The sequence below is a fragment of the Vulpes lagopus genome, chromosome 6, assembly GCF_018345385.1.
Source record: "Vulpes lagopus strain Blue_001 chromosome 6, ASM1834538v1, whole genome shotgun sequence".
Lineage (NCBI taxonomy): Eukaryota > Metazoa > Chordata > Mammalia > Carnivora > Canidae > Vulpes > Vulpes lagopus.
In genome coordinates, this window is record NC_054829.1 from 46,359,935 (window position 1) to 46,495,310 (window position 135,376).

The 135,376-nt window shown below is 40.8% G+C and overlaps 1 protein-coding gene across 13 annotated transcripts; it reads left to right on the forward strand.

The window, feature by feature from the left end:
* Positions 1 to 21,450: 21,450 nt before the first annotated feature.
* Positions 21,451 to 120,177, forward strand: NIN (ninein). 13 transcript variants are annotated; one of them, XM_041758326.1, is made up of 32 exons: positions 21,451 to 21,601; positions 22,001 to 22,053; positions 30,715 to 30,812; positions 31,103 to 31,306; positions 43,017 to 43,098; positions 53,900 to 54,060; positions 67,688 to 67,727; positions 69,054 to 69,244; positions 73,413 to 73,559; positions 74,024 to 74,191; positions 74,837 to 74,973; positions 75,287 to 75,427; positions 75,678 to 75,852; positions 78,426 to 78,536; positions 78,928 to 79,017; positions 80,994 to 81,132; positions 82,959 to 83,080; positions 84,384 to 84,889; positions 85,720 to 87,864; positions 89,151 to 89,276; positions 89,385 to 89,454; positions 91,356 to 91,571; positions 94,889 to 95,002; positions 97,911 to 98,033; positions 99,129 to 99,242; positions 100,204 to 100,350; positions 101,940 to 102,131; positions 103,421 to 103,570; positions 105,528 to 105,632; positions 110,414 to 110,614; positions 114,101 to 114,214; positions 116,438 to 120,177. In XM_041758326.1, the coding sequence occupies exons 4-32, from the start codon at positions 31,124 to 31,126 to the stop codon at positions 116,645 to 116,647; spliced, it is 6,420 nt and encodes a 2,139-aa protein (XP_041614260.1). In that variant the 5' UTR covers positions 21,451 to 21,601; positions 22,001 to 22,053; positions 30,715 to 30,812; positions 31,103 to 31,123; the 3' UTR covers positions 116,648 to 120,177. The 13 variants fall into 13 exon arrangements, with proteins under 13 accessions (XP_041614260.1, XP_041614258.1, XP_041614259.1 ...); XM_041758324.1 differs by lacking the exon at positions 30,715 to 30,812; XM_041758330.1 differs by lacking the exons at positions 21,451 to 21,601; positions 30,715 to 30,812 and adding an exon at positions 116,225 to 116,298 and having other exon boundaries at positions 21,823 to 22,053; positions 116,438 to 116,617.
* Positions 120,178 to 135,376: the final 15,199 nt, after the last annotated feature.

A 135,376-nucleotide genomic window follows, 5' to 3' on the forward strand; every position in this document is an offset into this window, starting at 1 on the left:
TTAGATGAAGACTAATCCGAGGCCAGAGGCCAGCAGTGGCAAGTCTAGGGGACAATTCCCAAAAGCTGCAAGAAACCAGATCTCAATGCAATGAGGAATGAGGAAGCAGAGGCCCTATATCTGAGCTTGTCTTTCAAAACATTTAATGAGGAGAGAGGGCAAGAGTCAGGAAGCCTCTAAAACAGAGGAAGGCAGGGGGTGGGGGACAGAGTCAAGGGATGACATTTTGAGCATGCTTGTTGTGTGACAGGGAAAAGCCAGCAAGGAGCAGGAACATGCTCATCCAGAGGTGGGGACATCAGCGGGGAGAGAGAGCCTCTGGAAGAGGTGGGTGAGTAGGGTCAGAGGCCAGGGGCCATCAGTGTACAGATGCAGGGAATGAGAAGGGCCATCCACTCCCCTTCTGAGACAAAGGATGGTATGTACAACAGAACACACAGATCCATCTGGGAGAGGTGAGAAGGAAAAGCCAAGGCATTCCCTCATTCCTGTTTTCTCCTGATAGAAGTAGGTCCAGGCTTGTGTGCCTGTTCGGGAGGAGGGCCTGTTTAAGAAAAAACACACAATTTACAAAATCAAAGTGAGGGACAAAGTGGATATTGTTTAGAATGAGAAAAGAAATCACACAAATTATATATTTGTTGACTGGCATGTCCCTACAATACTTTATTTTCCCCTACACGTATGGCTATAGACTCTGATCATCTCTAAAGTGAAAATAACTTTGTAATATTTTCTAAAGAGAGAGTAGAAGAAGAATTCAATTATTTCTTCTCATGTGCTTGGTTTAAATTTATTTCTCTACTATTGATGGGTGGGATGCATAAAGCTCGCAACTTCACACACAGACCACCTGCTGTTTGTGGTACTGCTATGGGGTTCTGGTCTGCAAATGCAGGAATTACAATTCTCTCTAATGTGATTCCCATTAAAAAAGGAAAAAACAAGTTTAAAAGTGTCTTAGCTTAAGCTGCTATAACAGAATAGCCTAAACTGGGTGGCTTAAACAACAGACATTTATTTCTCACAAGTCTCACTAGAGACCATGAAGTCTGAGATCAGGTGCCAGCAGGGTCAGATTCTGGTCAGAGCCCTCTTCCTGTCTTGCAGATGGCTGCCTTCTCACTGTATGCTCACACGGCAAAGAGAAAAAGAGCAAGGTCTCCAGTCTCTCTCTCTCTCTCTCTCTTTTTTTAAAGGTTTTATTTATTTATTCATGAGAGACACACACAGAGAGGAAGAGACATCAGTGGAGGGAGAAGCTGATGTGGGACTTGATCCCAGGACCATCACGCCCTGAGCCGGAGGCAGGAGCTTAACCACTGAGCCACCCAGATGCCCCACATTCCTGTTTTTATGTTATCAAGCCAGTCAGATTATTTTCCAGTGGCTCATAGGACTCAGATCATGTGTCATTCAGACTTACACTTTGGATCACACCCTGAGCTGAAGGCAGATGCTCAATCACTGAACCACCCAAGTGCCCTTCTTCGGTCTCTTCTTAGAAGGCCACTCACTCCATCATAAGGACCCTACCCTCATGACCACATCTAAACTGAGTTAGAAGGCCCCATCTCTCAATACCATCATGTTGGGTGTTAGGACTTCAACATAAAAAGGGGGGAAAGTCACATAAACATTCAATCCATCAAAATGCATTAATAATTATTAATGTTGCATTATCTAGTATGTTCCTGACAGGGAAGGATTGCTGCCTTGACTATGCCCTGAGAACCAAATCCTCTACTTACAATTTTATATATCAAAGGATTATAAGAACTTTCTAACTTTCCAGAAGACCAACTTCTGGCTCTGTACATTTCAAACCCTGGTTTCCCCTCTACTCCGGCACATCTGCTGTCACCCTATATGGGGCACATTCCCTTCACCAGGTCCTACCCTGAACCTATGGCACGTGCAGTGGGTGGTAGGAGGCCTGGAAGCTGCCTCTACACTGTGATGGCCAGCAGTGACTGAAACTGGTGTGGAAGTGACCAAACACATAGACGTTCCCCACTAACCTCAAGCTAAATGTGTCTCCAACTTTATTTCCTTAGCTGAATCCCCAGATCCCCAAAGCCACCTCAATGCTACGTAATATTGACGTCTTAACCAGTGCAATTAAAATATCTTATTTTAGGGGCACCTGGGTGGTTCAGTCGGTTAAGTGTCTGCCCTCAGCTCAGATCATGATCCCAGGGTCCTGGGATCAAGCCCCACTTTGGGCTCCCTGTCAGCTGGGAGCCTGCTTCTCCCTCTCCCTCTGCCTCTGCTCCCCCTGCTTATGCTCTCTCTCTCTAATAAAAAATAAAATCTTTGAAAAATTATCCTACTTTAAAAAAATATGTATCTTACTTTCGCAAACTTGATAAAAGCACCACATGAACACATTGCTAGGGCCTGTCTGAGGGCCCAGGAAGTGAGTGACTTCACCAAGCAAGGGGCATTCCCTTCAAGGTGATTCTATCTCTGCCTCGAGGGCACAGGCTGTGAAGGAGAGAGGTGAGAGCAATGATGAGACAGCTATTTAAACTAGCTGACTATTGTGTAGTGTCTATCAGGGGATATGTTACTTTGTAGTAAGTCATTTAATCCTTTTAATGGCCCTGTGATATTGGTACTATGAAAATCTTCCTTTTACAGATAAGGAAACTGAGTCATAGAGACATTAAGTAACTTGTCCAGCGCCACACATATAGTAAGTGCCAGACCTAGGATTTGAATCCAGGCAATCCGGCTCAAACTTGTACCCAGTATAGGAAGCAGCCTCTCCACAGCATAGCTCACAACCTCCACTCCCTTCCTAGGATTCTATAGGCCCACCTATAACTTTCTGACAGTATATATTTTACTTATTTGCCTATTTTCCATTCCTTGCTACTAAAATATAAACTCTCTGAGGGCAGAGCTGTTTATTTTCCTCACTGCTGTATCCCTACACCTGCAATATTGCTTAGCCCACAGTGGATATATAGTAAATATTTTCTGTTTTTTATAAATTCTTTTTTTTTAAGATTTTATTTATTTATTCATGAGAGATACACAGAGAGAGGCAGAGACACAGGCAGAGGGAGAAGCAGGCTCCATGCAGGGAGCCCGATGCGGAACTCAGTTCCAGGACCCGCGATCATGACCCTGAGCTGAAAGCAGACGCTCAACCACTGAGCCACCCAGGTGCACCTATTTATCATAAATTCTTTAGTATTCTTCTAAACTTTTTAAAAAATATTTTATTTATTTATTTGAAAGAGAGAGAGCATGAATGAGGGAGGGAGGGAGGGAGGAGGGACAGAGGGAGAGGGAGAAGCAGACTCCCTGCTGAGCAGGGAGCCCAGATATGGGGTTCCATCCCAGGACCCTGAGATCATGACCTTAGCTGAAGCCAGATGCTTAACCAACCGAGCCACCCAGGCACCTCTATTCTTCTAAACTCTTAAAGAGGTAATCTATTTGGGGGGAAAAAAAGAAGTAATCTATTTGGAAAACTGCAGAAGAAAGTGAAAATAAGAAATACATACCAAAAAATGGGGAAATTTTGGCCCACATGAAATCCGGGGTGGAGGAATGAATTACTATTTTTAATATATATAATGTATTCAATACAGCTCTGCTCTAAGTGTCTGTGATTCGTGTTATCCAGTTCCATGTGTCTCACGTCAGGTTGGTTATACAAGCAATCAATTAGGAGTGATCAGATGGTCTTGAATTGCAGGTCCTCTTGAGTGCCCGGTTGAAGTATGAAATTCAAAATTTGTATTAGCACCTGACTGCATGATTGTGTGTTATGTGATTTTCTCCAGTAAAACTTGGGGCCAAAGAAAACAGATGGATCCAAAGTTGAGGATTTGTTGACTGGCTGTGCCATTAAGTCAAAGGTAAAGAGCTTATATCTGATAATGAGAATGTCCTTCAAACCAAGAGGGTTGGAGGCTATTAGTTGGGGAGGCTGAAGGCCAGATGCCTTGGCAAGACTGAAAATGAGGGGGTGGGTACCTGAGGGGCTCAGTCGGTTAAGCAGCTGACTCTCAATTTCTGCCCAGGTCATGATCTCAGGGTCCTGAGATTAAGCCCCATGTCAGACCCCAAGCTCAGCAGGGAATCGCTTCAGGATTCTGTTTCTTGCTCTGCTCCTCTCCCTGCTCACTCTCTCATTAAATAAATAAATAAATAAATAAATAAATAAATAAATAAATAAATAAATCTTTAAAAAAAAAAAAAAAAGACTAAGATGGGAGGGATGGTGGTTAGGGGAGGAAGGGTATAGGGTTGAGGTCAGAGTGGAATTTCAAAGTTTAAGATGCCAGAGGTGAAACAGTTCTAGGTGATGACAAGGTCTTGTAACAGGATAGGAGATATTGATGACAAGTGAACAGAGCTCTCAAATGAGTCATAGGATATGAGAAAATTCGATATTATATTGAAGTAGGCACTAATGCGTAAGTTTATTAGCTTGAGCAATGATTTGTAAACTGTAAAGCCAGCCTTAAATATCATATAGTATTTAAATATCACCTTCTCTAATAATCTACTTTTGATTGACAATACTTTATTTCTGATCTTTCTAAAATAATAATCCTCCCCAAATTAACAAACCAGGATACCTAGCATTATCTCAATTCAGTAGGCTTATAAAGTCAGGGCTGTTTTGCTTGTTGAAGAATTAATTCTGTTCATTTGCAGATAAACACACACCAAAGAAGTATTACTTCATAGCTCCAGATTAAGTCCCTTTTAAGATGATACTGAAGAATCCATATTTCATTAGGTGTTCCAAATATCATAGAAGATCTGTAGTCTCCAAAAGTGCACATTTTAAGGCTACAAGACCCTCAATAAATGCATAAATATAATGTTAAACAATGGTGGGATGGATAAAAGCACTTATATCTCCCAGACACCCTGTCCATGAACAGCTCCCATTACCAATATAACTGGCTGATTTTCCAAGAAACAAAAAACTTTACTAGGTATTCTCCAGTGGCTTTTAAAAAAGATAATAGAAGCTTGAAATTGGATGTAATGTCCAATGAGGAGTAAGATTTCCACTTCTTTCTCTATCAGGTGCAGCTGGGGATAGGCAAAGAAATGTTTTGTTTGGTTTTTCAGGCTTTTTCATCCAATACTTAGCCTGAAACATTAAAGAATGATATCAGAAATCCCAGATCAACTGTAGCCAGTGAGGAAATTGATTTTACTTTAAGAGTATTCATCATAAAAGAACCAATTTGTATGTTCATTAAATTCACCTGAAATGATAAGAAGTCTTAAAGAAGTCTTTCAAAGTGGGGGTTTTGTGAAAGGCTTTTGCCCTTGCACCCTTTTTTTTTCTTTTAAGATTTATTTATTTATTCATGAGAGACACAGAGACTTAGGCAGAGGGAGAAGCAGGCTCCCCATGGGGAGCCAGATGTGGGACTCGATCCCGGATCCTGGGATCATGCCCTGAGCCTAAGGCAAATGCCCAACCCCTGAGCGACCCAACTTTTTTTTTTTTAGACTTTATTTATTTATTAATGAGAGACACCGAGAAAGAGGCAGAGACATAGGCAGAGGGAGAAGCAAGTTCCCTGAAGGGAGCAGGATGCAGGACTCAATCCCAAGACCCTGGGATCATGACCTGAGCTGAATGCAGACGCTCACCCACTGAGCCATCTAGGCATCCCACCATTGCACACTTTCTAACCAGGGAGTAACTGAGCAATTTCTTCTCTTCCTGCTTTGGAGGGAAGATGGACAGGACCTGGGTAGTGTAGAAGTTAGAAGTGAAGGAATCCATGTGCCAGATCCTACATGTGAAGTAATTTTTAGATATTTTATGGAGCTAGGGAAACAATTTTGCCCTTTCCATTTTTCCCCTACTGAGTCTTCCATATCTCCAAGACAGATGGAGCACATGTAACAAAACCAACCAAATGCAGAGAATGCAATCTGGGATATTAAAAATAAAATCTTTTCCAAATCTTCACAGGCTCCTTTAAAAACACTTCTACCCAAGTGCTAAAGCAGCTAACAGAGGTGTCTAAAAATGGAAAGAAGAGGTGCCCCAAGGGTTCTTTTTTCAAAACCAGTCAGCATTAATATTTACTTCTCAGGAAGGGCTCTATATACAATCAGCAAATATGACCAAATTTAGTCATATGTGGATTGAAGATGAATATATCCTAGAGAGCTCTCCATTAAGAATCTTTAAATATAACAATGTTGAATCCAATCCAGAACTAAGGCAAACGAGCAAATGCAGCTAATACCCAAGTATAATGTTAATATTTCAACTGGCTCCAAATAAACATTCAGTAACATTATATTATTCAAAGAAATCAGTAAAGAAAATATGATTAGCTGGATTTTGACATTGTATTGTTTGCCCTAAGTATAAACTCCTTATTAGACACCTTGTAGCTTATATTTTACATTTTTGTAGTATTTTAATATTATATTTTCTTAATATTTAAATGTAGGAACCTATCAATCGTGGCTCCTGGGTTTTTAATTTTCTATGTAAAACTAACTTATTCTGAACAGTATGTAATTTCAGATTTTCTAGGGGTAGATTAACCTCACAAAATTGTGTTCAGATATCACTATTCCATTCCATCATCCAAAGAATACATCAATATTCAATTAAATGTAAATAAAATTAATTTTTTCTCCTTTTTTCCACCGGGGTGTATAAGTAAATTGTTTGAAATGTATTACTGATGGAAATTAAATGTAAATTACTTACTTCTTAGTTTGTGGAATCTCTGTGCACTGGAAACTTATCTAGGTGCTGGGGATACTAGCCATGAACAAGGCACAGTCAGGCTAATGGGGGTGGGGGGGATTGGGGGGTGGAGAAGACTGGCAACAGCTCTGTAAATAAGCAAATGAATGAAAAGACCATTTCAGACAGTGTTGAGTACTGTGAAGGAAAGGAAATCTGCTAATGGTATAGAGGATGCTGAGAGAGGGTGAGGGGCAGGGAACAGGGTGGTTGGGGAATTGGAGGCAGTCATGTCTGGATCCCTGGAGGGGAAGGAGAGCAATGCAAAGAGCTGGGGGTAGGGATGGGGTACCTTCTGGCAAAGGAAGCGACTAATGCAGGAAGGAGCTTGGTATGCCCCTATGACAGAAGTGTGGCCAGTGGGGCTGGACTTCGGGGAAGAGTAGTGAGAGATGAGATGCGGGTGTTAGGCAGAGCCAGCTTTTGTAGTAAGGATTTGGAGTTTATTCTAAGAGTGAGAGGAAGCCATAGGAACTGACTGCATACTTTTAAAGATCACTCTGTCTCCTGTGAGGCAAATGGATGGGACAAGGGCAGGAATGGAAGCAGGGAGACCAGCTGGATTGATGAGAGAGTCTAGAAGAGCCACAATGGTGACCCCAAGTGGGCTGCTGGCATGGCCCTAGTGGAGATGGTGAGAAGTGTTCAAATTCAAAATATATTTTAGAGATACAACCTAAAGGACTTGCTGGTAGTTAACTGCATTTTCCCAAACTAAGTTCTCTCTCTTGAGCCACATTTCCAAAGCTTTTCTGAAACAATTTTAGGTTCTGAGCTCCTTGCTCCTACCTCCCTATGCATATGCATGTAAATGCATGCACACCATTTAGGCCTCAGGAAAATGCCACCCCGCCCCCAAACCTCTTAAATCACAGTTGGTCCAAAGGGCTTATCTAGCCTTCCTTCCAATGCATCAAGTACAGATCAGCTGCTTTTCTGTCTGCAGATCTCAGAAATGACTCTCCACACCGCCTTTCCTAGGTCTTGTCACCTTACCATCCATACTCTCCGACAGACTCCTAGGGACATCCCCAATCCTTTCATATTTGTGCATGACTTTTCAAAAGCCCAAGACTTCTGCCCCCCCTCCCCCCGGGGGATTTTCCTAGAAGCTAAAGCAGCCCCAGTAACATTATCAAGGCCCAGCTCAATGCTGGGGTCTTCACCAGCCTCAGTTATGTCACAAAGTGCCATCCTACAGCTGGGAAAACCAGGAATGTAGACATGTTTGCAAATTGTGAAACAATACCCACCTGGGGTTTCAGTCAGGTGAAACTGGGCTCTTAACCTCTTGCTTCTCCAGGAACTGTGGCCCCAAGAACTTGGTTAAGCATCATAATTAGAATACAACTCTTGGAGGCATATGGGTGGCTCAGTCACTTGAGCGTCCGACTCTTGGTTTCAGTTCAGGTTATGGAGTCAGCTTGTCCTTCTCCCTCTGCACCCCCCTCCCCCAGCTTGCGCTCCTCTCTCTCTCTCTCTCTCTCTCTCTCTCTCTCTATATATATATATATATATATATATATATATATTTTTTTTTTTTTTTTTTTTTTTTTTTTTTAACCACAACTCTGGAGCCAGATTGCCTGAAATCGAATCTGAGTGTCACCAGATTTTATTTGCTTGACTTTGGACAAAACACTTCACCTCTCTCTCTGTGCCTCTGTCCATCTGTAATGGGAGATAACAATACCTGCCACTTAAGGTGGGGAGGAAGGGAGGTACTGTGTATAAAGTGCTTAGGACGGCACCTGGCATAGAACAAGTGCAATATAAGTGTTAGCTATCACCCGCATTATCTTCCTGTCTCACCCACCAAGGTGTCACCCTCATTTCTTATTTGTGCATCAAAAATTCAGTTCTATGATTGTGGAGACATTACTCAGCCCCCTGGGGGTGGTGCACGTAGGTAGATGTGGTTAGAAGAGAGCACAGTGGGGTCATTACAGAGGAGCATGGTGGGGCAAAGTGATAAGGTGAGCTCACTGAAGAGACACTTAATAAGTTGTGATTAATTTACTCTGAATAATGCATCCACTTGAAGGCATTTTTAAAGCATTCTTCAGATTAAATTCCCTACCATTCTGAGGCTCATCTCACTGAACAGGAAGTGTGTGGAATGGGCAGGGAGAGCCTGTTTTTTGCAGTAACTCAGAGTTGAGCTTATGCATCTCAAGCTCTTGTCTTCATTTCATTGTTTCACTATAGCTTTTGGGATGTTTGGCAGTTAAGCCAGATTAGCTGTGGTCACAACACATTACAGCAGGTTAAAATGATAAAGTTTTCTTCTTGTTCATGCTAGAAGTCCCCCATAGAAGGGACAAGAAGGTCTTGCTTACTGTGGAATCAGACTGGCAGAGGCCCCATCTCAATAGGCTTCCCGGATCATAGTGGAGAAGAAATGTGACAAACTGCATGTTGGCTCTTGAATTTCTACCTAAAAATGACCCATCATGTTGTTTATATTTCTTTTGTCAGAGTGAGTCATATGGCCATGCTTAGGCTTAAAAGGGAGAGTATGTATGATTTTTCCTACAGGGAAGTGCCTCCAAATACCTGGGGACAAGTTACCACAAGGAGTTAACTGAAAGTTAACAGAAAACCCCTCTAAAAGCAGCTTAAACAATTAAGGGGTTATTTTCTCATACAACAAGAAGTTTGGAGGTGGATCAAGGCTCAAGTTGGTAAATCTGGTAGCTCAAGGAGTCTTCAGAGACCCACTTTATTGCCATCTTTTACTTTTCCATCCTTAGGATATCCACAATATCTCTCCTCGTGGTCACAGGATGGCTGCAGCAGTACCAGCCATCACGTGCAGACCAGTAACATCCAGAGAAGAATACTTAGTGTTTCCTTCCACCAGTCTCATAGTATTAAGAAAAATCTTTCCCAGAACCTCCAGCTTACCTTGGTTCCTGTTGGCCAGAATTAAATCAGATGACTATAACTTAGCCAGTCATGAGCCAAAGGAAAACCACTTCCTGGGATAAGAAAAGGCCTATTTTCCCTTTGTACAAACAACTCTGATTTCTATAAGAAATATGTCACTGAACATAAGAAATGAGGAAAACGTTAACCCAGTTTTACCAATTACGGTAAGCTCCTTTATTCAGGGTGTAAATAAAGAGGAACAACAATTAGGCCAGTATTTGTGCTTACATAATTATTCACAGTCAAATAACTATGGGCAAATAAAGCAAGCAAAACAAGCATCTAATGGGGAAGGATCATTTACCTGAGAGTCAGGGAAATAAGAAACTACTTGGGATTGATATTACATCCATCTCAAAAGAGTTGGCTAAAAGAATTCACCACTCCCTTCTTTGTGTCCACCCCCAACTATAGCCTAAATATTCTTTCTTCATCATTCACTCACCACACTTTATTGCCTTTATCTGTGTACCTGTCTCCAACTGCAAAACGATAAGCTCTTTGAAAGATGTGGCCTATTTCTTCTGTTTATTCCTGTGCATGCCAAAAATAATAATCGGTAACACCAGTTGATTGCCCACTGTGTTCCAGAGCCCATTCTAAGTTCTAAATGTAATACAACTGTCCCACAAGGCATATGCTATTATCTATGCTTAATACATAAAGAGTTGGAGGGTCAAACAGTTAAGTCATTTAGCCAAATGTACACAATTATTAAATGATAGAACTGGGGATCCCTGGGTGGCTCAGTGGTTTAGCGCCTGCCTTTGGCCTGGGGCGTGATCCTGGAGTCCCAGGATAGAGTCCCACATCGGGCTCCCTGTGTGGAGCCTGCTTCTCCCTCTGCCTGTGTTTCTGCCTCTCTTTCTCTCTCTCTTTCTCCCTCTGTGTGTGTGTGTGTGTGTGTGTGTGTGTGTGTGTGCCTCATGAATAAATAAAGTCTTTTTTAAAAAATGATAGAACTGAATTTCAAGTGAAGGTAGCCTAGTTGGGTTATGCATGACATATTTGCCCCCAAAATGGGTGAACCTAGTATGCTTTAATATACAATAGGAACACGTGAGAGAACCGGAGTGAAGGACAAGTGATATTATCCTTTATTTACAAGTAGAATCTGAAATCAAGTATAATAGACTTAAATTCTCTGAGGATGGAGATCACATATGTTTCCCTTGCTCAGTATGGTGTCTCTATCTCCTAGTATACTCTCTGGCACACAGTAGATCCTCATATGTTCCTGGAAGTAGAGGAGGGGGAATGGGAGGGAGGAAAGAAGGGAGGAAGAGGAGGTAGGAGGGAGAAAAAGAATGAATGAATAAACACAGTTAATGTTCTCTTTCTGTTGCTCCTTACATTTTCTACCATCTTTTCCTGTGTTATTTCTAGGAGTATTTTGGTGTCTAAAATCTACATCTTACCTAAGGTAGAAAGAAGTATTGGTTGCTCTAAGTATCAAGGGTTCTCAAAGAGAAGAGTTTCAATGTAACATTGTTACAGAGTAGGGGGACCTTCTGTAGCCCTATAAATTATTTGGCTTTTGAAACAATGTATCTTCTATAAAGTAGATTTTTCCTTAAACTGAAACATTTTAACCGAAGCTTTTGCTTTTAATTGTGTGCTGCTTGAAATGTCAATACAGTGCATGGACATATTGAATTATTTTTTTTAAGTCAATGCAAGGCCATCAACAAATGAACAGCAATAATTAAGGAAATGGCCATTGTCAGTTGATGGAAATACTACTCTAGCAGTTCCTCCGCCAGTCACGTGTTACCGTAGATAAATGATAGGTTGGGAACACTAAAAGCATGATGTTTCTTCTTGTTTCAGCACCAGTATCATGGGGGTCTGCTTTTGCAGAATGCTCCAAAAAGTCATACAAATTTAATATATTAGATCTAATCTTTAGACCATACAGACCCGCACTCTAGTTTTCATCAGCAAAGTAAGATCCTGGTTAAACTGAATCATTGCGCTGTTGTCACAAGTGAATTTTAAGTGTTCTTCTTCTTCTTCTTTTTTTTTTTTTTTTAAGTGTTCTTATTCTTAAAGGGTGTCGAAGTTTTTTAAAAAAGGTTTTATTTATTTATTTGACAGAGAGAGAGTAAGAGAGAACATGAGCTGGAGGAGGAGCAGAGGGAGAGGGAGAAACAGACTCCCTGCTAAGCAGGGAGCCCTGTGCGGGACTTGATCCCAGGACTGTGGGATCATAACCTAAGCTGAAGGCAGATACTTAATTTACTGACCGCCCAGGCAGCTAATTTTATTTATTTATTTTTATTATTTTTTTTTTTTCAGGCAGCTAATTTTAAAAAGTGTTTCTGTGGTCTAACCTTGAACTAGAACTTCATGAGTCTCTGAATATCCTAATTTCCCCCAATATCCCATTTTTTCATTGTTTTTGTTCTCAGATGATTTTCAGATTTCATTCAAATTTTTTTGAGTTATTAGGGATTTTTTTTTCAGATGTCTAATCCAATTTCAATATATCCAAAAATGACCTCACTGATTTCTCTCTCCCATCTGTCTTTCTCTCCCTTTAGGTTCTATCTCTTGGTTGAAGGCACCGCCGTTCACTCTTTGATCCAAGCCAACATTTAGTCACTTTGGATAGCTCTTGTTTTTCCACTTACATCCAGTTAGTTGACAAGCCTATTCATTCAACCTCTAGATCCATCCTTCCCTTTTCCTTCCCATGCCCTAAGCCAGTCCCTCATTATCCTCACCTGGAATAGTGACACCCCGCCCCCCACTGGCTTCCATTGTGTATCTCTTATCCTACCAACTCATCTTTTATTTTTCCATCCAGTTATTTTCTGAGATGTATCATGTTTCTTCCCTGGTCAGAAACCTATAATGAATGGTTCACTATCACCAATATTTAACAAGTCTAAACTCTTTAATAACATTCAAGATTCATCTTCAGTTACTCCAAGTCTGCCTTAGCACTCCCATTTCCTATCACGCCCTACTATTACCTTCCTTAGAGCTGCACATATATGTATCATCCTTAGATATTTTGTGATTTTCCTCAGTTCTATCTACCTGGCAAAATCCAAATTACCCTTCAGGGCCTTGTTCAAATACCTATGGAAAGGTCCTTGGTATCCATGCAGAATTAGTCATTTCTTCTTTGCTCTCATAGCATTTTGTTTCTATTCTTGTTATGCTCCTGTCTTAGGTTAGGTTCCCAGAAGCAGATCCTGGGAGGAGGATTTGTAGGAAAGTGTTTTCTATGGGAAATGTTCCCAGAAGAGATTGGCAAGTGAATGAGAGAAGGAAGCAGACAAGAGAAAGGGACTGAGCAAGTGAGGCTTTAGACAAAGTCCCAGAGGGAGTGGCTCAGACTCATTTAGTAGAGAAAGATGAATGTTTTATGTCCTGCTCCAGGGCAAGGGGCTGGGCTTTCTTACCCCTACACCAACTAGTCCCTAGCAAGGAACTCTGCTCCTAAGCACTTCCTCTCTTGGAATAATACATTTGTAGTGCTCAAGGACATCCGATCCAGGAGAGTCATAGGTACAAACCATTGGAAGCAAAGTATGTCAAGACTGATGCAGGAGAACAGGAAGGGTAAAAAGGGATCCCCAGGCATTCAGGAGGAGGCAGACAGTGTCAGCTATGTTCGCTTGTCAGTATAGGCTTCTTTGTTTCTACCTAAGCACCTTCAGCCCCCAGGTAGTGAATTACTTGGGAGGGAGACCCCTCCCCTACAGCAGGGAAGATAATACTTCACACCTAGAGAGTGCTTAAAGAGCATTTATTGGTTTGAATTGAATACCCCCTTTGTTGGTCATGTGCAACGTTTTGCTGCTACTAATTATATTGCTGAGATTTTTTTCCCCCTAGCTGGTTTTAGCTCAGTAATAAAAGATAGGGCTTCTGGGGTTTCAAAACCTAAGGTTCAACTTTTCACCTTGCACTTTTCTTCCCAGGGCAACAATTTGCTCAGCATATCTCTTCCTAAATTCCAAGACAGGCTGCTTGCTCTGTTCAGTCAAGACTGCCAACCCAAGAAACATTTTTGAAAGATCACAGTCAACGTCATTGCCAAAAGAAGAAGTTCTTGGCACACAAAGGACCTGGTTCAATATGAGATGCCAGATGGTGATTTCAACTTCAGCTAAATTCCTGCTGAAAAAAGTGTTTGAACTGCAGATGAGAAAAGCTTCTATGACAAATTTCCAAGTGTTAGAAGCTTCAGAGGGAAATGGCAAGTGTTGATACACGTACCCCCCCCCCCCCAACACATGCACACATATCATAGAACTACTACCTGCATCTGGTAATTAAGATTCCCACAAAGATGCCTCTGCTTTTTAAGAAGACTAAGCTCTAATTTGATTTTTACTAATATTAAAGTGCATTAACTGAGTCAATTGAAAGCAAATACTGTTTGATTGCATGTAGTGTTTTTCAAAGGATGTATCTCCTTAGCATCTGTTGTAAGCTTTTTTAGCATCTGAGGCAGTTCTCATTCCTCTCTCCTAATAACTCTATTATTAAGCCAGTTAATAATCAGCAGGCACCCCTTCCCTAGTTTTCATTTTTTTCTCCCTACTTTCATATTACAGGGAATATATATGAAGTATAAATTGATGGTGTTCTCCTGGGTGCTCTTAGGTCCCTGACTCCCTGGTGCAGGAAACTGAAAGCCCAGCTCCCCTGAGTCAAGTCAGGGCACATTCCAAGATGTGGTTTATGCACCAGAGCTCCATTCAAGATTTAGCTGAGGTTAAGACTTTGCCTGAAAGTATACGCTTGGCTGGTTCCTTCTTTTCTACTTTCCCTATCTTGCCTCTCCCTCCCCATCCTTCTCCTCCACCACACTCCCTTACAGAACTAAGGAACATCTCTTCAACAACATTCTTGCACACAAATCCTCAACTCAGGGTCTGCTTCTGGGGAAATGACTTAAAATTCTGTGCAATGGAAAAATTCAAAGACATTTTATACTGATAGAGAGAAGAGCCATTGTTTCTGGAGCAAGAAATGTATGCATGCCTACTTTATCAATCGAGATTTAGAAGGAAATAGTGGATAAACTCAAATTAGATATTTAGAGAATAGTTAATAAAAGGACTGAGTATAAAGGAGTGGGGCTGGGTGCAGAGAAACAAGGATAGTGCCTGCCTGGAAACTGATAACAAGGGGTGCCATTACCAACCCAAGGCCCCACTGGCAAGAAGGGAACTGGTAACAGAGTTGTATGGAGAGGACTGTGTGACAGAAGCTGTGATCTTATTTTTTTAAAGATTTTATTTACTTGTTAATGAGAGACAGAGAGAGAGAGAGAGAGAGAGAGAGAGAGAGAGAGGCAGAGACACAGGCAGAGGGAGAAGCAGGCTCCATACAGGGAGCCCAACTTGGGACTCAATCCTGGGACTCCAGGATCACAACCTGAGCCAAAGTCAGATACTCAACTGCTGAGCCACCCAGGTGTCCCAGAAGCTGTGATCTTAAAGGGTGCAGCCAGCCTAAAGGACCCTAGAGAGAGCAAGCTGGCTAAAATAAATACCCCAATCTCATGCTCCTTCATTCTTCCCATCTTTTACCAGGGACCCCACCAGCTGAAACGAACAGAAGCCAGGTGCAAAAGAGCCCCTTTGTGCAGTACATCTAAGCTGGCCTCTTAGGGCACAGGGCAGGTGGAGAAGAGCAGACAGGGTGTCCAGAGGGACAAACAGAAGCTATCCAGCATATCTATCTACCTACTTTCACACACACACACACACACACACACACACGCACGTGCACACACATAAACGCATACACACACACACACACAGTTTGTCCTGTTCTTGATTTTGACCTGTGGCCAGACACACATAAATAGACACTGATTTTTCTCTCTGCTGATCTTATTTCTCTTTTCATTTTATTTATACTTCAGGCTGCATGATGTTGTTCATCATACAATCAATAATGAAGAATCAGACAGAGTACATTTTTATTAAAGTCTGAGTATGGTGTCTGGGCATCTCAACAGTAGCCCCAAGCCTTAGCCTCTATGATGGCATTTTTTTGTATATCGAAATATGACTCACAGAGCTCACTATATAAAGTGTATCATCTCTTTGGCCTCAGTAAAGAGCTCTAATTTATATATCCCTAGAGAACCATACTCATTTTCTTCCAATTGAAAACAAAATACAAATCAAAGATTTATGTTGTTTTTTTGAAATGACATGGCTGATTGCTGTCTCATCAATCCAGGTGCAAGGATGCCCTCATTATTCCGTTTACTCCCAGATGTCCTCATTATTGGAAGCGATGCTCTCTTTCTATTGGTCTCATTTTCTGTTTTTGAAATGGTCATTTTCCCCACAAGCAGCTTTGGCTTGGTTCAGAATATAAAGCACTGCAAAATGTGCAGATTGAAGACAAAGGGTCACTCAGTTATTTGAAGGTCTTTGAGATTAATCGTGGAAAGCAGAATCCTGGTCCTCAGGATGCTGGCAGGAGCTGATGTGGGTGAGATGAAGGATAGATGATGGAGAAGTACCACTCCCACAGATCCCTAGAGGACAGGCAATGCACAGCAGTGCCTTCTGGGCCTCTAGCCCTCTCTCTCTGCTGGGTGCCCTGCAGACTCAGATACAGCTGAACAGAAAACACGTGGGCCATGGGGCACACATTAGCAAATGGCCTATAGGGCTGTCATTTCCAAGTATTAAAATAGTATGTGTTGGGCTATTTTCTTCTCAAATTTTATTTTTAATATACTACTGGGGGGTCCAAGGATTCTAGAAGGTGGTGATTTTTAAAAAAATCTCTAAACGTCGTGCTTCATTTTGAGGCAGCTGCCTGCATCATCCATGCAGACTCATCACAGAAGGTGAGTGTGAGGGTGGATGGGCTCTGCCTAGAAGCCTGATGCAATCACTATGAGATTATGTAAAGCAAGGCACCTAGCCCTCCCAACCCCAAATTCCTTGTAACAAGGAATGAGGTTAGATGAAGTTGGAATCCTCTTATTGTTCTAATATTTAACTACGAACTACAGTAGCCAATGGCCACATATGGTGAGTCTGAACTGAGATGTGTGACCAGTGCCAAAAATCACCAGATTTCCAAGACTCGGTACAAATGCTGGTGTAAGTTATATCATTAAAAATTTTTTTATATCGGTTATGTGTTGAAATGATAATAATTTGAGGTGTATTGGGTTAAATAAAGTAAAAACAATTTCACTACTTTCCCATTTAAATTGTGGCTACTAGAAATTTTGGAATTATACATGTGGCTTATATTACCTTTCTATTGGACAGAACAGTTTTTAAAATTTATTTATTTATTGGCCTATATAAAAATATATGTTCCCGGGTTCCCATTTCTTCTGGATGCACATCAAATTCTAGAAAACTTAAAGTTGTCTTGAATGGCATCATTTTCCATTCGAAGATCTTTTTGTAAAAAGGTAAAAATTTCATGTCATGTTGGCTAAGTGTTTAAGAGAGTGTAAGGGGAAGGAAGAGAAATGGTCCTTAAACTAGAATTTCATTTCCTTCTACTTTGAGTGAAGCTGGAGTGTCAGTCTTGAGACACTTTTAATTTTTAGAACAGTAGGACGCTTCCAGATTGCAGACACATGAAAATAGATGCTTCCCAAAGTGAAGAGCAGTCCTCCTCCTCTGCCATGCACACACATGCAACATCTCTTCTCCACTGAGTGCCAAGTATTTGGAAAGCACCTAAATGCTCAACTCATGAGCTCCAGAAAGCACATGTTCAATAACCACTTCCTGCTGTGCATTAACTGCTGAGTCTAATAAAGAACAGTAGAAAAAAAAAAAAGAACAGTAGACAGAGACAAGGTATAAAATATGCCTTAGGACTAATGATCTGGGTTAGAGAGAGCAGCACAGGGAAGATTCAGAGGCACATGTAAGAGCAGAGTAGAAGGAGGGTAGGTTGTCTGGGGACACTGAGCAAACACTCATCTGCAGGGATCAAGTAGGGAGGGCCTTGCCTACCAGGAAGGAGATCTAGGACCTGACATGAAAGAAGATGGGCTGAATGATCTAACAGAAGCCATGTTTTAGGGGACTCATCCCTCTCTTCCCTGTCATGTTATATATATATATATATATATATATATATATATATATATATATATATATATATATATATATATCTCCCAACTGGAAGATCAGATTAGAGTCTAATGCTACTTCACACTATTCCATTACTCTCTCCTATGCATGTTTTTTGCTTACCCAAGGGAGAATGAATGATACAGAGAGGACAAGAGCCAAGGTTGATGTTTCTTTTGAATATCTCATGGTTTCCAGGACAGTAGTAGGTACAGAGTAGGTGCTCAATGCTTACTTAAAAAATAATAAGGTAAATTATGCTAAGTCCCTGTGTCCTGTCTTTAGTATATTTCATGAGGGAAAATGGAGAATCCTAATTCCTAACATGGGTTCTTCAGGGGCAAAAGTGTAAATCAGTTTGCCTTCTATTTCCTGTCCCTTTTCTGTGTTTATCTCCTTTCTTCCCAGCATCTTCCTGGGTGCTTACCACCATCATTTTGTCATTGAAACTTTCTCCTAGCCCTTGACTTATGCATCTGGATGGAACCCAGATTTCCCCTTTCCTCCTTTCACCACCCATTTCCTTAGGTCCTCGGGGAGAGTATGATGTCCCTTTACCCACACAGTCCCTGGCTTGGATTATAAATGATGATCTACTTTAACCATTTAGCCCTCCCTGATGCAGCGTCACTTACGTGAAGATTGTTCTGATCACTTCACATGGTCAGAGAAATAAGAAAGGCATTTATTAAAGAAGTGTAGAAGGAGAAGGGAGTTACTATGGAGTGACAGAAGCATTTTTGCTTTGTTTGGTTTTTAAATGTACTGTACGTAAGAAATAACTCATACCCAACTGTGACTTTGGGGGAGGGTAGATTGAGTTTGGTTAGAACTATAAGCTTTCCTTACCCAGAAAAGAAGTGACTCTGTAGATCCTATTAAATTTACAACACCTGAATTTTCTCTCTCTCCTTTAAAAAAAAAAAAAAATTCACTGTTGTTGTCCTGGCTTTAATCATTACAAAATTACTACAAGAAGAAAAAGACTTTCTCTCCCTTAGATTATTCTTTGGTTAACTTTTTAGAGCTTTTAGCCACCTGAGAAAGCCAGTCCAATACTGAAAAATGTTGCAAAAAGCCACTCAAAGACATCACCTACCTTAATTCTTTAAGCGTCCCAAGTCCCTGAACAGGCTCTTTGTAAAGTGCCTCTTAATATCAGAGGCAGATAAACTGCAGCAGATTCGAGTGAAATGTGGTCTGTACAGGGTGGGTAAATGTTTATGTCTCTTTTCATTTTTCCTTCTATTGCATATAATGTAGAATCAGAGCCTGGCTACTATTTCTGCTATCTTCATTTTTGTTTAACAGAGGAAAGCTCAAGTGATAGGTTCTAAGGCAAGACCCTGCTTTTTTTCCAATGATTGTATGCTGGACTAAAATTGACCTTTCACCCCATGCAACCTAAATCGCAGGCACATGGTATTAAATTATCTGCCTTGGTAAGATTGTCCTTGCAAAGCTACACCACAAAGTAGCCATGCTCCACGCTCTCCCCTCCTTTGTAGCAAGCCTGGGGATTGGATGTCATTTCAAGTGTCTGGTCCCAGCATTAACTCCACCCCATTCACCGCTCTCAAGAAAGAGTATCTTGTACTCTTTCACACAACCCCCACCAATTCTGACCTTTCTCCATAGAGAGTGAACACCACCTCCAACATCCCTTAGCTCCCAGGAATCACCATTTTGAATTAATGAGCAATCCCAACCTTAAGGATTCTTGCAGGTAAAAGGGATGCTTGGAGAGAGAACCGGTAGGATGAGGCTCCCATGCCAGAGATTAGGTGAAACAAGAAACATGTCTTCATTCTTACCTTCTGAGACTGTTGGCTGTTTCCTTCCCCAGTGAACATTCTTCTAAGATGACAGCTCTGTAAGTATTCCGCTAACAAATAAGCTATTCACTTAACTGTGTGTCTGTGTGTTGTATAACTACTACTGGATGGAACAACTGTGCATTAAGTACATGAGCATGTGTGTGCACGAGTATTAAAAAGGGGGCGGAGGAGCATGCATTGAAAGAGAACTGGGTTCTAAAATAAGACTGATATGCTTTATTTTTTAAAAAATTTTATTTCTTCATGAGAGACCAAGAGAGGGAGGCAGAGACACAGGGAGAGGGAGAAGCAGACTCCTCAAGGGGAACTCAATGTGGGACTCAATCCCAGGACCCTGGGATCATGACCGGAGCAGAAGGCAGATGCTCAACCACTGAGCTACCCAGATGCCCCCAAGACTTATATGCTTTAAAAAAACAACAACAACAACAACAAAAAAAAAAACACCAAACTTAATTTGAGGACAACTGTAGATTCACATTAAGTTTTAAGAAATAGTATAACATATATAGAACTTTATAATGGTATATAGACCTTTAACCCAATGGTAATATTTTGAATAACTGTAGTCAATATCACAACCAGGAAACTGACATTAATACAGTCGTAGGGCCTTATTCAAAATGTCACCAGTTTTGTATATTCTCATTTGTGTATTTGGTTTAGTGCGATTCTGCTTTTGAATCTCAGCTGTGCTTAGTACTAGCTGTGGGTCCCTGAATACGCCCCTAGCTTCTCTGAGGCCCAGTCTTCTCATCTGCAAAATGGGCGTGTCTGTCTCCTAAAGGTGGTATGAGAATTAGGTAAGATCATTTCTGCTAAGTTTCCAGCACACTGGATTCTCAATAAATGCTACTTTCCTTCCTTTCTATCCCTTGTTCTTTCAGTAGTAAGGGAATGTTCTCCAGTTTCTTCCTGAAATAAGCAGACTTAGGGGTTATGATGGATGAAGCGGCTCCTTCTTCAAGGCCAATAGCGTTTAACCCTGCAGTTCAAAGACAGCACAGTGGATGTCACCTGCCCACAGCTGCTGCCTACAGGCTTGGACTTGGGGTCCTGTTTTGTATCCAAATCAAAGTGTAAAGACGGGGGTTAGAAAGGAGAGATTTTGGGGGGGAGCTGTGGAGTAGGGGTAGGAGGTGGTAAGTATTGAACACTCCCTGGCTGGAGAACTGCCGGTTCCAAGGAATTTCCGAGCAGTGTGGCCAGTGACGGAGGTTGGAAGAGCCGCGGGAGGCTGGGTACGGGCTGGGAGCCTCCGAGGACGCGGTGGGCAGGTGCGAAGCCGGCCGGACGGGGTGGGAGGGTCGCGGAGGGTCGCGGAGGGTCGCTCAGCCCGGAGCCAAGTCAGGCGCTCTTCTGTCCCCAGCCCTCTTCCAAGGACGGCCAAGGAGCGCCCAAGGGCCAAGAAATCCGGGACCGCCGGGGGCAAGAGGGCACCTTACCCCCCCCCCCCCGGGTCCCGCCGGCCCGGGGCCGAGGCCTTTCCTCGCCCGGAGCCGCGGCTGCCTGGGTGTCCGGGCGCGGCGGGGCGGGGGTCGCGGGGGCCGCAGCCCCGGCTTGGCCGCCTCGAGGCTCCGGCCCCCCCCACCTGCGCCGCGCGGACCCGGGCGTCCGACCTCCAAGCGACTGCCGGGACGGGGCTCCCCGGGGTCCCGCGACCCGAGCGGGCCGGGGCGGGGGGGCGGGGGCGCACCCCGCGGGGGCCGGGAGGCCGCTCGGCGCTCCTCCCCCGGCTGCCCGGCGCCGCGGGCCGCGGAGGAGGAGCCGCGCCCGGGCCCGCGCCGCCCTGGCTCCTCCCCGCCGCGCCGGCCCGGCCCTTCCTCCCCGCGTCCGGAGCTCCGGGTGGCCGCGGCCGAGCCGGGAGCCGAGCGCGCTGGGCGCGGCCGTCCCGCCGCCGCCGCCTCCGAGCCCAGAGCGCGCCCGCGGCATGGTCCCTGCGGCGGCGCCGGGCGCTTGAGCCCCGCAGCGCGGTGAGCAGGAGCCCGCTCCGGGGCCCCCCCCGCGGCCTGGGGTGCGCGGAGGCCTCGCGCCGCCCCCCGCCCCCCGCCTCCCCCGCCGCCCCCGCCGCGGGACGGGCTGGGGCTTCCCCTGCGGCGCCCGGGGCCGGGGCGGGAGCTGCGCCCGCGCGGGGCGCTCCCGGGGCCGGGGCGGGGGCGGGGCGGGGCGGGGCGGGCCGGGGGCGGGGAGGATGCGCGCCGCGGCCCCGGAGAGCCGCGCTTTTGTACGCGCCGGCCCCTTACATATGGAAATGACGCTCGCGCGGGTCCCCAGTCGCGTCCTCTTGAAGGACGCCCGGGACCCGCGGCGCCGGCTGCGAAGTGCTGTCCCGCGTCCCGAGCCCTAACAAAGCGTCCCCCTCGGCTTTGCAGAGCTCCGGAGCGGGCGGCCGGCGGCGCGGGCGCGACGGAGAGGCCGCCGGAAGGTAGGCGAGGACGGCGCGGGCCGAGCCTGTGCGCTGCCTGGTGACACAATGGGGCGTCGGAGGCTTGGGGTGCGATGGGCTGCGGGGCGGAGGCGCAGCTGCACGCAGGGCGCCGGGCCCGGGGCTGCGCGCCCGCCTCCGCCCCCGCCTCCGCGCCCCGCAGCGCAGCCGGGGCTGGGGCCCTCCTTCGCCCGCGTGGTCCCGGCCCGCAGCCGCCCGCGGAAGGCCGCTCCCGTGGGCAGGGCCCCCAGCGCGCGGAGTCCCCGAGGGAGCAGAAGGCGGGTTGTCCAGTTGCCTTGTGCCCCCCAGGCCGACTTGCGATCGAGACGCCGGGGGAGACCCGAGGTGATGAGCCTGGGCTCTCTGAGCAGCCGGAGCAGTTTGCGGCCCTTAAACGGCGCGAGGGGGGTCTTAGAAGGTGTGTGGGGAAAACGCATATAGGAGGACTTCCCCAGCGCAGTCACTAGGACTAAGGGGAAAAGGACGACACGACACGCGGCTGTTGCCTGAAAGCCTTGCTGGCCAGCCCCGCGCGGCGCAAGTGTGGAGCGCTGCGGGGGAGGCCGCCAGGGTCCCCGGGGCTGGGCTTCTGCAACGACCAGACCGGTCGCTGACAAAAGGACAAAGCTGCTGGAAACACTTCACTGCTGAAAGCTCCCTCTGTGAAGTTAGAGAGAGAGGGAGAGGCATTTTCCGAGTCTCAGCCCTGGGCAAACCGGGGTAGAGGTGCGCATAAAACGGGAGCTGGAAAGATTGCCCTAGCGCGTACCTTGCCAGACAACTTAGCTATCAGGAGATCCTGTGCCTTCCTTATTTAACAGGGGCAGAGGAGTTCTTGAGATGGACTCGAATGGCAAATACAACCTAACTCCTGAATTTGTGAAATCAAAACCGATCGCATGGTTATCTTTTGTGACACGGTAGCCTTTTAGGATTAGAATCCTGATAAAGTCCATCGTGGCACATGGGCTGAGCTTCTGAGGTCATGGACGATTTCTCAGTTGGGCTCCCTTCTGTATGTTGACAAAATCTTACGTCGGCTTGTTTCCAGCGGCTTGACAGTCTACAAGGAAATGTATTTTTCCTGTGTCAGCTTAATTTTATCTCGAATCTTCTCTAGTGGCTAGCGTCTTGGTGGATGACCTGATATATTGGCAGATCTTGCTCTGGAGTTTGTGAAAATTTCCAGGCCGTGCATAAAAGTAACATGACAGGCTGGCTGAAAAACCAGTTATCTCTTCAGCCTTTGTCAATGTTCTTAGGGAGGTGAGGTGAACTCCTGGGGAGTTCCTTTGTAGGTTTATTTTCACCCATTCTCTGGCCATTCCGCCGGGGGAAGCATTCTTAATCTCAGCAGAGATAAAGGGAAGGACTTACAGATGTTCCAAATGGGTTGGGCATCAATAAAGATATTGCCAAGGCAGGAGAAGCCTTTACAGGGGCAATGGAAGGGAAGCCATCACAGGCATAGTCTTTGCATTAAAATGTCAAAGATCAGTCATTTTAATAGGCACTTGCTCAGAATGGCCTGGTGTCTTTCGTCATCTTTTTTCATTTTAGATATGTGATGACCCATAATGTCAAAAGATGTTAACTGTCGCAGAGGGGGAGAATAGGGCCCCAGTGAATCCTGAACAGCCAACCTTGATTTAATAGGCAATATTCTTATCTTAAGTCAAATGTTGCTAAAATAAATTGTTTTAAATGTCACTGCAAATGACTTTCTAACATTTCACCAATCTTGATGCTTCCATTTTCTGTTGATAATGAAAATACATTTTATCAGTCTTACATTTATAAAGGGTTGGCAAGTTGAGCCAGAGCATTTTAGTGGGCTTCAAGCAGCCTCTTTGGGAGGTTTATTTTTACAGATGCCAATTCATCTGTAAGCCAGTAAATTATGTGGTTTGAATTCTGGCTGTTGAGCTTACATCTGCTGGGCAGGAGCTGGTGGAGAAACTGAGGCTTGCAAAAAGATGTTTTTATCTTATTACAAGTAGAATTTTTAAAGATTATGGGAATATGTAAGTGAGCAACTTTTCCCCCCCAAAATTAGAACACTTCTTTGTTGCAATCTGTATCAGCAGTTAATCATTTATTCAAGCTTTTGGATGGAAAAATTACAAAGTATTTATGTTCTAATGTTCACATAAAAAAACAAAGTTGGGCAACTATTGTTTATAGATGTGAGAAGAGAAGCTCTCCCTCGGGGAACTGTGCTCATAGCTGCAGGCATTCTGAATTAATTCCAGTAAATACGGCTCAAGAAGTGAAAGTTGCTATAAGCAGTCTCTTTCAAGAAAGTAACAAACATGTTTTCTGCTTCTGTAATTTTCTTAGTAGCTGATTACAGGCTATTGATTGAACGTGCGAGGCTAATGATTTTCTTCCTCCAGCTACCCTGAGTTGACTCCCTGTTTGGTAATCTACCTCACTGTTAGATTTAACAAAAGCTTGGTTTTGGCCCATCATTCAGGATAGTAAAATATGAAAAATATTTTGAATGTTTTAGAATAAATGCAAGTAGGATGTAGTCAGCAAAGGTGGTTACTTTCTTTCAAATCTATGTAACGTGACTTTTTTTGTGTGTGTAGTGGCATTTAAACTTTTGTGTTCTTTCTGCCATGATTTTATTCTTGGTGATGCTCTGGTGCTTGTGGTATCCAGCTAGAACTGAGGTACTGCTGGGAACTGAGAGGAGGTTACCTCACAGGAGTCATTTTGATGAGCAGCAATAATTTCTGGCAGAAATATCCTATAGAGATATGTAAATAGGGACAGTTGCGTTTTCTATTAAAGCCTTTGCTGAAACTGAATTTATTCTTGTCACTATTTCGTTATATACTGAAGTGAGTCCAAATTGACAAGACTGGAAATCTTTGCAATTAAAGTGTTTGCAAAAAAGAGAAGAAAAAGAAACATTTTAATTTGATCATTGGCGTTGGGAGGCTCTGACTTGCCAAATGGTGAAAGCCGAAGGCATGAATGAAAAGCTTTCCCAAAGTAAGGTTTGTCCATGTTCACCCCTTTTGTTATAAAGTAACTAAATTAGTCACTTGGTGGTCACTGCCTGGTCTGTGGACCCCCAACAGCTATGTCTGAACACAAATCTAAAAGCATCTATTATGATACCCAAGGAGAGCGGCTGAGCCAAGAGGGGCATCCAGACATTCCTCGTAGCTGTTCAGCTGCTGGACCATCTGGAGGGAAATAAAAGGCCTGGGCTAGGGGCTCTGGCATTGTGTTCATTTATTATTTGGTTTTCCCTTGCCAGACTTTGTCCCTTTTTCACTCCCTCTGTCCCAGAACAGAGTTCCCCTTTGGCTGGGGTGCCATTCTTACAAACTCCTTTCTGTACCTCGGATGCTGGAAAGTTCATAAGTTCATGTATCCACTTCATGTTGGCCTTATGTTGGGGACTTCATTATTCCAGCTGTACCTCCACCTATTTTCCAGTCCCAGTTGGCATTGTATTCATCAGCCAGGGTTGCCGAGCGGAGCGCAGTAACACAGATCTGTAATGGACATCCCTGTCAGGGGCTGCGCATTTTGGCAGCCCTGTTTTGAGTTATTTGGAAGGAAAATGCTCCAAATAGTTCTCAGTATGGGTGGTTATTGGGTGGTAAATGTTTTGATAAATGGCTCTGCGCATCTGCCTCTTATTTATCCATCCCTAGGTTAAAACTCCAAAATATTGCCACACTCGCCCTTCTATTCCAACGGAATTGTAAAGACTTTCTGTCAGTTTGATGGGGAAGGTAGATGGTGAGGAGAGGCCCTGGGTTGTGGTAGGTTTATAAAATTGGAATTGTCCTTTGTGATTTGAAGGAGGAGTTGTCACTCAAAACCCAACTTTCTTCATCTCTGAGTAAGATTTCTGTCTCTGGTGGGTGTCTGTAGGCTTTAACTCTGGAAAGCATTGATGGCACAGATTAGACATACTTAAGTGTTCTGAGGAAGTAATTTAACAGTGATCAATTTCTGGATTGTGCCCACTGTTGAAGATAGGGGACTCTTCCTGATCATTTTTATTAAAAAAAAAAAACAAATGCATTTCTTCTTTGCTCTAAATCCCAACTCTGCTTGGAAAAAAAAAAAAAAAAAGAGTGCTTGTTATGTGTATCACTATGCCTTATAGGCTATAATTATTCAATAAATGGTTTGAGAGGTAGGGAGGAAGAAACCCCACTCTTCCCCTCACTCCAATTTGGAGGAATTTGTGGCCATCAGGTTTTCATGGTGGTTTCTGGTACTTGGTACTCTTTATTAGCTGATTAACACATGAAGGTGGAGATAAGGGATTTGCCTTAATGTCATTTCAGTGGTTACATTCATGTGTTGTGTGTGCATGCATAGGATTGAGAGCATAATTTATAGAGTCCAGAGTTCAGATCTCAGCTCCACCCCCATATTAGCACTGTATCCTTGGATGAGTTGCCTGATTTTACATCTTAAAATGGGAATATGATGTCTACTTTAAAGAATTAGAAGGATTAAATGAGATCATTTATGTGAAGTACTCAGTGTAGGCCACACTCAGAGTAGGTGCTCGGAAGTTTAAAAAAAAAAAGTTTCTTCTTAACTCCAACTATATTTCAGCCTTTCTGCTTTTGTTTGATGTTAAATGTATCAGTAATCTGCTTTTAAAGATGGGGGAGGCACGGAGTCTTAACTTGCTGCCGCTAACCATTTAGTAATATAATATTTATTTATTTATTTTTAAAGATTTTATTTTATTTACTCATGAGAGATACAGAGTGAGCGAGAGAGAGGCAGAGGGAGAAGCAGGCTCCACGCAGGGACCCCGACGCGGGACTCGATTCCGGGTCTCCAGGATCAGTCTCTGGGCTGCAGGCGGCGCTAAACCGCTGCGCCACCGGGGCTGCCCTTATAATATTATTTATATATGCATTACCTGCTCTGTGCATTCTTCTCTGTGAGGCATTCCACAGCCTCTACTCTGCTTCTCTGAAGGCCGATCTCTGGCTGTTGACTAAGTTACCTTTCTTCAGTTTACCCCTCCTTTGTCAGTCGCTCCTGTTTTCTTAGTGGTTTTCTCAATTCTCCTCTTTCTCTGGGACTGTCCTGTCACTTGGTTGCCATCTTTATTTTTATTTATTTATTTATTTTTTAATTTTTATTTATTTATGATAGTCACAGAGAGATAGAGAGAGGCAGAGATAAAGGCAGAGGGAGAAGCAGGCTCCATGCACCGGGAGCCCGATGTGGGATTCGATCCCGGGTCTCCAGGATCACGCCCTGGGCCAAAGGCAGGCGCCAAACCGCTGCGCCACCCAGGGATCCCTGGTTGCCATCTTTAACCCCCAAGACAGCCCTTTCAGTTAGGTATTATTATCCCTATTCTATAAACAAGAGGACTTTGGAAAGTGTTTAGTTTAGATTCTCCTCCAAAGTCATGTCCTAGAATTCCCGCCCCCACCCCCCACCCCAAATCCCTACAAATGCGGCTGAAGTTTATGAATCTATTCGCTTAATTACTAACTCCTTAAACTCCAGCCAGTTCTGGATGCTACACTTTGGGATGGATTCTGGCTTTCTACTGCTTAGTTACATCTAAGACTGAAAATGCCTTTGAAAAAAGGGTTGGATGGGGAAGGAGAGGTGTGCTTGTGGAAGAAACAGGCATTTCAAAGTCTTCAAATGCTCATTTTATCACTCATTCAGGGTAAGTTTCCACTCAAGGGATCTCCCTACACTGTCAGTCCATGATGTTTACTGGGTCCCTGGTGTGAGGAACAGACTGTACTATGGATCTGGGGGAGGATGTAAAAGAAATGAGTTGTGGACCTTGTCCTTAAGGAAATTTCTGCCAAGTGAGGAGAAAAAAATTCTTGCACATGAAATTACTCATGAACATTTGGGGAATAATATCAACCAGTAAAAATGCATTCTGTGCCAAATGAGGACTGACAACTTGTCACCATATGTAACATCGTTTGGATGTTTCCGTATGCTCATTTGTTCCGCAGATTTGGGGCTGTTTTCCACCCCTTCAGTCAAAAGAATGTTTTCTGAAGCACAGTGTCTTGGGAAGGAGGGAGATGAAATAAAGAGATAGAAAAGGAAAGCTGCTGTGAAGAGATTGATTTAGTGAAAATCCAGTGACCTCCCAAAGAACAGGGAATGATAGTTTATGAAATTCAGAGCTATGGATAAGATCAGGACTTTGCAGTACATGATGAGTTTTAGGATTTTCTTTCATTGGTCTAAATGAACCTATCCCCGCCCCTTAAAAATAATTTGAAAAAGAGGAAATGTTAGAATTCTTTCACTTTTGAGTTTTTTTTTTTTTTAATGCAAAATCAAGTGAAAGTCGAATAGGCAGCCTTTTATGAAGTTGGTCAGATTGTAGCCCACGGGACTGTAAAACCCAGAGTGGGGCTGAGAGCTCTCGCAATCCTGAAAATCCCAGCACACCTGGGTGTTCTCAGATGTTAGCCAACAGCAACGTGCAGACTCTGAGTAAATCTCATTAGCTAGGCATTGGCCTTCTCTAAATTCCTAACTTTTGTGGCTTTGCTTAACACCTTGGTGTTTCTTTTCTGATGCTCTGATGTTTATATAGCACTCTCAACTTATTTTGAAAACATTTGCATGGTGATTAGTTAACCCAACAGACCAACCCTGGGAAGGCAGCCAGAGCCCGCAGCACCTTAGTAATAGAAAAGCTGATAATTAGAAGACCCATTCTCCACTTCTCTCTCTCTCTCTCCCTCTCTCTCTCTCTCTCTCTCTCTCTCTCTCACACACACACACACACACACACATACCCGGACCAGGAGCCTGGATCTAGATGGTGCTACATTGCTTTAATGAGTGGCCCCAGTAAAAACTGAAGAGTGGTGGAACTTTTTGAATCCACCTAGTTCTGCTGAAACTCTTGGGATGGTCAAGGCTCTGTTTTAGCTGGTAGTATTTTGAACAGTGTCTGTGGGAAGAAAGCACTGCCTAGAGTGGCACTGACGTGTGATGGAAGCTTCTCTCGTTTTCAGTCCTGTCCATGTTCAACACCTGAACTTGCATGTTGCCTATGTTTCCCATCTGCTCTATGAACATCACCTCTAAGTTAGAGAGTTCCCTTACTCAGGGCTTTTTTTTTTTTTTTAAGATTTTATTTATTTATTCATGAGAGACACAGAGCGAGAAAGAGAGGCAGAGACACAGGCAGAGGGAGAAGCAGGCTCCTCGCAGGGAGCCCGATGTGGGACTTGATCCTGGGTCTCCAAGGATCATGCCCTGGGCTGAAGATGGTGCTAAACCACTGAGCCACCAGGGCTGCCCACTCAGAGCTTTTTGTTTTGTGCCTTTTTTTTTTTTTTCTTACGATTTTATTTATTTTTTCATGTGAGACACAGAGAGAAGGGCAGAGACCTAGGCAGAGGGAGAAGCAGGCTCCCTGCAGGGAGTCTGATGTGGGACTCCATCCCAGGACCCCAGGATCATGACCTGAGCCAAAGGCGGACACTCAACCACTGAGCCACCCAGGTGCCTCAGAGGTGCTGCTTTTAAAACTAGAATGGTGATTGCCAGGAGCTGGGGGAGGAGGGCAGTGGGAAGTTTCTCTGTGGTGGGTACAGTTTCAGTCATGCAAGATGAAAAAAGTTCTGGAGATCTGTACAACAACACAACATATAGTGAAGATTGTCCTTACACCTAACATTTTGTTAATAAATTTTTGTAAAATTTCATGTTATGTGTTTTTTTTTTATCATAGTAAAAAATGTATTGGCAAGAAAATATATTTTTTAAAGTGCTGCTTATAGTCAAGGAGCTGATTCTGAGAGCCTTGTTTCAGATGGCTGAGGTCACCGTCTCCAGGGTATACGCTGTGTTTGGCTCTATTGCATCATGGTGAAGGGAGCTTCAGATGGGCAGGTTTCAGGCTTATTATTGGAAGCCACACCACATTAAAAATTAAATACCGTGTAAGCAAAAAACCCCCAGATTTCACTCTTAAGATAGGAGGTACCTAGAATTTCATGATGTATATTTTTAGCAAAAATGATTCTGAGTTCATCATGAGTCCACGTTTTTATTGATCCCAGGAAAGGTAGAGAAACAGAAGGGTTGGGGGTTGGGGGTGGTCCAGAGGACATAAAACAGGTTGACCAGGTGTGCAGATGTGAGATGGTCTGGATAAGGGAGGTTCCCTGAGACTCTGTATGATTCGTCTGGTCTGCAGCTCCTCTGAACCTCATAATCTGAAAGCTTGGAGTAGTGTTTTCCCGTTTCTCTAGGCAACTAGGCATTACCTAAAGCTCCTGGGGACTAAAGTGAGCTTCAGGGACTGCTCTTCCTGTCACACCTCATGTAATTGCACCAGTGAAGTTAATTGTGCAGCTTTTTGAGGAACTTGTGTAAAAGGCGTGTGTCTCATGTAAACAGGGAGGTGGTTTTGTATCAGACATGTTCATCTAGTGCTTCTCGCTGCAAGTCTTCAGGCCAACAGTGGTGGGGGGCATCTAGGCTGAACGAAGTGGAACTAAATAGGCTGGCCACAGGGGTGGGTTGCAACATCTGGGCAGGCGGGCTGGAGCTCGCCAACTTGCATGGAAGCTCAGGCCCCACAGCCTATTGGTCTACCAATTAGTTTGAAAGCACTGAGTATCTGAAGTGGCCTTTCACCTTCTGTAAGTCCAGGGCCAGATGAGCTGATGAGAGAACTGCTCTTTTGGTCTTGAGTTTGAGACTGGCTGCCCGCCTGAAGACCAGGCAGGAGAGGAGACTCCCTCATTCTGGTAACGTTACCCCGCATGACCCGGCCTGTGGCTGTGGCCCTGGTGTGAGTGCCTGTGGGAACTGGGCTGGCCAGGGCTGGCTCCTGGAGAGCCCTACCGTCTTGCTGGGGGTTGGGGCAGGGGATGGCGGGGGTGGGGGGGCAGCATCACCTCTCTTGCCTGCCTCCACTGAGGTCCTGATCGACCAGCACCAGGGGCCAGGCCACACAGAGCATTCCCGAGGGGCTGGCCAGGGCACGGGTGGGACTCCCGGGGCTGCCACAACCCGCCCTTGTCTCTGTTCCACACAGGTGAGCTCCGTGGGCTATGGGATGGATGAGGTGGAGCAGGACCAGCATGAGGCTCGACTCAAGGAGCTGTTTGACAGTTTTGATACAACGGGCACTGGGTCCTTGGGACAGGAGGAACTCACCGACCTTTGCCACATGTTGAGCTTGGAGGAGGTGGCCCCCGTGCTCCAGGAGACGCTGCTTCAGGACAACCTGTTGGGCAGGGTAAGGTGGGGAGGGGGAGAAGGCAGGCAGCGGGAGGGAAGTGGGTGCAGCTTCTGTCAGGTGCTGGCGGGGCGGGCGGGGGTGGAGTGTGTGCAGAGCAAGCGTGTTGCAACTTGCTTCTGACATCCTGGCTGTGTGTGCCCCTAGCTGCCAAGCTGATAAACAGAGAAAATATAATGGCAGGACCCAACAGTGTGGTTTGCTCGTGTTATGGAGGAGGGCCTGCTTGGATTTGTGTTCTGGAATAAAGGGGTGCCCTGAGCATCTTAGATGAAGACAGAAAAAGGGGCAATGAGAGCATGTTTTCCAATGCTCGTTCATTGTGGATCATTTTATGGACTCTGCATTTATCATTGGGGCAGAGGGAGGGGACCACGATCTCCCTTGAAGAGAAGGAAAACACAGTAAGAAAATTGCCACTCACAGAATGAACGGATTGCTGTTATGACTTCTACTCCCAATAAAGCTGTTTCTTGTGCAGATTGCTTCTGGGGTGAAGTATTAATTAAACCTTTCACCTAGGAAATAAGACAGGAGGGTAAGTAAATACAGTGCAGGTTCATTTAAAACCCAGCACGACTTGCTTCCAGCAGGGATATGTGCTTATGCTGATGGTAACTTCTGCATTTGACAACAAATAGTCAATGTTGTCCCCACAGATCAAGTCACAGAAATGAGTACAGGGTGAGGAGGGACCTTTTGAACTCTTGCTGTTAGTGGGAAGGATGTTCTCTCTGTCTCTACCTTATATTGTCTTTAGTTCTTATAATTCTAAGAGCATCATTTGTATGGCTTTGAGTCTTGCTATTGATTTTTTAGAACAGATGAAAGGAAAAAGTGGGCAATTCTCCGAGCTCTGTTGTTGTCATTGATGACACTTTGTAGACAATGGTTTTTATCATGTGGTATGAAGTGGGGAAGGAGTTGTGAAATTCAGCTTTATTCCAGTGACTGAATTTCCTTTTTTTCATTTCATTTTCATTGTCTCTTAGTTGACACGTTGACACGTTGGGTAAGTGACCTCAGATACAGCACGACGTATTGCCTGTCTGTGACACAAGACAGACGGGAGTAGCGATCATCCTAAAATGAATGTACAAAGGATGCTATTCTCAGGGGTTTGGCACTGTGAATGTCATGTTTATCAGGGCTCACACTTAGGAAAAACAAATGTGAGGTGTTTTACGAAACTGGAACCATTCTTGTTCACTCTGGGAGGGGAGGGATTAGTTGCTTGGGGATACATGTGGTCTCTGAAAAATGCTGAAATCTTGCTTCAGAAGCCATAGAAATGGGAGGTTTGGGGATGAAATCCTTTGCTCCTCATCATGCAAGGCACTCAAATGTGTTTTCGTTCTGTCTCATTCGCGGACACCTTGGGGAGGCAAGGGAGTCTCGCTTCCCACTGTGGTCCTTGGAGATCTCAACCCTTTGGTATACAAGGAGTAGTACCAAGAGTGGATCTGTCTCAGTGCTTATTAAAGCCTGAGAAGACAGATACAACCTCACGTTTCCTTGAGAGGTTGTCTCCAAGTCAGCGTAAATATACAACCCTCTGCCGTTAACAGATTGCACCTTGGTAGCACATTAACAGTCTGCTCTCCAGATGTTGCACATCTTTGCCCTCATTCAGCAAACTAAAACAAGGGAACAGTTATCGATTGATTTGTTAACGACTTGACACTATCAGCCCGCTTTTTACGTTTGCTATTTGCTTGTGAATAATGAATACCTAAGTGGTCTATAGCCTGATATTTACTTAGTGAGCCAGTGATAAAAGTTAAATAGATGTATGCATATTGATTTCATGTGGGAGGTCCCTGGTGACTGTCTTGAGAGCAGGGTTGGCATGAATTAATGCACTACTGTTCGATTTGCATTTTTTATGAAACAGAATTATTCTCCTCAGATGATCACATAAACTTGGCCATATGTTCTTAAGATACTCTATATGGTCTATAATTTTAAATTAGAAGGAAAAAATTCCTTAGGACTCACTGAATAATTCTAAGTGCCAAAACCTTCATGATAATATTGAGTATGGATCATAAGTTGGAAATTTATAAGTTTTTTTCAATGCCAGTCATCCTTCCTCTCTTTAGCAGGTATTTATAGAAAAACTTATAAGAGTTCACAGTTTGCTTCATACACAAGGACAAAGAAATAGCATGACAAATCCAAATATATTCAACTACTCATTAATTCAACAAATGTGTATTGTCGGGGTCCTGCATGTCAGGCATTCTGCTAGTCTATGTTATAGGTGCAACATATTTATGTTTATCATAGATAAGGTTTTCCATTAGATTGGCTTTTGGATATAGTAATATCCAACAGCTTCTTGGATTTTTAGAGTTTAAAATTATCTTTAAATTTTAATAAGTAGAGTTTTTAAATAAAACAAAACTTCCAAGTTTACCTTTATTGGAATTGAGCTGAATTACTCTTTTTTTCTTGAAAAAGAAGATAAAAAGCATTGTTCTCCTCAAGAATATGAATATTTCTGTTTATTTTTTTCTTTTAAAATCCATCTGTAATAACTTTCTGTTTTTTTTTTAAGCTCAATATTTCTTTTGACAGTTGTTAAGGAAAACGATTGAAATTGACTTGCCATTTTCATGCATTTTGCTACTAGGCCATTTACCCCCCAAATTATGTTTCTTTTTTCTTTTCTTTTTTTTTTTTCCCAAATTATGTTTCAATTCATCTATCTGATCTTGCTTTATAACTTGAAGTCATATTCCCCTGAGCATGGTACTCGCCAAATAAGTGTTTGAAATACCTGATGATTGTGGATCACTGATTTGAAGGAAGCAGGACATTGCCGGTAGGTGTTTCCTGCTACAGTATCAAAAGGGCTCCATCCACATCTTGGTCATCCATTAGGCACCTGTCAGGTGGGTGGGAGCCCAAGGCCAGGGACTCCTGACGATACTGAAGACCTTTTAGTCTGGTCAGGTAATGTGCCTGGCAGCTGAACGGTCCTGAGAGCAAATACTAGAAATATATAAGGAAACAGAACAGCATTGGCTTGCTTATTGAACCAAGTTTTCATCTAAGCAATTGATATTGGTCACAGGTGCTTCGTGTTTTTTGTCTTTTGTTATTATTTTTAAAGATTTTTTTTATTCATGAGAGACACAGAGAAGCAGAGACATAGGCAGAGGGAGAAGCAGGCTCCCCGCAGCGAGCCCGATGTGGGACTCAATCCCAGACTGAGGATCACGCCCTGATCCAAAGGCAGATGCTCAACTGCTGAGCCATCCAGATGTCCCCTTATTGTTATTTTTTAAAATTCAAGTTAGTTAACATATATTATTAGTTTTAGGGTAGAGTATAGGATTCATCAGTTGCATGTCACAGCCAGTGCTCATTGTATCATGTGCCCCCCTAATACCCATTGCCCAGTTACCTCATTCCCCCATTCATCTCCCTTTCAGCAACCCTGTTTGTTTGCTAGAATTAAGAGTCTGTTATGGTTTTCCTCCCTCTCTGTTTTTATCTTATTTTATTTTTCCTTCCCTTCCCCTATGCTTATCTGCTTTGTTTCTTAAATGTGTCCTTTCAATTAAATGTTTTCATATGCCTCTCATTAGAAATCAGGACATAAATATGATAGTCTACCTTGGTTTTATTGAAGCTGTTAGTTATATCATTTTTAAAAATGTATTATCCTTTACTTAAGGAATATAGCAACTTTGAAACCAAACAGACCCCTGAGATTCTAAGGAGTTTCCTTGCTGTATTCTCTGATACGAATCTGGTTGCCGAAGTGCTCCATGTCCTTGGCACTCTTTAGAATCAGAACAAGCCACCTGGTCACAGAGCTCACAGTTGGCTTCCAAAGAGTCCCATTGGTGTGTGGACTTTGGTCATAAAAGGCACTTTGAAATTTTTAGTGTTAAAATCTGATAGCTTTACAAATAAATCATTTAGTGCAGTTTTCCCACCTTCATTTTAAAGTGCTTGGGGCTTCTTTTATAAATATTATGATTAATTTCATGTGGTGGATTTGCTTGTTTGTTTCCAGTCCATTAAAGCTTTTTAAGATTTCCTTCTCTTATGTACTTTAACCGTTTGTAAAGTTAATCAGAAATACAGAAGTATCTTCGGGCCATGATTATCTCAACGTGTGCTCTGTATGCAAAATGACGCTTGATCATCAAATAGTGTCTATTTATAACTACCCAATGTTCATGTTCCTGTTTCATATTATTAATCTGAGGCTCTTAATGGGTTGGAGGAAAGGATGGCAACATTTGTCATGGCATCTCTTGTTAAATGTCTGGAAGTTGCTTTATCTTCTTGTTTAACCACCATAGTTTAACCTGAAGTGGTGAAAGGTATTTTCTGATTCCTATTTTGTCTTGTGATTCTGTAAACCATCACTCCCTTTCTTTACAACAGTCTCCACTGGGTCTGAACTCCTAAGGGTCTGTGGTTCCCAATTAGAGATAAGAAGATGTTCTGGTTAAGAGGCTGCAAGACTTGCTTCTATTCTGTATTAGTACTTTGTTGCCAAACTCATTGCAAAATTAACTTTAGTTTGGCATGCTGCCAACCTCGAGCCCCTCAGAAGTATGGATGGAAGCCAGGGTGAGGGGAGGGCTGTTGGGAAAACTAGCACGTCTCGGTGAGAGGTAGGAACAGGTGTGGAAAGGCTGTCCTCTTCTACCTGCTTTATTTCAGTAATGACTGTCTCTTCCTCTGGAGAAAGTATGGTCCATAATGCCGATTTGATTTGTGTAGTATTCCACCAATACTCTTATGAGTAGCTTCTTGTTTGGATAGAGGGGGCAGTTCTTTAGTGTCCATCACAGATTTTATTTTAAAGATTTGTATTTATGCATGAGACACACAGAGAGAGGCAGAGACATAGGCAGAGGGAGAAGCAGGCTCCACGCAGGGAGCCCGACGTGGGACTCGATCCCAGAACCTTGGGATCACAACCTGAGCCAAAGGCAGACACTCAACCACTGGGCCACCCACATGCTCCTTCATCACTGATTTTAGACTTTAATGTTCATCTATATGGCAGAGAAACCTTGGAACCCAGAACTTGGAGAAGTACATTGACCTGTCCAAGGTCAGGCAGCTCATTTCAAGCAGCAGCCAGATAGAAACCCAGATTTCTCCATCCCTGAATTTGAATGTGTGTCTTCACGGTCTCCTCAGACTCCAGATGCACAATAATAAATCTCATTCTCCACACCCTCCTGCCCCCACTGCTACCACATCAAGACAGTGTATAGCATTAGAGCACAGTGCTTGAAGTCAGACTCGGATTCAAGTACTGATTCCTGCTATTGTTAGTTCTATGGGCGTGTTACTTTATATAGTCTGAGCCTAAATTTCCTCATCTGGGGCACCTGGGTGGCTCGGCGGTTGAGCGTCTGCCTTTGGCTCAGGTCATGATCCTGGGGTCCTGGGATCGAGTCCCGCATCAGGCTTCCCATGGGGAGCCTGCTTCTCCTTCTGCCAATGTCTCTGCCTCTCTCTTTGTGTCTCTCACAGATAAATAAATAAAATCTTAAAAAAATTTTCCTCATCTGTGTAATGGAAAAAATAATACCGTCCATCCAAGATCGTGATGATGGTTGAATTATATTGTATGTGTCAAAGACTTAACATAGAGCCAGGCATACAGTTAATTACTATGTTCTAGTCTGCCTGTATGCTTCTCTCCCTCCTTCCCTTACATACCCAGAATGGGTCTTTGATAAATAGTGACTTCCCAGTAATGATTTCCTGAGAAAGCTCATAGGAGTAGAAAATGGATTTGCTAGAAATTCTCTTGTGTGGCAGCAGTTTACACCTATTTCCATTTATAGGCAGGGCCTCTTGGATCACTCTTGGAATATGACTTCATACAGTTGCTTTAGGTTTGGACTTGTCTTTTAAAATGGACTTCGCCTCTCTTCACATTGTCTGCAGTAAATGACCACAATAATGCATGCGTTATTTAGAATAAAATCTTTCACAATTGTCTTTCATTATGAAACTGTCTCTTTTTCTGTGTCTCTTCTCTTTTGCATAATCCTGTAAACATTTTCCCACATAGTGATCTTCTGAAGAGGCCCTATTTTCTCTACCGATTTCAGCTAGCACTCCATGTTTTGAGTGTTCTTTCATCAATTTCCCTTTGTATTGTTAGATACGAACCTCCTTGGTGTGATGATAGTTACATGGGCCTTTGTCTCGTTTAATAAGATCACTTGGTTGAACACTTGGCTTAAGCCTCTCATCTTGGGGCTGTTTGAAGTATTGCCTGCACACATGTGGAAACTGTATGTATTTGATCTCTGTGATTGCATGAGATGATTTTATGCAACGTTAAGTTCCTTATTCTACTTCCTGTTGCAGGGTTTTTTTTTTTGTGTGTGTGTGGTTTGAAGTAACGTTTCCTTCTTATGAGGTGCTTGACTTTTTTTCAGAAAGGCAAGTTGTGTTTCTAAAAAAGCATTCAAATGAAATTTGGAGAGGAAAAATGAGGAGGTAAATTTCTATTAAGCGGTGGTGACACATGACAAAAAAATCAGACTTGACTAGTCTTCCTGTTAATTTAGTTTAAATGTCATGTGTGTTTTTAGCCCATCACATAATTTTCCCATTGCTGCAAACTGCCCTTTGAGGCATACAAGATAGAGGAATGCTTGTAAAATGAATGGCAGCAATTATTATTCAAATGAGGGGGTACCAACCAGGGGATGCACAGCTTGGAGGCTTGTTACCGTGTGAGATTTAATTGCATTGTGTATTTGTGGGGATTTCTAAATTTTAACATAATGCAATGGTAAAGCTCCCTTGGAGGAGAAAAATAGTACTTACAAATTCTAGTTTCCCAACTTAGTGAGCCCATTGATGCACATTTCTTCACGATAGAGGGCATTTATTAACATTTTGGTTCTGGGATGTGCCCTAAGGGGCTCTTCCAGCATATCAGTATTCAGGAGCGTTGTAGGAAAGAGCAGTCACCTGCCTCTGTTATAGAATTATCTTCTTGGAAGATGAAGATGTGGAATTTACTGTTATTTAACGTGGAAGGTCTAGTGTCTGTCTGCCCCTGTAGAATGGAAAATAAAGATCAATTTAAGACTTAAGGCTGCTCTAGTTGTTTTGATCAGCTTGCCATGTTTTCATTCTTGGATTTTTAGGGGTGTGTGGGGAGGGGAGGGGAAGAGGTCCATCAGACAGATATTGCTGGATTATGAAGAACCTCCAAGTTAATCATGTTTAGTCTTTTACAGACCCTTCTTTTAAAAAAAAAATGTGGCTGATTTAATAGGTCCATTTCAGAAACTGTTAAGCTTTGCCTGTGAATATCTTAGGGAAGCCAAAAATCACAAAGCTGTCCCACCAGCTTGTTCTTGTATCTCTGGAAGCACTCACCAGGTTCTGCTTTACAGGTGCTAATCTACTTTCTTCTCTCCCATCCCCTTCTGCCCTCCCACAATCAAGATTCTTTCCAGATTCTTTACCCCTGGGGTCCCAGTGTACTGCTTTACATGGGCTTTGTGTCAAGTTGAGTATGTAACGGAGCAGCACATAGATTTCCCTGAGAGGCCAGACCAGCAGTGAAGCATGCCTGGGGCATGCAGGGCTGCTGGGCTTTGCTGAGTCCAGTCAGAAGTCCTGGGTTCTGCACGTAACCCCGAGACTTCAAGAAGGGAGGCCTCTATATCTAGCAAGGCACATCCCTTCTTTGTGCTCTGTCTCCTCAATTCTACGGGGAGATGCCTGCTTTGACTGACTCACGTGGGTGTTGTGAGATCAAATGCCCAGGAAAGCATGAACCTGCAATAATATACCTGCTCATCTCGTGTTATCCAGGACGCACATTAATCCAATTTTCTAACAACTGGATCCCTTACCCCATTTAGTGACAGTCTTAAAAATAAAGTTAACCATTTGGGATTCCAAACTTTTTATTAAACATCATAAGGTGTTATTCTTGATTATTTAAAATCTTTTTGGTCAATCAGTTATTTGTCTATATTATAAGAGCCATACTCCCTGCACTTCCTTACTGGCACATAGATCCTTGTCTCAACACTAGATAATCCTAGCCTATTAGGGTTTTGAATGCATGTCTTTTTAAATAGTTAGTATAGTTTTGCGTGTGTGTGTGTGTGTGTGTGTGTGTGTGTGTGTGTTTTAAGGTTTTATTTATTTATTCATGAGAGAGAGAGAGGCAGAGACATAGGCAGAGGAAGAAGCAGGCTCCCTGCAGGGAGCCTGATGTGGGACTCATCCTAGGGCCCCAGGATCACACCCTGAGCTGAGGTGGGAAGCTCAACCACTGAATCACCCAAGTGTCCTTGGTGTAGTTTTTAAAACCAGGTTTTTTTAAGTGTAAAAATTATACTTTATTTTTGCTCGAGAGAAGATAGTTCATGTCTTTACTCAACCCCAAGATGTCAGCAGTTACTTCTTGAGGTATTCACCTCAGAGCACTCCTGTCTCTTATTTTCTGCTTCAATCTATACTGGGTTGGGAAGCAGGAAAACAAAGCTTATAATAAATCAGGTAAAGTGAGAATAAATCACTCCTGAGCTGGTTTTATGGCATTTTCTATGAGAAGAGTGTGTGGGCTTTCTGATGCCTTCCTCAGCTTTGGACATAACTTGTTTGTTTTCCAACTGTCTGCTCTTCCATTAACTGATAAGCAATCTCCATATGAGATGAGGTTTTACTACCTCGAAGGGTGGTGTGTTTGTATGAGGCCTCAGTGTCCCTGCAATGTGGTGTAACAAAGTCTTGGAAGTTGAATGGGATTAATATCCAGATTATAGGTATAGGTCATTTTTCAGAGGGAGTCAAATTGAGGTGCATAGACTCCTGGCCAACCTTCCTGGCTAATACCCACTGAATGGAACTGTGTAAGGACTAGATTCAGGAGGGCTGTCTCTAATAACCTCTGTCAAACCTTGGACCTTTAGAAGACCCAGCAGAGACCCACAAGTGAAAGATAAAGGACTTGAAGTTTTCAAGGCAAGTACCGCCTTTTCAAATCGGAGCCTCTTTCTGTTCAACCTACAACAGGCAAGGAGAGACCAAGGTTTCCTTCAGGTCATTACCATCAGTATCCTAAGGGAGAAGAACACCCCTCTCCCTCCCTGCCTGCCTGAGCTGAGGTCCCTAAACACGGCACACTGGATTAGTTCCTCTCATGTTGATCAACTGTCTGGATCCTGGTGTGGAGGCAAGACCCCTGCTGTCACCCACAGCATTTGGGTATCTTGGTTTCTTTCGTGGCCAGTTGCTTTGCTTGAAAATGTGGCCATTTCTCTGGAAAAGTAGAGGAAATAGTCATGCCATATACCTATCAAGTGATGTTAATGATCACTTGCTGAGTACCTGATAAGTCCCTGGAAATTCTAGACACCTTACATAACTCTCATTTTAATTTCCTCATGCCACTGTGAGGGAGGTGTCATTATAAATAACATAAAACACATGCAGTTGCTCTTAACACATTAGCTGCCCAGGCTCCCTGTGACGTTCCTGAGAGGATGCACTCTGTGATGCCAGAGCCATTTTGTTCATGGCTCTGTCAGCAGGGCCTAGGATAGTGCCTGGCACATGGCAGCTGCTCAATAAATATTTGTTGAATGAATCATAAAAATCATTAGAAATCCCTTTTTTACACATGTGTGAACTAAAGCTCAGAGAGGTTTAATAATTTAGCTGATTTGGAGCAGGAAGTAAGTGGTTGAGGCAGGGTCAGCACAGAGCCTGTGCTCCTATCCCTCCTACTGATCGCCTGAGAGGAAGGAGTGATTCTTTTTTTTTTTTTTTAAAGATTTTATTTATTCATGAGAGACACAGAGCGGGGGCGGGCAGAAACATAGGCAGAGGGAGACGCAGGCTCTATGCAGGGAGCCCGATACGAGTCCTGATCCCAGGACTCCGGGATCACGCCCTGCCCTGGGCCAAAGGCAGGCACCAAACTGCGGAGCCACCCAGGGAGCCCAGGAAGGAGTGATTCTAATAGGAGGTATAGTAAATGCCTGGCAAGTGTCCCTGGTTGGGAGAGCCCTTGAATATGTGCTGCTTGTGGACTGGCTGATTGGGAAGATGGCTTTGCCCCTGGAAACAGGAGCCAGGATGCCACAGTGCCTGAAGCCCACACTCAGACTTTGGGCAAGTTAGCAGGACATGGCCCTCTTCCCTTCTGCAGGCTCCTTGGTGATTTGTCCCTTGTGAACCCTAATCAACACCACTTCCCTTTTTGCAGTTTCTTAACCTTTCGTTGATTGCAGGGCCCTGGCTCTCTAGCAGATGCCCTGCCTCCCTTGACAGATTTCTTTTTTTTTAAGAGGGAGAGGAGGCAGGGGAGGGGCAGAGGGAGAAGGAAAGAGGGAATCCCACGCAGACTATCTGCTGAGCGCAGAGCCCGGCGTGGGGCTCAATCTCATGATCCTGAGATCATGACGTGAGCTGAGACCAAGAGTTAGACAGTCAACCCAGTGAGCCACCCAGGCTCCCCTGCCTTGACAGATTTCTGCTCTGGCTCTATGGAGTATACTGATTTTTAGTGTATACTATCTAAAGGAACATAATTTTAGAAAGTAGTTCTAAGTGATCAAAATGGATGTGGCAGAAAAAGCACATATACTTTGGGAGAGTATGGTGCATTGCAAGCATATACAATTTTATGACATAGGAACCTCAGTGGACTCCTCTCCTTTGTATCAGTTTGCATGGGTAAGGCATTTGCTTTCTTTCCTCCATTGTTTAGATTACTAATGAGGTTTGCTTCTTTTCCCAATGTAATTTCGAAGTGGTTTTTATCTGTCACCTCTATTTAAACTTCTAGGCAATGTTTTGTAATGATGTCCAAAGAGACCCATAGCAACACAAATATCAAATTTACTGACTTTATATTTACGTATGGGCTTCTATATAAATAGGTGCCACATTATCAAACTAGAATTATGGCAAAAAGAAATACCATCTTTCCCTTCTGCCCCATGGTGAGATCACATAAATTTAAGTTATAGAATATACTTGGCTATGAAGAAAACTCTTTTACCCCTTCAACCAAAGCAATATCCCAATTCTGAGTAGTTACTTAAATAAAACTCATGCTTTTCATCCTTCCATCAAGGAAATTGTATTTTTAAGAATTCAAGAAAATGCTTCCCAAGTTTCTTTTATTCTCTGTGTTTGTTATTGGTTTCTTTCTGTTTATAGAATCACAGGCACCTTGGGAGATAAATATTATATACCTGCCTCAGGCAAGACTATATTCAAGTCATCCTCAAACGGTCACAGACTCGCTTCTAGAATGTCTTTAGAGACGAAAGCATCTTTGGAGCATTGTTTCAATGGATCATTTACTTGGGAAGTTTTTCCTAATATCTAACCTAACATCTTGTGGTCTTGTTCAGAAAAATAAAAGGAGTTGAGCTCAAAACAGATCTTTTTCTGAGTTTACAAAGAGGGTTTTGCTCTATAGCTTTCCCCCTCGGGGTTGAATAAATATTGATACTAATGTTAGTGTTTATGACACTGGGATGTCAGAAACGATCAGTCCACTTTCCCTCCAGTGCTTTAAAGAAACGAAGAAAAGGGAACAAAAGCAGGTTATGACTCACTTCAAGGTTGTCAGGATGTTACCAAATGGTTCTGGTACCTTGAAGATGGATTTACTTCCTTAAGGCTGTAGAAACTATTTTGAATTTATTTTTTAATTGTTTATTTTTAGGTGCATTTTGACCAATTTAAAGAAGCACTAATACTTATCTTGTCTAGAACTCTGTCAAATGAAGAGCACTTTCAAGAACCAGGTAAGAGCATTCATTATCTTTTCTTCTCTACATTTTCCTTTAAAAATTGTCCAGGGAAGAATTCAGGGACCTTGAAGCATGTCCATGAAAGATTTGGGCATCTGCCTTTTACAGATTAAACAGTTATTTCCAGTGACTGGTCTTTTGATATTATCCTAAGAGCCTTGCAGCTGTCAAACACTAAAATGGGGCTTCCCTACCACAACATAGTATTATAGAAGAAATAATTGGATTGTTCTAGGCAATATGTCAGATGGCATGCCAGTAACTCATTCTTGGAATGAGCGGAGTAAAGCCTTTATCCTACTTCCGGTGTACATGGAAGGATCTGAGTTGGGGGGGAGGATTTTGCCTGAAAGGAGGGTGGCCAATCTAGAGATAATCTCATTTAGTCCTAGTAGGTGGATAACCCTCTACTATAGATGTTATCACATTATATTGTAATTGATAATATATATTTCAAGCGATAGTTCTTGAGAACCATGTTCATTTTTGTATTTTCAGTATCGAGTAGAATGCTTCACGCGTAATAAATGTTCAACGAATGTTAAAAAATAAAAGACTTAATGTTACACGTCACTTTTTTTAAACACCATAGATTATAAGACATCATTATTTTATGTATCTCTGAAAAGAAATTTTTTTTGCCAGCTATAAATAGTAAAATGCCATTGATTATAAGACCTATCCTAATGTCAGTGTTCAAATCTGAGGGTGTGGGGTGTCTTGTGGTGTTTCTTGGTATTTTTACTTATTTAAGGTTGTCTTTCATCTTGATAACAATAGTGCTTGTGAGTCTGTCTTAGGATCAATGAAATATGGTAAATATATAAAGGAAAGTCTAAATAGGGCTGAACTTTGTATTATACAGTCCAGTTTTATCCAGTTATGGGTTGTCAGGCTAGGGGTTGGCTATAAAGGAGTGTGAGGAGATTTTTGGGGTGATGAAACGGTTTCATATCTTGATTGTGGTGGCAGTTACAGGTAGGAGTTTTTCTAAACCATAGATTTGGGCACTAAAAGAGTGAAATTTATTGTGTGAATTATATCTCAATAAAACTGATTTTTAAAAAGATACCAAAAATATAGTCCAGTTTTTGAGAATGAAGAGAAATCATTAACATTTTGTCACTACAAAGACTCCTTCAATGTGACCTATTTAGATAAAGCACAGATGGGAACTCATTTCTTCACTGGTGATCTAGTTCTTCATTATACTTTCTGGAATGCTCAAGATTTGTGTCACATGTATGAACATTGCATTTAGCAGTGTTTTGGATTCGAGATCGAATCTCCCCTTTCTGTCTATTGTCACTATCCCTAAGAAGGTTATCAACAACTCTGGGGCTTGCCAGAGTTCTCTAGAAGCGCACAATGAGCTGGTGGGGGAGGTTATTGCCTTCTGGAGATTTTCTAGACTGAGAATGTCTGTAGAGATCACCACTGCTGGAACATGGGCTTTTACTCTTATGAGGTCCCACATTTTTGTTGGTATTTTTAGGGACCCTGAGTAGAGCTCTGGTGACATGTCCCCATTTTAGTTAATAAGCGCCTCCGTAACCTAAGTGTTAAGTCTGTTGTTGTTCTATTGTGTGGATCATGTGCCTTTATGTGGGTTTGGAATGGGCAGTCCTGCCACTAGCCCACATGATCTTTTTGCTGCCCTTTCTTCAAAACCTGTGCTGTCACCTGCCGGAATATTCTCGTAATAAATGTACGGTTCTCTGGTGACCACAGATGTGAGGGGTACCACCTAGAGTTGCTCAGTGTTGGGATGTAAATAATAGGAGGAGGAGGAGGTAGACAAAGGCTGGCTGAGCTTGGTAATAGCCGAAAAGTAACATTTATGAATCTAGCTCCAGATGGCAGTTTCAGAGTTATGTGTGTGCCCCACTGCTGTGCAGGTTGAGACCGTAATTTGGACATGTCTTCCGGGACAACACACAGAAGGGATTTTATCGTTTCTCTGTGTGCTCCGTCCTTTGGATAGGCTGCAGCAAACCTTCATCAGAGAGCTGCCCCCAAAGCAGTATAATGAAGCAGCAAAGTACTTATCAGGAGCATTTTCTACAGCCTTTACGTGCCTCCCTACCCCCCCCCCCCCCCCCCCCCCCGTGTTTGACCTGGTAGAATGAAGTCTAGGATTGAGCCAGCACCTTACAGAGTCTGTTATCTCCTAGGAGGCGTGAGTCAGCTCTGCCTCCCACATTCCCCGCTTTGCTCCTGAGCATCTCTGCTTTTTCTGTCTGTTGCCCGTCTCTTTCTGGCCCTTCCAGTTGTTCCTGGGGATCATGCAGTTCTTTCCACTGAAACATTCTCCCACCCACTCGAAAATGTGATTCAGCCCCCACAAGCTCACTGCTTGGCTGGCGAGAGACAGAGAAAGAAGGATCAGGACTCAAATGCGGTATCAAGAGTCCACCTGAGTTCACCCCCCATTCCCCTTTATGAAGATAACTATCCCCTAAGTCATAGACCATGTCATCATGGGGCTGGAGAGAGTGCTGACATTATGGATGAGCACACGAGGCCCGAAGAGGCACATTGCTTCATTGATGTCTCCCAGATGGCCGCAGAGGAGGATGGTGACACTATATCACCAAGGGGGGCCTAGTCCTCTCTAGGAAGCTCTGGTTTCAGAGTGTTAACCCCCAGATGGATGAACAGGGGGCAGACCCAGTCCTCAGTCAGTACAGCCTGGCCAAAAAGATCCTGACAGTTGGCCAGAGTCAGCAGGAAGGAGTGAAAGAGCAAGTTTCACCTGATCATTAGTGACAGGAATGGCCGTGCCTACAGCATTTGTTGGCTTTTTGGTACTTAATTCAGCTTGTACCATAAGGGCCAGACCTGTGGTATTTTTGTCTTATCCTTTGAACTCAATGGGCCAGCTAGACTTTGAGAGAAAAGATTGCCCTTCAACTATGGAAGGTGACTGAAAACAAAATGGGGCCACAGTGCACAGCCTTTGAAACAGAATGGGTCACGGAATGGCTATTTTATAACACCTAAGGCTTTAATAAGTTAAAAATACCAGATGCTGTACCAGACTAAAATATAGAAAACCCAGCTTGATATGGTGGAAAGGCCCTTGAGCCAGGAGTTACAAAATACTGGCTCTGCTTCTCTAATTGTGTGGCCGTGTATATCACCACCTCTGTGGTCTTTAGTCACTTCATATATGAAAGAGGTTGTCCTGGAAAATACTTAAAATCTGTTCAGCTCTAAGAGTCAGTTGTGTCATCTCTGAATATTGAAATGACATCTAAGTTTATGAGAAAGGCTAGCTTTGTGTTTCTTAACCAGATTTTATGTAACACAAATTGACACTATGAAGTTCTGCTTGCTGAGGACAAATGCCTAGTGGACTTCATGCTTTCATATTCCTCTAATAAAAGACAGTTATATGTAAATAAAAGCAAGACTATATTAGAATTTGAGAGAAGGAGCACTGGGTGGCTCAGTCTGTTAAGTGTCCGAGTCTTGGTTTTGACTCAGGTCACAATCTCAGGGTCGTGGGATTGAGCTCCATGTCAGGCTCTGGGCTGGGTGTGGAGCCTGCTTAAGATTTTTTTCTCTCTGCCTTCCTGCCTCCTCTCTCTTTCACTCCCTCTTTAAAAAAAAAAAAAAAAAAAAAAGAATTTGAGAAAAAATGGAATTAAGTCATTATTTCCATAGACTTGGATCCTGCCACTTATAATTTCTCTGAGGTACAGTTTCTTTATTTTTTAAATTAGTGTGATGATTTTTCATGCTAGATGATTTTCAGCATCTTTTTTACCCTGATAATTTATAATTCTCAGACTCTTAGGGAAGAGTTTTTCCCCTAAAAACACCACCACCAGCACCACAATGAAAAATGCTAATACCCAGTTAGGGACAGGAAAATAGATTGGGGATGTAGGGAATTGTAAATTCCTAGCTGATTAACACCAGTGACATAATTCCTTCATTTCTACATGTATAGTTTAATTTTTAAAATTATTTTCCTGGAATAAAAGAAGGACAAAAACTTAATTATTGATTATTATTTATTCAATTTTCTCTGGCTTTGGATTATAGGATTTTTGTAATGGAAATGCTGGTGTGGGCCCTAAGCTATATGGTATCAACGTACTGTCTGGATCTGCTCTCCAGAGATTTTTGTCCTTGTTTAATGCATCTTGCATTAGATTTCTGTTCAGTAGTAAATGTTAGCATCATACTGGAAGCCCTTTCTCTCCCTGATATGGTAAATGTAAAAATCTTCCCTTTGTTTGCCTGGTGAGGGAAAACTCAGATCTGGAAAAGCCAAATCATTAGGAAAGTAAGACTGTACATAGTTTTGGGGCAGATGACCCTTTGTTTTTTTTTTTAAATAATATTCTTAATTCCAGGAGCTGCCCTACTTTAATTATCTTTCTTATATTTTAAAGAAGCTGGAAATATAGTAAACGTATCTTTTCACTCAGCAAGTATGCAGTGAAGCAGGTCTTTTTTTTTTTTGAAGCAGGTCTTAATGACCAGGCATCAGGCTAGACCCTGATTTGCAGCAGTTGAAGATGTGTGTTTGCCACTGCATTTAAAGGTCTTGGGACAGGCACCAAAGTCTGGCCGAGAGCCCTGTTTTTAGGAGACATACACACAAGTGGCCCAAGAATTATGTTCTCTTGTCCTCTCTCTGGTTGAGTTAGATAAGTCAGAACTTAGTTGCCCATTCCCTTGGCATCTATGAAATGCTAACAGTGAGGACCAGAACATTTTTTCCAAGAGTTAAAAGCAAAATAAAACCACCACCACCATCACCATCAAAAAAAGTCTGTTCCTAAGGTCGGGGGGGATTGGGAATGCTCATGCCCGTTGCTGGTCACATAAAATGATAGGACCTTCCTGGAATTATATGAAACAATGAACAGGCACCAGAAAATATAAAAATGCCTTTGGCTGATCAATGCAGTTCTTAGATTTTATGCTATGGAAATACTAATGAATGTCCACAAAGATATGTGTATAAGGATAGTCACTGAAAATAGTGGGAAAATATATATCAAGAATAAATCATTGATAAGGTATAGTTAGGCAAATTGTGATGTATCTGTAATCAAAGAATAAATAACAATTCAAGTGTGCTGCAGAAGAATGCTTACGATGATTTTACTAAGAATACCTGTGATGATTTTGCATGTGCTTCGTTTTTACTAAGGGCAAGAAGGCATTCATTTAAAAAATACACGTTACGCAAAAAAAACCAAAATACTCACGTGAGGAAAACAGTTGACTCGGAAGTTGTGCTGATGTTGCTAAGTTTATGTCAACTCCAGAGTCTGAGAAGGTTTCCAAAGCAGGAACATGGATAATTACAGAGTCTTAGCAAACTGACGTGTCCCTCTCATATCAGCCCACGAGTAAAGGGGAAGGAGGTGACAAGGAAGAGAAAATCAGGACAAGAATGATACAGAGGTGGCTCCAGTTTCTGAGATGACAGACTGGGTAACAACATCACTCATTTGCTGCCAATCTTACCCAATACAAAAAAATGAGGTTGAGGAAGGTTGCTGCAGGTTTGGGGGTTATGAACTCTCTGACTTTGCTCCACTGGCCCAGCCCACTGGCCTCAGGCCACCTTTGGTCCCACAGAAGTCTGGGTTGGGGTGACCCGATATGCGATATGCTGTGATATGCAGTATGTCTGGAGCTTCAAGGTCAGGAGCTACTTGACAGAACAGTGACTGTCCCACTGAGCTCCTATTGTTTTCCCTTCCAGATAAGTAGGCTAAGCCTTTATGACATTAAGTACTCCTAATCTTGTAAGGATCCTGGTCCAGGTCTGTTTGAATCAAAGCCCAGCCTCTTTCCATGAAGATCTGCTGGGTTGGTAATTCTAACATGTAAAGTGCTTTTAGAAAAATATAACCATCATCATTATGAAATCAGGAACTAACAACAATATGGGTTGCACTAAATTCATAGGAGAAAAGGTTCCATGAAAGTTGGACCTAAGCAGCCACTTGACAGAAATAAGTTTTGAGTTGAACCTGGAACAACAGGGAGGATTCATTTAAGTGAAATATGAATCCCTGCCTTCTTCCCCCAAATAGCTCAAGATGCGTGTCCTTCCAACAAGATCAGCCAACTGATTCCCCTCGGAGAAGGCTGTGGAAACAATCATACCATGGTTTGCAACTCAAAGCGTTTTCCTGTTGATCCTCAACTGCTTTAGGGCGACCTAGACCATCTAGTCAGACCACTCAGCCCTGGGGATTGCTGGTCACGCCCATCCGCCATCCTTGGCACCCTTGTGGGCCTCTGGGTCCCTGCCTATCTTTTCTCCCACCGCCTCTCCCTTTCCCCACCGTGTCTGTCCATGTCTGTCTCTCCCTCTCTCTCGGTCTTGGTCTTCCTTTAGTTCTTTCTCTTCCTTTTCTCTTACCTAATACCAGGTATGGGGTTGTGCTCTGTGTAATCTGCATGTGAGGGTATTCACAGGAGGCAAAGGGGTGGGGATGTGCCATGGGGCTGGGTGGTGCTCATTTGCTGCCTGACAGATCTTTCCCAGGAAAGCTTCTTGGGGCTGCCCGTCCTGAGGCTTGCCTGTGCTTCATTTTTGATTCCTTAGTTTTAAATGAGTTTCAGGAATCCCATGAGCTCAGCAGAAATGTATTATGGAGGGCCTCAGAGTGGCATTACTCTGTGCTGAGGGCCTTTGGCTTTGGAAGGGGCTAGTGTCCCAGGGGATGATTGTCCAGGATAACTGAATGAGGCAAGAAGGGAAGGAGAAAGCAAGGGTCTGTACAAACAATTTCAAAAAAAGATCAGCATCAAAGGGCAGCCCGGGTGACTCAGTGGCTTAGCGCCGCCTTCAGCCCAGGGTGTGATCCTGGAGTCCTGGGATCGAGTCCCACGTCGGACTCCCTGCATGGAGCCTGCTTCTCCCTCTGCCTGTGTCTCTGCCTCTCTCTCTCTCTCTCTCTCTCATGAATAAATAAATAAAATCTTAAAAAAAAAAAAAGAATATCAGCACCAAAAAGACAAAGCTTTCTTCTTCATCCTGGAAATATCCTTAGGTCAATTTTGGGAACAGGCAGGTTTAAATCAAAAAGTGATAAAATATCCATCTTGTCCGTCAACAGGTACAGTATAATACTTTGCCCGTGGCAGGTGTTCAGTAAATAGAAGTTAAATGAATCTACCTGATACTGGAGTGTATCTTTGAAACTCTCCTTTAACTTCCTGTTCATTGATTGAATAAATGATGCCTAGGCTTTCCCGTACTATTTCAGCTTCCTCTGGGATTCTCATTGTTTTACCCTTTGGCCATTGGGAGAGCAGAGGTTGCAAGTGGAGACCTAGCTCCAGCAGGCTGTACTCACTCCGAGGGGGAGGATGACGTACTCCGTACTGCTCACTAGAGTTGAGCCAGGGAGGGAGTCCAGAGGGGTGGGCAGGTGGGTATCTGGTTTTCCCAGCCTGTAGCTGCCTTGTCCCCTGAGTGGTCATTCTCACTGGACTGCATTTCAGTTTTCCTTTTATTATAAGTGCAAGACCTTCTGGTCATAAATCCTATATATGCATGGTGGTTCATCCTGATTCTGGAAGGTGGACATTATCACAGGTCTGGAGTTTCTCTTCTTGGGACAGACAAGATAAGGAGTAAAGAATGTGGTGTCTGAGCTTACAGATTTTAATTTCTAAAGCTGGGAGAAATGGTATCTCTTTTGAATTCCCCAGGTAGATTTTTTTCCCCCATCTGCTCTGTAGAGACTGTTAGTGGCTTCCATATTTCTCAGCAGTCTTTAGGGGAGTGAATCAAGATTTTTCTGTTTTCTCCTACTCATAATCAAATGTTTAGTTTATGGAATAAGACTCAGATCATCTAAACTAAGTCATGTAGGACTGCTTCAAAGCCATCTTATTGTGACTGGTGTATTTCATAACAAATTCTCTGAGGATGGGGTCCGAGACTAGGCAAGCTGGGCTTGTCCTCTTTCCTTCAAAGCCCATTTTTATTTTTGTCAAATAGGAGAAATAGAAAATTGAAAGAAACAAAAATGACTCTGAAGCTTGGCAGTCCAGATAGAATCATAAATAAATGTTCAAGGAAATAAAACATTGAAAGTTTGGGTATCCTTTCTATATTGTTTGTTTCCTGGCATTTTCATCTTCCTCCTTGGAGCACATGATTGGAGCAGTTACTTACACTTACGTCAAAGAAAGCTATGTGATGCAAACAATTTCATTTCTAAGTAAATCAAACAACACCATATTATCCGGCATAGATAAAATTGTTCCATGATGAAACCCTGAAATGTGTAAGTTACATCTGAATGTACTCATAAAATACATGTAAGGGTGTCTGAAGATTCATTTGGTGGACTGCTGCTGTGGTCTTTTAAAGGCCTGGTTGAGACTGATTGAAAGAAATCATGGTTTTCAAATGTTTAACACATGGACTGTTGACCATGAGTATTCTCTCTGGACATCCTTGCTTTTGCTATTTTCTTCACTTCTTATCATGTAAATACAGTGACGCTCATGTTCTAGATAGGAGAGAGATAGGTGAGTATGTAAGTCAAAGAAGTAGCTGTAACTGGTTTGATTAGTCTAATTCTTTATTGGTCACATAGACAGTTTGGGAAATTTGGTATGAGATAACATTAACATCCCATCTTTCTTTTGTGTATGCTAATGTCTTTATTCCAAAAAAGAGTTTACGGTTTAATAGATTTCTCTAGAAATTGACTTTGTGGTGTACTTAAATTCTGTCAAAGATACTAACTTAAAATTTGTTCAAATTAATTATAGTAATAAAATATAAAGTAAATAAAAAATTTAAAAATTCTTGGCAATGCAAACATAAGTCAAAGTAGACCCAAATTTCACAGGGTCCCTCCTAATGGCTCACAATCTATTACCTTCTGTCTCTTATTCAAATTCACCACGGCTCCCTGCATGGCATGAGGTAGTGGTAAATAACTAGGGAATCATTTCACCCACAGGTGGGTTTCGGAGTAAATTACAATAGTTGTTTTAAGCTGGATGCTCTGTCCCACTATTGTCTTCCGCTGTAAAAGCGCAGCATGCAGTAAGAGCTCCTTTGCCACTTCCATCCCCAGACCACAACTGTTCTCACTCTGGGAAAATGTCATGTTCCATTTTTCCAAACCCCCACCCCCATCATCAACTAATGGTGTATCTTGTTGTCTGCCAGTAAACTTTAAGAATGTGTAATAAATTAAGGATGGTTCTGCATTGCCTCTTATCTGACTAGCATCTGTGGGTGTCAGCTGCCAACAAGGAGCTCGGGTGTCTGGGCCGCTCCTGAATACTCACAGGCTGACACACTCTCTCCTGAAGAAAGGTACCTTCAAATATGCATGTGATTTTCAGTATAAATTGTGTATGCTTAAAAACCCTTCCTGCAAGAGAATTGCTCAACCGGAATAAAATGACTTGGCTGGGACTTTTAAAAAGCTGGATATAAATATCACTAGAAATTATAGAGCAAGCATAAATACTTCACTCTGAGCTTTGCTGAGCATTTTCAGAATGCTTCTGACCACATCTGTGAAATCTGAGCTTATACCAGAGGAAGGGCAGGGGGGGCGCGGGGAAGGGCAGAGTTAATCAAACAGGATCGCTGGTCCTCCAGGGAAGCTACAAAGTGATGGCTAACCCCTAATGTGGTTTCCATGGTGGTAAAGGAGGTTTCATTCTTTTAGTTCTTATCTCATCAACCACCCTTGTGTTGATGATGTGTGTACATACCTTGTCTGAAAATCTACATGTCTGAGTTGAGACATCTTGTTAAGACTCATGTTCAAACAGAACCCACACTATGTTCTCTTGAGAGACACTAGGCTCTTGTGGATGGATGTTAAGAACCGAAATCAAAGTATTGCCAATCTTTGGTATGTTAATAGAATATTTTATGCTCCTAATTCTGTGGAAGGTGCTAAAAAAATATATCTAAGCTGACATCTGCATAGAGTGAAGTATTTATTGCTTTAATGGTGGTGGTGGTGGCGATGGTGGCAGCAATGTGGTAGCAGCATTGGTGAAGGTGGTGAATGTTGCACTCAACATATTACATCAGAATGCTGAGGTCCTTCTTTAAGGTCAAGAAATGACTCTCCCCTCTTGCATATTCCTTTTTATTTCATACAACACCAAAGCTCATGACGAGAATAAAACATAATATGCTGTTTTTCTTTATACAGTTGTGCACTTACTATTTTATTCCACAGCTTTTAATTTTATAGTGAGATCTTGATGCTAGGTTTCATGTAAGCGATGGGCTGTCATTAATTTATCAGGATCTACTGTGTCAGTTTCTTTGTTCTGTCATCCTGCTTGTCTGCTAGATCAGAAGGTGGGAGGGTTAACAAAGGAGTCACTGAGGTACAAGAGGGGTGTGGAAATACGAATAGGGCTGATATGGTGTTTGGTTTTTCATTATTTTCCAAAACTTCCTCCAATGTGTCTCTCCCTTTTCCTCTCTCTGCAAGACACCAGTTTCATAAACAGAAGAACAAATGTGACTCCTCACTTTATCCTGATCTCAGTTCTGCACTCTAAGTCAGATACTTTTCCTTGCTGGTATTGCCTGTCTCCCATTGTATGCAGAGATGTGCTTGGGGTGCTGTCAATCATTCAGAATTAGAATCTGACCTGGTGGCTCATCTATACGCCCACATCCAGCACAACTGGCTAACAGTGGTGGTTTATTTTGGGGCGAGTATAAGAGGCTGTGCCTGACAGCTGTGAGTGTCAGCCAAGGGCTGAGATTGTCATATAATGTGGCCTCAACTCTTGTCTCCCTGCCTAGACTGCTCACTAGAAGCTCAGCCCAAATATGTTAAAGGTGGGAAGCGTTATGGACGAAGGTCCTTACCGGAGTTTCAAGAATCTGTGGAAGAGTTTGCAGAGATCGAGCCACTAGATGAAGAAGCACGGCCCTCACACGCCCCAGCCAGTGACCGCGGTGAGGTAAGGAATTGGATGGACACACCCATCTGGACCAGAGGTGTGGAGACTCACACCTGCCCACAGGTGTGGTGCGGGGACAGGAGAACTCAGAGGTTTATGGCTTTTCTCAGTTACCAGCTACTCGCTTATCTTACCACTTGCCTTTGGGGGTATATATGGCTAATTTTTCTGTTGTTTGAATGTTTTCCTCTCTGTTTCAGCTTCCGGAGAGCTGACATTTTTGCGCAAGCTTTATGTTGATATATCTTATAATTCAGATCCTTTCACCTTATCTGGAGTCTGCCACTTGCAGCACTCCTCAAGGCACTGTCATTTTTAGTTGTGTAAAAAGCTGACCCCCTGGTGCACAATCTGTAAGCCAGCATCCGTGGCAGGTAGGGAAAGGAAGGCGGTGCGCTTATCTTCTTGAGAGCCTCGCCTTATCTCTCATGGTGGGAGAAAGCAGCTTTCAGACTTGGTTCTGTGGCCTCGGCAGTCGCCATGGCTCTCCTCCCTGGGAGTGTGGCACCCAGGCATGCCTGGCAGTCGAATTCACGAGCTTCCCTCATCTCCCTTGTACACACATCACCACAATCTACCAGTAAAGGAGAAGCACTAACATTTTCTTTATTCTTTTCTTACGACTCATTTACCAGCATGCCATTTACAGAACATGATTGAAAATGCCATGCTGAGCAAGTTCTAAGTATTTCTAGCAAATCCCAGCTCAGACTGGGGATGCAAATATTTCAAATATTAACATAAGCTGGAAAAGAGACAAAGCGCCTCAACTTTCTCAGTAGCCTGTCGATTGTGGGTTGATGGAGGTATGTGTGTGTGCACGTGTGCACGTGCGCTCACTGCTGTCTAATGCCTATGGTCAGCTCTTTAAAGTCCACAGGAAACTTGCTCTAATAATGTCCCCAGCAGCCAGCCTCTTCAGCTTTCCAGAATGCCCACAAACCCACAGTTAACTGAAAAGAGCCCAGATGCTGAACAGAAAGGAAACCAGCCATAGTACTGCAATCTAGAAGACACAGGACCAGCCTGCTGATCCCAAGAAGTTTGCACCATTGTTTTAAAGATAAGGAATACCCGTCCTCACACCAGAAGAGAGAGAACAGTGGCAGACATGGGAGTGAGAAGAGAGGAAGAAACAGCTAGAGAAGAAAGTTAGAAACCCCCAAAATGGTGTAAGAGTTGCATGGGTGAGAAGTGACAGAAGAAGCCACAAGAAGCAAAGATGACAACACTGCCTGGTACATCATGGCATTGGGGCCAGTTGGTGTGGAGCAGAGGCTACTCCCCTGCTTGGGTTCAGTCAGTTTCAGACTCTATCTCAGGTCCCTGTGTGGTTTTAGATTTCCCCAGTAAAACCCAGGTACTCACATGCACAAAAATTTTGCATATCCCATTTCAAAGATATTTCAGTTCTTGCTGTGTTCAGATTTACCTTTCTGTCAGGAAGGGTATCATTTGATTACATAAAGTCTGTTCCATGACCCTGTGTAGTGTGGGATGTACCTGAGACACTTCCCTAAGGGAGAAAAATGGTTAAAATGTGTCTCAACACTTTAGAGTGTTAAGTTTTTGTTATTTGGAAAACACTTTTAAGTCTAATATCTCCTTTCTCCCAACTACTTTCAGTGCCTGAGGCATTATTATTTGGTGTTAAGAAATAAAACGACGACTTATTTTTTGGTGAGATAGTTTCTAGTTACTACCTGGAGACATCCAGAAAGTTCTTGGGCAGAACTGATTTTGTTGCTGGCAGCTTATTTTTCTTATACTCTTGTTTTATCTTACCTACCAACTTCCAGTGAGATTTACTGTTTAAAACTGAGACTTTGGGATATCTGGGTGGCTCAGTCATTGGGCGTCTGCCTTTGACTCAGGTGGTGGTCCTGGGATCAAATCTTGCATCAAGCTCTCCACGTGGAGCCTACTTCTCCCTCTGCCTATGTCTCTGCCTCTCTTTCTGTCTCTCCTGAATAAAGTCTTAAAAAAAAAAAAGTGAGACTTTGGGCTAATGTATAAATAAAGAGGCCCGAGTTTGAGCAAAATCTTGCTGCTGTGTCTTAGTAGAAGGACATGCCAGGAGAACCATTTCACACACCGCCACCACCGCCTCCCCTCCAGCCCCCTATGTATTTCAACTTCCCTTAATCTTCCAGAACCTCTTCGGTGAGACCTTCTGACACTGTATATAGAAGCTTTAGTGCTCAACAACTCCTCTCAATAGAATAGCAAATAAAAGCCTGGAAGGGTCCTTTCTCTTCCATGTCAGTTCTCCTTGAGGACCCCTACTGCCCTGACTTTGTGAGTCTGTTCTGTCCAGGGTGGACTCAAACCAAAGCTCACCCAGATGCTTTCTTGCCTAAAAATGAAGTGTTTGGTGAGCTGAATTGACCCTGCCAGTTTTCAAAGGGATTCATCACTTTAAAAAAAATCAATAGCTTCACATGTGACATGTTTGAAATCCCTGTTGTCGACAAGAGGCGGCCCGTCCACGCTTTGTGTCACAGCCATGCTCCTAGGTCACGCTCACTGCCTTCACAGATATCTACAGTCCAGTGACATAGTTTCCTTGGGATGTCAGTCTTACAGCACACTGTTGTGTCAAAATAGCATCCCTTTTCTTTTTTTTTTATTTTTTTTAAATTTTTATTTATTTATGATAGTCACACACACACACAGAGAGAGAGGCAGAGACATAGGCAGAAGGAGAAGCAGGCTCCATGCACCGGGAACCCGACATGGGATTCGATCCCAGGTCTCCAGGATCGCGCCCTGGGCCAAAGGCAGGCGCTAAACCGCTGCGCCACCCAGGGATCCTTAGCATCCCTTTTCTTGACCAGTTTCCACAGGAGCCTCAGCAATTTAGGACCACTCAGTTGGCCAATAGAAATTCATGTTCTGGGCAGCTTGCACCAGAAATACCTTTGTCTTTGGAGTGTCTGGTAATCTTCCTTTTTTTTTTTTTAAGATTTCATTTATTTATTCATGAGAGATACAGAGAGACAGAGACACAGGCAGAAGGAGAAACAGGCTCCCTTTGGGTAGCCTGATGCAGGACTTGATCCCAGGCGCTTGGGATCATGCCCTGAGCCAAAGGCAGACGCTTAACCACTGAGCCACCCAGGTGCTCCCATAGAGTGCCTGGTAATCTTATTCTAGAGTTGTCTCCATGTGGGAACGATGGGGAGGAGAACATTCTTAATAACCTGTGGGGTTTATTTATTCTTAACTTATAAGCAGTTAAGCATCTGTCAGGAGTTCTTTACTCTTCCATTGGCCCCCCCCCCCCCCCCCCGCCCGCCCCTTTTGGTTGCCTGAGGCCGTTTGTCTCCTGCCCTTGGGTGTTAAAAATTTATTTCCTGGGTATATTTGTTACCAGTGTTCGTCCTTCATCTCAGTGCTACTGAGCACTGAAGGAGGAAAGTGGGGACGGGTGTCTCCTGACGTGAGTGAATAATTCATTAAGAGTAGACAGATGGGGAGCCGGAAATGGGCCTTCGTGGTTTTGACTGTGGGTTTCCTTCAGCTGTTGGGTCCTGGCTCAGGGAAAGGTGAGAATCCTAGTTTGCCTTCAGACTACAGTCTCTGCTGCTCTCAGACATGCCTGATTTTTTCTAAAGAGACGAGAATTTTTTGGATGATGATGAAAGGACCTGAACTTGTGTCAAAGTTACATGGGGTGGAATCCTGTCTGTTGCTACCCAACAGACCAATTTTTGCTCTAGGATGAATCTATTATTTTATTTATGTGAGTACTTGGAGAGAGATGGGCAATGGAATGGTGTCCTCAGGGTACCTTGCTTCCTTCTAGGAACCGATCCTGTAAAGACAAGTGAGCAGTTACCTGAAGGGATAAAACAATACCCCCCCCCCCTTCCTTCTAGGGTTATTCCATAATAGGGGAGTTGCTGTGGATTGACAATTCAAGCCTGTGTTCCTGAGTTAGTGGCTCACAACAGTTTTTCTAACATCTTTATTTGGGAAGCCTTCTCCCATATGTACAACCAAAATTACAGATAATGTCAGGAATTGTACCTCTGCAACTCCAGCCCTCTCTCCCACCCAGGAAAACATAGAAGTGCAGACAAATGAGAGTGATGCTATTATTGTAAAGTTTGCTTTCAAGCAACTAAATTTATATATTTATTAAAAAAATATTTATTAGAGAGCACGCAAGCGAGAGAGTACAAGCAGGGGGAGAGGGAGAAGCAGACTCCCCCTGAGCAGGGATCCCAATGTGGGGCTCCATCCCAGGACGCTGGGATCATGACCTGGGCAGGCAGACGCATGACCGACTGAGCCACCTAGGCTCCCCCTAAATTTATTTTTACTCTAAGTCCAATGGGAAGCTTCTGGCTTCCTTTATTACCGTGACCTGGAATCCCTCTCATGACCATTCATGGTACATCACTGTGATGGAACGCCTTGGGTGAGAACGCATGTGGTTGTTAGGGGCTACCAAATGCCCACCACTTTGACCTCATCCTCTGAGTGGGATATATGAGAATAAACCTTGTTATGAGGTGCTTTTGATTGTGTTGGACTTTTGTTTCAGTTCATATATATTGAGCTAATAAAAACTGTACACATATTATTAGTTCTCTCAGTCCACCTTTATTCCAACAATTTGATTCTTTCCTGCTGAAGTAGCCAATCTCTAACCTAGCTATTAAGCATGCCTCCCCTATGCGTCTAGTTCACAAGGCCATAAAGCGATCACATAGGGAAAGACCACTGTATTCTTTCTAAATTTTCAGCACTAAAATGTGTATTTCAGAATTTCATTTGGAAACCCTGAAACAGAATGTGCTAATTCACCAGTGACAAGTAATTTCCACCATGAGGCTGAAATGTGCATTCACCTTCCAATGTAGTGTGTTTATCCAACGAATGGATTCCCTTGGGAGTCCGACCTCTCATCTCAGGTGGCACAGAAAGGAAAGTGGTGATTTTTCTTTCTTCTTCTTCTTTTTTTTTTTTTTTAATGGGATCATTTTCACTCAAGGCAGTTTAGTTGGACATTCTATTCTGAATTAATCCAGACCAACAAAGGGCACATTCTTGATTCCAGCATAAGGTGTGATGAATGAGAATGTTCTGGTGGTTGTTTTGCTTTACGTGGTTAAGAAACAGAAGTGAGATTTTAGGTTCCAAAGAGTACCCCCCCCCTTTTTCTACACATACCTGCAATGGCTACTGAACTGATGTTGAATTTTAATGTTGTGCTTTTTTCTAAGGATAAGTGGAAGGGGGGTGGGGGGAGAAACCAAACTAATGCCCAGTTCTATTCTGTGTTAACTCACACCTGGTAGGAGAGGTTGTTCAGCGAATATAATTGGGGCAGGGCCACTTTGCTTTCTGCCCTCGTTGAAAACAGGGGACACCTTGTTAACTGTTTTCCTCCAGAGAGAATGTATCAGGTCTAATAAGATCATTATCGAGAGCAGGAGGCTTCAAACAATTATTTCTTCAACTACAGACAATAGTAGTGTAAGCCAAAACCAGACAGTTTAAGTGAGGACCTGGGAGAAAAGTTGAAGCTGGTTGTTTCATTTGCTTGACAACGGAGGAGCAAATCACAGCTCTGTGTCACGGTGGGGGGTGTGGGGTGGTGGTGGTGGGGTGGTGGTGGTGGTGGTGGTGGTTTAAGAACTAGAAATGAACAGACCACCCCCCTAAAACTGGTTTTACTACCTCACGTTAAATCACACTTCTTCAAGCCGTGGGAAACTGACTTCTGGTCCCCTTACGTTCATTTTCCTATATGTGTAACTTTGCAATTAATCTTCATGAATTATTTATATTGCATAGAGGGAATATTTGATGCTGGAGCAAACTTCTTAATAACTGAGCGAAGTTCTGCTAAGAACTTCCGTAGTTGAAATGTACCTATTTTCCCATTCCTCTCATCAGATTCTCTGGTTCTAGTTCTTGACAAAGTAAGCGGTGTCATTACTGATGTGCCATCTATTTCCATCAAACAATATGACATCATCAGGATACCTTTTTTTTTTTTTTTTTTTAATGGAATTCCAGCATTTCCCTTTCTTTTTCTTAAGTCTATTAGATCCTTTGGCTATTCCCAGAGGTGAAACACTCATTCAAGATGCGATTGTAGACCACTTGAAAGTGATATAAAGAAGTCCCTCCAAAGCTAATAAGGTAGCTCTCATTCTCACGCAGACTTTAGGCTTTGCTGTTCTGGTACAGTCTTCCTGACTTGATCCCGGAGGGAATTCCCTCGGCGTCCAGCCCCCACCCCCACCTCCTTCCAGGTCAACAACTTCCAGTAATTATTTTCTAGCTAGAAAATAAAACCGACAACAAAATATTAACAAGCTAATTTTAATGGTAATAGTAACATTTTCCAGCTATGCCATTAAGTATATTTTCCAAATGGAAAAACAGGGTTCACTCTCCACCGGAAGCAGCTCTGATGAATAAGATACCATGAGCAGATATATGAAAAGAGCCCTTTCCTTTAGAGACTTTAAAAATCCAATGAACCGAGAACACTCCCCAGCCTTGGTAAAGGAAGAGGCTTAAGGCTCAAAGTCTTTTTAAATTCAGCATTTCTCCACATTGGCAGTACCGAAGGCTTCCTGGCAATGTAGCAGGACTCTCCTAAATGTGTGTGCGCTTAAAAATCATACAGTAACTCCTGTTGTCCCCAGTACTTGTAGCTTTTAATGGCTTTTAAAGATAAAGGAACTGATTCGCTTTCTGGTCATGATCGCCCTGCAAACTGAGCAGCTTGTCCCTGGGTTCGGAGAGGAGACACTGGGAGCTGGGCAGTCAGGCCCTCTGCTGCCCGTTTTGCCTTCAAGGCAGGGTGGCAGAAATGAAGTCCCAGGAAGTGCGGCTTCCAGGACCTGGCTCAGAGCAAGGGCTTTATAGCTATTTGGGACTATTGGATATGCCATAGATGCCATGTTTTTCAAAGTCTTCAAGTTCTGGTTACAGGCACTCTTCTAAACCGATCACTGTGTTTTTCCAGAGACTTCCTGTGCTCAGCTGAGTGTGCTACTCTCGTAAAATGGACGCTGCTGCTCAGTTTGTTTGGGGAGCGTTGTTATCCCAGCAAATTTCCTTCCTCTGCTCTCTGAGCTTGCAAGGCTTTCCCCTTCCAAAAAAAAAGAAAAAAGAAAAACCCAAACATCTGCTTAAGGCTGCTGAGTTCAGTTCAGCAACCTCTGCTGGGAAAGAATAACCCCGTGTGTGCCCCCATAATCGTTTTAATTAGCCATACATTCTGCAGGGCACAAGGTCTGTCCTGGAGCAGATGGCTGCTGGGGGCCGTGCCTGGGCTATTGTGGGCAGGGGCCTCGGCAGACCTGCAGGCTGCAGGCGCTGGCCCGGCCGCAGGGTGCAAGCCCGGGACCCACGAGCCTCAGGCCATCTGCTCCGCAGTCCGGCAGAGCAGGTGGCCCTGCAAAGAAAGCATTCCCGAAAGCGGTGTTGCTAGTGTGGCCCACGTGTGCGGGGCACCCTTGTCCGGCCCTAGGACAGCTAGAGCACTGGCCACAACGGCCGGCGTGACATTGAGAGGCACAGCCCACGGGGCGGGTGCGGGGCTCCTTTGTCTGCCTGAGGGGGCTGGGGGCTGCCTTCTGTAGCAGCCATTTCGGGGCCAGGCCGCCCCTGACCCCGTCCCCTCCGTCTGCTCTCGCTGGGGCTGTTGGCCAGCACGCTCGGCCTGGTGCTGCGGAAGCACAGGCAGCCCCTGCCAGCTGCGGCCGCCCAGGGACCCCGCCGGCCGCCCAGGGAGGCGCTGCTCCTAAGTGGAGTCAGAAGGCGACGGCTTCCTCACAGCGGCCGGGTTCAAAGCTGTAGCTTCTACAGAGCGTCTTTTGGGTTTGCTCCTAAAGCTGACACTGGTCTATCTGCTGTTTCTTTTCTCTGCCCTTGGCCTAATTTTGGACACCCAGATAATAGGAGTAGTGACGGTAATATCTATTTCCTGAACAGACGTTTAGCTCTCCGTTTGCAGCAGGCACCATTTGAAGTGCACCCCACATATTAGCACACCTTCGTAGGCGTAGGCGGGCACTGCTACTGCCCCCCTGAGGTAACCGAGGCAGGCCCGGGGTTAAGGAACGTGTGCGAGGTCGAGCAGCATGTGGGGGGTGGAGCTGAAATTGACCTCTGGGGGCCCAGCTCTGGAGCCGGAGTCCTTGACCACCTCATCGTTCTGGCTGAACTAATGACAGTGGCTGACAGTTCCTAAGTCCCGGGGTATCCCTCCACGTCGGCGCCGGGTGGCTCATCCCCTCTCTGTGGATGAAGGAAGGTGCCCGGGTCCCGTAGTGTGGCCGGGCCTGACTTAACCCCGTCCCTCTGCTCAGCCCTTGTGCTCACACCCTCTGTCGTTTTGCCTTGAGAGTCCCCAGTAGTTGAATACCACTGAATGATTTTAAAACATTTACCAATATCCATTTCTCCCGTGCGAGGTGACATAAGATTTCAGGGGAAGAATTAAAACTCCTTTCTCATGAATTAGTCTTGAGAACACAGGCCAGCAATTGTCCCTCCTTTCTTCCCCGACTTTTCCGGAGATCTTTGAGATTCTCTCCCTTTCGATGCTCATGGCTGATCTGTGCCTCGAGGCCACCTGCCAGCCTTTCACCGCCCTGGGTAAACCGGCAGCAATTAAAAGACCCTGTTCCAGAATGATGCCTCTTTTTATTGGCGTTGCTCTAGTGGGCGAATGATCTAATCCCCACAACCTTCTAACCTGACGTCCCCCTCCCTCTCCCCCTTCTTTTTAATTGGAACTACTGGCTCCAGGCAGTGGGAATAAAAATGAGCTATGAATGAGCTGAATCTCCCCTCCTACCGCCCCATCCTTAAAATTGCAATTTAATAACAAACATTCAGCTGCAGTGTGCTTGCCTCCCCCTTATTAAAGGAACAGACCCTTGGTGGAGACTGGGGAGAAGCACAGCCCTTGTTTCTGGGGGGCAGACTCCATCTCCAACTGAAATGGTCTTGGAGTGAAAATCTAGCCGTTCAGTATAAGCTTGCTGCTTCAAGCAGTTTCTAGCTGGATCTAGGTTTCTTACACCGGGCCACGGGAGAAATGTGTGTGAAACTGTCACCCCTGGCCATTTTTTAACAGGTTCACCACCGCTTACTCAGAGTCCGTGTGAAATTGTGTAACCTGCCCATGCTGCCTGGGCTTCAGAAGGCTGTGCTGTACGTGATGCCGCCGGGTTAAGCCGCCTCCAGGATGTCACAGTCTCAGACCCCAATTCGGGGCGCCAGTGTCCCTGATCTTTCCACCCTCTGCCAAGCCCGGGAGGCACTGGCGTCAGCAGCTCTCACCCTCCTGAAGGGCACCTGGCCTCCCGCGAAGACTCCTCTGTCGCAGGTCACAGTGCTGGAGGGTGCTGCCGATGTCACAGGGAGCTGTGTAGCAAAGGGAGAGTTCTTCCCTTTCTCCCCACCCCCCATGTCACAGAAAATTCATTTGGTGAGAATTTTTTTTTTTAAAGACTTATTTATTAGAGCACAAGCAGGGGGAGCAGCAGGAAGAGGAAGAGGGAGAAGTAGGTCCTTCTTCTGGGGTCCTTCCCCACTGAGTGGGGAGTCCAACATGGGGGCTCGATCTCAGGACCCCAAGATCATGACCTGAGCAGAAGGCAGATGCTTAACTAACTGAGCCACCCAGGTGCCCCCATTTGGTGACAATATGAGGGCAAAGTGGGTAAAAAAAATAATCGAGGTTGTACTTGTTTATATTGCATAAATATATAGAATAGCAAAGGAAATATAATCGTTTCCCACATTCCCTCAACCAAATGCCTCGATTTTGATTATGTCTATTTCCTTCCAGTCTTTGTCTAATTGTATAAATATCTTTACCAGCGGCAGTCATGGTGTAGATGGCATTTTTGATATGGTCTTTCATTTAACATTTCATAAGATATTTTTCCATCTCTTACATGGTTTTATAATTATACTTTTAATGATTATATTATGATGTATAGTTGTACTTTGTGCTCCATTTTTAAATATTTATTTATTTATTATTTATTTATTTATTTATTTATTTAAATTTTTATTTATTTATGATAGTCACAGAGAGAGAGAGAGAGAGAGAGAGAGAGGCAGAGACACAGGCAGAGGGAGAAGCAGGCTCCGTGCACTGGGAGCCTGATGTGGGATTCGATCCCGGGTCTCCAGGATCGCACCCTGGGCCAAAGGCAGGCGCCAAACCGCTGCGCCACCCAGGGATCCCCATTTTTAAATATTTAAATTGTTTTCAGTACTTTTACAAAAAGTGCTAAATGTACATATCTATGCATATGCATTTTTCCTTTGATTTTACTGTCATTGGAAATTATATGAATTATTGGGTCAAAGAACATGAACATTTTTATGGCTTTCAGAGACAAAGCAATTTTCTTTACTAAAAGGGTAATGTCCATTCACATCGCTACCAGTAACATATAAACAGGCCTATTTTAAATCATAACCTTGACGGTAATAGGACTCCTATTTTACTACTGCTAATCTAATGGGAACAAAGTGATTCCTTGGTTTTAATTTATTACTTTGCTTTTGAAATGAGTCTTTCCTCATATTTGTTTAATTGTGTTGCCTTTTATGTGAATTGCCTGTTTGTATTCTGCTGGACTTGTCATTGTTCTTACAAATTTGTATGAATAACTGATACTTTCCCAGGGCCACCCAAATGAACGCCCTAAGTTTAAACATGGTAATAAAAATGAAATCTGCAAAAATAAGAAATAAAGGGTGCATAAATACATGCCCAGTAAAAATAAGATTTTATAGTGCTTATTATGTGCCACACAATTCTAAGCATTTTACCCAGCTTGGTAAAATCTGTCTTACTTTATTCCCATTTTTTAGATGGAGAAACTAAGCAATTTAGCAATTCATAAATGTGTCTAGGCTAAATTCCGTAAGTAAGGGTGTCTGGCTCCCATGTCCCCACACTCTTATTAGTTGGGGTTGGGGGGTGGAATCAGGGATGGAGGGCAGTGGGGCAGTACTTTCTGAGAAGTGAATCAGATATAAGCATCTAGTCCCGTAGACTCAGGAGATAGTTGAAACAGTAGGTTGGAGCCTCTTGTACCTCTGAAGTAATTGCTCACTATTTTAAAATGAATTGAGAAGTGAGCAAATGTAAGAAATAAACCTTTCTGTCAGTATACATACCTCATTATGTTAGGAATTGTTACCAAGGGTTTTTTGAAGGTATGTGTTTATGTTTTTCCATGTGTCTCCTAGTGGGGGCTCCCTTTGTTGTTTGGGTCCACTGATGATATATATTCTCCTGTTATTTTTCCTGTCTGCTTGTGCTGTTAAAACTCATCCCCTGCTCATGATTTAGTAGGTTTTATTTTGAACAATGGTTCTTAGATCATAGAAACCCATTTAATTTGTTTTAGGTGGACTTAAGGGATTCCATTTTAGGGTGCTTCCAACTTACATGCTGAATAATGAATTTTCATAATTTGGGGTGCCAAAGTAGTATACGAATTTAAATCTTTGCTTTGTGGGTGAGGAAGTAAATATGCCAGGACAGACAGGCAGGATGCTTTTATTAGTGGAGCTTTTTTGATTGAATCATTTCCTATGAAAACAGTTGAATTGTGCCCAGAAACAATAAGATGTATGGAGGACTTTTTACCCCACTGCTCCTTCCCCACCCCCACTATGCCCCATATATCCACCAGGTTTGAAATACATCTTATGAGGAAATGTGTACTGCTAAAATTGTAATCACAAACAAGCAAACATTACACTGTCCCTAATTCTGTTTCCATAACTACCATGTGTATTAGTGACTTGTAGTTGTTATCTGAAGGAGTTGTAGTGAACTTCTGCATTTTGAGTCATGGCCTTGTGATGTTGTCTTCACGGCAAGAATGATCCATTTCAGCATTGTCACTTTGGAGTTGGAGTATAGTGTGGCGGAACTGGGGAAACTCTCTGGTGGCAGCTTCAGTATCTTTCTAAGTAAAATATAGAACTGTGAAATCCTGGTAGACAGTTGTCCTTTAGTTAATTGGAGAGGACCAGCATAAGTGCATATGGGGAAGAAGAAAGTAGGTTACCTCAACTCATCTCAGCTTGAATGAGATACTGAAAGTCAACATTCAAGCTAAGGATTTTGGGTGGCACACCGCCATGAGGGATCCAAGCTCTTGGACACTGGAGTTAATCAGGCTAATTATCCTGTTGAGTTTATTTAGAAGCTCAAGAAATCAGACCATCCTGAATAGTTCAACCATCCCAGAGAAAAGGCTAGGTATTTGTTATCAAAGGCAGCTTCATTCCATCAAGTTGGATCTCTTCTGAGACAACAGCCAGGTTTTGAGAGGGAGATACACCTTTCCTCAACAGGGTTTCCTACGATGGTTGTAGAATCTTCTGACAGGAGTGATTAGGCAGCTCGCTGGCCAGCCAGAGGCCATTGTGGAGCTATGTGTTGCCGTTGACTGGGAGTAGATCTGTGCTATGGTTGGCCAGTGAAGCAAGGGCTGGAGTTTGGTGCCAATTTGTGTCCTTGGCTGGGTGCTTTTGTGTAGTACACGGACCACAAATATATGCTATGACTTGAAAAAGGCCCAGTAGTAACAGCATAATAGGGGCAAGATGGTCCCATTCAGGTAACTTTCACAGCCTTTTTTTTTTTTTTTTTAAAGATTATTTATTTATTTATTTATGAGAGACACAGAGAAAGAGGCAGAGACACAGGCAGAGGCAGAGGCAGGCTCCGTGCGGGGAGCCTGATGTGGAACTCGATCCCGGGTCTCCAGGATCACACCCTAGGCTGAAGGCAGATGCTAAACCGCTGAGACACCTGGGCTGCCCACTTTCACAGCTTCTAATGCAATTTACTGGTATCATATTTTGTTTAACTTGAGCTCTCCAGCCTACGTGTTTCGAGTTGCATCTCTGTCTCTTCCTCACTGTGTCACAAACACACTAAGCTCATTCTTGCCTCCGTGCTTCAGCAAATAGTAGCTGCTCCCTCCTTTTCACATGGCTGTCTTCAGCTCACCCTTCAGGTCTCAGTTTAGATGTTGCTTCTTTCAGGAAGTCTGCCCTGATCTCCTGAATCTGGAGGATCCCATTTAGGTACCGTCATAACATTTTGAACTTCCCTGTCGTAACACTTAATGCTGTACAATATTGCACTTTCCTTTCTTGTCTGCATGTCTTCATTAGCATATAGGCTTCTCAAGGCAAGAAATGTGTTTGTTCTGTTCATAGTTGTATTCTGAAGATGTATCATAATACCTGGCACCCAGTACACGTTGAAGAACAAATTTATAAATGCATGGTATGAATTTTTGTTGGTCAATGGATTCTGAATATTTGCTTTGGCTTGGTTTTATTGGTTGTAATAAGTTTTACTGATGAGTATGTGAATTTGCAAACGTGAAAGGCAAATCACTAGTGAAATAGCACAGATGGTTACGTGGCATTTCTTAGGAGTCTCTTCTCAATTGGCTGGTTGACTCAGGAGAGCCCACCTGGAGGGTTCTGAACCATGTGACTCATTCAGGTGATGCTTGCAGAGCCAGAGAGTGCTCTGATCTTGGGAAAACTGAATCCGTACTAAAGCACACTAATCTTCTCTTGCCTTCTCTAGCACTGGAAGACACAACGCAGTGAGGAGTATGAAGCAGAAGGTAGGAACTGAATGTGTGTTGAGGTCTGCCATTCACGGGGCACTCCCCATACCCCCCCTTGTGCATCTCTGAGCCTTCTCCCCAATAGCCTCACATGCTGGAGGCCAACTAAAAAGTCACCTTAAGAACATCAGCCACCCAAAAATTCATTCCCAGTGGAAAGTTCATAGGTTTAGAATCCTAACATAGAACCTCATTCAAGGTATGGCATCTAAATGTAGAATTTTACTTATGGACTAATTATTCTCTTATACAAACTTTCAAATTAATCTATGAGCAGTCCTAAACTAGAGACCTATTAAAGTGCACCCACTGAGCAGTTTCAGATGTATTTAAGAAGCAGTGAAACATGTTGAATTTCTGGGGCCAGCAGATGGCACTGTGGTTCAGGGGATGGACTCTCCCCTCACTTCACAGCCCACTTTACTTGGCATAACTCTACTTAGGTGTAATTACTGTGCATCCTCCAGGTCTCTAACCTGGAAAAACACAGCAGTGATAAGCTTGGTTTATTCAATAAATAGTAAAGGTAGCACTAAATGCTCTTCTCAACCTCCTAAGGTTCTTCCAAGGCACCCAAAATTGTACTAGTAATTATCTCATGATTAAGTAATGACTTTATAAATCTCCGATATGTAAGTGGAAAATCTAATTAGAAGTGAGAACTTTTAATAGAGGATAAATAAATTTTGATTTTTAAACTAAAAGTTTGATCCTTAAGTGTTCAAATGAAACTTATGCTTAATGTATAGATAATTGGTAACTTGCATTTTACAACCATTTATTCTTTCAAATTGGTGTATCTGTAGGTCAGAATATTTAAAGCTGTAAAGATTTGGAAATCAGGCTGATCCTATGACTTTTATGACTGTTTTATGATATTTATCATGAAATAATTTCCTTCTCAGTAAAAGCAGTTCTAGTGCTTAGACTAGAAAGAGTGGCGGTAATGAAGTCTGATAGCTAAAGTTGAGGCAGGGCAAATAAATCTCTTTGGATTAGTTCTCAACTAGCCTTCTGTTCCAATCACAACAAAGCCTTAAGCCTGTGCATGTTTTCAGTTGGAGTAAAACAAACCTAGAACCTTGGTATTCCTGCACAGATGTCTCTTACATGGTATAGAAAAAAGTGCTGGTTTGCTTTAGTTGCAGCCTGAGAACCAAGGGTTCCATTTCATTTGAACTTGCAGATTTAAACCAAAATGGAATCAGCATTTATAGTCTCTTTCTTTTAATATTTACTTTTAAAAAGCACAATTTCTTTGAGGATAGGCTCCCCCTCTTTGCAATTCCTTTGGGGACAGCACAATATATGTTTTGATTTCAGGCCAGTTAAGATTTTGGAACCCAGATGACTTGAATGCCTCACAGAGTGGGTCATCCGCTCCCCAAGACTGGATAGAAGAGAAACTGCAGGAGGTTTGTGAAGATTTGGGAATCACCCGTGATGGTCACCTGAACCGAAAGAAGCTGGTCTCCATCTGTGAACAGTATGGGCTGCAGAATATTGATGGAGAGGTAAGCCTTGCATCATATTTTTCTTCAGAAATAATAGTCATGATGAAATCTAGACTGGCCATAGGCTAGGAACAGCCCTATTTTGGCTTCCTGTAGCATGTTACAGAGAGTCTAGTCTCTTTCTCTTCTCTACGAAGTAAGCCACTGACGATCCTTTCTTTGAGTAGCTCATGTTGTGTTCTGGATAAAAGGACGCTGATAATAGCTGACACCTACTGAGCCCACACTACATGCCCCTTGCTGTGCTAAGCATGTTACCCCACATTATCAGATACTACTTTGGTGCAGCCACGATGTCAGATGTATTTGTAGAAGTGGCTTTCACAGAGCAAAGTGTGGGAAAGGCCTAGAGGATGGATTACACAAGGAGTTCAGAAGATTTGAGCTGGGAGAGTATTTCAGGGGCGAGGCTTATGAGTTTATGTTTTGGGAGAGAAAATCTCAATATCAAGTGTGATATTCTTTAGCAGATTGAGTAGTATATAGGAAAAACAGCTACTGGGAATGGTTTGAGCTTCTTTTGTGGGGTATATTGGTGTCAGGACAGCCTTTGACTTGGAGACTGGCCAGGGGCCATTACAATGTTCTGGTCATGAGGAAATGGAAAAGGGTAGGTTGGTGGTTTTGAAGATATACAGAAGAATCTTGAAGGAGGCTCTTAAAGACCCCAGCTTGATAAAATTCTGAGCTTTGCGTTTTCTGAAAAATTAAGAGGCAAACTGGCAGGACTGAGTCCATGAACAGTCATGAAACATAAGAATATAAATAATTCTAAGATCTGTCTTTCAAAGAGCTGAAAATAAGGAGGGACTCAGAGGTTAGGGCTACAGTTGTAGTTTGGGGAATCTTTGATCATAATGATATTTGAAACCATACTGTCTGCTTGGTGGTATTATTTTCCTAAACCAGAAAGACATTTATTATCAAAAGCTGCCAAGTAGCCTAATTTGCAGAAAAGCTTTTTCCCCTCCCTAGAATATGTGACTGTTCTGTACCCTTTGACTGCCTTTTTTTTTGGGGGGGGGGGTGACTATCTTTTTAATGGCTCAGTGGTCATTTATTTTTCAGTGTTGGTTGTTGAGTCATAAAATTACATTCATCCTCTTAAATTATAAACTAGTGTAGTATACAGAACCTTGGGTTGTTTTGCCAAGAAATATTGCATACACTTGGATTATTTATCTAAGAACAATTCTTGGAATAAACTGTAACCATTTGTGGGGAGCTGCATTTTCTTCAGTGGTGGAGTTTCCAAAGCCCTGGAAAAGAAGTAGCACATTGAGTTATTTTCCTCGGATCTGAGGATGAGTAAAAGATTGCTCATTGAAAATAGCTTTTACTTCATGTTTCTCTTGCCCCCACCCCTCAAAAAGCATGAAATACTGTAGTACTTTATACTACTGACTCTAGACCACAGAGGAGCTGAAAGTTCAGGATGATCTCATCAAGGGTTTGGATCATAGGGTTTTATGACTGAAAGCAATTTTAGATTTAGTCCCCTCCCCATTTCATAGATAAAATGATGTTCCTGCTGCTTGATGCCATTACCATGAAGGGGAACTGACTCACTGTCTCACATACCCTGCTTTGCAGAAGCAAGGACAACTGTAGGGCAGGGATGGCAAGCTATCACTCTAGATGTAGATGCCAAATATGGCTCAAAGTTTTGGGGTTTTGGTTTTTTTTTCCCCCTCTGGCCTGCCCAATGTTTAAAAATTAAACTCTTGCTACACTTTTTTTTTTCTTTCTTTTTTTTAAATCAGGAAATTTAGTTCTAAGAACCAGAGTATTTGACTCTGTTGTGCTAGCAGGGAGAGGTGGCTGGCTAGCTCTTTTGAACAGAGTATGCACTCACGTATTCAGTCCCCTGCTTTAAGTGGTGACACTTTGTGACATCTCAAGACCATCCTGCCTTATTGGTCTGTGTTGACCTCCTGGTCTCTCTGGGTATTTGGGTTTACTATCCCTAGCATAGTGCATCATTTCCCAATGGGAAATCAACCATCCAAGACCCGGCTGGTGTGTCATGAGGAGTAAGAATGTCCTCAGGGTTCTAGATTTGGCTCCTACACAGGGTGCAAAGGATGCCCCCATTACACATATGACTTGCATTCTGTTCAACCCAACCCTGCCTTCATCTGAATCCACAGCCATCTGTTCACCACCTCCCCACTCCCCTGCGTACAGTAACTGGCGGGACTCATATGCTCCATGACTTTGAGTGGATGAGGTGATGGGTTTTTCAGCAGTATGGTATCTGTGTGTTGATTTGGCCAAGATCACAGGACCAAGCAGTGTAGAGCTAAGGTTAGAGCCGAAATACTGCCTGTTAACTTGTCAGTGCACCTGGATTTTACTGTGACTTCTGATTTGATGGTCCTGAGAGCCTCCTCCTCCAAAAAAGTGTTCTTTTGGTTGGTAAGAATGAGACAAATGCTAAGAGAAATGCTAAGGGATTTTAATAGCCTCGGAATTTCACCCCAAATACCTTTCCATTGGTTTTCCATATAATTCTCTCTTAGGAACTGTTCTTCTAAAGATTTCCACTCCTTAGAATGGTTTCTTGTTCCAGAGTCCTCCCTAGAGGAAGTGGTATTTAAAAAAGAATAGAGATGGATGTTTTCTATTGGGTGTGAATTGGAAAGAATCATTTGAGATCAATGCCTCAGGCACTTACATGAAGAATAAAATCAGTAGTTATGAGATGACAAATCCTAGTAATAGTCCAGACTTATGAAATGAATATTCAGAATTTGAAGATGTGTCACAGAGAAGCCTTTGTTCGAATGGACCCCACTGCAGACTCTGATGCCTCAAGAGTAATTTTGCTGCTTATCCTTTTTCCCTGCCATTCAACAACAGGGGCATCACCTGAGAGTTTGTCAGAGATGCAGACTCTCAGTCCCCTGCCCCAGATTTAACTATATCAGGGTCTGCGTTTTAACGAGATCCTCAGGTGATCTGCTTTGTACAACAGAGGAGTTTCTGTAGAGAAAAACTTTAGCCCTTGAAGTAAAGAGGAATCCAGCTACCAGGAAAAAGGAGGTCATTGCCTTTCCTCCCTGTTTTGTGGTATCAGTGACTCATGCTGCTTTATTCATCCCTTTATATTCCACTGTTGAGCTAGGGGACAAACCACCTCCTAGGCAAGCCCCTAGAAGGCACTGTAGTCCAGTCTCTCCTCCTCTAGTTACACGATGACTCCTTGCTTACTGTTAGAGGATACAAAATAACCAGACAAAATTCTCTTACATCTCTTGGATCCTTCTATTGGGCACACACAAAATCCATCCTCTCTGATCTTCATTTCTCTTGTGTTAAAGCATTAAAATAAAAACCCAAAACGGGCAGTGTTGTTCCAAGTAGCACTCTAAATCCCAAGTCCTGGGTTTCAGACCCAAACTCCTAGATCATTGCAATCTGTCCCAGGCCAAATTCTGCTGTGCTAACATACCAATTGCAAAAATTCAGTATAAGCAAAATATCATGTAGTAACACTGCAATATAATGACTTAATGACTGTCTAAATTCTCTTTCTTTCTTTCTTTCTTTCTTTTTCTTTCTTTTCTTTTCTTTTGCCTTTTCATTCTTTTGCCTTTTCTTTTCTTTTCTTCTCTTCTTTTCTTTCTCTGTTTTAAGAAAGGTTGGGGAGGGGCAGAGGGAGAGAGAAACTTAAGCAGGCTTCACGCCCAGGGTGGAGCCAGCCTCAAGGCTCTATCCATCTCATGACCCTGAGATCATGACCTGAGCTGAAATCAAGAGTCGGATGCTTAACCCACTCTGCCACCCAGGTGCCCCCAGTTCAAACTTACTTCTATTATGACAACACTGGAAAGCTGTACCTTTATATTTTTAAAGTAATTTTTTAATCCATAGAATAATGTATAGCTACATTAAAGATTACCCATTTTAAGAGTACGAATAGGAGAAAGAACATTCAATTGCTAAATTGCATGATTATGAAAATGGACATTTATTTGGTTTGTGGAGGAAGGAGAGATTACCAGAAAAGTAAATAAATTTCTATAAAATGAGAATTAAGGTACATGTTCTATCATCTGCAGCCCTAGAGTCAACAGTGAGACCAATTTCTATTGGCCACAGATGTACTTTGGGCCTTATGTTATTTCGAGGAAAATATTGAAAGTAAGTGGTTATTCTTTTCTAGATACTTGAGGAAGTCTTCCATAATCTTGATCCTGATGGTACAATGAGTGTGGAAGACTTTTTCTATGGCTTGTTCAAAAATGGAAAATCCCTCACACCATCTGCATCTACGCCATACAGACAGTTGAAAAGGCACCTCTCCATGCAGGTAAGAAATAAATAGGAAGTGATTTCTTTGTGAGTAGAAGTTAAAACCCATTTGAGTAGTTTCTAATGAATCAATCTGCTGTCTGGAGAAGAATAAGGAGAAAAAGAGAAGCAAAAGAAGAAGAACGACTAAACCATTGGGAAGGAAAAGTTGGGTTTGAAAAGTGACCATAAATGACAGAGTGGGAAGCCACTAATTATGCCCCTTAATGGTAGCTGTGGGTCAGAAGAAACCTGGTTTTAAGTGGAGACATGTCTGTGTCAAGGAACTCCCCACCAGATCAACTGTTTTTGATAAGTTTTGCATTCTCAACTCACTTTGGAAAGAAAGATCAAAGGGGCTGCATGACTTGTTTTTCTGGTAGTGTTAGAGAGACATGCCTTCTGCTCATCGCGGTCAGGACTATCCAGGTTGGGTCAATGTCTGGTTGAAATGTCAGACCCAGCTCAAGTCTCTTCTTCTAGTCCTTCGATGAAAGTGGACGACGAACCACAACCCCATCTGTGATGACAAGTACCATTGGCTTTCGGGTCTTCTCCTGCCTGGACGATGGGATGGGCTATGCATCGGTGGAGAAAATCCTCGACTCCTGGCAAGAAGAGGGCATTGAGAACAGTCAGGAGGTCCTGAAGGTATTGCAGCTAAAATGGGAGAAAAATGACAAATTAGGGGAGGATTGAAAAATTCTAATGCTTTCTTCCTTTTTTTTTTTTTTTAATATTTTATTTATTTATTCATGAGAGACACAGAGAAAGAGGCAGAAGCATAGGCAGAGAGAGAAGCAAGCTCCCTGTGGGGATCCTGATGTGGGACTTGATCCTGGGACCCCACCAAAGTGTCCATATTCTAATGCCTTTGAAACTGATTTGAATTGATTTCTCCTTAATGATTCTTATTTTCACAAGATCTCAGAGATCAGAGGTAACTTTTCTTATCCCCTTTAGCCAGGAGTCTGTTGCTAACTACTTTCCATGTTTTTAATTCCTAAACTATTGACAAGTGCCATGCTTTTAATTGATCTCTGGCTGGTAAAAATTAGAGTGATATGATTGTATTTATTTACAGTGCCAGGTGGTATTTTTTTAAACAGGCAAATAAGTATGTTACTGTTTCCTTAGAACTTAGAAGATTGAAGATTGTCCCTATGCAATCACTAAGGAAATGTAATCCTCCAACTTCTCGACTATACATTCACTTCTCTGAGTTTGTTTCCCCTTGACTGCTTCCATTTTAGAGGACAGAACATGTGATCGTCTTCAACTTGTTCTCACTTCTAGGCCTTGGATTTCAGTCTCGATGGAAATGTGAACCTGACAGAATTGACACTGGCTCTTGAAAATGAACTTTTGGGCACCAAAAGTGGCATTCACCAGGCAGCACTGGCCAGCTTTAAGGCTGAGATCCGCCATTTACTGTGAGTTGAGCGGATGATTCCCCTGCCCCATTCCCTTCCCTGCTGGTGCAGCAAATCCCTTAGATGACTGTGACACACATTCTGTATGCACATGTGGCTAATCTCCTATCCTTTCACTACCATGAAGACAAGGTAACACTCAGATTTGCATTAGGTTTGTGAAGGGAGCCGTGGAAACATCTTTTTTGTTTTGGAAGGGCTTGGGTTGTCTTGGCTTTGTTTTTGTGTTGGAGCAAGCCAGGCAAGAGCTTTTTTGGGTCTACTTATTGCTTAGAGACAGTTTCCCTTTGACTCGGTCTCTTGCCCATTCTAGGGAGCGAGTTGATCAAGTCGTCAGAGAAAAAGAGAAGCTACGGTCAGATCTGGACAAGGCTGAGAAGCTCAAGTCTCTAATGGCTTCGGAGGTGGATGATCACCATGCGGCCATAGAGCGGCGGAATGAGTACAACCTCAGGTGCGACTGGATAGGGCCAGGTCCCTCTTTTCCCTCCACCCTGGCCCAGGGCATGGAGCTCAGCCTGCTGCCTGCATGGCCACACCCAGCTGGAGGGATGGAGGTGTGGTCAAGCCTCAAGGAAAGCAGGACACATTCCATACTTCGAGGAGCTTCCTGTGTCTTCGACTCTGTGTTTCCGTTTTTTGGTGGATCCGCACCGGACCTCTGAGGGGTTTAACAGCAGCTCATTGGTCTTTCCCTCTCACAGGAAACTGGACGAAGAGTACAAGGAACGGATAGCAGCCCTAAAGAATGAACTCCGAAAGGAGAGAGAACAGATCTTGCAGCAGGTGGGCAAGCAGCGTTTGGAACTTGAGCAGGAAATTGAAAAGGCAAAAACAGAAGAGAACTACATCCGGGACCGCCTTGCCCTCTCTTTAAAGGTAATCACCCTATTAGTGCTCGGGCCTGTGTCCGCGTTGGGAATACGGCAGGGAAGGCTACGGGTCTACACAAGGCTCAGTCCCAGGATTCCTGTTAAGTTTGTCCTGCTGGGTCGTGACCCACACATGGTAGAGTCCCTGCTGGGATCCAGATTTCAGGAGTATCCAGGCTTCTGGTTTGCCGACACTATTGATTAGCATATCTTGCTCTTCTTCCCCCACCACCCCCCATCCCCGAGTTACACTAAGTCCTTAGGGCCATTGGGCACCTGGTCAATGCCCTTCTCCTTCCCTGTCTCCACCCCCTCAGCCCCCATCCCCAGTTCAGAGCAGATGGTATTGTCTCCTGCCACACAGAGCTCATCAGCTTTGTTTCTTTGCTTCCCAATATGTCTTTTGCCTTATTATACATCCTCCTGTCCTTTCCTGTGTCTCAAGAGAGGAAGTGATCTTTCTCTTTATGGGACTCTGATATGATACAGTGTAGTCTAGAGATAGAGGGGGGTGAGTTGGGGACTCAGACTGCCTAGGTCCATTCTGGATACCACTGCTTACTGGAAAACCTTGATCACATTACCCCAGCCTGTTTCCTGACATACGGGATGGGCACCATTGTAATACCTTCCTCAGAGTGTATTTAATATGAGGATTAAATGAGATGCTGCATATGCTGTGTTTGGAAGGTAATAAATAGACATAGACTATTACCTATTGTTCCGGAAACTCCGTACATCAAACACTGAGCCATTTCTCCCACCCTAACCATCAGATTGCATCCTTTTCTGAATTTTCTCTTTAATCTACACAATTACCATGTGCTGTCACAGAAGCTAAAATCTTGGTCACCCTCACTCATCAGTCTCTAAGACCTGGTGATGCTCTGAGAGGTCCCTCCGATTTATCCGCTTCCTTTCCATGTCTGCAGCCTCTGAACAGGTTCAGGATTCATGAGGATTTCTCAGCTGACCTATGTGCATCTTTTCTTCCATCCATCCAACCTCTCTATGGCCACCAGAGTTAGCTGACTGAAGAACATGCTGTGGCCCTTCGTAAAAGTGCAGCCTGGTAGCCCCTGGAAGGGAGTCTGGCCTCAGACACTTCCAATCTCCCATCCTGCCCCCCGAACCGTGCCCCTAATCCTGCTGCACCTGCCTCGGGCGCTCTCACTTCCTCTGTGGGTTTTTATGCTCCTCCCCTGCTTTCTCCAACACCGCATACCACATGGCTTTTTCACTCCCTTTATGCTTACTTTTTTCTTGCCAGAAGATAGCACATCACAGATAATTAATTGGATCTACGTCTGCCTCCCTCCCCAAGGTCCAGATTGTATTTTCCCTGTGGTCAGTAGCAGAATCTGATTTGTGACTTTGCAGAGCAGCAACAGGGGCCTGATACACAGAGATTGCTCCTAACTGTTTGGACATCTAAATTTAGACATGCTTTGAAAGATTAGAGTTTTAGAACTGGCATTTTGGGAGAAGGTTTTTTTTTGTTTTTTTTTTAAGAAGAAAACTCTTCAAGCACATTCTTTTTTTATTCCATATTGCTATGTGAGGGTGTGAACTAGAATGTATTAAAAATATACTGGCTTTATATTCTTTTGGCAAAATGTACTTTGAAAAGAATGTTCTTCCAATCAGCCTTTAACACTGGAATAGAACATATGTCAAAATGCACGTCTGTGTGGTTTTATTTATTTTTTTAAGCAAATGTGGGTAAAAAATCTCTTGTTAAAAAAATACTTGTTAGTATTATATATATATATATATATATCAAATATATATTTGTCAAATATATATATATATGGAAAAAATCTTTTGCGGACCTCAGTTGATGTGTTATTTTATTATAATAGTTTAAACATACAAGTTATGAAAAACCTTGATATGCAGCTTTTACATCCTTAAGCCAAAATAAAATTGTAAATATAAGTGAAATGGATTTTCATTATTCTACTTTTTATACTTTTCTTAGTTCTCTTTTGCTATCCGATGAACAGGATACCTTTATCCTGCAACCAATTTTGACAATGTTTTTCATGTCATTAAATATTATATTGCAATGCTACCCGATAGAAATATGATGCAAGCTATATATGGAACTTCAAATTTCCAAATGGCCACATAAAATGAAACAGGTGATATTCTGAATCATTTTATTTAATCCAGTATCTCTAAAACATTATTTTGACACATAATCAATATACAAAAATTATTATTGAGCCATTTTACATTTTTGCATAATCTTCTCAAAATCTGGTATTTTACATACTTACTGTATATCTCAGTTTGTACTATATACATATTTCAAGTGCTCACCATCCACATGTGACTTCTAGTGGCTACCATATTATACAGCATAGTTCTGTAGGATCAAAGAAAGAGGAGGCAGACTTTGGGTTATAAGCTAAGTATCAATTTTTTTTTATATTTACTTTTGTCTTCTCTCATCTACTGAAACCTTCAAGATGAACAGATTTTCTCAGTCTAGAGCACTACTTTATGTATCACATAAAAAGGTGTAATAGTTTGTTTTTACTTCTGCACCCATTTAATTTCCCCAAATATCTTCAGGAAAACAGTCGTCTAGAAAATGAGCTTCTGGAAAATGCAGAGAAGCTGGCCGAATATGAAAATCTGACAAACAAACTTCAGCGAAATTTGGAAAATGTATTAGCAGAAAAGGTAAATCTGTTTAAATTTGATCTCCTGATACACAGCCCAAAGTGTAGTTTACTCAAAAGAGTAGAAGCAATGCCACCAAGGAAATTTCTATTAGGGAAGTATTTAGATGTCTAAAGGGAGCTGTCAGTTTTGCAGGGATATAATTTTGGAGCTTGGATCCGAGGTAAACATTGCCTAGTGCTGAGAAGTGATCCCTGCCTTAGTTGAACACATCACTCTAGTATGTTCTTCCCATCATCCAGTTGGTAATGTTCTGTTTAAATGTCACATTCCTTTCATACTCAAGAGACCATACTCTGGGCAAACACCAGAAACTGAGGCCTTTTGGTGGGTTAAAGGTCTAAGAGTGACAGTTGGGGAAAATGAAAGCTATGTCCTTTTCTTTTTCTAGTTTGGTGACCTTGATCCCAGCAGTGCTGAATTCTTTCTGCAAGAAGAGAGGCTGACACAGATGAGAAATGAGTATGAGCAGCAGTGTAGGGTAAGTGACTACAGAGAACCTAATAGTGGAGGAGGGCCTGGGTTTAAATCCCATTTCCTCATTTACTAGTGACCATAAGCAAGTCACTTAATCTGTGGGTGCATCAATTCCTCACCTGTAAGGTGGTAAACATAAGAGTACCCACTCGGTTGTTGTGAAGAGTCAATGAGTGATTATATATAAAGTGCTTAGAACAGAGCCTGGAACATAATAAGCACTTAACCAAAATGTTAGCTGTTATTATTCAGTATCCCCCAAATATTAGGGAATCATGCAAACTACATTTAAGTCTGCTTTATCTCAGTCAGAAATTGCTAGTGCTTAGAGGAGAATATAGTTTTATTCCAAGTGGAGAAATACGTGGTCATGTTGATGAGTTTATTCCAAAATGAGCCTCTCTTAATCAAATACTTCAGACCTAATCTGATGTAATTTGCTCTTGTCTTGTGGCTTTGGGTTTTTTTCCTGAACACATTCCTTATTTTATTTACTAAATGCAAATGAAGCAGAAACAACTCCAGTCTTCAGCCAGTAAGTCATTACCAATACCTACCAGAAAAGACAAAAATGTCCTTATAAATAATACGAATCCTTGACTTTTTTCTTTCAAGTAACTCTCCTAAGTTTAGGAATTTGAGATTTTTTTTTAACAAGGGTAAGTATAACTGAGTTCTGACTACTTTAGATGGAAATTGTACTTATGCAGAGAAGTAAGGAAAACCATCACTTCCTTGTGAGGTTGCTCATAGCCTGTCTTCCTAGGAAGTATATGTACACATTTGGAGAAAAGAATGAAACAATGCCGCTTTTACAATTAAGTTTTGGCTCTTGGCTGAAATCGAGTAGAGGTGTTTTTCTTATAGATCTTAAAGTTATGATTTCATTGGTAAAATCTGTCATCTCTATCTCCCCAAATTCCCCAAATCCATTCAGTTATTTTTGTAAAATATATTTATATACTATTCACCTATACAACTCACTCAAAGTGTACAATTCACTATCTTTCAGTATATGCACAGAATTGTACAATCCTTACCCCATAATCGATGTTAGGACATTTTCATCGCCCCATGAAGAAACTCCCACTCCACTTAGCTATAGTCTCTCCATAGGTAACTAACACTCTACTGTAGATATGCCTATTCTTTACATTTCATGTAAATGAAAACCTACAATATGTGGTCCTTTGTGGCTGGCCTCCTTTACTTACCATAATGTTTTCATGGTTCATCCATGTTGTAGCATGTATTAGCACTTCTTTTCTTTTGATGGCTGCATTATATTCCATTATATGGTTATATTACATTTTATTTATCCATTCATTAGTTGATGAACACTGGGGTTAGTCTATTTTGAATAATACTGCTATGAACATCTGTGTGCAAGTTTTTGCATGGATAGGTTTTCATTTCTCTTGAGTCTATATCTAGGAAGGGAATTGCTGGGTCATAAGATCGTTGCGTGTTTAACCTTTGGAGGAACCACCAAACTTTTCCCAAGGGGCTTGCACCATTTTACATTCCTACCAATATGATGGTTCCAATTTCTGCACATCCTTGCCAATAGTTCTTCTTGCTGTGTCTTTTGGAATCTAACCATCCCTAGGGGTTATGAAGTGGTACCTCACTGTGTTTTTTATTTGCATTTCCCTAATGACTAAGGATTTTAAATATCCAATGCTTATCAGCATATCTCTTGGAGAAAGATCTATTCAAATCCTTTGTCTAATTTTTAAATGGATTGTCTTTTTATTATTGAGTGGTAATAGTTCCTTATATATTCTAGTTACAGGTCCCTTAGCAGACCACATAATCTGCAAAAGCTGTTCTCTCACTCTGTGGGTTGTCTTCTTACTTTCATAACATCCTTCAAAACAAAAGTTTTTAGTTGGGGAACGTCCAAGTTCGCTATTTTTTCTTTTGCTGCTTGTGCTTTTGCTGTCACATATAAGACTGGTGTTGGTTTTTACACTCCAGGTATTACAAGACCAAGTGGATGAACTCCAGTCGGAGCTGGAAGAATTTCGTACACAAGGCAAAGTGTTGAGACTTCCCTTGAAGAACTCTCTGTCAGAAGAACTTGATGTTAGCAGGGATTGCGTTGAGCCTGACCAGGGTAAGCCATTCGGACATCATCTTTTCAGAGGCTGTGCCTTTGGTTTTTGCTTTTTGGGCCATGTTTGAATGTAAAATTGCACAACTTTGGCAACCAACAAAACCAAAACAAAACATAAAAACCCCTGGCAATACTGTTTGCTTGAGCTATTTCACTTGTGGTCTGTTTTTTCATTTGTCTTTAAAGTCTTTATGAGAATATTTCTATCTGATTTTTAAATGCATCAACAAAGGAATGGAAAAATCAAACCACAAGGATATTTGCTTTGTTAAAAAAAACAACAACAACTGGCCACAAGTCTGAGAATCCAGGCCTTGGGAGTGTTAGAATTCAGACATTGAGCTATTGCTGAATCCTCCCTTTCTTAAGGAGTGCCTCACTGGTCTAATGATGGTTTTGGAGAACAGGCCAACCAGAAACCAGAATTTGGTTTTCTCATGCTGGCTGTGTTAAATATCAGCATTGCCTCTGTAAAACAACAAATAAGTTAAATAAGTATTGATTAACTGTGCCTTGGAGGAAGATTCTGAGTGGCAAGGTTGAAAGGCAGAGTTGTTTGGAAGCCCTGCTATATTCATTATTAGCTCTTTTCCTCCTTCCTAGTATTCTCTTTCCTCACTATTTTGAGTTTGAATTTCAGAAAGGGCTCATAATAAATTGTTCTGTCATAGTCTTCCCCACTGTTATAGATAGAAGTATAGGTTCTTCCAAGTTTTATTTAATCCTTTTCTTATCTATTCTAGAATAAATAAGAGATTGGGGAGGCAACTGGAAGAGGGCTTAAGACCTTTCCTGTGATTCTAAGTATGTGGTTGGCAGCCTTACTATACTGTGAGGATGGACCCCAGCTGATCATATGATGCAATTCAGAAGGTTTTCTGTGTTCTATAGTGTTGGGAGTTCTCCTCCTAGATATGTGAAGCTGTGCCATCTTGGGGTGGTTTATACCCCAAGTATCACTTCTCAGTTGGGGATATGCCAACTGAAAAGAAAGAATATATGAAAAGAAACTCCAAGGCAAGACCGTCAGTCCCAGATGCAAGCCATGCCCTTTCTCCTGACTGCCTATGGACCCCCACCTGAAAAACCTTTTTGAATCCCCTGCCTTGAGAGATTTCCACATAGTATTAGACATAATCATCTGTCTGTGTACTAGCTCAGCATCCGGTTTATGCTTTAGTGTTCTTCTCAGTCACCATCACGGCATTTGTGGAAGTGAACTCATATGTGTGAGTTGAGAATTTTTCTCCCAAACTGCCTATATACAAGTTCCTATCCAGCACCCTATTTTTAAAATTTCAGCTGATAATTTAACACAGGGTTCCACTTGCACTATAGGAAATCAATATTATAATACTCAATCTTCTGTAATTGAGTGGTGGGTTTGATAGCTTGACCCATGAAGCAAATGCCTCCAGGCATCTTCTGCCACAGTGCCCCTCTGCTAATTTGTCACCTAGTGTTTGTTGGATGGATAGAAGGCTGGTTGGTTTAAACAAATTAACTCACTCCATAGAATTTTCAATTAGAAGGTCACCTTTGAATAATTTCCACCCCTACCTCCATCTACTCTTAAAAAAGATGGATTCTATTAAAATTTGGTACAAAGTCTGCACATGAAGGAATCTTACTGTACTGCCTGTTCACCTTCATTTTTATGCTTGAAAACAGAAAACCTCTTGGCTTCTATGGTTTCCTAATAGATCTTATTAGTGGTAATTTAGGCCAAAAATTATTTCTTGGTTTTACTGGATGCCCCTCCTCAGATGCCAGTTGTGTTATTGAAAGCACCTACTTCAGGGCCAACAGATCCCATGTGTTTTCAGGGCTCGCTTCTGAAGAATGCAATCCATTGAATATGAGCATCGAGGCGGAGCTCGTCATTGAACAGATGAAAGAACAACATCACAGGGACTTATGTCACTTAAGACAGGAACTTGAAGATAAAGTAAGTCCTTCTTACCCTGTCCTCTCATTTCTTTGAGGTCTGACAAGCTTTTGCATGTAGGACATTCTTAATTCTTTTCACTTTCTATACAGCATCACTTTCTATACATTTCCTCTTGGGTCTGCTGGCTACCCAAAACCCCCTTCCTCAGGATGGTTTCATAGGCTGGGTATATGAGGCCTTGTCCTCCTAGGAGAGAGTTTCTCCAAAATGTATTATCTTCAGCTCTAGCAAGCATGGAACTTGAATGAAGGTCAATAGGTTATTTCCAACTGGTTCGAAAACATCTTAATAAAACCAAAAGAACCCTTTGATATAGTTAGCATTAGATACAAGGTCTGAACCCTCCACCATGTTGCTTCAACATATATTTTTAGTCTTCTCTTTTACCTTCTCCTCCAGTCAAACCAGTAGTTCACTGTTCTGCATCAGACCATCCTCTTTTGTTCATGCTATTACATGCTGTATTATTTCTTTTAGCTCTTGAAAGTCTACTTACGCTCTAGAGTTTATATCAAATGCTACCTCTTACATGAACCCATTCCTAAATACCCTTGACCAAATGTGATTTTTTTCCCCCTCTTTGGATTTCCAACTTACACTGTAGCTCTGTTTTCTATACCTTTTATGTTTTACATTCTGCCTTGTAATATACTTGTTGGCACTTGTCAAAACCATGTCTAGAGTGGTTTCTCCTTGATGGAAGGACTATATCTTACCCAACTTTGTGTCCCCACAAGGCCCACAATGTGCCTATGATAGATGTTCAATAAACATGTGAATTTAATTATTTTAAGTCTCTACATTTATAGTTGGACAGGATGCCTGGGAAGACAAATGGTATCTATGTGAAAATCTAGTCGTTTTTATCAGAGTTGTTCAGAAACTAATAAAATTTGGGGCACCTGGGTGGTTTAGTTGGTTGACTGTTAGACTCTTGATTTTGGCTCAGGTCATGATCTTGGGGTCGTGGGATGGAGCCCTGTATTAGGCTACCTGCTCAGTATAGAGTCTGCTTAAGATTCTCTCCCTATGCTCCCCCACACTCATATGCACGCGTGTGCGCTTGCTCTCTCTCTCAAATAAATAAATAAAATCTTAAAAAGAAACTAATAAAATTCAACCTAATTAAAAAGGAAAGGAAACAATGCTTGACTCAAATATATCCTATTCAACATGTTTTCAAGTTGTTACAATGGGAAAACTGAGGAATGTCTCATAGGAAAAAGTAGTTACAGCCCCAGTAACCTCTCTACAGCCTGGAGTTGAATAACCTTGTGGTGGTTTCATTTTCTGACTTTAGGTGCACCATTATGAAAAGCAGCTAGATGAAACCAAGGTCACCTGTGAAAAGGAGCAAGAGAACATGAAGCAAAAGTATGAGAATGAAGTGCATGTCTTGGAAAAACAAATAAGTGACCTTAAAAATGAAATTGCAGAACTTCAGGGCCAGGCAGTGGTGCTCAAGGAGGCACAACGTACAACTATCTGCAGACACGAGGATGAGAAAAAGCAACTGCAAAGGAAGTGGGATGAGGAAAAGACTCACCTGCAGGAGAAACTGAAGCTGGAATACGAGTTGAAACTCAAGGCTAGCCTGGAGCAGGCCGAGGAGAGCTTTAACCAAGAGAGAGAGGGACTCATTCAAAATGGCACCTGGACAGAAGAGAAGGTGAGAGGCTTGACTCAGGAACTAGAGCAGTGTCACCAGGAGCAGCTGAAAAGCCTGATGGAGAAGCACAGTCTGGAAAAAGAGGAGTTGCGAAAAGAGCTCTTGGAAAAACACCAAAGGGAACTTCAAGAGGGAAGGTAAGAGATGGGGGAAATGGAGAAAACCTGGGCACTGTCCCTTGGAGGCGCCAGAAATTCCAGCCAGTTAAAGAGACTTTGACTAGACTCGTTAGTTTCTCAACCCCTTTTGCCATTGTTTAGACCTAAGTCTGTCCTGGGGTTATTGGAACTATTCTGTTTCTTTCAAAGACCATACTTCTTGTATCAGCAAGCATCCTTTCATGTTCCGGATGAGAATAATTATTGTGTGCTAAGAAATGCTATTTGTAAACTAAATTCTGGGTTAAGTTCTATTGCTCCCCAAATTATGCCGCTTTGTGCTTACCTTCCTCACAGGAAATCTAAGGTACATTTGAGGGCTTTGATGCTTCATTCTCTGATTAACTGCTTTATTAAATAAGAAGGAAACATATAATGAATAAGTTAATAGATATGGTTTATAGGACTACTGTCCTCCAATGTATACTTAAGTAAAAAGAAGGAATTGTATATATTTCCCAAGTTAGGGATTAGGTTAAGATGCATTTGATCATTAACGTGAAACAGCAGTTTACATTTTCCATAAACAAATACATTCAGGAGAATGCCAAAGAAGTTGGTTTCTAACTTTTCCCTCTAAATGCAGAAAGAGGTAAGTCTTTTAAATTAATGATGGCTGCCAGTCTTAGCTCTCAGAAATGAGATCCTGTCTCTGTATGAAATTCATTACATAGGAATAAGTGAAGACCATTTTCAGAGAGCATTTAAATTGTTTGCCTGTCAGCTTCTTCTATGCATGGGAAAATGTTTTTTGTTTGCTTCTGGAGTTGGTGGCAGTTTCAGTAATGCTGTGTGTTGACTACATTTAGGGAAAAAATGGAAACTGAGTGTACTAGAAGAACCTCTCAGATAGAAGCAGAGTTTCAGGCCAATTGTCAGAAAGTCACTGAGCGCTGTGAAAACACCCTGCGAAGCCTCGAGAGCCACTACCACCAAGAGCTGAAGCAGCTCCTGGAGCAGCAGCTTGAGGAGAGATCCCAGTGGGAGTTTGAGAAGGATGAGCTCACCCAGGAGTGCATGGAAGCCCAGGAGCAGCTTAAGGAGACTCTGCAGAGAGAGAAAGCAACTTCTATGGTCCTGGCCCAGGAGAGAGAGATGCTGGAGAAAACATACAAGGAACATTTGAATAGTATGGTTGTTGAAAGGGAGCAGCTACTCAAAGACCTGGAAGATCTAAGAAACGTGTCCAGAAGTCAACAAAGCCTACTCTCCGACCACATACTTCAGCTGAAGGGCAGTCATGAAAGGGAGGTGGAGGACTCCGAACAGGGCCTGTGCCAGGCAGGGGCCTCCGAGGAGCTGGCCAGCCAGCAGCTTGAGAAGCTAGAAATGGAACGTGACCGGGAGAGGCAGGAAATGCTGGCCAAACTTCAGGCCATGGAGAGTGTCCACAAAGTGACCTGTGAGAAAGCGGATCAGGAGAGGGCTGAGATGAGCACAGAAATCTCCTGGCTTCAGAACAAAATCAAGGAAATGCAGCAGGTGGTGGCTTCTCTCTCCAGGAGAGAGAGTGGCTGCCAGGCAGTGGCAGGGGAGGAGGCAGAAGGAAGTGGAGCCATGTCCCTGGTTCAGCAAGGAGAGCAGTTGTTGGAAGAGAATGGAGATGTCCTCTTAAGCCTGCAGAGAGCTCATGAGCGAGCTGTGAAAGAAAACGTGAAAATGGCCACGGAAATTTCAAGACTGCAACAGAAACTGCAAAAATTAGAGCCAGGGTCGGTAATGTCGTCTTGTCTAGATGAGCCAGCTTCCGGATTATTTGGAAATTCTGCAGAACAAACAGAGCCCTTTTTACTACAAAATCAAATGAAGCAAGCAGAAGGTGGAAGCACGCCATGCGTCCTAAGTGACCTACAAGACGACGAGGCACGAGATCTGGGAAGTACAGGGACGAGCTCTGCTCAGAGACAGGAGGTCAAAATGGAGGCATCTGAAGCATCAATAGAGAGTTTTTCCGAGCTCGAAAATAGTGAAGAGACCAGGACTGAGAGCTGGGACCTGAAGAATCAGATTTGTCAGCTTCGGGAACAGCTAATGATCTTACGTGCAGATTGCAGTCGAGCTTCTGAAAAGAAACAGGACCTACTCTTTGATGTTTCTGTGCTGAAAAAGAAACTGAAGATGCTTGAGAGGATCCCTGAGGCCTCCCCCAAGTATAAATTGTTATATGAAGATGCCAGCAGGGAGAATGACTGTCTCCAGGAAGAGCTGCGGGTGATGGAGATGCGCTACGATGAAGCACTAGAAAGTAACCAAGAGCTCACTTCCCAAGTGTTCAAACTGCAGGATGAACTAAAGAAAGTGGAAGAGGTGACGGAAACATTCCTCAGCCTGGAAAAGAGTTATGATGAGGTCAGAAGAGAAAATGAGGAGCTGCACGTTCTGGTTTTGAGACTTCAAGGCAAGATGGAGAAGCTTCGGGAAAGAGCAGTGCTACAGTGTGACTGCTTCTCCTTGTGGGAAGCCCACTTAGGGAAGCTGGAAGTCCAGCCTGAGGGAAAGGTGCTTGGACTACAGCAGACACTGGATGAGCATGTGCCAGAGGTGATGAAGGTACACCATCTTATAGAAGAGCATTACCAAGAAGACCAGTACCTCGAGCAGGAGAACACACAGCTCCTGGAAAGAGTACAAGCAAGTGAAATTGCCTGGCTACACAGAACAATCCGAACCCATGGAGAAAAGCCCAAGGTACAGAACCAGGGTATACTGGAGGAAGACACTGCTCTCCTAGGCCTTCAAGACAGACATCTTCCACATGGGGCCACCATTGCAGAGTTAGAACTGGAGAAAAAAAAGCTGCAAGAGCTGACTAGGAAGTTGAGGGAGAGGGTTGCTGCTTTAGTTAAGCAAAAAGATGTTCCTTCTCAAGGAGAAAACGAGGAAGAACTGAAGGCAATGATGCATGACTTGCAAATCACGTGCAGTGAGATGCAACAAAAAGTTGAACTTCTGAGGTAACGTATACACCTTGTAAACTTCACGGAATCCCAAGAGCACCTCACAACATCTAACTTCCACTGCTTGCTATGCCTAGAGAAACTAACCTGTTAGTCTTCAAGAAGGGAGCACTACCATAGACTTTCTCCTGCTTCTGTGTCATATTAACAAATAGAATAACCTGGCCCAGGAGGCATTCCCTTCCTCTATAGGAAATAAATGTCGTTCATTTGGGGTGGCATAATGGAGAGTGTTTGCTGTTTAACCACGTGCATCATTAATGTACGTCAAGTCTTTAACTCTCTTCTAGCATTTTCTTTGGATGGATAGTTTTTTTATTTTGTTTTTGCTAAATGTTATTTTAGCATTTTCCTCATTTGGTAGAACATGTTATTTTCCTCATTTGGTAGAACATGTTCTATAAGTATGCCTTTTGTTTATTAACTCACTTAGTAGATAAGAACTCATACTAATATAGGAAGCATGCTTTTTGTGGCTTATAGTTTTTCACTTATATCACTTGAAGGACATGCTGGTATTCTGTAAACAATGGAAGTTTATCTTAGAATGTATCATTTTATTGAAGAGCGATCAGATTCTAATCAGTGTGCTCGAAATAAAGACAAAAATGAAACCAATCTGAACCATTGCTCACTTGACTTTATACAACATGATTGCAATAGTCTTAACAAACTTGTTTTAAAAAACTTATAAAATATTACATGTTTCTGAATTATCTTAATGATATGAAAATTTAATTCTGGATGTAGTTTTTCTTCGGACCATTTTTAGTTCTAAAAATCCTAGGATATAATGAGTTGGGGGAAAAATCACAAAGTAAACATGAGTGTACATATTTCAGTGTGGTCTTTTATTTATGTAGGGAACTTTCTTTCCCTAGGTACCCTGAGGCCTGTAACTAAAGCTAAATACAGCTTAGTAAGATGGCTTATGCTTATTCAGAGCCAGTAGGACTTGAGACTGAGATAAATGAAGTTACTCAAAGCAGTATGCTTGCCACTGAGAAAATTAGCAACCATGGTGGGCAGAGTCTCAATTCCTGTCTCCATGCTCAAGTGTTTTAGCCACACTTCCCTAACGTCTTTTAGTGAAATCCTTAACTTCCCAAAAGAAATGAGTCAATATGTCATAGCTTGACTTCCATTACTAAAAGTCTACTAATTTAGACTTCTCTTTTTAACTGGCATGGAATACTTGTTTTATTGGAAATTACTAGAAAGCATTTTCCAAAGATGCCAGATGATTGCCTTATTATAACTATTTTTTTATCTCTGTAATTCAGATATGAATCTGAGAAGCTTCAAGAAGAAAATTCTATTTTAAGAAATGAAATTACTACTTTAAATGAAGAAGATAGCATTTCTAACCTGAAATTAGGGAAATTAAATGGATCTCAGGAAGAAATGTGGTAAGACATATACTTAAATTTTCTTAAGGCATTTTTGTGAGGACTAAAACTGTTTTGCTTCCACTTTTAAAGCCTAACTCTTAGGTTCTATTTTCACTGTCCTTTTAGGCAAAAAATAGAAACTGTAAAACAGGAAAAAGCGGCAGTTCAGAAGATGGCTGAAAATTTAAAGAAACAGGTAAGGAGATACTTAATATTTCCCAGTGTTTTTTGATTCTGAAATTGTCTTTATTTGTTATTTATAAATTTATAGGACGTGCTACTGCATTAACATGTAGCTAATGATGGTAAAGTTGTAAATCCTCAATTTCAGAATGGAAACTCATCCCTGCTGACTCTAAACTAGGTTTCTGTTTCTTGGTGACTATAATAATCTACCAATTATTTCTAGATTCTGAGTGCTTAATACAAGCTTTGTAATCAGTGGGAATGGGGAGATGATACCTCTAAAACCATATCTCTGAGATACTAGCTCTATCCCTCACATTCTTGCAATTAATGTTACCTTGTTCCTCTTTTATCACCATGATTGAAACCAGAAAGCTAAGTTCAGATATAGAGTAATAGTTCATCACTATATCTTTTCATAGAATTACAATGTATTCAGTTAGCTTGAGCCATTCAGTGCCCAATTTGTGTAATCTCACAACATGCAGTTGTGCAAGCGAAGGCCATTTAAGAATCTGTCTGAAACAAGGGTGCCTAGGTGGCTCAGTTCGTTTAGGTAGCTGTCTTCAGCTGGGCTGATGGTCCCAGCGTCCTGGGATCTCACCCTGCATCAGGCTCCCAGCTCAGTGGGGAGTCTGCTTCTCCCTTACCTTCTGCATCTACCCCTACTTGTGTGCTCTCCTTTCCTCAAATAAATAAAATCTTAAAAAAAAAAAAAAAATCTGTCTGAAACAGCCAAAAGACAAGGATATCCTGGGAAAAAAGCATTTTTCAGAACTTGAAACAGACAAGGTCTTAAGATCTAAAATATATTCTGTACTCTTACAAATAAATGGCAAAACCCAGTTGAAAGCAGATAATTGATTTGAGGAGTCAAGTAAAGGGAAAAAATACAACATATAAAAAGATAACCTTATTAGGGAAGTACAAATTAATTTTCTTTTTTTCATCTTTCAGATTAGCAAAAATTAAACATAGCATCTAGACTTTTAAAAAGTGTGAGGAAATGAATGTACTCATTCATTCTTGATAGGACTATAAGTTGACAACAATATGAGGAAGGTACTTTGGAGATACCTATCAAAACAGTAATGTGGGGGCACCTGAGTGGCTCATGGGCTGCCTGGGTGGCTCAGCGGTTGAGCATCCTCCATCAGCTCAGAGCATCAGAGCATGATCCTGGGGTCCTGGGTTCCCTGTGGGGAGCCTGCTTCTCCCTCTGCCTCTGTCTCTGTCTCAATCTCGCTCTGTGTCTCATGAATAAATAAATTAAATCTTAAAACAAAAATAGTAATGTGTATGCAGACCTTCTAAGCCAGCAGCCTTACTTCTAAGAAAATGATCCTAAATACAAAATGCTACCATGTGTAAATGAATTTTTCAAAAGATTGTTCTATATCTTCATAATAAAAAGAATGATAACAAACCTATACGTCTGTCAATATGGGAATGGAATGTCTTGACACATAGAATATACTATAGCCACTTAAAAACAGCATGTGGTGGTTTCTGAATGGACTGAGTTAGAAAGATAAAAGTCTGTAAGTTGCTATAAGGGGAAAAAGCAGGCTGTCCAAACATCTGAAATGATTCAAATTTTTGTTATAAAGAGAAAAACATCTATGTGCATACGAGCTTTGTATATACATAGAAAACAGTCTGGAAAGATACATACCCAGCTGTGAACAGTGGAGTGAGTCTGAACTGAGGATCTGTCACTTCTTCGTACACTTCCCAGCTGATTGAATATGTAATAATGAGCACTGTATTATTTCTATTATTAAGGGTGTGTGTGTACGTATATACATATAAATATTTATCTACATAGAGGGAAGAACCAGGTACTTTCTATATCTGTTTTCTCCTACAAGTCGGGTAACTAGTTTTTAAAATTCATTTCAATTTAATTAGATTTCAGAATTAAAAACCAAAAACCAACAGTTGGATTTGGAAAATATAGAACTTAGCCAAAAGAACTCTCAAAATGAGAAAGAACTGCAAGAACTTAATGAACGTCTGGCAGAAATGCTATGCCAGAAGGATGAAGAGCCAGGACACAGTACATTTGAGGAATGGAAACAAGAAAAGTCTAATCTGAAAGAAGAACTGGAACAATGTAAAGCGCAGGTATGGAGTATGGCCACGCTACAGTCTTCTGGGAGGAAATCCCAAGAAATAAAACAACACTGTTATTAAATTTATGTATAAAGTCTTAATAATTAAAACAGTGTGGTACCAGCAGATGAACAGGCAAATAGAAAGTATAGAATTGGACTCCAGTGGAGATGGAAACTTAGTATATAACAAAGGTACCTTCTCAAATCAGTGGGGTAAAGATGAATATATATATTTTTAAATAAGTGGTTCCTGGACAACTCTGTGGACATTTGGGAACAAATAAAATTAGATCCATACCTTATACAGTATGTAAGGATAAACTCAAATTGGAATAGGAGTCTAAATATCAGAAACAAAACTAGGTAAGTACTAGAAGAAAACATGGATGAGTTTGTCTGACCTTAGTGTAGAGAAAAGCCATCCAACTATGACTCATAAACCAGAGACAAAAAAAAAAAATTATTAAGAAAAAATTTTCATGGCAAAAAATACCATAAACAAAGTCAAAAGACAATTCACAAACTAGGAGAAAAATATTTATATCACATACCACAGAGAGTAGGGCTAATATGCTTACTATGTAAAAAGCTCTTAAAAATTCATGGACTTAGGACCAAAATCCAATCACAAACTGAGAAAAAACATGAATAAATAATTCACCAAAAAAAAAAAGAGAGAGAGAGAGATAAAAATAGCCCTCAAGCCCATGGGAAATACCCGAAATCAGAGTGCCTGGGTGGCTCAGTTGGTTAAGCGTCTGCCTTCAGCTCGGGTCATGCTCTCAGGGTCCTGGGATCCAGCCCTGTGTCAGGTTCCCTGCTCAGCAGGGAATCTGCTTCTCCCTCTCCCTCTGCTCCACCTCCTGCTCAAGTTCTCTCTCTCTTTTTCTCTCTCAGTCAAATAAATAAATAAAATCTTTTTTAAAAATGCCCCAGATCACTCATAATTAGAAAACTGTAAATTAAAAAAATGCTGATAAATCTTTTCTCACCTATGTAATTGGAAGCAATTTAAAAATAGGACTTTCTATTGGCAACACTTTGGGGAAGCAGGTACTTTTATACATTGCTGGTGGGGGTGTAAAATGGCATTATCCTTCTGGAAGGAAATTTGCCACTACTTGACAAAATTACATATGAGCTTACCATTTGTCCCAAAAATCCTCTTTCTAGGGATTTACCTAAAGGTACACTTCCAACAATGTGAGTATTCATATGTACAGAGCTTGGAAACAACCTAGATGTTCATACATAGGAGAGTGGTTGGATAAATATGATGGATACAGTGACACCTTAAAGTACTATTATGTAGCTATAAAAGGAAGGAAAGAAGGGAGAGAGGGAAACAGAGAGAGAAAGACCTCTACGGATATGAAATTATTTCCAGGACATAATGTTAAGTGAAAAAGAAGAGCACGAAAAAGTACCGAGTGCCTCTGTTCATGTAAGAGAGAAAGGGACGTTGAAAAATACACATATACTTGCTCATTTGTGTGAGAGAAACACAAGAATGATAAACCAGAAACTAAAGATTCGGTTACCTGTAGAGAATGGGCGGGAAAGGGATGGAAGAGAGGAATAGGAATGTTGTCAAAGGAGTGAGGGAAAGGAGTACCATTACCCTGAGTATATCTTTTCACATAGCTCTGGCTCTTAGAATCAAGCAATGTTTTACAAGCTCTTCACATACCCCAAAATAAATGCACAATTAAAATCAATCAAGATGGCGGGGGATACCAACAAGGAATACAAACACTAAGAAATGAACCTAACCATATTATAAATGGGTAACATAATTACAATGGGGAAGAAAATAATCAAGTAATTTGGAAATTATTATCTGACTTCATACTGTAGAGCTAAAGATAGAAAGATGTGTACACAAATGCTGTAATAAGCTAGTCAGTAAATGTGTTTGTCATGGGGGAGAAGTTAGTAATTCCGAAACTGTGTATGTTAGAATTGAAAAAATAACTAGGTGGATTATAGGCAACAGAACTAAGTCTCTCACTGTTGGAGAAGGAAGCTCTAAGTAAGAAAATGGGGAAATTAAAATGAACCCTCTGGTGTTAGGCTGGAATTTGAGGCATTAGTATAAACTCACATTTCTTAATATGTGTACAGATTGAGACAAAGCTTTAGGTATTTGAATATAGAGTGCCCAGATCTTGGGGTCTAAACACCATTCTTCTATAGAAGAAATCAGGGCTCCTTGGAAAATGATTGATTCCAGGGCAGGAGCAGGGAAAATGCAGGATGTGCCTGGAACACCTCATGGTATCAGAAAGAAAAAAGTGTTTAAAAAAAGAGGGCATATTAAAAGGACACAGAGCCCCACCTGAAGGAGCTTCTAATGGTTTGTTTAACAGCTGGAATGGTTTGATCAACAAAATAAGTAATTCTAGTATAGCATAAAATAAATATAAAATAAATGTGTATGGGTACATCCTGATATTAAAAGTTAAATAAGGGATCCCTGGGTGGCGCAGCGTTTTGGCGCCTGCCTTTGGCCCAGGGCGTGATCCTGGAGACCCGGGATCGAATCCCACATCGGGCTCCCGGTGCATGGAGCCTGCTTCTCCCTCTGCCTGTGTCTCTGCCTCTCTCTCTTTCTGTGACTATCATAAATAAATAAAAAAAAAATTAAAAAAAAAAAGTTAAATGAGGGAGAAATAACAGTTCTTCTTCACGGCAAAATTCCAGTTAATAAATGTAGAAAGAAAGAAGGAAATAGAAAGTCATCATTAGGCAAACACGAGAGTTAATAACTGTTGTAGGCAAAAATCCACTGAAGTAAACCAACAGGAGTTTCAAGAAAAACATGATACTTGTTGTCTCAAACTATCTCCCCCGAGAGAAGGTAGCTTTGCAGTGAACAAACCTGCAAAACCTACATGAGAAATTATGTTCGTACCGTTTAGGTGCACGATCTTTCAGAAGACAGTTTTGACTGAGGATAATGATCATAAAAGAAAGGAAAAAAAGAAAAGATGAAATCAGAGAGGGAGACAAACCATAAGAGACTCTTAATCAGGAAACGAACTGGGGATGGCAGGAGGGGAGGGAGTTAGGGGAGTAACTGAGTGATGGGCATTAAGAAGGGCACATGATGTGGTGAGCACTGGCTGTTAAGACTGAGAATCACTGACCTCTACCTTGGAAACCAATAATACATTATATGTTAATTAATTAAATTTAAATTAAAAAAAAGAAGTGTGTCCTGAATTTGGGCTAGGGTTTCCTGACCTCTGCCTTTTGCGAACCTAGTAAATTTCCCCAAGCTACAGGAAGATGTCCCTTACTTGACTTTCTAATTTTTCCTCTTAGTCCTCAGCTTTAGTGTCTTCTCTGGAGGCAGAGCTCTCTGAAGTTAAAATACAGACTCATATGGTGGAACAGGAAAACCTCCTTCTCAAAGATGAACTGGAGAAAATGAAACAAGTAAGACTGCTGCTTGGAGTGGGTGGCAGCGGGGAGACTCCTAGAACAATATGGCACCTGATGGTCTGGTTTTCTAGCCACCAAATATCTTTCATATAGAGTCCTGTCAACCTGCTTAGTAAAACTGAGGGTTTGCAGAATGAGCCCACTTATAAGAAAGGGCTCCTAGTGCTAATTCTCTGAATGCTGTTCTAGTTGTGTAACTTACATATGCTGTAGACTGGAATTCTGTTACTAGAAATCAATCACAACCACTTCAATTTAGGAATTTGTTGTTCTGCTCTCTTCTGGCCAGGTGATAAAGCAATATAAGTTTGTTTAAAAGTGACTCTCTTGCTCGTAACTTTAGTAACTATTCATCTAGATTTGTGAGACATAGGTGAAGCTCGTCCCTCTTTCCCTTTATTCTTATAGAAAGTTTGAGGCATCTCTCCCGGGCGAATGAGTAAATTCTAGAACATTATCAGGGATGCAGTCTCACTTAGCAATTTGGCTTAAAGAAACCTATTTCAGGGATCCCTGGGTGGCGCAGCGGTTTGGCGCCTGCCTTTGGCCCAGGGCGCGATCCTGGAGACCCGGGATCGAATCCCACATCGGGCTCCCGGTGCATGGAGCCTGCTTCTCCCTCCGCCTGTGTCTCTGCCTCTCTCTCTCTCTCTGTGACTATCATAAATAAATAAAAAATTTAAAAAAAAAAAATTTTTTTTTAAAAAATAAAAATAAAAAAAAAAAGAAACCTATTTCAAAGTTTCAAACAAAGACTTGCTTTTAAATATAAGAGGGTTCACCTTAAAGTTATATCCTGAATGTTGTCCTTTTTTAAATTCTTTATTCTGAACTTTGAGCACTCCTGATTTATAAATCAGGATTCTGCTTTTTTAATTTGCTTCACCATAGATTTACTTTGATACTATGACATCCTTAGATTATAAAATTCTCTCACTTGTGTCTGTTCAGCTTATGAGCATAAAGGTATCTTCTGAATGCTGAAATATTGAGTCTCTGCCACGGAATTTTATGTTGGTGTTGATCTGTTGACTCCTATAAGTCTTGATTTCCTAATAGGATTGTAATACTCCCAGGGAATTTGTATCTCTCCTAATACCTAGTTTTGGTAACTGATAAAGAACTTTATAAGAACCCTTTCAAGTCAGGTGCTGCTATGCAAGGTTTATTTGTTCCGCCATAACAGAAGCTGTCTGCCATGATAAACATTCCAGAAATTAAAAGGGCCTTTCTGTAGTGCACAAGTATTCTAAAACTGTTATGACCAAGTTCATCCTTGTTACCATGGGCATACTTATCTCCTTTACCTTTTGAAAATCTGTTGTTCAGTCTTTAAGATGTTAATGACGGGCTCCAAATCCATAGCATGGGAAATGCGTGTTTTGTGACTTCACTGAGCTAAAGATCAGAAGAAATGGAGTGGATCGGGGAGTAAAATAGCACGAGGAGGACATCATTCAGCACATTTTTATTGTATATTTTTTACAGAGGCGTTGGTATAAATAGTGAAGTGGAAAAATGGTGAGCCCTTTCTGCCTTTGGTAGAAGTTGTTTCGTGGCACCTGGACTCTCTTGGATCACAACAGTAGGACAGTATCCAGCCCATTGTTGCTGCTGTACAGCTTGGGCCTAGGAAGTATGTGCCACTCTGTAGGACCTAATACAAGTAAAAGTATTTTGTGAATGAGAAATTCTCTGTTGCACAGAAAAGAAATACAAGTAGCATCAGCAGAACTCTCGTGCCAGTCTGTACACTCAAAACGGTACCAAGTTTTATGAGGGTCTGGGGGCAAGAAAGCAAGGTAGCTAGCAAAGGAGACCGGTCCTTTCATAAACCAATGCCTAGCCACTTTAAAATACATTTTCCTATGTCCTTCTGACTTTAGATTTGTAAGGTATGCTGGACTTGTTGTCAGTTGAAGATAAGATTCAACCCTTAAAGTCTATTTTGTCATTCCTAAAGCTAAATGTGTAAGAACTTACAGTGTGAAGTAAAATCATGGCCATAAAATCATCATGAATAATAAAGAATTGAAAACGTGAAAGCCAGGTGAAACAGAGGGAAATTTAAAATGTACGAACTCTGGGAAAGAAGTATAAGAAATCATCAGTCTCTTTAAGGCAGTATTTGTGGAGAGATGCGAATTACTCCTCCACCCAGGGACATTTAGCCATGTCTAGGGCCATATTTGGTTTTCACAAGTGGTGTGTGGGGAGAGAAGTGCTACAGGCATCTGATAGGTAAAACCAGAGAGGCTGCTAACCATCCTCCAGTGCACAGCACAGCCCCCAAAACAAAGAATTATCTGACCAAAAGCATCAATCCTAGTAAGGCTGATACCGAAACAGAAAAGGAATGGTCTGGTTTGTCTTGACTCCAGTACAGAGGAGGAAGCCAGTGTGTCCACCATTAACATTTTACTAAGCAAGGCAGTTTTGGCCTCTTCCAAAGGGAAAATGCTGATTGTTTTAGCTTTAAAACTTGCCCTTTGATGCACTGTACTTGGTTCACGGATTCTATAGTCTATACTGAGATTTCTGAAAAAGATTTTTTTCTAGTTAAAAAAGCGTGAGGAAAATGTATTGTGCTATAGACATACACAAGTTATACTGGTAACAGAATGGCAGTATTTTACCCTGAAGGTAAAAACGGAAAGCCAGGACCACTATGTAATGGTGTCTGTCTATGTGAATCTATTTGGGCAGATATTTTGGCAGTCATTAGAGATTGGAGAGAATCTAGCAGGGAACATTTTGTTAAATTTAATTCCCTAGAGTTTATATGTCCCCTGAAATATCTATGCAGATAGGGAAATAGCAGCAGCCACGAAAATGCCCTGTTTATAAATACCTCTTTATAAGTACAGCCATGAGATATGATGGGATTGTTTATCTCTTACAGCTGCACAGATGTCCTGATCTCTCTGACTTCCAGCAAAAACTTTCTAGTGTTCTAAGCTACAATGAAAAACTGCTGAAAGAAAAGGAAGCTCTGAGTGAAGAATTAAATAGCTGTGTGGATAAGGTAGTAAACATAAGACTTTTTACCACTATTGTACAGTATATACCATAATGAGCATTTCTCTGGACAGTGGCACATGGGCCTCTCACTTCACCCTAATTGTTCCAAGGTCTCCGAGAGCAGCAGTTCGGCTGCCCTTATGTGACCTCAGAATTCCTGAGGTCATGATTTTGATAGGAGTCTACATTGGTTAATAATTATTATATATATAGTTTATCTTATTTTAATATATAACCATGCTACTTAATATGTATTATTGAAATGTCTGTGTATTTGTTTGTTATTTATTTATTATTTTGAGCACGAGTAGAGGCGGGGGACGGAGGGAGAGGGGGCCAGAGAGAATCTTAAACAGGCTCCATGCCCAACCTGGGGCTCAGTCTCATGACCCTGAGATCAGGACCTTAGCCGAAATCAAGAGTCAGACCCTTAACCGACTGAGCCACCCAGATGCTCTTTAATGTATGTTATTTAAATATATCACTATTAACATATGATAGAAATATTGTTGCATTTAATAATCTGAGATCTATTACACTGACACTTTTTTCCTATTGTATTTTCCCTAGCAAACCCCCAAAATACTGCTTTTGTCCCACCTGCCCTAATAGGCATTCCATATTTTCCTATTATGGTACACTCTCGAGACTGGAGGGAGCTATGGGGAGGGGAGAGGGAAAAAGAGAATCCTTTTTTTTTTTTTTTTCTTTTTTGAAAAAGAGAATCCTAAGCAGGCTCTGTGCCCAGCCCAGAGCCCAACGTGGGGCTCAATCTCATAACCCTAAGCTGAAATCAAGAGTCAGATACCCAACTGGCTAAGCCTCCCAGGGGCTCCTTGAAAATTCTAATTGCCTTCCAACCATTTCTCACCCACAATGAGGCAGTGAGAAAGAAAAATGGAAATTGCCCCCCAAAAAGGAGACTCTTCAAAGTTAAAGGTAGAAAGGGAATCAGGAAAACACCTTTCTTTCACCTTGCCCTGCTCCACCATGTAAATAGATGGTGCTTGATCTTCTCAGCATATGCAGAGGTATATAAATTGAGGCTAGATGTATATGCAAATATGCGCTTGTTACCTCTTTTCTTTTCCTGGAACAGTTGGCAAAATCAAGTCTTTTAGAGCACAGAATAGCTACTATGAAGCAAGAACAGAAGTCTTGGGAACACCAGAGTGAAACCTTAAAGTCCCAACTAGTGGCTTCACAGGAAAAGGTATGTGGACAATTCTTGTTTCATCTGCGCAGTTAATATTCTCCTACATATTCCAACAGAGCTCCCCATAGAAAGAATATTCTAGGTGGACTTGGCCCAGGAAGGCTCAGAATGATTCAACTTGACTCATATCTGTCACATGCTATAGTGTGATGAAATAATTTGAACACTTCCCTCAAAGCTCATTATTATAATTATGAGATTATCTGATCATAAGGTGTAGAAATGACTGCTTGTTTCTCATTAAGAAAAAGGATTTCTTTTTTAAAAGATTTTACTATTAGAGAGAGGGAGAGAGATCGTGAGCAGGGGTAGGGGAGGGCAGTGGGAGAAGCAGATTACCCACTGAGCGGGGAACCCAATGCAGGACTAGATCCCAGAATCCTAGGATCATGACCTGAGCTGAAGGCAGACCTTAACTGACTGAGCCACCCAGGCACCCCTAGAAAAAGGATTTCTAAGGCAGATTCATGCCTGTTAAAGATCTCTATCAACATTGCTTTTACAAATTTAAATTATTTTTAATTAAAATAGATATTAGATGTTAGCATGGAGTAGGGTTCTAACAACTATGGATTTTCATTTTCAACTAAGAGGTCCTTTGCTAACCAACGCCACTGGCTAAAACACAATTTCTACGAGATTCAGTAAGGCCATCTTTTGTCTTGCCAGTTGGTTCTCACTGGTTCTATAAGATACCACTTGGTAATATACCAGATGACTATATCAGCAATACCTTGTTATAGAACACAGTTCATCATTGACCTAAATATAACATCCTGGGATTATAATACAGTATAATATCTGGGATTTCCACTAAGCTACTGAAGAGAGCTGTATATAGTAAATAGAAACAGAAGGGACTTTGGAATTCTCTTGTCCTAGCTCATTTGTTTCTGGGCATGCTTTGGTAAGACCATGAGGATCTGTATCACAGTGCAAGATTGTTTTCATGATGCAGGTCCAGAATTTAGAAGACACCCTGCAGAATGTAAACTTGCAAATGTCACTGATTAAATCTGACCTTCGAGTTACTCAGCAGGAAAAGGAGGCTTTAAAACAAGAAGTGGTGTCTTTATATAAGCAACTTCAGAATGCTGATGATAAGGTAATTTCTTTTTTATTGAGGTATAACTTTATACAGTAAGGTGCACAGATTTTAAGACTATAACGTAAGTTTTATAGATGCATACATGTATTGACATAAATATATTGTTGACCCTTGAACAATGTAGGAGTTAGGATCCCCAGCTCCCTGTGCAGTCAGAAATCCACATATAATTTCTGACTCCCCCAAAACTTAAGTAGAATAGCTAAGGCTACTGTTGACTGGAAGCCTTACCAATAATATAAACAGTCAACACATATTCTGTGTATTATACATATTGTATACTGTATTCTTACAATAAAGCTATAATGTATACAAATACATGTATAAAATGTATAAAATACATTTATGGTACTGTATTTATCAAGAAATCTTTAAAAAAAAAAAGAAAAAAGAAATCTGTGTGTAAGTGGACCCATGCAATTCAAACCTGTGCTGTTCAAAGGCCAGTATGTATATTTTACATACCTATCAGTGTATATGCATGTGTTTATATTTGTGTAAACACCTCCTAGCTCAAAATATAGAACATTTCCAGCACCCAGCAGTCTCTCTGGTCTCCCCTCCAGTTGATAACCACAAGGGAACCACTTCTCTACCCTCTGCCACCATAGGTTAGGGATGCCTGTTTCTGAACTTCATATAAATGGAACTGTAGTGACAAGGTTATTTTTTTGTATTGTGCAAGACAGAAGACCATGCTGAGTTATTTTATAGTAACAAAGCATATATTTCGATGTTGTATAAAGTGTGTTGTCTCATTTTAATATTTCACAATTCTGCTTCACCTATGTGTATATAAATGAAATGGAATTACAGATGTCAGCCTTGTGGAGATATTAAGATTTTTGTCCTACCATAAAAGTAGGGCAGTTATTTTAATCCAGTTATTTTATATCTTGGTGATACTTTCATTTTACATATATATATGTAATATATAATTTTTAAGTGGGCTCCACACCCAATGTGGGGCTTGAACTCATGACCAAGAGTCTAAGAGTCAGCATGTTCTTACCAACTGAGCCAGCCAGGTGCCTTCTTTTTATTTTATTTTATTTTTTTAAAGGAAAATAGTTGTTTCCATTTTTAACTTCTGGGCTGACATTTTTCCCAAAATGAGATTGTAACTTTTCTTTTTCATGTTTTGGCTTTAAAAGCAAAAGCCTTACCTACTTGTTCCCTTTTTTAAAGCAGTTTCCAGGACCCCCTAAAAAATCACTTTGGTAGCTAAAAGCATGTTCTGGAGTTCAGACCTCAATTGCATAGACAGTTTGTGCTTAGGATTCTAAGAAAGGATCTGATTGCAAATGTGAAAAGAGTTTAGCTTGTGAAAGCTTTCAAGTTAGCCGTGGAGTTTGAAGTTCTCTTTGTGTCCTCTGTTTAACCAAAAGAATGGTTCTCTGGGGCCAAAGCATGAACTCCATAAGTATGAAGCAATTTTTAAGGCCACCGCACTCTATGCACTTGGGTTCTCTATAGAATTGGGACTTGCCCTACAGTTCTCTTTGCTGTTAAACTTGATGGGGCTCATCATTGAATAAATATATTCAAAACAGAAATCAGCTTGTTTTCAAGGCTTAACTCTTCAGTTTACTCTTAAGAACTGGGCCCCAGAAATAGCCAGCCATCCATCAGGATTCCATAACCAGCAGCAAAGGCTGACTTGGGACAAGATGGATCATCTGGTAAAGGAGGAACAACAACTGCTTTGGCAAGAGAATGAGAGACTCCATACCGTGGTACGGAACACCAAAGCAGAGCTCACGCACTCCCGGGAGAAGGTGACTTAAAAAGCCACACATGGTGGCAAATGTTTGACAGTATTTAGTTTGATATGAAAATGAATGTTTGATATGATTGAAATGCTTCTAAGGTGTGGGTTTGAGTATTCTGCTATGACAGACTTACTTTAAGAATACATAATTAGGGCAGCCCGGGTGGCTGGGCGGTTTAGCGCTGCCTTTGGCCCAGGGTGTGATCCTGGAGACCCGGGATCGGGTCCCACGTTGGGCTCCCTGCTTGGGGCCTGCTTCTCCCTCTGCCTGTGTCTCTGCCTTTCTCTTTCTCTCTCTCTCTGTCTCTCATGAATAAATAAATGAATAATCTTTTTAAAATAAGAATACATAATTTATCACTTATTTGCAAATAATTTTATCCTGGTACATTTAGACAATATTTTTCATTTTGTATGATCAGTTCTATATTAAAATCAGTGATTTTAACCCTCCTCTCCAGAATAGCCTCATGGAAATTATGTTAATCATATATCCTTCATTCAAATAGACTAACCGCCAAGACTGGTAGTACAAAAATAGCAAAATTAGACTCACAACTTGTTGGGCTAACTCTTCATAAGAGAAAAGGTACCCCTTTTTAAAGACTCTGCATTTCAAGGTTAGAATGGTCTCTAAGGATGACTTTTTCCAGCCACTAAACTGATGTTTATATTCTTTACTTCTACGAAGTAGCTGACCAACTGTGTTTAACCTGTGCTTAAACATCTCTTTGAAGGAAGAGCTCTCTGAAGAGCCATAGAGAGTCATTTAGAACATACTCTGTGCCAGAAACCCTGCTCTCAGTTGAACAATGTTGAACGAGATAGACATGGTCGCTGCCCTCATGGAACTTGGTTGAGATCAGTGCATTGTTTCAGATGTGAACCGTCCCAATACAAAGTTGATGGGACCTCATTGACTCAGTTGATCACCTCATTGACTCAAGTTATGTTCATGTCAGAGAGAAAGTGCCTGGGACTACATCTGTTTTCTGGATAGTCACACTATTGACTTCTAGCAGTTTGGTAGATCCAGAGGCCCCCTTTTCTTTGTCTGATCCTTACAGTGTTGGATTTTTAGACACAACCAGAGTAAAAATAGATTTACCTAGAAGGATCATTTCTTCCAGAATTGGCAGACTTGACTGAAAAAAAAAAAAAAAAAAAAAGAAGTTTTTAATACAACAAAACCCGAGTGCTGAAAAAAAAACTTTGCTTATGGTCATTGTGTTGTGTTGTGTTTTCTTGCCGGATGATTATATTAATATTTCTTCCTCTCACATATGTTCTTATTAGGTCCGTCAGTTGGAATCCAGCCTTATTCCTCCCAAGCATCAGAAACATCTAAACCCATCAGCTACTATGAAGCCCACAGAGCAAGAGAAGTTGAGCTTAAAGAGAGAGTGTGAACAGTTTCCAAAGGAACAGCCTCCTACTAATAGGAAGGTGAGTTTTGAGAGTTTATTCCATGTATCTATGTCCTTACTATGATGTGTTCCTGAGCATAGGCGTAGGTTTCTTTCCCTGCATGCTTCCAAGGAAATGATTACAGAGTTATATTTTGGTTCTTCTATTTATCTGTACTTTTGTAATCTTCTCAAATAGGACCATAGTTCTTTTTGATTGAGTGATGGTTGAAAAGGAGCAGTTAACTTTAAGCGTACATAATGAAAATGGTTAATCATCTTCAGGAGTATTAAAGCCCTTTTAAATTAGTAGAATATATTTTTTAATATATATATCCTGAATATTAGAAACATTTTAACATGATCTGTATTCGTTACATGTTGCTATATAACAAATTCAGACAACAAACATTGGTTGTCTCACAGTTTCTGTAGGTGGGGAATTCAGATGCAGCTCAGCTGAGTGGTTCTGGCTCAGGGTCTCATGAGGTTGCAGTCCACATACCAGCTGGGACTTCATTTATCTGAAGGCTTCACTGGAACTAGAGGATTCACCTCCAAGTCCAGTCATGTAACTGTGAGGAGGAAGCTTCTGTTCCTTGCTGGCTGACTACCAGAGGCCTCAGCTCCTCAATACTTGGGCCTTTTCCCAGGACAGGGCAGGGAGTGATAGGAGAGAAAGAAATAGAGATCCCAAAAGATCATGACAAAAGCTGTAATGCTTTTTATAAGGTAATCCTGGAAGTGCCACACCCATCATTTCTGCTCTATTCTATTGGTCACACAGACTAACCCTCACACAGGAAACTACACAGAGGTATGAACACCAAGAAGAGGAGATCTTTAGGGACCATGCTGGAGACTGGACCAAGTTCAGTTCGCTTTCTGTACTTTGTTCCATGAAGTAGGAGTTCTAAGACCAATGTTACCCTGGGTGTTCTTGTTGTTACTTGTTTTTCTTTCTTACTTCTTCTAAACTAAAACTCAAGAGTTTTCACCGTTACCCTCCTCTTCTAAAGATTATGGTTTGTATAAAAATCTGGGAAGAATGACGAATGATTATTCCCTTCTGTTATAAAAATTGTATGAAAGTTTTAGGTTTGTGAACCTTTCCATGACCATAGGCAATAAGAAGACTGGTTTGTGCTCTAAAGCTGAAATACTATATGATTTTAGGTTCATTCAGGTAAAGTTTTCAGAAAGACAAAGGGTTTCATCCACCTGCTAAGGGAAAAGTCTAATGATGGGTTTTAACCCGAAAAGTTTATGCTTCTCTTTAACAATTCTTACTCCTCTCCTCATCTCTTTTTGATAGAAACCAAAATCAGCATTCTAGAAGTGTGGCTATATTTTCTACTTAGCAATATTGTAAATTCCAGGGTCACGTAGGTCATTAGATTCTTCCTATAATAGAGAATTCCAAAAATCTCATAAAAATCTTCTAATTTCATCTTTATAAATGAGAATGGAGTTCTAAACTCATGTTTTATGTACTCTCAGTGTTAAACCTTAAATTTTTCCCCAAGGTCCACTTTTTTCCCCATGTTTTTTCCCACTGCGAATTCAGAATAGAAGATCATGAAATCGATTTAGTGAAGCACCAGCCTTTTTTATTAATAAAAAATGCTAGAAAATAACAGAGTACATGGCTCATGGCAAGGATAAATATTTCGTGGAAGTTTTCTTTCAGGGATGCGTACTTACTGGTTATGCATATATATATATAAATATGGGCATGGGCTTATGTCCTGCATGTATAATGGCACTGATGTTTGAAAGCCAGGTGCCTTATGGAATCTGTTCTCTATAAGCAGTGGTGATTAAAAACCATACTACTTAAATGTAATCCGTGCACTGAATTATATTATTTTCCTTCAATGAGTGAACTCCACTTTCTTCCAAGGGTTAAGATTTCTGCCTAGCATCAATTTGTCAAAATAAAGTAGAGCAACTCAAGGGCTTCCTTTTTTTAATCGGGAATTTTTTTTGTTCTTCAGCAGGTCAGTCAGATGAATTCCCTTGAAAGAGAATTAGAAACGATTCATTTGGAAAATGAAGGCCTGAAAAAGAAACAAGTAAAACTGGATGAGCAGCTAATGGAGGTAAGTTTTTAAGTAAATGGCCTTAGCTATGAAGAATATTTTAATCCCTGAATGCACCATTTGTTGGGAGAGACTAGCATAACATTGAATTCCTATTATGAAGAAAAGTGAAAAGGTATGCTGCCAAGCTGAATTCTTTGGTGTGTCTTACCAAGTTTGATAGACGTTTTTGCTTATTGCACAGTCACAGGAATTCATATGGCCTGACAGAGGAAGGGGTAACGTTGACTATCCTAAAATGCAGGGACCTGTACTGGAACAAATTCAGGAGGCAGGGATTCTCCCTGATTTTAGCCAAGAGGCCCAGAGCTCCCGCCCGCCCCCTGCTGTGGTTTTATCTGTTTCCTGATCCACCTCCTATATTGTAGTGCTTTACAGGTGGATTGCTTACAACCTCTTTAGCTGGGGAACCCAAGCAGGGAATTTGGGAGCATTAGCATTTAGAGGTTTAATCTTCAAGCGCTGCCATCTTTTGTTACTACATTTGTAACTCAGTACTGCCTTGAGGGAGGTACATCTGTTAAACATAAAAATGGGGTAGTAGGGCAGCCTGGGTGGCTCAGTGGTTTAGCGCCGGCTTCAGCCCAGGGCGTGATCCTGGAGACCTGGGATCGGGATCCAGTCCACATGGGCTCCCCACATGGAGCCTGCTTCTTCCTCTGCCTGTGTCTCTGCCTCTCTCTCTCTCTCTCTCTCTCATGAATAAATGAGATAAAATAAATAAAATAAAAAATAAACAAATCTTAAGTTTTATAAATCTTAAAAAAATAAATCTTAAAATCTTAAAAAAAGATAAAATAAAATCTTAAAAAAAAATGGGGTTGTAAAACCTGTTAGCTTACAAACGAGTTTCCAGGCTTCTAGATTTCTTCATGAATACTAAATGCTGGTATAGGATATAAAACAACTTATGTACAAATCCTCCTTAATAAGTAAAAGTTTCAAAAAAAAAAATAAGTAAAAGTTTCCAGAGATATTTTGCTTTGAGTGAATGAAAATGTTATCTAATGAACTGTAAAATTTATTTAAGGTAGAGAGGCATGGGTAGAAAATGTCTTTTTGTACTTTCAAAGGATATAAATATTTTAAAGCTGAATTATAGGATGACAGAGATTTAAATATTTTCTTTTATGGAGCTGGACACATGCAAAGGTGACTTTAAAAAGATGGTTTTCAAGTGTGAAATATGGGCAAATATGTTACACTGACATTTAAATGACCACTGAGGTTTGTGCCAATTTTATGTTCTCTGATTTATCCACTAATAAGGAGATTAAACTATAAATAGTGAAATCCAAACCATTTTTTCTTTCTCTGACAGCATATAATAAATGTGTTCCAAAGCTTGAGCTGCAGGCTGTGTTTAGATGTAGACATGTTTTCTGATGAAATAATTATATATTGTGATAAGATAGCTGAAGCTAAGCTCCACATGTCTAGTACCAAACTGAAAAGTAACAGGGTATACTTAGTCACTGGTAGATCTTCTCCAAATGTTCTGCCAACGGCCAGTTCTCCTACCTGCTCTAGCGGGCCTCAGACACCCCTGTCTCTTCCTGACCCCACCTTACAAGATTAGCCATCACAAGCAATTTCCCTTCATTATTTTCTCTTTGATCTAGTAGTAAATATTTGCTAATGGGTGAGGTAAATCTAATGTTCTGAATGAACTGAATAACTGAAGAAAAAGCATGAATTTTCCATTGGAACACTGAAAAGAACATCTCATACGCTATTCTAATGAAAACCATGTAGTTCCCCTATTTAAAGTATATAATTCAGGGCCTTGGGTGGCTCAGCAGTTGAGCATCTGCCTTTGGCTCCGGTCATGATCCCAGAATCCTGGGATCAAGTTCCACATCAGGCTCCCTGTGGGGAGCCTGCTTCTCCCTCTACCGGTGTGTCTACCTCTCTCTGTGTCACTCATGAATAAATTTTTAAAAAAATCTTTAAAAAATAATAAAGTATATAATTCAATGACTTTTGGTATATTCATTTTTTAAATGGTGGTAAATCATAACAAGGTGTGCCATTTTAAAATTTAGTGGCATTAACTACATTCACATTGTTCTTCTACCATTACCACTACTTCCCAAACATTTGCATCACCCCAAAAACTCTAACCATTAAGCAATAACTTCCCCATCCCACCAGCCCTACAAATTGGATTTTTATTTATGTTCTGATATCTATATATTAGGCCACTTTGGGGTACATTACAGTGGTTTTCACACCATTTTTTTGTGCTCACCTCCCCTGAGGGACAGGAACATTCTTCTCACTGGGTGAGTGGCCAGGTGCAGGCAGGGAGATGTTCCTACATCAGAATCTTTGGGATCAAGGATTTTAAGAAAAGCTTTCGAGGTGATTCTAATCTTATGTATGTACTCTCTTGGGGGAAGAATTTCTCCTCATCCTTCTATGCCAATTTAAAAGTCACCGATCCTATGGGTCCCTGGCTGGCTCAGTCATTGGAGCGTGCTACTCTTGATCTCAGAGTTGTGAGTTCAAGCCCGTAGAGAGTTGTGAGTTCAAGCCCGTAGGCTCAAGTGTAAAGATTACTTAAAAATAAAATACTAAAAAAAAAAAAAAAAAAAAAAAAGTCACTGAGCTAATACAATACATATCCACCACCCTAAGGCAATTAAATTCTTCTATTTCATAGTCTAATGAAAAAGACCACTCCAGGGCTTTTCCCACTACAGGAGGCAATGTCCTATGAACAATTCATTTTCGACATTCAAGAAAAGAGTTACAGTCTATATCAGCAATTTTCAAGTCTGCAGTGTACTTTCCATAGCCAACAGTTCCAACACTTGAACAACAAAATTGCCATTTGGAGATGTAGAATATATACTATAAAACAAAAGTCTTCAGCATCAGATCCATCCATACTGGAATCTTCTAAATAACTATATTGGGTTGGGTAGAGGTAAGGTGGTGAGTTCACAAACTAATAACCAAATCACAGTAGGTGAGGCAGCAGTTGCAGGATTAGAACTACAAGACATTTTAATACACATTTTAATACACATTTAATACACTCTGTAAAATTGATACACAGAGAAATGTAAATGTTGGTCCTTTATAAGTTCTTACTGACTGGAGCACAAATATTCAGGTATATAATATACCCGGTTTTGAACTGTTCTCTTTTTATAACTCATACTTTTCTTCCTCTCTTTATGACTCCTGTAATTTTCTTTTGTTTTTGTTTTGTCTGTGGCTAACCTGTACCTAGAACTCTGTGGTTGGAAGTAGCAGAGAAGGGTGCAGTTCTCTGCCTGAGATAGTGTGTGAAGGTATAACATTTGCTTTCAATGAATCTCATAGCATGGAGATATCTCATCAGAGTCCTTGTTCATGTATCATTTCCACTCACTGTAACAGTTAATAAATACTTAAGAGCCAGTATTCACTTTCATTTTGCTTTAAACTATGGAATAGGTCTGCATTTACATTTATTCCAGGGTTTTCCTTACTATTTAAAAACGTTGATGAGGAAAATCATCCTGCTGATATAAAATCATGGGATCATCATTCTCCCTATTTTTTATTCCTGAAAATGGTGGGTTTCTAAATCTACAACTCGAAAATTTCAAAATGGATTGTAACCTCCCACCTCAGAAATTTAGAGTTAAGGAAATGGATAGTGGCTCTGAAGCTTCATGACAGCGTTTAATTATAATTGTGTCTTAGAGGGCCTTTTTCCCTTCCCACAAGCCTGGAGGTGCTTCCTCTTGAATCTGGTACTTGGTCATGTTCATTGCATGCCTTCTGTTGAGTCCTCTGTCTGCTGAATGTGTCGACAAATGTGGAGTGGCATGCTTCACTGGCCAAATGCAGTGCCTTCTCCTCTTCCTCTTTCCTCTCTCCAACTTTGGCATGTGATACGCATATCATTTCCTCATTGTCGTGAACAAATACTTCTATTCCATGTACTTCAGTTCCCCGGGGTTCTAGGATATCACCCTGTGTCCCAGGATTTCTTATCTTCTAGTGCTGTTGAAGAGTTTAACATTGTTAAACTAAACTAGGTTACAATAATTTCAGATAAAAGATTCTTTGAAAAATTTGCTATCCTGGAAAATATGTAGTCCTTGAACATTTGCTTTTAAGAAGCTTTATGAATGGTAAGTAAAGTGGCAAAACCCTAACACATAACCACTTTCTCCCCTTTGCCTACTCCAACCCTGTGTGTTTTTGTTTAAAGAGGCATAATTGGGGCACCTGGGCACCTGGGTGACTCCATCAATTAAGCATCTGCCTTCGACTCAGGTCATGATCCTGGGGTCCTAGGATTGAGCACCACCTCGGGCTCCCTGTTTTCAGCAGAGAGTCTGCTTCTCCCTATCCCTCTGCTGCATCCCCTGCTTGTGCTCACTCATTCTTTCTGGGTCAAATAAATAAATAAAATCTTAAAAAATAAAGAGGCATAATGGAACGTTCTAGTGTAAGGAGACAATGAAGTAGAATTCAGACACATGTATATTGTCTACTCATACCCTTATAGTCCCTAAATGAAGAAGTATAATTTTTTTAAGTCTAAAACCTTTAAGAAGGCCTGCTTTTTCATTAATTATATTATCTCCTAAGGAAAGTGACTCTTCCCAATTATTTACTTCTTACTCAAGTCATGTACAGTCCTGTTTTCAAGTAATCAGTGGGTCTGAGAATTCATTCATTAATTCATCAGCTTCATTCACTGTGCTTGACACTTTCAAGAGTCGCTCTGTGCTGGAAAGCACCTCAGCTGACCAGGGCTTTGCCTCTGCCTCCAGATGCAGCACCTGAGGTCCACTGTGATGCTTAGCCCGTCCCCTCACGCTTGGGATCTCCAGCTGCGCCAGCAGCAAGCCTGTCCCACGGTGCCCAGGGAGCAGTTTCTGCAGCTTCAACAACAGCTGCTGCAGGCAGAGAGGATAAACCAGTGCCTGCAGGAGGAACTTGAAAACAGGACCTCAGAAACCAACACCCCGCAGGTATGAGGCTCTTTTTTCCCTAACGGTTAACTCAGGTCACCTAATTTTACCTGTTTATTGGAAAGTTGTACCAGTTCAAAGGTAGGGATAAAGACTCTAAATCTCTGTCAGAGAGCTCCACCTTAGCTGTATTACCTGTCTACGGAACTGCAGTGTTATTTGGGGGTTTTGCTTTTGTTTCTCTGTAGTGATGCACTCGAGCTCTCAGCTTGTAAGCTGGGTAATGAAGCGTTCGGGGCCTCCTTTGCACATTCATCATTGAAGAAGTATCGGGATCACTTGAGCATAGTGTACAATTGACCTAAGATCTTTTGACTTAACATTTGTCCGATGCCAAAAATATTACAGAATTCAAGTGCAACTCTAGGATAGGCATTATTAACAAAGCAACCTGGGTTTTCCTGTACTAGAGGGGCACAACTTGCTGAGTTCCATAGAATTCACAACGGGGCCTTTAAACAACTAATAGAGTGTGCAGTCATTGCCATTAGGTGATGTATTTCATATAACCTAGTTTTTAAAAATGATCGAGTTTGAAAACCTCTTTTTAAGAAAGTAAACATCTTTTCCCCTTTCCTTTGAATTAGTATTATCCTAGCTCACCACAGACACAATCTGATATAACCTGGGTTTTCAAATAGTTCTCTTAAGTGCTTCGTTCATAGTCAAGCTTTTTCAGAAGTCTCTTAACCATTTTTGCTTGCCCAATTTGTTTATTCAACTAGGAATAAAATATACAAACTAAGTATTTTTTTTTTTTATTCTAAATTCTTTCTGGTTTGGATGCTTTTCTTCTGTTGTCTCTCAGTTGACTTTTAATAAGGACTTTCCCTACCTCCTTTTCTGTAAATGTCTCAAAGTGGCTTTGCGAAGTCAGATTAGCACTCTAATGATACATTGGAGCAGTTCTGTCTTCCTCTTCTAGTAGTACATATCTATGCTTTGTCATGACATGCTTCTGTCACCTGTTCTTTCAAACAAAACCTTAAAATTATTTTTGTCTTTTGTGCTTTAAGAATTCACGTTTTTGGAAGCTTCCTCTATTTACCTCAGTTTCCAAACAGTAAAATTGTGCTTACTGGGGTGTTGAACAGATGCTTCAACAATTTATTACAGAACTGAGTCATAAAACTTTGACCTCAGTCTTTAACAGACATTTGAAACCAAATGATTAGGCCAAGGTTTTATCCATTGTTTTCTCATACACACAGTTTTCTTTTTCTTTTTTTTTTTTTTTTTTTAACACACAGTTTTCAAAGCCTGTGCTTCCACCCCACCCACCAATTTTCAAAATAATATCTTTTTATTCCAATTACTTCAGGATTAGATAGACAAACGGTTTAGATTTTGTGCTAATAAAAATAAAAAATAAAATTATCCAGCCAGGTGGCAGAGTAGACTACTTACTGCTCTAGCTAGGCTGCCACTGTTGTGAGAGTCTCCTAGTTCTGGTAACTGACTTGACGCTAATTTTAAGATGACAGACTATTAGAATTTGCACGTTACTTCTGTGTGTGGAGTGATGTGATTTCTTCTGCCTTTGTGTTGCTTTGCTTGCGTATGTAGTGTTAATGTGTGTGCTTTTAAAAACTGTTTGCATTATCAATGTGTGAATTTAGACTCCTCCCAAAACATAATCTTGACATCAGGGTGAAGTGTACCACTTGCCTTCTTTCTCTAGGCCTTGCTACCGGAGCCGCGAGCAGTGCATGCAGATTCCTACAGAAGGATTGGGCACCTGTGAAAACTGGGCTGCTATTGATGACATTTCTTACCATGGCAGATACTCAAATGCACACACCCACACACCCACACACAAACACAGAGACATAAGCTGGAAACTGTTTTGGAATCAAGTGCTCTTTTAAATTATTATTATTATTAATTATTACTATTATTAAGCCTTTACAGTATTATGTCTCTTATTTATTAATGTAGAAATGACAGATTTTGTGAATCAAATTCACGAATTTCAGCTTGTTTTGAATTATTTTATTTATACCATTTAAAGAGTGTGGACTTGAGATTCTTGAAAGGATGTATTCTATATATTTTCTCATTCCATATGCTGTAACTATTTTTAACAAGAGATACTACTTTTATATATGGAATTTGAAGAAAATTCGGGTTATTTATACTGTTTTGTATAAGATGTATAATGCTTTTTGACAGGGAAAAGGAAAATTTTGACAAAACAATAAAATAAATTTTAAATATATGACTGCCTCTGTTTTTCCTCTTTCCTCTTTTGCTACGTTCCATGTTCTTCAAATTATGTTATGGGTTTTTTGTTTTGCTTTGTTTTGTTTTTTTTTTCAAGCAAGTAGAAATCAGACACTTCTATTTATGTTTGAACTTTAAAAAGCTATTATATCTTTTAAAATATAGTATTTTTTTAAAGCTAGATGTTCTCAAGGCCTGATTTCTTGAAGTTTACTTTCTGCATTAGATTTTTACCTACTACAGTTTTTGTCTTCAAATTAGTCACATAGTTTAGTTGTTTATATTTGAACAAATGCTGTTACTTTATCCAAACAAATGTTGGCTTTCAATCCATGTTTAGTCATTCTGCATGCTTTTAAAAGGAGTTATACCATCAGCCATTAACACCTGAGTTTTGCTTAAACATTTGAAGAACCTTATAAATCTGAAAGGTGGACATTTTAATGGCCTGCCAGAAGGGGCAGTTTGTTGTGCTCTAAATCTCCCTCTGGGTCTTTTGGCTCTCCAAACCCCACAGAAGTCCTTAATTAATCTATTGCTGTTGTGTGAGGAGGGGAAGAGCAGCCAGGCCTTCTTCTGCCCTACTGTTTTATCTAGGAGTTGTGTGTGGGGAGAGGATTCTTAATTTTAAATCCATTATGATAAACCCATCCTCCAATCCAGATGTTTGCTTCACACTGACAAGTCAGATTGGGAAACAGATGACTCCAGGCACTGGCAGGAAGAGGCTGATTGTTATGAAGAAAGGAACACTAATACCCTCACAGTCATCAGTAATTTCACATGGGAGCAATGGACATGCAGATTACAAGCTGACTGGAAAGGTTAAGTGATCCTGAATAAACTCAGTTGTGTTTGGTTCTTGAGAGACTCCACAATATTACAAAAGCCCAAATCATAGATGGAAGGTTGCTAACCATATTTTACTTTTCTCTGGATACCTGTTTTACTAAAAGTGCACACAGGTACTAAATTATGGGTTTTAAGAATTTTGCTTTATCTCAGGGGAAGATGGTAACACAGGTAAGATTTTTTTTTAAATCTTTGACTCTTTCTCTGATAGGGCTTCTTTTCTAAGGTGTAACTCATGCGGTGTTCAGAACCCCCATTTCACCAGAAATCTACCCTTCCAGTTACAAAGGCAAACGTTGACTGCCCTTTCTCTTAGGCACCTTGTAAGGAAAAAAAAAAAATTACTAGCATTTTCTTTTGAGTGTGGCATGAATTCCAAATGATAATACACTTCTTTTTTCTTCCCTTCAGGGAAACCAGGAACAACTAGTGACTGTCATGGAAGAACGAATGATGGAAGTTGAACAGAAGTTGAAACTGGTGAAGAGGCTTCTTCAGGAGAAAGTGAATCAGCTCAAAGAACAAGTGAGCCTCCCAGGTCACCTCTGCCCACCCACCTCACACTCCACTCTTAGTGCCAGTTTTCCATTCCTTTGTTGCCATTAGCTCAGTCACTCTTGTCAAATAAAGGCAAATTCTACTATGAATGTACAGCAGAATTTAGGATTCACTGTCCCCCTACCACTCCAAAAGGATGGATTCTGGATGCTGTGTTATTTTTCCAAAGCTCTTTTAAGGCAGGCTTGTCTGCAATTTAAAGAACATACATTTGCTAACAGAGACCCACACAGACCCAACGCATTAATTCCTAACAAAGGTCAGCAGCTTAGATGGAATTTTTGTAGATTTTTTTTTTTTATTTGCCCAAGACAGGAAAATTTTCTGTTTATTTAAGTAGAATGTTATGTTGGTAAAAAATTGGAGGATCATAAATGGAACTTTAGCTTTCTTGTCTACAACAGCTATGACACCCTCAAAAAGCACCTTATGGCTATAACCATACCCCAACAGGCTGTGCTCTGAATTAAAATAGGGACCCTGAATTCCAGGACCACTAACCTGGACTGATCCTTCTCACCTGCTGGTGGCAGGGTGGCCCATGTTTAGAAAGCACTTGTGTGACCACTGATGACATGCAAAAAAAGGGACCACTTTATAGGAATGTCTTCTAATGCTTTGGAAACTAAGATTAAGAACTGAGGGGTCAGGGCAGAAATTATCCAACCCGATTTTCTAGATACATAAAACTGAAGAAGAATAACCTCATGAGAAGGTCTTAATGCAGAGGGAGAGAGAACTTTCCTTTGTTCAATGTTTTAATCACAAAATGGAAAGAAGGAAAGTCTTAGACAATAAGCATTGATTCAATCCTTTAATCACTCATTTTTCAAACCATAGCTACTATGTGCCAAGTCCTGTTCTGAGCACTAGGGACACAACAGAGAAGAACACAAAATCCAGCCCATGGGGAATGCAGTTCACTTACAAGGTATCGAATATTCGGCAAGGGGGTAGTTTCAAAAATAAAGAAAATGGAGTCCACTTCGGCAGAGGGGGACATAGAGAAGAAATACTTCCTCCAACTCAGGGCTTTAAAGCAAGCTTCCTGAAGGCCTCTTAAACCAAGTACTGATGCTGAGTAAGATTTGAACAAGTGAAGAAATGTGAGGAGGACCTCTAGGCTATGGGAACATCACGTGGTTATGACAACCTATGAGGTGTGGACATCTACAAATGTTTTGGCCTTAATAGTTCATACTGTCCTCAGAGAAGCAGAAGAATCTAGAGCAACAGGGAGGAATGGGCAGTAGAGAACCTTAGGTGCATGCTGAACTATGGAGTTTGAATTTCATTCTGTAAGTGATGAACAGCCATCAAAGTGTTTTTTTAAAAGGAAGGAAAGGAGAGAGGGCATGATGAAACATTGTCTTGGAACAGTTCAGTAGAGTAGGTTTTTATGTTACACTTGCCAGTCATCTAGGTCCTGGGCTTCAGTGTTACCATCTTTATCATTGCCTTTTGAAATGCTAATAAATTAGCTAAGCTTCTGATGTTCTGTATTCCCTTAAACCTCTATAACCTTTAGAGGCCCTGGTTAAAACTGGGTGTAAAAGAAGGTGTGATGAAGGAAGGGGGATTGGAATACCTTAATAGAAACCATCAGAAACCAATCCCAAGGCTGCTGACATATTTTCCCACCCCAAATTAGACCATCTACTCAAACCCTAAAAATTAAGATATATCTTCTAGACAAGCTCTGCTATGCAAAAGAGGAAGAGTTAAGGAAAAGTAACTGCCCATATCTTACCTCTTTGTTGTATGTAATTCATGGACCAAATTTGAAAATAATCAAAATGGGAAGCTCAAACATCTGTTAAGAACAGAATTAAAGTTCACACCCTATACCTCAGAAGCTAAAAGAAGTATTTTGCTATTTTTTAGAACAATGTAGAAAGCAGTAACGCCTAATTTATTTAGGTGAAAAAAAGACTTTCACTTTTGAGCCTTCAAATATCAATCTGTTCTTTTTCTTAGTGGCTTCTACAAACATTATGCAAAGAAACAGCCTGGAATAAGCGGATTTGCTCTACTTGTATCTCCGATGCCAGGTCTGGTGTTAAACCCGTGTTGTAAAATAAAAGAATATAATGGATAGAAGTCATTTGCCTTTATGAACAGCTGTCCTAATGTCAGACCTTAAACTTAATTACAGAAATGGAGTCAAGATGTTTCTGGTTCTATTTCTAGCTCTGCAAGAACACTAAAGCAGATGCAGTGGTGAAGGATTTGTATGTTGAAAATGCCCAGTTGTTGAAAGCTCTGGAAATGACTGAACAGCGACAAAAAACAGCAGAGAAGAAAAATTACCTCCTGGAAGAGAAGATTGCCAGCCTCAGTAATATAGTCAGGAATCTGGCACCAGCACCACTGACGTCTATACCTCCCTTGAGGTCATAGCCAAGCCAAAGGATACACTCATATTTGTGCACTTTACTGAAATGGATGGAACGTTTCAGTATGTTCTCTTGACCATTTTTTTTAAAAACCTTTAATGGTTTAAAATCCAGCTCAACCTAAAGCTGCCAGGAACAGAACAGGAGTCTCCATTCATTGTAATTAGTTTTTCTAAAGAGACTAAATTATTCCCAAGTGTTAAATTTTTAAAAAATATTCTAATAGCTACCAAAAAGGTAGATATATGAACACAACGCAAGAATCTTACAACCCCAGTTGTGAATGAGTTTTGTAAAAAAAAAAAAAAAAAAAAAAAAAAAATTCATGTATGAATCTCTGTAAATTCCACATATTTTGAGATCTGATTATTCTTTTGATCTTTATTTAAAACCAAATGTATGTCTTCTTACATATTCAAATATGGAAAAGTCATTCTGTTTCTAATAATTTGGGTTATTTGGTAACAGACCTCTGGGCTTAATAACCACAGAAGTCAGAAAAGCCAGAGTCCATAGTACTCTACCTTCTAACACCTATGACAGTATTACCACTTTTGATGTATTATAGATGTAAAACTGATTTATTCAACTGCACTGTTAACTAATATTAAAACTGTACTTTCTTTTAACATTTTTTCCTTAGAAGTTTCACTTTGAGAGCTTATCTTCTAAAAAAATGGATAAAGCCACATTCTTAAAGCATTTGAACTATAGAGAAAGCACTGAACAAATCACTTTGGATTTGGAGTAAACAGCTACTCTTAGGAGAGAGATAAGCAAATGATGTGGGTTTCTCTCTCAAGTCTTGAAGTTCATGAACTCACATGCAAGGTTGCTCCAAGAACTCAGGGAACAATACTTTGAATGGTCTTCTTGAAACACTGTAGGGGCCTCTTTAAGAATTTGAAATGCATAAACCATGTGACCTTATTTGTCTTATAGTTAGAGCTATAATATGATTTTTATTTTCACATTTTTAGTGAATTTACTCTTCTGAAAAGCCTTGATTTTAGAGTTAACCGAATTTATGGAAGAGTTGTTATTTGCTTATTTAACATAGTCTAAAATTTCCATGTTTCCTATTCTTCTAACACTTCAAATCTGATAAGAATTTCTTTCTCCAATAAGCACTGGCAGGCCTTCTGAGGTAAAAGAGTGTGAAATAGGATTTTCCATTCAGTTCTCAAGACTGGAACTTTATAGAGTAGCAGTCAACCTTTTGAGGATGGGTAACTTTTATTTTCCCCCAAGTCAAATCTTTGCTTCTTAGCCTACTTCAGCCAGCCAGCCGTTGGTAGAAGACTTATGTTTAGGATACTAACAAAGCTCATTATAGTCACCTATTTGTTTTTGTGAGACGGCAATTAGGTAAGAAAAAATCACTCTGATGTATTCCTAGAAGGCTAAGCCCATCGATTTACAAGACAGGTAACAGCAAAATCATACACTGCTTTATGGGCAGGAACAAAAGATTCAAGCAAACTGCCTAAGAAGTCATGTGATATTAAAAAATCTCAACAAAATAATTTGCATCAAGCAACTTTAGGGGTCCTCATAGCCTAACCATCCATTGGTCCCACCTGACAAGCTAGGGGCAACACAGAAGTGCTCACTACAAGAGCTCTGACAAGGCATGGCCATTTCTGGGACCAGAATTCACACTCATGAAGCAAACCTTTTCAGGTCTGGACAGCTCTTATTTTCAGAAAGCCCTGATTTCCCCCTGGAAAAATAATTAACTTTAATCCTTCCCCATAATTATCCTTCAAAACATTTAACATCTGCTATCATGTCTTCACTAATCTTTCTTCCCAGTGGAAACATTACCAGTAAACGCAACTACTTGTATGGCATTGACTTTAAAAGAATCTTTTTCTCTTAAAACTGTGTATAGACCTAAGTTACTAAGGTCATAAATAAACTATGCATCTGTGGTATATTCATGTGATATGCTTCAAGTTACTCAAGGTTATTGCTATCAAAACTGAACACCAAACATTATTTCTCAAATAACTGGCTTTAGCATGTGATCACGTGTTGTATTTTTTATTTTTTACATTATGAAAAGTAGGTTAATTTCTCATAAATCTGTATTTATGTGTATATAAAATACTGTATAATGAATGTAAATATGATTTTCTGGAAAGTTTTAGACTACATTTAGAATCCCTTTCTCCAAAATCAAAATGCTGCTCAAATGAAAGCTAATTGAATCAACATCTGGGTGCTTAATTTCTTTGTTTACTGCACTTATAAAAGGAAAAAAGATCAACATGAGAAATAGTTACCTTAAATTTATACGTTTCTGCAGTTTATTTTTGTAGCCTAGAGTGGGAATTTAACTGGCAATTTATAATAGCATTTACAGCTTTCAAAAGATCTTTTAAAAGATTAAATTTGAACTTAAATGTTTAGGTTTTGCTTTCAGACTTTATAATAGCACTCTTTAAAATCACGAGTTATCTTTTACAGGCATTTAGCTACTTGTTTATTAAAAGCACTGGTTAAACTTCCTTTGAATTTCTTAAGAGTTGTTTAAATTAATCTGAAAAGATGGGATATTCATTTCAAGGAAAGAGTCAAGTTTGCCTTTGTGATAATATGTTACACTAAGACAAGGAAAATGTGGATAACAAAACCTACATTGTTTTATTTTGCTTCTTTCTGCTTTTTAGAAGCCTAAACTCTTAAGCTCAAATTGTGAGGCGAGAAAAGTGTGTGGGTGGGTGGGGGGAGGTAGAATCAATCACAGTATTTTATTTATTTTTCTAAAACTCTTTAAAAACCTGGATTTAAAACTATTTTAAATGTGAATCCTTCCCAGAAGCTTCGAATACATTGCTTATGCATTTAATCTTGAGCATATTTTACATAAATAGATCACAGAATCATAAGCTTTCAGGATATAAAAGAAGCTCTTACAGGTCTAGTGTTTCAGTAATATATCAATACCCAGGTCAGTTATTAAGAACATTTTTTTAAATAATGAATAAAAAGTCCACTTTATGGTGGACTTTAACATGTGGGAATGAATTTATTTTTGTGATTTTTTTTTCTGAGTGAAGGAAAAGAGAATTGATAGTATTAAGTCTTGTTTTGAATGGATTACCTGTAATGGTTCATTGGAATAATATCAAGGAATGCCAAAAGCCAAGTCAAAGCTTAATAACCAAAGCATTCCATATTTAAAATTTATTTATCATATTTGGACCTATTTGAATATCTCAACATTTTAAAATAGAAAACTTTTATGGCATATGGATAGCTGTTTAATGAGTTAGCCTTTTATTTCTCAGCTTTTTTGAAGGATTTAAGTTAACTTTATTCTTATGGGAAGACATTTTCACACCATGATTTAAAGGAACACTGGTTTTGTGAAAAACCCAGAGTTCATCAAAAGCCATCAATAGGATTCTTTTAAGATAAAAATAATGTGTATGTGTTGATATTGACTTTGTCTATTTTATCTTAGCCATTCTATCTTAAAGGTTTTAATGTGAGCTTAAAATGTAAATAAAGAATTTTGCAAACATGGCTCTTGTTTTCTATGTATCCTGAATTTTTATAAACAGTGTCAGTATGTTTATGTTTGGTCTCTAGAGTTAAAAGCATCAAAACACTGCACCAAACACATTCTACAAATGCAGAATCTCAGCATCCACCCCAGAACTAATTAATCATATTCTGCATTTTAAGAAGATTCCCAAGTGATTTGTATGTGATTTAGAGCACTGGGACCCATTTCTGTTACAGAGTTGATGACTTTCACACCAGCCAGTTTGGGATCCCTGTACTCTGCAGCAGTTCATAATTTACTTCTAGAATGCTGACTCAACCTCAGGCAAGGCCCTACTTGGGTTTTTGGGTGCCTCAGAGATGGCGTTGTCTCACTTTGCCATCTTTATGAGTGACTCAGACTGTCTTAGTTAAGCTGTTCGTGAGTGATGAGATGTATACAAGTATAGACATAAAAGCCTGAAAATACATTGTCACTATGTTGAATACTGAAATGTAGAATAGAAATGGTGGCCAAACTAGAGCCATTGCTCAAGACTTGTTTATTTTCAAAGCTTATAATTTTTTAATATATTTTTTAAAGATTTTATTTATTCATGAGAGGTAGAGGCAGAGGCATAGAGGGAGAAGCAGGCTCCCTGTGGGGAGCCCAATGCAGAACTCAATCCCAGTACCCCGGGATCACAACCTGAGCCAAAGGCACATGTTCAACCACTGAGCCACCTAGGTGTCCCTCAAAGCTTTTATATCAGCCTTACATTGCCGTTAGAGAGCAAGAGCTATAATAATCCCCATTTTACAGATGAGTAAACTGAAACTTAGAGAAGTTGTGACTTAAGTCCAAACACCAGCTAAATAGGGCACTCAGGATTTAAGATACCAATTTGTCTATAATAATATGTTGCAAAACTTCTATCAATTTCTACTTCCACCAAACAATCAGTGTTGACTGAATACCTACCGTGCATTCCTGGTTTTCTGTTTATGACCTGGTTGGGGTAGAGTAGTAAGATTTATGCACAAAAAAATAGAAAAAAATATATCCATACAGAAGATGGTTAAGTTTTTTGGTTTTGTTTCTTTTAAAATTTTATTTATTTGAGAGAAAGAGCACATGAGCAGGTAGGAGGGGCAGAGGGAGAAGCAGACTCCCACTGAGCAGGGAGCCCAAACTCAGGGTTCAATCCCAGGTCCTCCCGATCATGACCTGAGGTGAAGGCAGCCACTTAACTGACTGAGCCGCCCAGGCACAGCACCCTAAAAATGGTTAAGTTTTGTTCACAGATTCAGTACTATGGTAGCATAAGGAAGATTATCATCCTCAGGTATTTTAATGAGGGGGAAAGGTTCTTCACCTATGGTGTTAAATGTAATTGTATATGTACTTCTTTATGATTAGTGTAACCCGTTTGTTTTGTAATCTCTTATTCACCTTCCATTCAAAAAGTCATGTTTTCCCTCTGATATTAACTTAATGTTCATTTTCCCATAATAATGGTTAGATTTTATCCAAAGGATCAGAATTTTGACCTAAAATATATCAATATCTATAGTCTGTTGATTAAAAGTTAGATTTAATTTAGATAAAATATAAGTCACAAAAGTGGTTTTTATTCACTGCTTGGTTTTGCCTCCTTTGCAATTCAGGAAAAATGACTAAAGTGGACATCTTTTAAAAAATTAAAACTACACAAAGAACTTTAAAACTGAATCAGTGCCTGGCTGCCTCAGTCTGTAGTAGAGCATTTGACTCTTCATCCCAGGGTCATGAGTTTAAGCCACACATTGGGTATAGAGCTTACTTAAGGGGGAAAAAAAGTAGGCAACCATGTGAAATAAAGCTGGATACTTTATGTTAAATTATTTCATTCTAAGTGATTGCATGAGATATACTTTACTAATTAAAGTAAAAATCTGAACAGTCCTTACAGCCCAGATGAGCATTTACCAACCATTTCTCTTTCCTGTTTGGAATTTTATCTGTCTTCAAGATCTCAAGCAATACATAAGCACCAACCCAGTCTCGGACACTAAGATGTTATCCAGTATTACAATGCTACGGGCAATAAAAACTGCCAATTTTATTTTTAAAAAATGTTTAAAGGCTGCAAAAATGTCCTACATTAAAGGAGACTAAAGAGACATGACAACCAAATGCAATACCTCCTCCTAGGTTGGAAGTCTATACTGGAGAAGCCAACTGGAAAAACTGGAATGGTACAGTAGAATATAGTATTATATCAATATTAATTTTATTTTTATTTTTATTTTTTTAAAGATTTTTTAGTTATTAATTCATGAGAGACACAGGGAGAGAGAGGCAGAGGCATAAGCAGAGGGAGAAGCAGGCTCCATGCAGGGAGCCTGACGTGGGACTCAATCCTGGGTCTCCAGAATCATGCCCTAGGCTGAAGGCGGTGCTAAACCGCTGAGCCACCCGGGCTGCCCTCAATATTAATTTTAATGTTGATAATTAGTATGTTTATGTAAGGCTATATTCTAAGGAAATACACGCTGAAGTTTTTAGGCATAAAGTACCATAATGCATGCAACTTATTCCTAAATGATTCAGAAATGCAAAATTAATACACAGAGGGGCACAAAGAGACTAATGAAGCAATAAAACCAAATGTTTAAAAAAAATAGGGGTGCCTGGGTGGCTCAGTCAGCTGAGCATCCAACTCTTGATTTTAGCTTAGGCTGTGATCTCAGGATTGTGGGATTGAGCCCCACCTTGGACTCTGCACTCAGTGGGTGCCCCTGCCCACTTCCCCTCTCCCTTTGCTCCTCCTCTTTCACACACAAATAAATGGATAAAAAAAACTTTTTTAAAATTGGGGAAGGGTATGCAAGTATTTGTAATATTCTTGCAACCTTTAAATTTGCAATTATTTCCAAATAAAATTTTTCTGTCTATAAAATAGAAATTTACTAAATGTGGTAGTAGGCATATAATGTATGGCAGCCTATCCATGTGCCTATGGTCTATTATGTGAAGTTTGGCAGAATCAGATATTTTTCCTATTTCCCTGGAAACCTAGGAAATGGGAAAACATGAGGGAGATGGAGGCACTTGGCAGAAGAGGTAAAAGCCAAAAGGAAGCAAACGGGGGCGGGGGGGGGTCCGTAGGGTCCAAGAGAAGTTGTTGAGGAAATTGATTCCCCCCTCTACACACAAATGACAGTCCTAAAGCAAGATATAAAGGTCAGTAGGAGAGCAGGATAAACAGTGCACCCTGTTCTAGTTCTTCACTTGTTAGCACAAAAGTATTTCTTTTTCCTGAAGTAGGAAACACACTTTACCCATCTCTACAAATGCTGGTACTCTCCTGGTACCCTAGGGAGAATAGGATTCAAAGAAACAGAAACTTGTGACAGCTAAAGTAAAAGGGGATTTACTATAAGAAATCATATTTGTTTCATGGAACCAAAAGGTAGAAAATACAGAAAGACTTCATGAGGTATCAAATCAAAGACCTTTGGTGCTCTCCCTGCCACTCAGTCTCCATCTTTATCCCTATCTCTTGTCACCTGGTCTCATTTTTGCTTCTTGCTCTGCACCTGTTTGGTAGTGGGGATGGCATCAGTAGTGCTTTCCTGCTGTCACTGTCCTATTCAAATGCCAAATACAGTTCAACAATTACTTCCAAGTCACAATTACAAATTTTTTAAAAATCTGATTAGAGGGCAGCCCGAGTGGCTCAGCAGTTTAGCGCTGCCTTCAGCCCAGGGCCTGATCCTGGAGACCTGGATCGAATCCCAATTCGGGCTCCCTGCATGGAGCCTGCTTCTCCATCTGCCTCTGTGTGTGTGTGTGTGTGTGTGTGTGTGTGTGTGTGTGTGTGTGATGAATAAATAAATAAAATCTTTTTTAAAAATCTGAGTAGATTATGGAAAGGATTGCCTGGTCAATCAACCATGGACAGCAAGGGTCAGGGTCTTGGGGAATGGTATAAGTTGCAGAGGCTACCACATGAGACAGAATACTCTCAGATATGGGGTTATGATGGACAGTGAGGGAAATTTGGGCCTCAGATGTGTAGACAGTGGATAAAAATGGCTTTAAGAGGTAAGATTTCAAAGACAGATTTTTCTGTTTACTCACATTTTTATGGAAGCCTATTCAAAGTAAGTACCATTTTAAAATGCCACCTGGTGACTAAAGTAGCTGCTCACTATTGCTCATGTTATTCCTATCTTTTGTCCTTGTTCCCTGCCCCTACTCCTTTCCCCTGATTCCTACATTTTCTCCCAATTATCATATACAGAGCTTTGTCAGGGTGTCCATCCTAGTCATGGTGTGTATAATAAATACCACCTACCATAACCTACCTAGGCATTGCAATCCTATAGCAGCTTATTCAAAATATAGACAGGGAAGGCAAAAGTTAAAGGTCTTTTTTTAAAGTTTTTTTTTAAATTGGACTTCAATTTGCCAACATATAGCATAACACCCAGTGCTCATCCTACCAAGTGCCCCCTTCAGTGCCCATCACCCAGTCACCCAACCCCCTGCCCACTTCCCTTTCCACTACCCCTTGTTCGTTTCCCAGAGTTAGGTGTCTCTCATGTTTTGTCACTCTCACTGATATTTTCACTCATTTTCTCTCCTTTCCCCTTTATTCCCTTTCACTAATTTTTATATTCCCCAAATGAATGAGACCGTATGTTTGTCCTTCTCTGATTGACTTATTTCACTCAGCATAATACCCTCCAGTTCCATCCATGTCAAAGCAAATGGTGGTATTTGTTGTTTCTAATGGCTGAGTAATAGCATCTGTTCCTGATCAAAACTCTTCAGAGTGTAGGATAGAGGGAACATTGCTCAGCATCGTAAAAGCCATCTACGAAAAGCCCACAGCAAATATCATTCTCAATGGGGAAACACTGGGAGCCTTTCCCCTAAGATCAGGAACATGACAGGGATGTCCACTCTCACCACTGCTATTCAACATAGTACTAGAAGTGCTCACCTCAGCAATCAGGCAACAAAAAGAAATAAGAGGCATTCAAATAAGCAAAGAAGAAGTCAAACTCTCCCTCTTTGCAGATGACATGATACTCTACATAGAAAACCCAAAAGACTCCGCCCCAAAATTGCTAGAACTCATACAGCAATTCGGCAGTGTGGCAGGATACAAAATCAACGCCCAGAAATCAGTGGCATTTCTAGACACTAACAATGAGACTGAAGAAAGAGAAATTAAGGAGTAAATCCTATTTACAATTGCACCCAAATGCATAAGATAGCTAGGAATAAACCTAACCAAAGAGGTGAAGGATCTATACCCTAAAAACTACAGAACACTTCTGAAAGAAATTGAAGAAGACACAAAGAGATGGAAAAATATTCCATGCTCGTAGATTGGAAGAATTAATATTGTGAAAATGTCAATGTTACTCAGGGCAATCTACACATTTAATGCAATCCCTATCAAAATACTATGGACTTAAAAAAAAAAAACAAAAAAACAAAAATACTATGGACTTTCTTCAGAGAGTTGGAACAAAGATTTGTGTGGAATCAGAAAAGATCCTGAATAGCCAGGGGAATATTAAAAAAAGAAAAACAGAGCTGGGGGCATCACAATGCCAGATTTCAGGTTGTACTACAAAGCTGTGGTCATCAAGACAGTGTGGTACTGGCACAAAAACAGACACATAGATCAATGGAATAGCATAGAGAATCCAGAAGTGGACCCTCAACTTTATGGCCAACTAATATTTGACAAAGCAGGAAAGACTATCCACTGGAAAAAAAGACAGTCATTTCAATAAATGGTGCTGGGGAAATTGGACATCCACATGCAGAAGAATGAAACTAGACCATTCTCTTACACCATACACAAAGATAAACTCAAAATGGATGAAAGATCTAAATGTGAGACAAGATTCCATCAAAATCCTAGAGGAGAACACAGGCAACACCCTTTTTGAACTCAGCCACAGCAACTTCTTGCAAGATACATCCATGAAGGCAAGGGAAACAAAAGCAAAAATGAATTACTGGGACTTCATCAAGATAAAAAGCTTCTGCACAGCCAAAGAAACCGTCAACAAAACTAAAAGACAACCTACAGAATGGGAGAAGATATTTGCAAATAAGCTATCAGATAAAGGGCTAGTATCCAAAATCTATAAAGAACTTATTAGACTCAACAGCAAAGAAACAAACAATCCAATCATGAAATGGGCAAAAGACATGAAGAGAAATGTCACCAAAGAAGACATACACATGGCGAACAAGTACATAAGAAAATGCTCTGCATCCCTTGTCATCAGGGAAATAGAAATCAAAACCACAGTGAGATACCACCTCACACCAGTGAGAATGGGGAAAATTAATGACAGGAAACAACAAATGTTGGAGAAGATGTGGAGACAGGGGAACGCTCTTGCACTGTTGGTGGGAATGTGAACTGGTGCAGCCACTCTGGAAAGCTGTGTGGAGGTTCCTCAAAGAGTTAAAAATAGATCTGCCCTACGACCCAGCAATTGCACTGCTGGGGATTTACCCCAAAGATACAGATGCAGTGAAATTCTGGAACACCTGCACCCCAATGTTTATAGCAGCAATGTCCACAATAGCCAAACTGTGGAAGGAGCCTCAGTGTCTAAAGGTCTTTTTAAAATTTAATTTAAAAAGATTTAAATTTTGAGTTAAAGCTACGCATAAAAGAAATTCTATTGAAGTTTTTCAAGATATTTTCTCTTACTCTCAAAGTCTGATGTAGGAGCCCCTCCTATGAGATCACATAAGCACACTATTCCCAGATGGATCTGGTACCACTCTGTGTAATTGCCTACTTACTTGTCTCATCGCCATTAGACTCTAAGATATCTTAAGATATTCCCAGTTCCCGACTCAATGCCTGAAAAAAAAATTGCTCAATTAACATTCACTACATGGGTGGAAAAGTTGTATACATTTTTGAGTTTTTCGTCCTGTGATAGCACTGTACTCACAAAAGAGTAGGTATGCCAATTGTCTTATGTATACAATTTAGTGGTGCTCTTCTCAGTCTTTAGTGTTTATTCAAGGACCAAAATTTATAAAATATATTAGTAAAAAGTTGCAGAAAATTTTCAAAGTAATTTTAAAAAATCTTTTAAATATATAGCATGATAAAATCAAGTGCTATATTCCAACAGTTAGTTGAAAGTGTACATTTGTTTTCCAGGCCCATAAATCACAGTTTAATAATTGACAAAAGTAGTAAAAGCTCATGACATTTACTTAGATTAATGGTTTGTAAGATAGTAGAACAAGTTAAATACCATTTCTTCTAAAGAAAAGGCAAAATTCTAGTGAATTCTTTTTTATAGAGGCACTGGGCTTAAATTATCTCACATAATGTTACAAATTGTTTAATCTTTGCTATTCAATAAATTGCAACATTCTCACTTTTATGGTAAAAGCAAAACCTGAAAAGCTGGTTCATGTTCTGCTTGCATGCAATGGGGTCAGCCTTTGCCTCAAGGTTTGTGTCTAGATGTGATTTAAAGGTCTTCCTACGATAAACTGTCACCCACTCGCTTAAACCTAGCAATCTCATGATGTAAGAAGACAGTCTCTTCCCATTCACTTCTTTATTTCTATTCTTCTGCTCATTAGACATGCCCTTTAAAATGAAGATAGGCAAGGACCAGGGCCACTTCAAAACAATTCGTTAAAATTTCTCCAAAAATGAAAAATAACTTTGCATCTTCTTGAATTCAAAGTTGATACATATTTTAGAAGAATATTCAAAAAATTTTTTTCAAACACTATAAAGTAAAAACTACCCCAAATCCTAATACCCAGTAGGAGCCACTGTTAATATTTTGGCGAAATCTCTTCCAGATCTAATTTTATGCTTACATATGTACATATGCACATATGCAGTTACACAATTTTATGTAAAGGACAGTATATGCATACATGTGCATACACATGTACACACACATATATATGGTTTGTTCAGTAATTCTCCTATGTAACAAATGTCACATTATTTTCCTTAACTAGTGTAAATCTAACTTCAAATTCCTCAATCTGTCCTAATTGGATGGTCTGCCTCCTTTTTAAAATTGTACAGGAAAGAGTCCCATCTACTAACCTTTAGGCCACTACCCTCCATTACCCCCATTTATTATAGAATTTCACACCAGCTAGAATCATCTTCTTGACAACTATTCCAGTTATATTCTTAGTGACTTTTATGAATTTTATGAATTTCCATATAAATGACAAGAGTCCAAGGAAGGTAAAGAGGGTAGGCAGCAATTCTCTTGAGAAGCTGGGCTATGAAAGGGAGGAGAGAGAGTAAGAGGTAGATATGGCCTACAGAGAAGAACTGTTTCAAGATAGGAGATACTTAAGTATCAAACTAGAGTCTAATGGAAATCAGACAAGTAAGTGAGAGTACAAAAGGAGGGAATAACAGATAAATTAGTCATGATAAAGGGACAAAAGGGGTTTAGAGGTATGTCCAGGGTAGAGGTTTAGAGAAGGAGCGCAGAATCTGAGCTAGGTGAAGAGAGCTGTGGCGACAGGAGTTGGATGTGGGTAAATGGTTGACATATATCAAAAAGAAGTAGAGTCAGAGTTTTGGGATAAAGGCTTTTTGAAGGGAGGGCGCTAAAATAAATGAATAGAAATGTACAAAATGATGCTCCAAGAGTGGGATGTTAAAAAAATTTCTGAGGTAATACACATAAGGGTCATAATGTGAGGAGAGGAAAAGATCAAGAGAAATGAAGAGATCAAGGATCTGAAAGGTCAGTGTTTGCTTTCCATCAGACGTCTGTTCCCATCATTTCACCAAAACTGCACTTGCCAAGGTCACTCTTCTAGTTGCCCCATTCCAACCTGTACTTGACATAGCCTCCAAAAGTAGCCCTTCCAAAACAGAACTGTAGGCCACACTAAAACAAAATTGAACATCACACTCTTGTTTAAAGTCTTCCAGTGTCTCTCCATATCCTCAAGCTCAAGTCCCCATTCTTTAACATGGCTTACATCAAGCCCTCATGCTCAGAACTTAACTTCTCACCTTGGTCACTGGCCCCCACCATGCCCCACAATTAAGCCATACTAAACTTTGGTCAACTTCCCAAAGGACAAGGCTGTCTCTTGCTATTCTATGTCTGTGTATTAAGTAGGGAGGGAAAGGCAGAACAAATAGTTGCCTCTAATTAACCATTCTTGCCTCTTCCTTAAAGTAAGAATGTTGAAATTAAACCATGCATGGAATTATCCAAATTTGAGACTACATTCCCTAACCTGTTCTGTAGCTGGGTATGGCCATATGACTAAGTTTTGGCCACTGATATGTAAGAAGTCTGAGAAAATGTCTTAAAGGGGATGAGATATACCTTTCTTTGTTCCTACTATCTGGAGTAAAGATGATGACTGGAGATCTAGCAGCTATTTTGGACTACAAAGGTGAGGGCCTCATCCTATAGATGGAAGAGCAGATTGCTGCAAAGGGCTGATACCTCTGACAAGTTCATGTAGGTGTCATATGAGGCATGAATTGAATCCATTTGCAGTGGAATATTATTTAGCCATAAAAAGAAGGAAATCTTGCCATTTGTGACAATATGGATTGTTTGAGGGCATTATGCTAAGTGAAATAAGTCAGACAGAGAAAGATAAATAACATATGATTTCATTTATACGTGGAATTCAATACAAAAAAAAAAAAACACAAGCTCATAGATACAGAGAACAGATTGGTGGTTTCCAGAAGCAAGGGGTGGGGAGGAAGACGAAATGGATATAGGGGTCATAAGGAACAAACTTCCAGTGATAAAATATGTAACTCATGGGAATGCAATTACAGCATGGTAACTATAATTAACAATACAGCATTACACATTTGAAATTTGCTAAGAGAGTAGATCTTAAAGGTTCTCATCACAAAAAGCAAAGTTTATAACTATATATGGTGATAGTAAGTAGACTTATAAGTGGAGATCATTTCAAATGTATACAAATAACAAATTGTTTATGTTGTACACCTAAAACTAATGTTATGTCAATTTTATTTCAATAACAAATAAAGTAGTAAAGACTCCAAAAAGTTTTGTTTATAAGGTTATATTGATCCATATTAAACATAGTGGAAATTAAGACTAAGAAATCTATAAAATACTTTTACATAAAAAGAATAAGCTTTAAAAAAAAGAATAAGCTTTTGTTTAAACCACTGTTAATTTAGATTTTACAGTCACATGTAGCCAAACCTAATCCCAATGGAGATCAGGAGGTAGTTGGATATTGAGATGGCATGGTATGATCTTGAACTTCTAATTTGAGCCTAGAGAAGATGTAAGATGCATGACAATCTGTGAAAGATGGAGAAGATCAAGAAAGACTCTAATTCTATAGTAACTTTCCTAGAGACAGCAGGGTAAATTTTATTTTAAAGGTGATCTATCTACTAGGTAAAGACAAAAGTAGAATTCTGAGAGAGAAAAACAGCAGGCTGCAGTGTTGGAACCTCATTAAGTGCAGCAGTTTTATTTTTACATGGATATCCAATGTGACAGTCACTAGATTCTACTTTTCAAGTAGTATTAACTTGCCTACACTCTGGCCCTTAAATAAGATTGTTTTAGTCTTGTCAATCGGAGAAGGTCAAACATTATATGGTCTCATTCATTTAGGGAATATAAAAAAATAGTGAAAGGGAATAAAGGGGAAAGGAGAGAAAATGAGTGGGAAATATCAGTGAGTGGGACAGAACATGAGAGACACATAACTCTGGGAAACGAATAAAGTAAGATGGGGGAAAGGGAGGTGGGAGGGGGTTTGGGGTGACTGGGTGATGGGCACTGATGGGGACACTTGGCGGGATGAGCACTGGGTGTTACGCTATATGTTGGCAAATTGAACTCCAATAAAAAAAGTAAAATTAAATTTAAAAAAAGACTGTCTTAGTCCATTGAACAAAAGGCAGAACTAGAAAATCACCCGTATGGTATTAGAATGGTGGCCTTCTGGTACTAGACCTTTGTATATTCTTACTTGATTATAGTTCTATTTTTTGTACAATTTTTTTAAACCTGAGATCAAGGAAAATCTGTTTCAACCATTCAAGATTTAAAGAATTTTTCTCTTTCTTTGAAAGCATTTGCATTTGTACTTTCAGATTTTGAGTTTGTGATTCTTTTTTACCCCTCTTTCTCTCCAAGATTCCATGCCATATAATCTTGCTTTCTGAATTTTGTGAAATATGCTTTTTACAGTCTTGGCAATAAATATGACCATGTCCAATTTTTCTCTCCTTAACTATTAGAATTCTGTTTCTAACATCAGTCAGTTTTCCTGATTCCTATCACTGGATTTTGCCAACAATTCCTCCTTATTGCTTGGAATTAAATATAGAGCAGTGATTCCCCTACTTGCTATTTCTGTCTTCTTGATGATTTTAACCCTCGGTGAGTATTTTTTTTTTTTTTTTGGTCATCTAACATGGACCAAATACTATCAATATCATTACATTGTTTTTATTTTTAGAGGACATTGTGGGGATCCCTGGGTGGCGCAGTGGTTTGGTGCTTGCCTTTGGCCCAGGGCGCGATCCTGGAGACCCGGGATCGAATCCCACATCAGGCTCCTGGTGCATGGAGCCTGCTTCTCCCTCTGCCTATGTCTCTGCCTCTCTCTCTCTCTCTATCATAAATAAATAAAAATTAAAAAAATAATAATAAAAAAATAGAGGACATTGTGACATAAATACTTATATATTATTTCAGATGAACAAAATGGAGATTCAGAGAAATAAAGTAACTTAAGTAATATTTTACTTATTTGATCTTATGTACAATATATTATTCTAGAAGCTAGAAATATGTAGATGAAAAAGACACAAAGTCCTTGGGATTTTTTTTAACATTGTAGGAAAGAGGCAATCTGGCCGAAGACAGTTTCACCCAAACTGAACATACTGAGAGCAGAAGGTGGGTAGTCCAGAAAGTAATATTGGAATATATCAGAAGACTTCATGCTACCTGACAAAACAGATATCTGCTATAAATTTGATGATTGGAATTAATAAGGAATACAAACTAAGGGCACATTGGAGTGAGGAACATAGAGTCTAGAATATCAGAAAGTTTTACCAGAGTAAGGACAAAATCAGGAATTTCTCAGACATTCAGCTTCTTACTATAAGAAGCTATATAGGTACAATTAGTTGTAGCAACGGTGGTTTAGAGCATTAAGCCAGACAATTCTAGGATGGAAAAAAAAATCTGAATTTAAATTCTGACCATGTCACCTACTAGCTGTATAGATTTGAAGGAGTTACTTAATACTTAAGCTCTCAGACCTTGATTTGCTGCTTTTGTAAAATGAAAGAATGTTAACCTTATAAAACTTGTGAGGTCACATTAAGATATACTTTATGTAAAGCATAGTACCTGGTAATAATAAAAGTTAAATATGTATCAGCAGTTTTCAAAGTATAGTCCATAGAAACAAAGAGTCCCCAAGATCGGGCAGCCCCGGTGGCACAGTGGTTTAGTGCCGCCTGCAGCCCACGGTGTGATCCTGGAGACCTGGGATCGAGTCCCACATTGGGCTTCCTGCATGGAGCCTGCTTCTCCCTCTGCCTGTGTCTCTGCCTCTCTCTTGCTCTCTCTGAATAAATAAATAAATAAGCCTAAAAAAAAAAAAAAAAGAGTCCCCAAGATCCATTTCAGACGGTCCTTGAAGTTAAATAATATATTTCTTAATAATACTTTATTTGCCTTTTTAACTATGGTGACATTTGCACCAACTCTGTAAAAGCAGTGGTGGACTAAAACTTAGTATACTTCGGTACTACTGTTTTGATTCACACTAACACTGTGATTTTCTCTACCACATACTCTCAATGTTGGAGGGATGAAAGGCAGTTTCATGTAAAGGTTTCCTCAATCCTTGATGAAGCAATAAAAATTGAATTTTATCCAAGTTTGACCCTTCCATATACATCTTTTTAATATTATGTACAACGCAAATACCAAAACATGATGGTTATCTCAATGAAAAGCACTTATGTGACTCTGAGTATCCAAAACTGCTTTTTTCATAAAACACCATTATTACCTAAAAGAATGATGGGCATCAATAGTAAAACAACAATTCAATTAAAAAATGGGTTAAGTACCCAGAATAGGCATTTTTCCAAAGAAAACATTCAAATGGTTCACAGTTAAGTGAAATAGCACTCAACGTTACTAATCACCAGGGAATGCAAATCAAAACCACAGCAGACATGATGTCAACAACAATTTACAACAAAAACTCTCAATAAAACAAGTACAGAGAGAATATACCACAACTTGGTGAAGGCCGCAGATAACAAGTTCACAGTTAACATCATATTCAATGGTGAAAAGCTGCAAGCTCGTCCTCTAAGATTAGGAACAAGACAAGGATGCCACTTTTACTCAACATAGTATTGGAAGTCCTAGCCAGAGGAATTAGGCAAAAATAAGAAACAAATAAGAAAAAAAAAACATAAAAGGCACCCAAATTGAAAGGAAGGTATTAACAGAGAACATGATATAGAAAATCCTAAGTATTACACAAAAAACTTACAACTAATAAATAAATTTAGAAAAGTTCCAGAATACAAAATCAATACACAAAAAATCTATTGGTTTCTCTACACTAATAACAGACTTTAAGAGAAATTAAGAAAGCAATCCCAAATATATAAAAAAAACAGTAAAATATCTAGAAATAAATTTAACCAAGGAGGTGAATGGTCTGTACACTGAAAACGGAAAGACACTGATTTAAAAAAATTGAATACCAGACAAATAAGTAAAAGGAGATTCCATGCTGGTAGATTGGAAGAATATCATTAAAATGTCTGTACTACCCAAAGCAATCTATAAATTCAATGCAATCCCTATCAAAATCCCAATGACATTTTACATAGAAATAAGATAAACAATCCCAAAATCTATATGAATCCAAAAAGACCCCAAATAATCAAAGCCATCTTGAGAAAGAACAACACAGCTGGAAGCATCATGCTCCCTGATTTCAAACTATATTACAAAGCTAATCAATACAATATGGTATTGGCATAAAAACAAACACTTGGATCAATGGAACAGAACAGGGAGCCCAGAAATAAATCCACACATATATGACCAATTAGTTTATAACAATGGAGTCAAGAATATTGTCTCTTCAATAAATGGTGCTAGGAAAATGGAAAGCCACATGCAAAAGAATGAAATGGGACTACTACCCTACACCATATGCAAAAATCAATTCAAAATGGATTTAAAATGGGAACATAAGAGAAAAAAATTCCTAGAAGTTAATTGGTGGTAAGCTCCTTGACATTGCTCTTGGTGATGATTTTTTGGATAGGATAATAGAAGCAAAAGCAAGAAAAGTGAAAATAAACAAGTGGGACTACATCAAACTAAAAAACTTCTGCACAGCAAAGGAAATCATCAACAAAATGAAAAGGCAACCTAATAAAGAGAAAAATAATTGCAAATGATTTATCTGATAAGAGGCTAAGATCCTAAATACATAAAGAACCCCTATAACTCAATAGCAAAAACTAAAGCTCCAATTAAAAAACGAGAACTCTGTATTTTTCAATTTTTTTTTTTTACAAGAATATGTTATTGGATTTCTGCAGCCAGAACTTGTTTTTCTTCCTTCCTTTTAGAGATCTAATGGTAGAAGAGAAAACTAGAAAGACAACCAAAATTACTAAGATTTTGGGAATTCTGTTGCATGAGGATTGAATCAAATTAATTGACATCCCACATTTTATGTGGCAAGGGTTAAGTGAAATGTCAGTAATACTAGTTGCAGTATATCAAATGACTACTAATTGCCAGACACGAAATAAAGGTAAGTAAATGATGTAATTGCGATTCCAAAAATAAATAAATACATTCCAAAAATAAATAAATACATAAAATTAAAATAAAAACCGGCAAAAGATCTTAATAGACATTTTTGCAAAGAAGACATCGGACAGCCAGTAGGTACAGGGAAAGGTGATATTCATATAATTAATCATTAGGGAAATGCAAGTCAAAATCACAATATCACCTTATACCTATTAGAATACATACAACACACACATGTGCACAACACCCACACATGAATATTATTCAGCCATAAGAATGAAATGTTGTTACCTGTGACAACATGGGTAGATCTTGAGGTCATTGTGCTAAGTGAAGTGAGTCAGAGAAAGAC

Bases quoted from the DNA above. Each gene is read 5' to 3' on its own strand.
- NIN (XM_041758326.1), top strand. From the start codon at position 31,124: ATGGATGAGGTGGAGCAGGACCAGCATGAGGCTCGACTCAAGGAGCTG. The intron at 79,018-80,993 runs GTAAGTGACTAC...TTTACACTCCAG, and splicing joins AGTATGAGCAGCAGTGTAGG to GTATTACAAGACCAAGTGGA. The intron at 81,133-82,958 runs GTAAGCCATTCG...ATGTGTTTTCAG, and splicing joins TTGCGTTGAGCCTGACCAGG to GGCTCGCTTCTGAAGAATGC.